The sequence below is a fragment of the Echiichthys vipera genome (genome assembly GCF_963691815.1).
Source record: "Echiichthys vipera genome assembly, chromosome: 7".
Classification (NCBI taxonomy): domain Eukaryota; kingdom Metazoa; phylum Chordata; class Actinopteri; order Perciformes; family Trachinidae; genus Echiichthys; species Echiichthys vipera.
This window is the reverse complement of record NC_139832.1, coordinates 14,989,530-15,094,403: the sequence shown is the minus strand read 5'-3', so window position 1 is coordinate 15,094,403 and position 104,874 is coordinate 14,989,530. Positions and strand designations below refer to the sequence as shown.

The window sequence follows — 104,874 nt, the reverse complement described above, 5'->3', positions numbered from 1 at the left end:
CACAGAACAAGAGTTAATTGACCTCAAACAACATCCCTATGTAGGACAACATTTTCCGTTGTCTACAAAAGTAATAGATATGTTATCATGTTTAACCTAAATAACATAAAAAACAAGAAACATTTCTTTATTTGGTGTTACAACAATGCTTTATAGTCATTTCTGTTTCACACGTGTAAGGGCCCAGTTTGTGGCAAGGAAAAGGGTTAACACTTTTCTACATATTGGGTTTTAATTTGTTCAGAAGAAAGAGTGAACATCTAAAGGAAAAGCTTTTTTTACACACAGCTTTGAGGTTTGAGAGACGACAAAAATGAAGAAGTAAAGCCAGTGTCAACCAAGCTCAAGGGCTTACATTTTTTACACTACTGAGCTGCTTCCAGTACTATTTGTTCATGTAGTTTCTGTTATTTATCCACACATATCTTAAGCATGGTGTTCAATATGGAGCTGATTTTTTGTTGAGACCACCAGGCAGTAGTTTTTTCTTTGCAGCCATTCCTCAAGCATTGCTTAATGCCGCACTGCTAATTCGTCACTCTGCAAACCCCCAAATGCGCAATGGCCCAGTATCCCACTGTGTGCCTATGCAGTATATTCCCATCTCTATTGTGGGAAAACTTGTTAGTTCCACCATAAGTATCTCTTTCAGAAAAAGCGTCATCTCAGCCTGGGTGGTTTTAACTAATCTGTGCCTTCACTCCTCCCTCTATGAATAAACTACTGTTGCCGCGCTAAAGACGCCATCCTGAAGCTTGTGTGCTTCTCCTTTACCCTCCTCTCCTCTTTTTTCTCCTTTGTCTTTGATGCAAATTGTTTCCCGATCACATATTTCACTCACTTTTTAATGTCAGTTGTCAGGCTGCTTCCCTCACCCACTAATACAGCGTGGTCAGACGCTTTCGTTCCCAACTACACACGCAAGAGAAATTCATGGATTCAATTACTGATGTTACGCCTGTAAAGATAACTGGTGATGGCAGGAGGTTGTTGGATGGCACTGGTGAAGCATGCCTTGTAGCCAGTTCAGAGTGAGTTGACAGCTGGCAGACATGACGGAGAGAGCAGAAACACTGTGAGGGGCTTCAGCTTTGAAGACAGAGGCAGTGAATGTTACAGCCCAACACATCATGACTTCATTAACATCAATTTCTTTTGTTTCTCTGTTTAGGATTAACTCCTTCTTTTTGACCTGCCAGGAAAATCTATAATGAGAAAAAGCTGCATCCCATAATAGATGTTCCATAATTAACAGTAGCTCTCTTTGACTAGACCCAACCATCTGATGAATTACACTTCAGTTATCTGGGTTGTTTGGAATTTATCAATCTTATAGTGGCCCCTTGTGGCTTAAACCGGTATAAAGAAGTGCACTCCTTCACCACGAGGATCTACTGTTGGTCTGTTTAATACACATCCACAATGTTTTTCTGCATAAAGGCCATAGCCATTTCCCAATTTTATTGACACTAAATGAATGGAATATATATTATGTTAATAAATCAATGTATTTGTTACATTATATAAAATAAAAATTCACTGGATTGTAACCCCATCAGTTTTTTCATTGCATTAAAACAGCGTAATAATACATATGTTTATGATCCCCCCCCATCAGGGATAAAATGATGTTATTATTATATATACTATATATACTATTATTCTCCTAGCCTTATTGTTGCAGCACCTGGGGTACATGTGATAATCATAATATTAGGGTTTTCTTGCAGTTATTGTATAAATCATACATTAGTACAATGCAAAGGCAATTAAACATCAACTTTTCGATACAATATTCAAAACTGGGTTAATTTATTTTTTTTTCAATTGTGAGAAGCTCCTCCATTTCTTTTTGGGCTGCATTGTGGGAGATTACTGTCCCTCAACAGCACACTTTTGTTTTAGTTATATACTTAAAACCTTCTATGTAGAAGCCTTCACAAGCCTTCAGCTTGTGTGTGGCTGTCTAAATTATTCCTTTAAACGTATGGTTTTCAGGTTTATCTGTAACTCATAGGAAGAAGCATGCACCAAAGATTATCAGTGTTTCTTTCTGTTGGAATTTATTTCAAATTTAATGTCCAAAAAGTTGTGGTTGTATGTCCAGAGAGGTGTAACAAGTACAAAAGACACTGGAAACAGCCTCAAAGTCAGTGAATATTGCATGGGATCCCTCAATCACAAGAGGGCGCCACCAGTTCAACCTGGCAATACAGTACAATCGTTCTGATAATAAGGACTTTTCAATTATGAACTTTTTATTCCATTTTCAACATGAAAGTCTGGTAAGCTTCATTTTACCGGTCTGTAATACATTCTTGCTAATTTCCTAGGGATAGGAACAGTAGAAACAGTGTCTGTGTCAGTGCAGCAGCTGCAGTTAGCTGATCATGCAAATGTGAAATTTGTCCACAGGCAAGCATATAAGTCAACATACATGGAGAATTAAGCTTCCAATAATGAATTAATATTAACTTGGATTGGAACAAAGTTTCAATTTTCTCCATAATTAGTATTAAATTACTAAGTTCTTCCCAGGAAATTCTCAGTAAGTTACTGATCCATAAAATAAAACCTTACTGAAATTCTCTTTGAACACTTCAGACCAGACTAAGGTGATGAAACAGTGTTCGACTACAAGAAACAAGAAAGATTTAGTATTCGTCCGTTGCTTAAGTTCTAAAAATCCAGTGCGTGTATAACAAACGCCTATTATTGCATGTTTAGGTATTTCCAGTATTTAGGCTTTTCCTTTTTGCATTTAAGAATGAAAAGCTTTCTGTTATTGCAGGTGCAGTCTTCATTAGTCTCCAAGCAAGGAGAAATGCACGGATGTACCACCTGTTTTTGTGTTGAAATGATTCCATATGAAAATCAGATGTATGATAAAAGCCTGCACAAGCTGCAAAAAGTCTGTTTATCAATTGTTCTTTCCCTTTAAAGCCAGAGGGAAAAGGCAGGGTGACGCTCCTTCATGTTGAGCAAGAGATTCTTCTAAACCATGTTGTTATTGAGTTTGGTCCACTCAAAGATGTCCTGCTCGCACACAATGTCTGAGTTGATGAGCAGGTAGCGGTCACCCACGCAGAAGTGCTTCTGGCAGGCGGCACACTTGAAGCACTCCAGATGGTACACCTTGTCTCGCACACGCATTGTCATCTCAAATGCTCGAATCCTCTTCTCACAGGAAGCACAGAGTCCGTCCTGACCAAAAAGCCTGAATGGATGAGACAATGTCAATGTAATACTGAGAAGAAGAAGATGGAATACATGAAACCTCTGTGGATTCTCCCCCTGACCATATACCGTAATTATAGTACCTGGCCTCAAGATCTCTGTGATCAACTGATTAAACAAAGTTCAAGAAAGATTAAATGAAGTAGGCACAATATTAATTCAAATAATAAGTGCCAAACACTTTGAAGCACAGTGCCTTACAATATTGGGCTTTACTGTACTCATATATAGCGCACAACTGTATAATTTTCTGCAAACTTCCCAAACCTGCTGAAACTCTGTAAAAGTGGAAATGTCTCCCACTTTGTCTGGTTAGTAATCCAGCTTGTCCCTTACTCAAAAACATGAACTAAACTAGCACACGTTGAATCTACACTACTGATCTGCCTCTGCACTGTTTCCCCATGTCCATTCATATAGGAATAAAAATGCACCTGTCAAACAGCTTATCCAACACTTGATAAAGTGGTGAGAGTTTGAGTGTTTCCAACACTTATTTAAAGGATAAGGCTGCTAATATTAAATATTTCTGTTCATGTCAACAAACCCCTTGAAAAGATCAAAAACAACGTTTTAGTCTGTCTCTCGAAACTGTGTCACAGCCCAAAGCTCATCTCTACATTTTTAAAAAAGGTCTTGATGAATATCGTTTTTACATGTTCTCTCTATGTCCTGCTGCAGGTTAACACATTTTGTCTAAGAACGTGTGGTCCTGAAGAAGGATGTTACCCAGTGCAACATTGTGATCTTTTCAATATTTTTTTGTATTTTTTTGGACAACAATGGATGTCTATGGCACAGAGGAATAACCTATAGCACACTTTGATTAATAGCCATACTTGTTGGTCTTGCCATACTGTAAATAACAAACTGCTTGATTAAATCCTCATAATGTTACCACATTACACCATCGAACGAACCTTAGGTAGTCTCTCCGACATAGTTTTCTTCCCAGCTTGTAGTAGAGTCGGCGGCCCACCTCCCCGAGTCGACAGCCACAAAGGTCACAGCTCAGGCAGTCCTCGTGCCAGTACTGCTCGATGGCTTTTAGGAAGAATCTGTCACCGATGCTCTGCTGACACCCACCGCATGTCAGGAGAGACGGTGGCATCTGGAGGACCTCATCCACTGGCTCCCTATAGACAAGAAAGATAACTTATTAGAAGATCAAATATTTTAGCAAATTATTGTTTTCTCAATTACTCAGTTAATTTTATTACTATGTTATCTGGTGGGTGGGGGGTGGGGCCATTTGTTTTTTTAATCTGTAGCCCTGAGTTACTTTTGCACTTGCACTTCCATGCTGTCCACCTGGGGGAGCCATTTGATATTATAGTAAAAAGAAAATGCTTTTTCAGTTTTCTTCTTTTTTTCCCATCAGAAAGCTTCAAAGTTCTTACAATCATCTTATTCATAGCCTCTATATTATATACCGGCTTGTTCCAAAGTCAAACCCAAGACCCCCTCATGTTTTTGTGGCTACATCAGTCATCAAGTCCTCCACAGAGCTGGGTCTGTCTGACGTTCCTGCCTGTTATAGGGAAGGTTTTCGTTGCCACCGTACTCTACGGGGGAATTGTTGGGTCTATGTTCATCATAAATAAGTCATAGAGTGTGGTCTTTACCTACTCTGTAAAGTGTCCTGAGATAACTTTTGTTATGATTTGGCACTATAAATAAGATTGAATTGAATTGAATCAAATGTAAATATTCTACATGCACTGTGCATCATTATCTCTAAGCCTGAGACATTTTGGATTAGATTATTCCACTAGAATTTAAAAAAAAAGGTTCTGTGGGTTTGAATAATGTCTGAATGCTGTAAATGTTTGTAATTACTGACCCACTAGCGGGCAGCTGCTCTTATACACAGTGGGCCGTTATGCCTAAAACAATATCAAACCAACTGTTAAATCATTTTGGACTATCAGCCTGCAGATTTAGATACCTTATGCCTTTAGGACACTTGTTCTAAGAAACTTTTTCTTGAGAGAGCTTATTTTTACACATGAACGCTCAGCAGGAGGCTCCAGACCTCATGCTATAACCAATCTGCAGTTACTGCACGTGAGATTTTGGCTGTCACAATGATGATCCGTCCTTGAAGGTCTTTGTTTTTTAACATATCAGAAATATTATTGTCAGTTTGTACCCAAGCTAGGCTACTTACTCATTTGCCTCCAGTGTCTTCCTCTCTATAGCGGATGACATGTCTAAGGTCTGATGTCCAGTCGGATCCAGATTAGGGTCCACAGCCTGCTCACCGGCTACCTGTGAAGCTGCCTGCGGGCAAACTGGAGCCAAGACGCGCCGCACCTGCTCCTGTAACCTCCGAGACGTGGATTTAAGCTTCTCGTGTGTTAAATTGATCAGGCATTTGAATCCTGAAATGGCCGCGACGCAAGATAATTTCGCTCTAAGCAGCTAAGCGATTACGGAGGACACTGTCATCATTTCCTGAGGCAACAACCCACGGTGACACTTCCATCTCTCTCTCTCAAGTAGCCTGTATTTGATAATCCCGCAGCCACTTCGCTGACTGCCCGTGCTGTGAATTAAAACGACATCAATCCGTTAAAAAGGTCAGTTGCGCGGATCCCCGTGTCCGTGCGTTTGTGCGGTTGTTTTGCTTTTTTATCTGAGCCGGTTACAGACGCGCCCCTCTCCTCCGCACGGTCACCGTTATTGTGCGGCAGCAGCAGCAGCATCGTGTTTAAATAAGTCGGGCCCCGCTCACTCCGTCTCTGCTTTCGTTTCCCTCTTCCTGCTCACGACTGTTTGACAATGGGGGGAAATGGGTCTTAAAGCGACAGCTAAACACTGCTCAGCCTGCTCCGTGAGCCAGGCCGGGGGCTTTCAGGTCGTGACTGAGACTAATGAGTTCATTATACGCTTTGCTTCACTCAAGCGCCGATGGCACGAAAGATAAAGAGTTGCATGATATAATTAGTACAAGCCTCGTGCATTTTCTCGGTAACTTCCCTGTAATGAAAACAGGGATGGAGAGCATGTATTGGAAGTTCTTGGGCTACCGCTTTTCAATAAAGATTTGATTATAAATGCAACTAATATCTTTATTGGTGGTTAAGAAGAAGAAGAATTACTTTATTTATCCCGCAACGGGGAAATAGATTTTGTTCACTCTTATTATTAATCATGTTACACACACAGGCCCGAAATACACACACATGCACAGACAGGACCTATACATGCAATTAAGGAGAGATGTTAGAGCGTTGTTAATACATAATTTACTTGCCATTAATAGAACAACTCGCGTTAATACATGTCACTGTCAAGTCATTAACAGTAACTCCATTTACTCAAATAGCCCACTGTACCTCTTTTTGAGGTAACATATTGTACTTTGCTACTTTATAGTTCTACTCTACATTTCAGAGCGAAATGTTGTGCTTATTATTTAATAGTTGGCCTTATGTGTTACTTTGATTTTACGCACAAAACACATTACCTTTTAAAATATGACGTATAATCATAGATTAGAGGTGCTGCATGAATGCACAGTTCATGTGGCTGATTGGACCTGTACAGGCCGGAGTTGTGCAAAGCTTTGTTGGGATTTACAAAGGGTCACCCATTGAAACATGTCCCTCACCAAACTCAGGAAAGTCCCTCAAGTCTCTTTTTTTTTTTGTTGTTGCACATGATAATAACTTGTGTGCACAAAAGATTAAAGAGAAATCATCTTTCCACCGTGCGGGCTCCATAATTTAACATTCTGATAGGCCATTCTGTAAATGATAGGTTGTACTTTTGATACTTTAAGCAGGGCCTACCTTTTGCTGGTAATACCTACTTTTACTCTCAAGTAGAATTTTTAATGCAGGACTTTTACTAACCCACTGGTGGAAGGAGTATTCATGAGTAAAAGGCATTGTACAAGTAAAATACTACAATAATGAAGAGGCCAAGTGCTCTGTTAACTTGACATGTAGTCCACATTAGGGAACCTTAAGTAAACCTAACTGAAGATTAAGAGAAGTAATTTGAAAAGCCTTTGTTTAAATGTTTATTGAAATAAAATGAGCAGCAGATGTAGAGAAAAAAACAAAGTACAAATCATATCACAGTGTGATGCAATAGATTGTACAATTAAGAGGGTTGTTTGTAAAGAGCCTGTATAGTATACCTTTCATACAGAACCAGATATAATAAGTATCAATATCAAAACTGAAAGTACTCATTATGCACAGTTACTAATTATTATTATTATGCTGTGTTTATTAGAGGTTCTTGTTGAAGTTATAACAATTACAGACTGCTTCTATGTTTTGTATGTAAAATCTTTTATATGTTACTTCAGCTTTCAGATTAACGTAATGAAGTAAAAAGTACAATATTTCACTCTGAGATGTAGTGGAGTAGAGGGAGAAAGTAAGTAAAAGGGAAATACTTTCAGTACAAGTAACTCATATTTACAGTTTACTAAATGTATTTACTTATAGCTTAACACTGTTGAAATAATTTAAAACAAAATACAGATATTATGTCAACGTAGAAAGTTGATGAATACACAGTTTTGGTTCTTCTATTTTTTCCCCTCTGTGGGTTTGTCTTCTATACGAGCTCTTGGTTAGGCTACAAAATAGGCCTACTATTGTAAACTGGAGGAGAGAAAGACTAATGCTATGAAATCCCCCGAAATAAGATCTTTCTCTGTGAGAAACAAATGTGATGATATTTCTACATAGTTGGTGTCCTTGCAGTCTTTCCTTTTCAAACCACTGGTTGCTGTGGGCTCTTCCTCTTATCTGTTGCCAATGCCTCAGGGATGCCTGCAGGAGGGAGGGACACAGACAGCAGTTGGACTGGGGCAGGGAGATAAAGCACCTCAACTCCAGCAGACACAGTCAGCTTCTCGGCCAGATGCAAGAGAGGAAGATTGCAGGCAAACTCTAAATTCAGGCTGAATGTATCCATGGGCTATAGACAGTTTTGGACTGTGTAGGCTCATTGGATAGATACCAAGCCGAGAGGGCCCAGGAGCAAGGTGAGCCTGGCACCATGTTGTGCCAGCTTCACAGAAGGCAGAGCAGCTTGACGGAGGTAAAACTCAAGTTTTTCGCCTACTGAAAACAGCAAGGTGCAAGGGCTATGGTGGCTTTCTTAGTATTAAATAAAAATGACACACATTTGAACCTAAACTTCCCTTAGGCATTTGATAAAACTATCTCACCAATCTGCAGCCGATCGGAAGCTTTCTGTGATATCACACAATGTTCCTCAGCCAAAAGAGTTTGCCCAGTTGCCATGGAAATGTGTCCAAATACCCAATTCTTTTTGACTATCTTGTTGATTGTATTATTAACACTCTTAACACTCTTGCCTATGTTGGCTTGCACATTGAGATGTAAAGTTAATTCTTGACAATCGCCTTGCATGGTCCACTCCGTAGCTGTTATGAAGCTTTGGATCGTATCACGTAATCTTTCTAAACTTTTAAGACAATATGGACGAGAAGAAAAAATGGGAATGTGAACATCAAGCTGTATTTAATTAAATCTGCTGAGGAAGATGGTGCGATATAGCTGAAAGCTACAAATTAGCTGCTGGTGGGAAAAGTTTTCGTAAACTGCTGTTTCCAAGGTCAATAATGAAGTTTCAATTTCAATGTCCCCAAAGTTAAAGTCAAAGCCAACTTTATTGATGATTCTGCCACATGTACAAGCTGCACTGTTTCTCTCGGACCGCAGTGGAGGAGGAGCAGTTAGCAGCAATCTAATCACATGGCGTACTCTGTATATGCTTATTCCAACACTGCCTTTAAGATATGTCACACTACATCATTTACAACATTTTCAACATTGTTCATTTACATGAAACGTCTTATGCATATTTTGTATCTCTAGAATTCTTGGCATCTCAAGAGAGATATAAAATACAGTTTGGTGGGTTTGTGTTTGTTTGCACAAAAGTCTTTGTAATGATGAACACCGGACTGATAGTCTGTGGTACAAACAGCTTAATTGAAATTACATATCGGTACCATGATGTCTCAACCTTTCAAAAATGTCATGTTGCACAATTGCAAAGCTGGAGAACAAATTTATGACTGACGAGAAACAAAATAGAAGAGAAAGTCAGCACTGATGTGACACCCAAGTCATTCACTACTTCCTGTGGAGTCGACTGAGAAAGCCCAGAGGATGTGCAACTGGCATGCAGAGATGAAGCTTTCGTGGGGGGTTGGTGCACACTGTATTCACTTCCTAAACACCCCCACCCCACCCCCCCCCATGCATGATGACACCCCTCTCATGGCTTCCCAGATAGGCAGGTCGACTCCAGATGGTTCAGTATGATAAGAGTAAAACGGCTTACAGCGCACCATAAAAACTAGCTTGTTGTCATGAGGCGGTAAAAGCCTTATCTTTGGCGTTAGGCTTCCTACATGTCACCAGAAAGAAGGTGCGAGCATCATGTCTCAATTTGAATGGTTTTAAGTATTTAATCATTCATGTTATGTCATGGGCAGAACAGGCAATCTTTTTCCCGCTTTTATTCCTGTGTGAGGCAGAATTTGAGGAGCAAACAGTTGAGAATGTAGACAACCTTTTGGGAAGTGGTGTCACTCATGTCCAGCTTCCTGTTTTGCCTGTCTGGTACTGAGGGCATTATGGAGTTGAAAGCAGTGTGGAATTTTAGGGCAGCTGGAAAATGAGGGTCAGCACTAAGGAAACAATAAAAATATTAATTAAACAGATCTCTTGCATTATTCAGCAAATATTGCAAATGTATGACAAGTTACAAGTTCCTTTATAGCAAAGTAGCTATAGCAAGGCTGCTGCAGGTCATACAACCAATGTCCACCATCTTGCTGAATCATTAGAGATTTAAATAGGTCTCCTAATTAGTAGGGGAACAAAGATGGTTATCCATACATCATGGACTATCTGGATACCGGTTTGCAGACCCATTTCCTCAAATAAGGGGACTCTTGACATATTGTTGACACTTTGATAGCGCAAACTCTGTAACGGCAATAGCAAAGCCGACCACTTCCTGCCTAATCTGAAGTGAAGTGATAATAGGCCACCGTTTCAAAGCTGTCCTCCTAAACCGTCACAGGTCGACAAAGATGGAAATGTTTTATTGTTCGGTGTTAACATATAGGTTTGTATTAGAGAACTGTGGGATCTGTTGTAAATGTCAAAGTGTAAAGGTCAGACAAGGAAACACCCTGGAATTCTATTAGAAAATGGCCAGTGGACTGTGTTCAGTGTTGTTGTTTGATTGAAATACAACAGGCTGCGGAAATGAGTCACTCGTTGAAATGGAGCTTCAGTTACCCACGGGATCCTCCCATAATCAGTATTATCCCTAAAAGAAAACACTTTCAGTGGAACAGTGCAATCAAAAAGCTGTGCAGCCATGTTAACTGCTTCCTGTATTTGGCAAAACAAAAGAAAGCTGATTTCACATTCTTGTGGTTTGTTTGCTCCCCTTTAAACAGTGATGGAAAGTATTTGCTCAAATGGGAATTCTAGTGGTCCCAAAGATATTGGATAAGGTAGATAATCACATAAATATTCACTTGCTTTGTGTGTGTGTGTGTGTGTGTGTGTGTGTGTGTGTGTGTGTGTGTGTGTGTGTGTGTGTGTGTGTGTGTGTGTGTGTGTGTGTGTGTGTGTGTGTGTGTGTGTGTGTGTCTTTTTTATATAATAGTATAGTATAGTAAGTTTGTAAATCAACTTATTGAAAATGAATAGTGGGTCTATATACTGTAGAGTCACAATCATGGGATGCACATACAATGAACCTTCTCTCCAGCTTTAGTTTCCCTCTGTGTTTTGTTGTTTATCATACGAACTTCACTGCCACCTACTGGTGTAAAGTGACCCTAAAGATAGCAGCATTGGCATGCTTTCTGGAACCAGTTTTGTTCACGCATATATCTGAGACTTTCCATTGACTAAAGTGCTTGCACAGCTCAATACATGATGTAATTATTTAATTAATTATCAGTATGGGAAACTGAAATTGCACCTTTAAATTTAAAAGTCTTATATGAAAACTGTGTTAACTTGGAGCCAAGGCAGGAGAGACGCATGCGATGCAGATTGGTATTTGTTTGATATGTTCTAAACAGAGTAGGTACTACTGTACATCAGCATTTCTAAAGCATGTTGTTAGAACTAACCTCCATGTTCTTGAATAGTCGATGCAAAAGAAATCCAAGCTCATATCTACATTACTTGCCAACTCTCTGCATGAGTCCTAAGTTTAGGACTAAAACTATGTCAGGCCTGTAACTCAACATATACACACTGCTCTCACTGCTCTGCTGTAAGTGTAACGTACAAATTGTTTACAATAATCTATCGTTAGGACCATAGACTAAAATATGCACTATGCTTTACAGATGGGGCTCTTATTTTTTCTGCTGTTGTGGGGACTCAAAACTTTGCACCTTAGCACCTTTCCATTAATAATCTTTCAATGGTCAATTTAATTTATATTACATTAATACATTTCTTCAGCAGGAACAGATAGCATCACAGGGCAAAACATGTTCAGTAATTTTCCTGATGAATAACAATAGTGTTGTTCATCAATCTGTTACTTTTCTGGAATGAATTAATGCAAGAGTCAAAAACAGTTTAGACAATAGCATTTAGTATTTCTATAAAAACAATGAGAAAACAGCTTCAAATAAGCTTTAAAATAGAATAGTTTAATCTAGCCTATGTATGGCTGACACGAACAGCCCTATCTTTCTGCCTCTCACTTTCAGTTTATTTGTGTAGTCCCTATGACTTCATGCAGCCTATTTTAGTATTAGGCCTAGTCAGAAATCCAAAATAATCTTTTAAAATATAAAGAAGGCTTTATTCTCCTAATGAGGCAGGCAGTGGCTCAGTCCACTTGGCTTGGGAACCGACGGTTGCAGTTCAAGTCCCCATACGGACCAAGCGAGGAGGTCGGACTGGTGGCTGGAGACGTGGCCTTGAGCAAGGCACCGAACCCTCAAACTGCTCTGGGCGCTTATCATTGGGCAGCCCTCTCGCTCAGACATCTCTCCATTAATGCATGTACTGTATATAGAACCTGTGCATATTTGAGACCTGTGTGTGTTTAACAACAAAAGAGTTTAAAAGTGAATTTCCCCTCACAGGACTAATAAAGGCATGCTTTCTTCTTCCTTTCTTTAATTTAAGATTAGCCTATTATAATAGCCTCCTCATTTGTTTCATTTATCCACTGATGATTTAATCTATATTTTGGTTTTAGATTTGAAATTAGACTTTTGTATTGCACGTTGCAAACTATTATTTAAGCAGTAAATGCAACTTAAACTAAAAAATCGAACTTTACACTAACTTTTAAAGGCCTTTTGAGTGAGTGTTGCCCATTGTCATGTTGAACTTGAACTTCACACTGATGTGCAAAAGATAGTAGGCCTGAAGTCAATGTGAGGCAGCTGATAACTAGCACGTTAACAGCAAGATGGGTTTGGACATCTACTGAAGAAAAAACACACACTGTATATGGCACAGGGAGAGAATAGCCTAATCAAAGCTAATGATTGTGCAGATTTTCTGCCAAGAGGCTGTTCACTATGTTGCCTGACTAAGAATAGCAAGTGCATCATGTTTAATTGTGGCAACGTTGACCAGTTATTAAATAGTTGAATTAATATATCTATGTTATATATTAACATATTGTTATAAATAAACCTTTACTCCATCAGGGTTTGTTTTTGCAGTTTATTCACGCAGGCATATCGTCGACAGCCAAAAACGGACCTTCGCCTTTATAAAGAGTCGCTCCGTCTTTCGCACCGTCTCAGTTGTCGGTGAGGCCGGCGGGGCGGATCCCACACTAGAGTGAAAGACAAAATAAACCGACACAACAATAATAACGACTTGGACCGTTTCGTACATTTCGCTAGCAAAGCCCCCCCTGTGGATACACACCATCAAAAGGTGGGTGAATCTGGAGTCGTGCTACCAAGGTAACGCGGCTCCTCGCGGCCGGTTGCTGTGGGTTAGCACGCGTCGCTGTAGCTACCAGACAACCACGCTAGCAACGCGTGAAGATGCTAACAGTCGTGCGGCCAGGGCCATTTTACCAAACCTTTAGAGATAACACCGGCGAGCTGACCGCACTGTGTAGGCGGACACCGGGCCAAAAGAGATGGTAGCTGAAGATAGCGGAACTGTGTCACCAGTCGGATGGTTTTTAGGCTAAATTCTGTCAAACTTTCTGTTTAACCTAGCCATATAAATTATCGTGTAATGTTTTGAGTTGAATTAATGGTGTTAAAATAAAGTCTAACTTATTATCTCTGTAACTATATATCGCTTTAACGGCCTAATATAGCTTTGTTTACAAGAGTCGTCAAAAGGACGCTAACACCGGTGAATTAGCCGTGTGCTGCTCTCGGCCGTAGTCGGCACCTCGATCTCCTCGCTGTAAACACTGGGAAGTGCTGGTCGTCCACATTAACATCAATGTTGTCAAAACATCCACGACCATACTTCAGTCATTCACAATAAAATGACACGCCACAACATCTCCAAAATATACCGTAAAGCCTTCTTAATTTCCATTTTTAATGTAAACCACCACCTGAGCTGCACAGGCTGAGCGTCGCCCAAACGTCCTTACTACTTTCTCTCACCATCCTCACTTTCTTATACAAATATGAAACTTCATTTGTGTATTCTTAGAAGTGTGTAAGTTAATTCTACCTGCACTTCGGTGGCGATCACCCATTAAAAGCAACACGAAAAGACCGGAAACTGCGGCAGGCCAGATCCGTCCGGATAGGGCTAATACCAGCGAACGGCGTCCTGCTGGTGACACATTCCCTATACAACTTTATTTGCATAAATCTTCATTTGTGATAAATATTTTTACTACGCGGGATTCAGAAACGTCCAGTTCACACTGTAGTGAATAAAGTTTGCCAGTTGCTATAGTGAAGTGACTGAATCATGTTTATGTTGATGATCCTCCACCTGTAATCACGTGAGACACCTGCACCTGTTTGCTTGAGCCATTAAATCCCACCTCCATTGCTTACCCTCGCTTTCGTTATTCAATATATAAGGCTGCATTTTTGTACTATGGTCAATTCTCTATGCCATATATCTGTCGTTATATCATGTTGAACCTACACATTAAGGTCTTCAATTGATTATGCAGGTTCCAGCTTCTGTGAACACTTAGTTGTTCGCTTGGGTTTCTATTTTGTTTTGTTTATAAACAGACTTCTACAGGTTTTGGATTGTTTGTCAAATATAATATACAAACATTTTTAAAACAATTTTTATTAAGGATCCCCATTAGTTGTTACCATAGTAACAACTATTCTTCCTGGGGTCCACAGAAAGGATAAAACAAAACATTCCACTTTACATAAATACTCTTACATTGTACTGACAATTAATATATACTATATAGCAAAATATTCCACATTGTCAATAAAAACTGTTATATTCACATTTTCTTCTTAAACGTTTGAAACCAGCGAACAATGGACTCCTACCAGTATATATTAGTATCCATTTTTAGGTAAACAACACAAATTAATTCTGCATATGCCCACTATCATATGCAGCATAATATGATTTCATTTAGACTAATTGCTAATATTTCTTTGTTTTAAAAGCTGATCACTTGTATTCTGTGTTAAATTCAGGGGTAATATTTTCCAATTTGTCATTGCCTTATACATAACATGATGTTGATTTGGGCTTTTGCAAATTGTAGACCTTTTTCATTTGGATGTACAAATCTATCCTCATCTCTCCTGATCCTTTATCATTAACTCAACACTGTAGCAGCTGATTTTAAGTTGCTAATCGAAATATCCTTTGCTTTCTCTTCCTCACATTTAAAACACGTATTTTGCGCCATTTAAATAAATTTGCATTGTTTAGTATATGGAACTGCTGTGGGTGAATTAATATAATGCACTGATACAGATCTGATCAGTGTCAGATCAGTATTTGGTCTTTGCATTACTATTATTGCACCATTTATAGACCAAATCATTAATTTAACTGAGAAAATAATTGGTCAGAATAATCAATAGCGAAAATAATTGTTAGCTGCAGCCCTAATTCCTTGACATTGCCCCTCACTAGTCATCATGCAGAATTCATGCTGATGACATTAACTTCAAATGAATCCTTTGTTCATAAATTCAATGTATATAGTGATAGAGGAATCTCATTGTTACTACCAGAAGTTAATCTTGCGCACTTAATTTCTAGATGCCCTCAGCGATGAATGCAAATGGGACCGTACAGCCTGCTAGCCCAGATGTGGGATCCGCTCCAGGGTCAATGGGCAATTTTGCACTTGGTGGACAGTCCGAAGTTATGAAGCAAGTGCTGTGTGTCCTCGACAAGAAGGTCCGCAACATGGAGAAGAAAAAGGTGAGTGCTACTGGAAGCCATTTGTTCCAGGTCCGTCCTGATATCAACATGTAGCTGCACTGACTGAATTTCTCTACTTTTTATATGTGTTAACATTTGAAACTGTTCTTCTATTCCAGGGTAAACTGGATGACTACCAAGTCAGGAAGGATAAAGGGGAGCGTCTTAATCAGGACCAGCTGGTAGGTGCACCGAAACCTTCATACTTTTGTACAGAAAATACTACTTATCCTTTAACTCCTGCAAAGATTATCAACCTAGCAACATGTGAAATGTCTCTTTTTCCTTTGCTGTTTTAGGACGCCCTCACCAAATTCCAGGAAATCACGAATAACTTGGAATTTGGCAGAGAGTTGCAGAAGACGTTTATCACACTGGGACAAGATGTAAGGATGACTTTTAGAGAAAATGTTCCCTTAGGCCATTTGTCCACCAAGTCATGGCTGAAGGCCATAGGGAGAGGACTGACCAGCTGCTCTATGTGGGTCCATACATGGAAACCCGGAGACCAGCAGTATTATTTTCTCCTTCGCTGTTGTTGTTGATGATGATGTTCAGCATTTTTTTCTGCCCCTTCTCCACTGTGACAGAGATGAGTGAAGTGTTTTACCCAAAGTTGAGCATTTTTAAACTCTGGGTGACCAGGAAAAAAACCCCGCCAAACATGAAGTACTTGGCACATATTAGATGCTCAGTGCCTCAACAAGTTTGTAGCAGAGCGGAAATAGACGCTGTTCCCATTGCAAAGCATTTGAAAATACACTGGCCTGAGTTCTCAGAAAAAAAGGCATGCTGTGCTTTGTCCATTCTAACGTGTAATAACTATGTTGCTCATGTATATTATTATTATTATTATTGTTGTTGTTATTAGATCCAGAAGGTGGTTAAGAAGTCTGCACGGCGGGAGCAGCTGCAACGGGAGGAGGCAGAACAGAGGAGGCTGAAGACTGTTCTGGAGCTGCAGTTCCTCCTGGACCGGCTGGGCGAGGACACTGTGCGACAGGACCTGAAGCAGGGAGTTGGCTCACTGCTGCTGACCGATGCAGACCTTGCAGCTTTTGATGAGTTTTATAAGCTAGTGGGGCCAGACCGTGACCAAAATATCAGGTACATCTGAGGCATTAATGTGTGGAAGAAGTTAAGATATTTCTTTCATTTTTAATAAGGGCATTCATACAACTTATCTCTAAACTTGCAGATTGGTTGACCAATATGAAGAAGCATCTGTGCACCTCTGGGATCTGCTGGAAGGGAAGGACAAGGCTGTGGTTGGAACAACATGTAAGTGAAATGTTACCTGGAGTCTCTGAATGGTCAATATTTTTGTATGAGTGCTTTGGCTAATTATTTTCAGCACACACTGCTTTTTTACAGCTTGAATCTATTATTGTCATTCAACAAAAAATTAATTGGCAACTATTTTGATAATCAGTTGATAATTGAACTGAATATCTTTGGGTCTTGGGCTTTTGGAAAGACAAAACGAGCAATTTGAAGACTTTAACTCAGGCCCTGGAAAACTTGCAATGGGCATTTTTCACTCTTTGACATTTTATAGAACAGCGAGTATTTTATAGAGAAAATAGCTGTCCGGTGAATCAATGTTGAAAATAATTATTAGTGGCAGCTCTGTAATTTATATGAAAATTAAGTTAACCTAAAAGGGGAATTCATTATTTTGAACAAACTGGTTTTATTTAGATGCCCAGATGGTGGTGAAAATTTTTGGCAGGACATTTTATCAGATGGTTAGTGACACAGCAGTCATCAACAAGATTTTTATTGTTTCGCAGCTGGCTATAAGTAGTTTGTCACATCCCAAGACAAGGTAGCTAAAGTTGTCAAATGCTCCAAACAAAGCCTTCTTGTCATAAGGTACTGTAGGCCATTAACCAGTCTTAATATGTTAATGTGGCAAATGCATTGTGCTTTGTTAATGCAGCATGTATGCAGTGATGTGAATAATCGGGGCTCGGGGATATTTGTGTACTGCATTCTCAGCGATCTGGCCTCAGGACTCGCATTGCTGCATTCTGCTTGGGGGGCTGAGCTCTGTGGGCTTATACTGACTCAGCAGCGGGGCAGGGTGCCAGTGGCCCTGTCGCCTGTGGTTCCACTGGTCAGATCTCTGGAGCCACATTAGAATACTGGTGACCCAGTTCACTGTAGTGACACCAGCCAACCCTTTCACCTCAGTAACGACTGAGGTCTCACTTGGTGACTCAGGGTGATATTTATTTAGGGAAAAGGAAATAACACTGACCTGCTTTGCCTGAAGAGCCAAAAGTGGAAATGTCTGTCAGCTTAAAGGCTCTTCTTGTGTTTTCTAGTGGATTACAAATTATTGTTATAGTAGTATGTAACAGTTATGACAGTTAAGTTATTGATTCTTTCACATGTAATATGCTGGTGTCTGTTATTTTGTCTGGACTGTTGGAAAAAGTTGATGTACTGTAACATTTGAAAAATGTCCACAGTAGGGTTCCTTGATCAAATCTGACAAAATCATACCCACACTGTCCTGATGACGATTATTTCACATTGGAGTTTGTTTACTATAGTTTTTTAATGACTAACAATTCATTGATTATCCGAATAGTTGCAGATTTTATTTTTGCTTTCGATCAATTAAATAATCATTGCTGCTTTAAATATGACTCAGAAAGATTTTCTAAATAGAGAATACAAAACTATATATGTCTAGTTGTGAAATCGCTCCACCCTGATCTATAGTTCGTAATTCAAAGCTCACAAAAATATGGTTTGATTGTTGTGATTTGTGTGTCTTGCCTTTCCAATAAATTGCTTACTATGTTATTTCTCTGCTAGATAAGGCACTGAGAGAGACTTTGGACCAGGTCCTGCTGAGTGGGTACTTTGACCGGGTCCCATCTCACCAAAATGGAGTGTGTGAGGAAGAAGAAGAAGAAGAGGAGGAGGAAGAGGAGTTGGAGGAAGAGGAGGAGGAGGAGGTAGAGCCAGCCTCAGCAGCAGAAGCAGCAACGGCAGCGGCAGCAGTCACTGCAGAAGCAGCAGCTGAATCGTCAGAAGCAGAAGAGCAGACTGTCGATCCAGGTCCTGACCCCTCTCGAAAGTCACGCTACATTAAAATGCTAATGTAATGATGCCATAAAGAAATCAGCAGTGCTCTCTCTAAATCATTTTTTCTCTTTACAGAAACTGAAATAATGGAAGAGTTCACTGAGCCCATTGCAGTGGAAACAACAGAGGTGAGATTAATTTCCCCCTCTCCCGTAAAGTCTTGGGCCTTTTTATATAATTTTTTTCTTTTGAAAAAAAAAAAAAACCAGTGTACTGATGTTTGCTTTTTTGCCCTGCAGTTTATAAACAGACAGTTCATTCCAGACGGCACATACAGCAGCAGTGAGAAGGAGCAGGGGGATGAGTGGACTACAGAAACTGAGGTATGGTGTAGGGATGGTGTGCGTGCGTGTGCGTGTGTGTGTGTGTGCGCATGCGACTGCGTGTGTGTGTGTGATTGAGCTTTTATTGAATCCTTAATCCGGCCTCCAATTATCTTAATTTTAAGAGGGAAGTTCCATTTTGATAAGTGGCTTACTGTTCCAAGTATTTTAGTGGAAGTATATCCTAATCTAACAAACACATTTAAAAAAAAAAAATAATAATTTGATATCGTAGAAAACTGAATAAATTCAAGGGATTCAACCTTTGCATGACTTCTATCTTAATGAGTTGATGAGGATTGACTTAATCAGGCATTAAATGGCAGAATTGGTAAATGACTACAGAATATTGTATTTGGAAGAGCCAATATTTGGAGTATGATAAATATTGTTGCAACAGAACAACAAAGTTATCTTGCGTGGATGCCCTTTTATCAAATAAGCAATGTATTGCTGTGTCCCCAAAGCAATTTCAGTCAAAAGCAACTGGACCTGGTTGTTTGTCTACAAAGATGTTTCCCCTCTCATCCAAGAGGCTTCATCAGTTAATGAACGCATCTGACCAGGCTGCGACTGGTCCAACTAACTGGTTTGGAGATCCAGGTATTTAACCTCTAACAAGGCCGATGATGTCACTGGATCCCTTTGTGCTCCAAGTGCCAACTGTCGTTGGAGTGACCGTCGTTGGTGGTTTTAGGTCCAGTTGCTTTTGACTGAAATTGCTTTGAGGATAACGATGACCTGGACAAATGAGAATATTCACAGGCTTATTGCTGAGTGGCTACTGCTGTTTTCACCTGACATCTGTGTTTTCTTCTGTCATGTTCAAGCTGGTTATGTGATGTTCTGATAAGATTTCTCAGTGCATCTGTTTATATAATCAGATTTCTGTGGCATTTTGCCTTTTTGATAGTGGAATTAGAGATGCAGAATAGAAAGTATTTGTCAGAGGTTTAGCCCATTTGCCTGGTATTGTTACGACAATCCGATCGACAAACTTCTGCAAATGATAGTTCGTTGTGATGGCTGCAGCTACATAGTCAGAAAGGCCATGGTGTCCCTGGAGGAAATGTAGAGCACCCTGTTTTATAAGACATACAGTCTGCAGATAGCTATAAATGTAGTCAGGAACATTTGTTGGCAACCATGACACAATGTCGGGTTAATATTTTTAAATACATCTCTTTCATCACTCAACTGTGCAGCTCTTCAACGTGTGGTTTTTTTACCTCACTGTTGTGAGCAGTATCAACATTAAGTGTTTTCTATTGTACATTGTCAAATATTTGTTAATCTACTATTTCTACCATGTACAAAGTTGCACAGTGGTTAATATTTTAATAGGCACTACACATTATACAGGCAACAGAGATTAGATATAAAGGACATTGCCAGTCAAATCAATGCAGCAGAATGGTCAGATTGGCAGCTATTTTGTGTGTATTACTGGCACGGCAGGTCGAAGAGGTGAGGTTTTGCAGGAACATAAATTGTGATATTTCAATTTACAAACCAGGATGTGAATATAAACCAACATGTAGCATTTAATAAGCATTATACCAGTCAATAACACCTCCTCCTGTATCCCCAAAGCAATTTAAGTCAAGAGCAACTGGACTTGGTTGTCACAAGAACAACACACCTGAATCTAATGATGTGCTTGTTATCAAGCAGCTGAAGCTTGTAACAGGTTTGAAAATCTTTAGACTCAAGTGTGTTACAGCGTGCTCACACTGTCCTTTTGGCCGCGGCCAAAACCGGTTTTTCAGCTAAAGCCTAGTACCTTTAAGCCATTTGAGTGCACCCGCTCCGCGCTCAACTGCGGCCAGCAGACTGTCCACGGCCCGCTTGAAAGAGGTGGGCTTTAGCGGAGCCGTTTGCACATGTACGAGCACGAGCGTGCGCACGTGTACGAGCACAAGCACGAGCCCTACGGCAGTAGCGTTATGTCCGCCTGTTCGGACATGTAAATAGAAGGACGGACCATGCGCGGACATTTAACAACAACAACAATGGCGGTGAAAGGTTCACGTTGGTGTGGTGCGGAGGTGGAGTGTTTATTTGCTTTGGGGATAACAATGACCTGTACAAATGAGAACATTCACAGGCCTCCTTCTGTATGTTTCTTATTCATCTGTTCTGTCCGTCTTCTACTGTCAGGTTGTCAGTGCCATGCAGCAGCCGCCTATGCAGTCTGCAGCTTCACCTGATGCACTGGAGACGCACCCCTTGAACTTGGCATCTCCTGTGCCACCTACTGACCCCCTGGTCAGGAAGCAGGTGGTGCAAGACTTAATGGCCCAGATGCAGGGAACGTACAACTTCATGCAGGTGGGAACTTCGTGCTAGGAAAGACTGTTTACTCTAGATATTAAGCACAGTGCTCATCACTCCTCTGCTCTTAGGACTCTATGCTGGAATTTGACGGACAGCCCATTGATCCAGCCATTGTCTCAGCGCAGCCTATGAAACCCACTCAGAACATGGACTTACCACAAATGGTGTGTCCTCCAGGTACGTTTGACAAAAAACTCAGTTCAGATGTCTTGTGTTGTGTAATAATGACACTTGAAAGCTTGAAATTACTTTTCTGGTTTACTAAGGTGCAATGCTCAAATCTTCTTAGTTCACCCAGACTCCCGGCTATCGCAACCCAACACTGTTCCAGTCCAACCTGAGCCCACACAAGTGAGTAATCAAACTTGAACGAGCAACACCGATTGTGTAGCCACACTCAAGACTTTTCAAACAAGACAACATGTTTGACCTTTAACTCTCTCTGTTTTCAGGTTCCTATCGTCTCCCCAACTCCGCCCCCCATGTATCAGACCTCACACACGCCAGATCCTCGACCCTCAACAGAATCCATCGACCCCATCCAGGTAAACCCTGCTGCTCTGTCCCTTTTTCGTTCCTTCTTATATTGCTGGGTATTTCATCCGATTTTTACCAGATTTTAATTCAGGAAACAAAGTTACAGCTATTTTTTGGGGCAAATGTCTTATTTAATAAGCATTGCACAGCTTGATTTATTTTAAATTTAAAAAGTGTCAAAACTTGTTTATAACCCTTAAAGCAATGTAACGCATAACTATACATACAGAGACACAGCCCCAGTCCTGTATTTAGACGACTGAAAGAGTAAGATTTAAGTGTATGGAATCTAAACATACTGATATAAGCTGGTAAAATGCCCACCTTGTGTACATATTTAACTATAGCACATTTAAATATTATTATTATAGTCTAGGAAAATACCAGGGACATGACCTTGGTTATCAGCATACATCATATCTTATTCATCATAGATCATGCCAACAAAATGTAAGGAGTTTAGAATTTGAATTGTGAAATATGCAATTAAATAATAAGTGACATAGGGGCCCCAGTGGCTCAGCGGTAGAGCAGGCGCCCCATATACAGAGGCAAAAGGTCCTCGCCGCGGTGGCCCTTTAATGCATGTCATCCCCTCTCCCTCCCCCACCATTTCCTGTAGATCTTCACCTTTAAAAACAAATAAAGGCATAAAAGGCCAAACAAATAATTAAATCAAATAAATGACATTGAGAAATGTTTCGACCTCCTGAAGTGGTGTTCCCCCTCTTCAACAGAACTCCATGTCCTTGTCGTCAGAGCAGCCTCCACCCTCCACAGCTTTACCACCTGCCTCTCAAACGCAAGTTTTCCAGCCTGTTTCCAAAGCTCCCAACAGCAGTGGCATCAACGTCAACGCAGCACCATTCCAGTCAATGCAGACAGTAAGGCCATTGTGACGACATTTAGTGAAGAATCAATCTAACTTACTGAAGAAATTGCCCACGTTATCAAATAATAGCTGAATTAATAGCATTTAATGTTTAAATTAACTCAAAGATCGGAAGGTCTGGTCTGTCATGCAGATGAAAACGGTCTTTGTAGGACTGTGCATTACTGTCGGTGAAATAAAAATCCAAAATCATTAATGGCTCCCATTAGACTTTCTTGTGGAGTCCTTAAGTGCCCTCTCACCACATTGCAGTTGTATGTGTTTGTAGTGAAGCAGTTATATCTAGGAATTAATGAGTAATGGACTTTACTCCTAATGAGCCTGTGACCTTTCCTCTGGTTTTGGCTTCACCACAATGTGGCCCTTGTTCTCCCCTCAGGTGTTCAACCTCAATGCCCCAGTCCCGCCAGCTAATGAGACAGAGGCTTTGAACCAGGCCAGCCAATACCAGAACAGCTACAACCAAGCCTTCAACAACCAGCCGCAACATCCGGTGGAGCAGACCGAGATGCAGTCAGAACAACTGCAGTCTGGTGGGCAGATTTTTCTTTTTTTTCTTTTTTTTATTTACTTACTGGATTGCTTGTACCAGATTTGTCTTTTTGAGATAATGTTCCAGTTAAACTCCTTTTTTATGTAAATACTGTGTTCGACTTTGACTTTAGATTGACTTGCATTTGTTTTTTTTGTAGTTGGTGCCTTCCATTCCCAAGACCAGTCAGGAGGCCATCAACAGCCTCCCCAGCAGGGCCCAGGCTTCGTCAGGCAGGGTCAGTCCTTCTACAACAGCAGAGGCATGTCTCGCGGTGGACCTCGCAATGCCAGGGGCATGATCAATGGCTACAGAGGCTCATCGAATGGATTCAGAGGTAAGCTCACAACTTACAGCCACAAACAAATCCTTTATTTTCACTTTCACTAATGACTTTTTAACAAGGGTGTCGTGTACTTTATGGCTTTATTCAGACATAACAGGACCTTTCTGGCAAGATGTGGCCTCGCTTAGTTGGAAAGGGTTTAATAGCAAGGAAAAGTGTTTTCTGTTCTCCTATATGCTACGTCAGTGATGGATTTTGATATTAATTCTGACGCCTCAATTAATGACCATGTGAGTGCAATACCGCTTCTTGCAGTGAAATAAAATTTCCCATCACTTTCCTTAATTATTACAGAACTCTGCTTCCTGTTCTATAGACATTCTAGTCTAATGTTTTGACAGACCACAATGATATGACGTGATGTTCGGATTTGTTTAATTTCTTTTCGCTTACTTGTTGTATTTAAACTCTTCCACTCCACCCCTCTTTTCCATGAACCTTTTATATATATATATATATATATATATATATATATATATATATATATATATATATATATGTGGAGACTGATCTCACAGGAGTAGAATCCCAAAACTTTTCACCTATTTAACAAATGTTATTATCTTGCTTTGATGATGATAGTTAAAAAATAAATACATTGCAGGGCTCTTGAGAAGTGTATTTAATTCCTGTGTTGATTTTACCTTGTGCTGCTGATGCCTTTAAGGCATTCTGATTCAATTCAGATTAGTTAACTGAACTAACTAAATTAGTTACTAAACTTGACCTTGTTTTTGCCACTGTGACATTTACACGAGTAAAACAGGTGGCATATGTCTATAAGTATGTGTCTTAAAAGGGCTAGCGAGGCAGAGCTTATTTTATTGTAAATATCGATGAGCATTTTAAGTTTAAAGTCTTCTTATTTTTAGGTGGCTATGATGGTTATCGTCCTCCTTTCGCCAACACTCCAAACTCTGGTTATGGACAGACTCAATTCAACACACCGCGGGATTACTCAAATGGGAATTATCAGAGGGTATGAAAGAAGCATTCAGACCTCACACTGGCTGTGTTTGTCATCTTTGCTGTCTGTTGGAGTAGTTTCTAAAATGTCTTTCTTGTTACCTTCTGTTGCTGAAGGATGGTTACCAACCCAACTACAAGCGCGGAGCTGGTCAGGGACCCAGAGGAGTGTCAAGAGGCAGCACTCAGGCAATACGATCCTGAAAAAGCCTTTCATAATGACTGTGACTGACTAACTTGCACCACACTGAAAATTCAAAATTCAAGAATGCATTTACCCCAGCTCACTCATGTTCTTTTTTTCTTTTTCTTTTTTTTGTTCTTCATCAGTGGTATTTTTCCTGTCTCTTAAATCAAAGTAATGCCTGCTTTGATATTTGGACATATTAAATCATTTAAAGTCTGAAACACAAGCTTAGCTGTAAATCCAATCATCGATTTACATAAGCCATGTGTTACAATATTCCTGTAAACTTGAAAGATTTCATAAGTTATTTTTTGTATAAAAAAATGCACCTGCCACTGCTGGTCCAACCCTTGGGAGTTTATTCCCCTACTCGGTTCTTTTCTGTCATTTTGGTTCTGAAAAAAAGCGTTTTATGTTCAATGAGCTCCCGTTTCCTTGTTTGTAAATTGATGTTGCTTCAAGAGTTTCAATAAAGTTGTGTTGCATACCCATGCTTCAGCCTCAGTTTTTTGCTGTGCAGATTAACAGGATCAGCTTTATTGGCCAGGTACGTGTATACATACAAGGATTTACAATTTTTGTTGCTTTCAATGTTCATGCATATAAATACAGCTCAAGACAAGGACAAGAAAGCTGAACAAAATTTGTATAAAAAAAATAAACCTTTTAAATTTATTGTTCATGCTGTATGGTAGTTAGGTTGCCACAGACGGGCGCATGGTCGCTGGGACATAAGTCTGTTTTCCCCTGAGCTGATACTGGGGCAGAATTCAGAAATATCCCGCCGCCTCAGTTTGTCTTACCACTCCTTATCTAAACCATGGAAAGTTGAGTCTCAAAGATAAGACCTGAACTTACTTTGACCCTTATCGGTCAAAAACCCACAGGTGACTTCAGATAAATTTGACTAACCATCATGGTGACGCAACCAGCAAAATATTCACATTTGAAAAGTTCTAACCAGTTGATTTATGACTCTCACTCAAATCTTTAAGGTCAAATATGGAGAATCAGAAGAACACCGCCATCTAGTGTCTCAAGATCGTAGTCGTGACAACAGAAAGTAATTCCTCCAGTCTTGTTGCCAGGTCTGGAGACAGACCCGGTCCAGTAGCCTACAGAAGACCAAAGTCTGTCTGAGCCTGTTTGTACCCTTCCCCTCCGGCAAATCACTCCATAAAAACAAGTATTGCAGAGGGGCCTGACTGACAGTTCGCTTACAGATCAAGGACAAACGTAGCCATTTGGGTGTGCGTTTTAATGCCGTTGAACTCCTTTATCTCAGTCCATGGAGTGAATACTCGGCCTATATTCACTCTGTTTTTTGCCCGTCTCTGGTCACTTAGCTGCTGGAATAAATAAGCAGCTGCAGTATTGGCAAACTCCATTTCACCAGTGCCAGCCGACAGTAGTTGCACCAAACAACAGACAACCCTGGCAACCCGCAATGCCAGCTGCTATTGGCTGTTACAATGTAAACAGAACGTGACAGAAATTCATTATTAAAACCCATAAACAATGTAAAATATTAATTGAAAATGAATATATATATTTTTTATGGGAAGCAATACTTTCATTCTGTGCCCCTCAAACGCCCCATGGGTGTATTTTTTAAATAAAGCTTTTAATGAAGATTCTACATCTTCAACCTTTAAACATAAAAAGCAAACAAACAAAAAAAGGAGCCCAGTTGAATTTACAATGATGAATTATAATGGATTGGTTCGCCCAACAACGCCCAAAACAAACCATCTACAAAGGTTTAATGTCCTGAATGAGTACAGCGGCAATACAAACAATACTTAAACTTGACCAATTATCAAGAGAGTTTGTCTAAAGTTTCAGTTGTAGAGAATTCCCCCTGGCAGACAAAATCCAGGGACACATTTTGCTCAGCCGTCGCGCAGTTTTGACGTCACGCCGGTGGGTCCTCCATGAACGGATGTCTCCACGTGAGTGTATCAACAGCGTGATGGCTGGCTTGTAGACTGTCAATTCACTCCTCGACTTGTTGTGATTGCTTGAAGATTAAAGCAACACCCAGCGCGCGCGTGTGTGTAACATAAGGTAACTGCAAACTTTGAGTGTTTGAAACGAACCTTTTAATTCCGTGTTTCTTTATGTGTTGAGGCAGATCAACTCATTTGTTTTGGCTGCAAGTTACCGCCAGCCCATCCTTCCTTCTAACTCAGTTTGCCAGCACTTTGTGTGTGTTAATGTACTGTTTATGTCGCACTGATATTTGCTCTTGCTGTGTTTCTCTCAGTAGCAGTAAGACGATGGCAACAGTCCGCAAGAAGGTAGACAACCGGATTCGTGTCCAGATAGAGAATGGAGTCGCTTTGCAGCATCGCACCATATTTGTGGTTGTGGGAGATCGTGGGAGAGATCAGGTAATCTTTCCCGTGGGTCCTTATTGTAAGAGCTTGGTAATGACTAACTTTACAGTTGAAATTGCAAAAAAACAAAACACCAAAACGTGTCAAGTGCAGTTTTTGAGAGGTAAAGTCCGTTAAGCCACTGTGGAGATCTCATCTCATCTCGTCTTCATCCGCTTATCCGGGGTCGGGTTGCGGGGGCAGCAGCTTTAGCAGGGGACCCCAAACTTCCCTTTCCTGGGCCACATTAACCAGCTCTAACTGGGGGATCCCGAGGCGTTCCCAGGCCAGTGTGGAGATATAATCTCTCCACCTAGTCCTGGGTCTTCCCCGAGGCCTCCTCCCAGCTGGACGTGCCTGGAACACCTCCCTAGGGAGGCGCCCAGGGGGCATCCTTACTAGATGCCCGAACCACCTCAACTGGCTCCTTTCAACGCTAAGGAGCAGCGGCTCTACTCCGAGTTCCTCACGGATGGCTGAACTTTTCACCCTATCTCTAAGGGAGACTCCAGCCACCCTCCTGAGAAAACCCATTTCGGCCGCTTGTACCTGCGATCTCGCTCTTTCGGTCATGACCACAGGTGAGGATAGGAACGAAGATTGACCGGTAGACCGAGAGCTTTGCCTTCCGACTCAGCTCTCTTTTCGTCACAACAGTGCGGTAGAGCGACTGCAACACCACACCTGCTGCTCCGATTCTCCGGCCAAACTCACGCTCCATCGTCCCCTCACTCGTGAACATGATCCCGAGGTACTTGAACTCCTTCACTTGGGGTAATCAATGTCTAAAAGTCAAATTTTAGGGCGTAGGTTTTAAGTAGTATAACATTAGTGTAATATAAGCTTTAGGTGGATCATTTCAACATTCTGAACATATGGAAGAAAGCATCGCTGAGAACATAAAACCCTTTTGAAAGGACTCCGTAATGGTTCACATTATGGAGACATTGAGCTGGGGACATATGGCCATCGTATCCTCCTTGCTCTCAGGCAAATGCATCAGTTTCAATATTCTGTGAGTTTCTTTCTATTTGGAATCAAAACCAATGACATCTGCCTCCCATCCAGGTCGTCATTCTGCATCACATGCTGTCTAAAGCTGCCGTCAGAGCACGGCCTTCTGTACTCTGGTGCTACAAAAAAGACCTGGGATTCAGCAGGTGAGCGTAAAATCCTCCCAAGAGATTTAGCCGTTTGCCATTTATTACATCGGAAGGGTAAATGGGTGTTTCATTTGTCAAAAAATGTCTTGAAACAGTAATCGGAAAAAGCGAATGAGACAGCTGCAGAAGAAGATCAAAACCGGCACGTTGAATCTGAATCAGGATGACCCGTTTGAACTCTTCATTGCCGCAACCAACATCCGATACTGTTACTACAATGAGACGCACAAGATCCTGGGCAACACCTACGGCATGTGCGTCTTGCAGGTGAGTTACTCCTGGTCGGTTGTAGACCAGTGGCTCCCAAGAGGTATCAAAGGAGGAAACAAAAATCAAGTTAATTTTATTGGGTCACAATCCACAAAACAGGTTGGGAACCACTGCTGTAGGCTGAAGTTGATGTAGCAAATACACTTGACTCTTCAAGAGCTTTTGTTTTCTGCGTCACACAGGACTTTGAAGCTCTCACTCCTAATCTCTTGGCGAGAACCGTGGAGACTGTGGAAGGAGGTGGTATCGTGGTGATTCTGCTCAGGACCATGAACTCTCTCAAGCAGCTGTACACTATGACAATGGTAAGTCTTTAGCCTGTTCCATCTCCACACGTCAGACCTGTGTTTGCGCTGGATCATTGTGTCTTGTTTTAATCCAGGACGTGCACTCTCGATACCGGACCGAGGCCCATCAGGATGTGGTGGGAAGGTTCAATGAGAGGTAAGTGACGTCCCCCGGACTTTTCATGGAATTTGGAATATTTGTAGACAACAGTTTAACGATATTTGTTTTATTTTGTTCCACTCTTTCTAGATTCATTCTGTCGCTCACCTCCTGCAAAAACTGTGTTGTCATTGATGACCAACTCAACATCCTGCCAATATCCAGCCACATGGCAAACATCAAGCCCGTTCCTCCAAAGACGCAGGTAACTATATCGGAGCAGAAGCGTTTTGTCGTTTTATCTGCTACGAATTTGATAATCAATTATTCATTTAAGTCAGTTATCCAGCCGAAATTAAGACCATGTTCTGCTTTTCTCTGTTTTATAATTAAAGTAAATATCATTGCGTGTTTGTTTTTTTTACACTAGAAGTCCAAATGCCAATTTCAAGAAGTTTCATTAGGTTCTGGGAAATTGTTACAAGCTTTTTAAACTTTTTCCTGGTATTTCATAAACTAAATGAATCCAATAAATATATTGTACATATTATTGATACGAATTGTTGCATCCCTTCTTCAACGTGCGCAATGGAGATCACACATCACACCCGTTATGGCTCGTCTCCACTGATGTTGTTGCTAATTGACTTTGGAATATTCTTGTGAAGACAAAGACGTTTACTTAAACAAAGCATCATAACACTTCACTTATATTTTGTTGTTCCTACACTTTATGTCCTTGTTTTTATGTCTTCTTTTCTTTTCTCACTTCCATAAACAGTTTCAAAAAGTGTCTCATAAATAAAGCTTTGCTTGTTGGCTGTATGGTCCCTGATTTCTGACCAGTTGTCTCATCCCCTTCAGGAGGACGGTTTGTCTCCACGGGAACAGGAGCTGAAGGATCTGAAGGAGTCCCTTCAGGACACTCAGCCCGTGGGTGTGTTGGTGGACAGCTGCAGGACTATGGACCAGGTCAGGACCACTTTACACATTCACCAAGTGTAACTTTCGATAAATGCGCCAATACATTTTCAAGTAACAGTGTTTCAGAGGAATGACACCTCAAAAGTCATAACAGATGCAACTTTACCTCTAGGCTAAAGGAGTGCTGAAGTTCATTGAGGCAATCTCAGAGAAGACTCTGAGGAGCACTGTGGCTCTGACTGCTGCTCGTGGTCGAGGCAAGTCTGCAGCACTGGGGCTGGCTGTCGCTGGAGCTGTGGCTTTTGGGTACCGTTTCCTAACATCATACAAACATATCAGTTTTGTTTGTTATATCGTTTTACATTTTTACAAATGATTGCCTGACATTCTTTATAGGTACTCCAATATCTTTGTAACCTCGCCGAGCCCAGACAACCTCCATACCATGTTTGAATTCATCTTCAAGGGCTTTGATGCTTTGCAGTATCAGGTAGGCTGCCTAAGTATTGTCCTTATCAGCGACAGTGCGTTCATGCCTCACGCACACACCACCTTATATCCCTCTTTTTGTATTTGTAGGAGCACCTGGACTATGAAATCATTCAGTCTTTGAATCCAGATTTCAACAAAGCCGTAGTGCGGGTAAACATCTTCAAAGAGCACAGGCAGACTATTCAGGTAAAGCTCTGATCTTTTTCCTGTTATTTACTGTAGTTAGTGAATTACTCATTTCTGACCTTCCTGTTCATGTGACCAACAGTACATCCATCCAGGTGATGCAGTGAAGCTGGGCCAGGCTGAACTGCTGGTCATTGACGAGGCTGCAGCCATCCCTCTTCCTCTGGTTAAGAAACTGCTGGGGCCTTATCTGGTTTTCATGGCCTCAACCATCAATGGGTAAGTAAATAAGGTTTGATGATATTCACATAACCACATTGCTTTTGTCTGACCAACATCAGACACAAGGACATTTTGAGAAACTATTTTGAGTAATATGGATTTAACGACCAGTGAAATAGAAACAATAATGATGTAATTGTAACTGTAATTTCTACGGCTGCTTCATCATCATCTTCCACTGATTGTTGGGTTTAGGAAGATTCATACACATAATTTTCACGAATTACAAACAACCTTATAAACCAAAGTTTACATATTGAGATTACTTGTTTTATTTGACCTGTAGTCCAAACCCTGAATGCATTCAGGTTAGTATAACAGAATACAAATATTCACCCTTGAGAAGCTACAACCAGTGTTCACGATTAATCTGTTATGGAAATAGTTCATATTTTGTCGATTTGATAAATCACTTGATCGTTTCAGCTCATGCTGTTTGCTTTTCTGACCGTTTCCGTCGTCGTCTGCAGGTATGAAGGTACCGGGCGCTCGCTTTCCCTCAAACTGATTCAGCAGTTGAGGCAGCAAAGTGCAGACAGTCAGCAGAGCATGTCTGCAGAGAACAGGTCCACCAACACAGAGAGGCTTGCAGCAGGTAAATATCTGTGTTTTACTATGTATGTGTTCAGTGTAACTGAGGCCCCACCTCCTGGAGCCAGACCTCAGAGAGAGGCTCACAGGCCTAGGCCTGGTGTTAGGTATAGGCTAGAGCGCTGGATGGGATGACCTCAGGCATCATAGAGTGGCATAGAAACCAGCACCTGTACGTCAGGTGGACTAGATGTAGCTGGGCTCACCTCTACGCCCGGCACTGGGTCTGGAAACCAAACACCAGGAGTGCTGGAGTCACTTCTTTTCTGGAGTTTCCCAGGGTGGCCCCAGCACAATATGAATGTCCTGACTGCTGCTTATCTGTCTCCGTTTCACAGCACGCTCTCTCCATGAGGTTTCTCTTCACGAGTCCATTCGGTACGCTCCAGGGGACGCCGTAGAAAAGTGGCTGAACGACCTGCTCTGTCTAGACTGTCTGAACATACCCAGGCTCATTTCTGGTTGCCCACTTCCACAGACTTGTGACCTGTATCCTTGATGCTCTAAGTTATACCTGGTACATGTACGTACATAACTTAGAAGGAACTGAATGGACTGTATTAATATGATGCAAACAACAGAATTTGGTTTGAACGAAAGTGTTTCTCTGGTGACATTTTAGTAAACATGTAGAGTAGGGCTGCAAGTCTGGCAAAGACATTTTTGTGTTACAAAGAGGATGATATGATGTTGTGAATCCAGGAATGACCTCATTGATCAAACAAGTTTTGCAGCATATTGTATTGTTATCTGTAAGAGACCTGTCTCATGTTGTATCACACTGTAAATCACGTACTGTATCTAAATGCTGCTTCACTAATTTATCTGAGAGTGACACACTCCTACACACAATACGTTGTACTTTCTTCTGCGTTTGTCCTTAACCCCCTCTGTCCAGATATTATGTGAACAGAGACACGCTGTTTTGTTACCACAAGGCATCCGAGGCTTTCCTGCAGAGGTTGATGGCCCTCTATGTGGCATCACACTACAAGGTGATATTATTAGCTTGTATTTACAAAACTCGCTTCTCCTCAAGTAGCATAATGTCCTACTCGCAGTGTAGGACATTATGCTACCCTGTGTTTATTCGCGGACTTAAAATGTTTTCTCTGGATCCAGAATTCACCAAACGACCTTCAGATGCTGTCCGATGCTCCAGCCCATCACCTCTTCTGCCTCCTGCCACCCGTTCCTCCCACGCAGAACTCACTTCCCGAGGTCCTCGCTGTGGTGCAGGTAAGACACTCTGGACCCCTCATGAAACTCTGCGTTTCTAATTGACATAAGAGTGAAGGTCATTCCATGCATTTGAAAGCAAACTTCTGTTGTAAAAGGCTTTTGGTAGATCTGTGCCAATAAGTTCAGTTATTTTTTCATTTGTCAAATTTATTGACTGGACTAAATTTGTTCTTCTTTGGTCCCTCAGGTTTGTCTGGAGGGAGAAATATCTCGGCAGTCCATCCTAAACAGCCTGTCCAGAGGAAAGAAAGCCTCTGGTGACCTCATTCCCTGGACTGTGTCAGAACAGGTACACAGTCTGGTCACAAAGACAAAATCCTCACAGCTCACATTTCCACAGTGCAAACAACAATCCTCTGCTGTTATCCTTGTAGTTCCAAGACCCAGAGTTTGGCAGCCTCTCTGGAGGCAGAGTGGTGAGAATAGCTGTCAATCCAGACTACCAAGGGGTAAGAGCTCACATAGGCTTCAGCGCATTTGTCCAGTTTTTAATGAATCTAGATGTACTGTATGCAACTGATTTTCACCCTGTCCACCAGATGGGCTACGGCTCCAGAGCTCTCCAGCTGCTGCAGATGTACTATGAGGGCAAGTTTCCCACCATGGATGAGAGCACGCACTCAAATCGCACTGAGATCACATCCGTCAGCAGTGAGGTAATATTATTAAATGTATTCAGCTATATTTGAAAGACATTTACTCACATGAAGTGTGACTAGAGTAAGTTGTTGTCCAGGCCGTCAGTCTCCTGGAGGAGGTGGTTACTCCACGGAAGGAGCTCCCTCCTCTGCTGCTGAAGCTGAGCGAGAGAAGAGCAGAGAGACTGGACTATCTGGGCGTTTCCTACGGCCTTACTACACAGCTGCTCAAGTGAGTTTCCTTGAATATGGAGAAGGGAAAGCTGGTCGTAATGTTTCTGCAGATTTAGATATGTCAAAAACGTTTTTTGCAGGTTCTGGAGGAAAGCGGGTTATACTCCAGTCTACTTGAGGCAAACTCCTGTAAGTATGAAAAAGATGTTGTAGTTTGTTTCTGGACATTGTGCTGTGTTCACATACTGTATTTATTGGTGTGTGGTTGTCTCCAGAATGACCTGACAGGAGAGCACTCCTGCGTGATGCTGAAGGAGCTGAACACCGATGAAGCCCCAGAGCAGAGCCAGTGGCTCTCTGCCTTCTGGAAAGGTTAACACAACATTTCCAGCATTACCTCTTAGGGCTGCACAATTAATCGAATATTAATTGCAATGACTATTTTGGCATCCCAAAGTTAAATAAACATGACTGACTGTGATATTGATGTTTAAAATGTGTGAAAACTCTGCTGCATATAAAATCAAGCACTTCCTAAACTAACAGCTAACCACCACAGGGCGATTGAGATATTTTGGCTTTACTCATGTCTCTGAAAAGCCTGTCTGACCGAGTCCAGAGTAGAAGAGTAATATACAACAGAGAGCAGTAGGACAGAAAGAAAATCAAACCTCATCATAATCAATCATCATCTGGCTCTTTGTTCCATGTTATGTATTTTGATAAAAGGATTTGTTAAATAGCAGGAATGCAGCTCAGCGTGAAAGCAGTGCTTTGTTTATTTATGTTAAATTGCAGTGAAAACCTAAACCTATTATAGTCTAACTGGACAGTTTCTGTTTCCCTCAGATTTCCGTCGGCGCTTCTTGTCTCTACTGTCCTACCAGTTTAGCCGCTTCCATCCGAGCCTGTCACTTAGCATCCTGCAGAACAAGAAGTCAAAGGATGAGACGAGCAGTAAGATTCCTCTATCTTGAGCAGATTTCCTCTGCATCCATCACAGACCTGATCTGACTTGTCTTTGACCTCCACAGCTCTCACTAGCGCTGAGCTGGCCTCCCATTTCAGCCCTTACGACCTCAAACGTCTGGAACTGTATTCGAGGAGCATGGTGGACTACCACCTCATCATGGACCTGATCCCAACAGTGGCTCGCATTTTTTTCCTCAAGCAGCTCGGTGACGTCTCTCTCTCAGCCGCACAGTGTGTAAGTTTCCCCGTTGATTATGCTCTCCGTTGTTTATTTGTTGTGAATACAGTATTATTATGATACTTGTTCTTTTCTAGGCGTTGCTGCTTGGTATAGGGTTACAGCACAAATCAGTGGAACAGCTAGAAAAGGAAATTGAACTCCCAAGCTCCCAGCTCATGGGCCTCTTCAACCGTCTGATTCGAAAATTTGTGCAAGTAAGTTCACTCTTGAAGTCACAAATCCATTAAAAAACATGCCGTAAAAGCTGCCATTTAAAGCTATTGCAACAACTTCAATACTTTCAATGTGTTTACGACTCAAGGTCTTCACCAGCATCCAAGAAAAAGCTATTGAGGCACAGATGGCGACCACTAAAGACGTTTCCATGGAGCCGACTGTCAAAAGCCTTAATGATGATCTGGTATGTGGTTTTGTTTGAGTCATTTCTCAAGCAAAAGCTTCTTGTCTGAAAATGTGTTGCTTTTCTGCGTTTTATGTCTTTTTAAATAATGAAAAGAACTCCCACACACCCCGTCGCTTAATGCTGAATCCGGCATATGGGCAGCATCACAGCATCTTCACATATGTATATATACACACACAGGAGCTGCCTTAACAACACATAATCCAATCAGAGGACTCCAGATTGGTAATTTACTTAAACGTCATATTGATTAATACTTCAGCATTAAGCTTGAAGGAGTTCTTCAAATTTGTTTTCAAGAATGCACCTTCCTCTGACATGTCACTCTTTCAGCTGTGAAGAGATTTTTTTTATATGTAAATGAAAACATAATATAAATGTTGAAAAACGAATCTGTTATTTGCAGAATGAAGCAGCTAAGGAGTTTGAGGAGAGACACAAACAGGATGTAGAGAAAGTGAAGGAGATGGACATGGAAGAGTGAGTATGACTTTTGGGAGAGATGAATTTGTGTTTAGCATTTTGATTTTAAAAAAAATGTATGGGCAATATTTACTGTAGCTGTAATGATCTCCCCATTATTTTATTTACAGGTACAAGATCCGTGGAGACGATGAGGAATGGGACCAGGTGTTGAAGAAAGCAGGAAACACAGCTATCGTGAGCATCAAGAGGTACAGTGACATTAAGGATCCTTTGCAAGTGTGGTTGGTTGTCATAGAAACATGTTTGTAAAAATATCCTACTCAACAGTGACATGAAGAGGAAGTTGGATGGGGGAAACGCCAAAGCAAGCAATGGGGCTCCTGAGCATGGTAAACTCAAGAAGAAAGAAATGCAACACAGCAAATTCAAGAAGAGCAAGGAAAAGCATGGAAAATTTGGAAAGAAGGCGTGACCGTGAACTGTGCTGTGTTGACAGCAAACTGTGTGCGGGCACAAACCAGAAGCAACATGACCTGTAATTTGGAAAACTTCAAATAATCTTGGACGAACTTGCAGATACTGAAGAGCAGACCAAAAGACTGGATATCCACTTAGATGTGTTCTTTTTTTTCTCAAAGTTTGTTGCTTTGATTTTATGATTTGACACTGTATATCATCAAAAAACACACAATTGTTGTACTAAATAAGTATCATTTACTTTCAGTTATTTCAAACATTTTCACAGTATTTTATTCTTCCCTTCTTAGTTGATGTCATGATTTCTACAAAGACTTGTAAAAAGTAAATGTAAACATTTTTTTAAACTGAAATTTGAGGTATATGGTTGGCTTTAGGTTCCACTGAGCAGGTCACTTGAACACCTGAGGCTGTAAATCAGTCCACTTCTGTCTGAGCTGCTGTTTCACGGTGTCTGGTGCAAAGATACAGTCTATGGCCTGCTGGGAAAGTTTCCATACGGCTTCACGACTGAGACCAAACGTGGAAGCTGCCAGCTGATATTCCTGAGACAAGTCTGTACTGAAGACTCCCTTATCATCAGTCTGTAATGTGACAAGGAATAAAGATTATTCATGGTGAACTTTGACTACTTACCATTAACTGTCATTTCAGGTTCTACATCAGGGGTAAAGTATTATATTTCAGAAAAATGTCATATCAAACAAGTCATAGTATGTTTTGTTTTTTTTTTTTAAATGAAGGGAAGTGATTTTTAATCAAATCATTAAAATGTAGGTTACATAGGATGCCAAGTCTATATAACTTGCAAACAGGTGACACATTTGGAAACAAGTTTCTAGTGGTTTTCTTTCATTTGTCAAAATATATGTCCAAAAAATATTAAAATCAGTCATGGCATAATTTATTGAAAAAAGTCATAGAAAAGTGTGTCTGAAATAAGCCAAAAAAGTTAATAAAAGGTCAAAATATAATATGTCAAATTGCTTAAATCAGCCATAGGATAGCCTGTCTAAATCAGTCATAATTACTTGACAAAAGTCATGAAAAGTCATAGTATAGCGTGTCAAAAAAGTCAAAATATATGTCCAGAAAAATCTTAAATCAGCCATAGGTGAGCCTGTCTAAAGCAGTCATGGCATCATTTCTTGTAGTTCCTCGACAGTACCAGAAGAGATGCAAGTCTTTGCTTCATTGGCTATTAGATGGAGTCAAATAATGAGAAATAAAAATAAATCTTAAATAAAATGTAGATGACATGTATGGAAAAAATTCAATAAATGCGAATCCAGTCGCATGGCGAACGGTAACCATGGTAACCCGACACCATTCTACAGCCAGCCAGATTAGCTTCAGATCCTCTACAGGTCGGAAATGTTGCGTTAGTAAACTTGATTTGATTTGTATATATTAATATATTTTATTTTAGAAAGTGAGATAATAGTCTGGAAACAATACAAACATTTTTCCATACTCTTCTCCCTTTCTCCATACTTATCCAGACCTGGATATTACTCAAATTAATTTCCATACTGCGTAGGAACCCTGAGTATACTGTATATAAAAATAAAATTTACCACAGGTGTAAGGTGCTGTCAAAGCTTGAATTTGACTTTGAACAAAGGTGTAATAACCCTGAGGATATATTATAAAAAGGTCAGAGTATAGTCTGTCATAACAGTAATTTAAAAAGTCATTGTTTGTCATACAAGTCATGAAGAAAACATTAAAGAAATGTATTTAAATATATAAATATAAGTAAAACACAATAAATAATCCTTGCATCAGTACTGAAATTCTAGTTATCATTGTGGTATACAAATATTTCAAATACAATTCAGCCCCAATCAAAACATTTTACATACGTGTACTAGATGTTTTTTCAAAGAAAGAGAGGAAACTTACACAAATCACACTTGGATGTCCCATCTGGTACCAGTACTTGAAGTGATGTTTGGAGTAACTCGGTACCGTTTGTCCTTTTACGTTTGATGTCAGGCAAAGCTCTACAAGGACAAGAACGTTGAGAAATAAAAGAAAACAGATCAACTTACTATCCACACCGCAGTGAATTCATCATTTCATCCAGATCTTACCCAGCGGTATGTTGTTCTTCACCACTTTGTCAACAAGACTTTGAGATCCACCCATTTCAGGATGCAAGAAGGTGCCGTGACCGATCCGGTCTGGAGGAAGATTCAACAGCAAATCTGACTCATTCAGCTGTGATGGGACCTGCAAACAGTTTTGTTGTAATGTCAGATCGGTCAAAGGTAATGTGACTACAAATAAAATACATTAATAAAAAACATTATGGTCATACTTCTGAGAGGTGCAGTGACAATTTCAGTCCACAGTTCTTGGCCCTCTGTAGAGCAGGAAGGAGGGTTTTGCCATGGCCAACCTTAAAATGAAAAGGACATTAACATTAGCAGAATTATCTCAAGTCTGACTGAATATTCAATTAAGATAGTTTTTACAAATATATGTTTGTATCAGTATAATATTCTTGTTGTTATATATATTGTTTGTATAGCTGGAGTTTGAAACAAAAAACAATTCCCCCTGGGATTATTGAAGTATTTCTGATCTGACTTTGATATGATTTGCTGAACTTTTGAGGCATCAACATTACTGTACCAAACCAAAACTTTTAACTCAATTAGTCAATTTAATTTGTGTAAATTAGATTGTAAAAAAAAGCTGTATTTGAAAAAAACAATACATATTTGGAAGAAAAAAAACAGGGAGAGACTCTGTTGTGATCTGTTTGATAAATACACCCACCAACTGTAAAAAGTGGGTTTAACACCAAGGGACCAAGACACATTGTTTTGGCATTTTGACTAAAAACAAACAATCCACCATAGTATGATAACTATTACCAGAAAACATCAGCAAATAGTAGGTGTTGTGGAGAGAGTTAAACTGTAGTTTTGACTGACCGTTGGATCTCCACTGAGGTCGAGTCCCACCACCAAACCATCAGAGGACAGCATGAACTCCTCAGCCATATTCACTGTCTCCATGGCAACTTCAGTCCCATTCCTGCGGTCAATCGCCACCAGAAACCTTCAGGACAAATGGGCACATTCAGAACCATGCACACACTGTGTCCACCATCATCATATTAAAACATTATGCAGTGTTTTTTTTTTTTTTAATGAACCGGCAAAGGACGGTGATGAGAGTGTGTTCAACACAGCCACACCTCATACACCCGACATACATTTCTGGACTTGTTGCATGCTGAAATAATATGCCTACCTGACGTCAATGTCCACTCCCTCGCTTTTACACTGTTGGATAGCTCTGATGACAGTTTCAACATATCTCTTTTTTGTCAAACCTATAGGAAAAAGATAATAAATGAGTAAGCCTAATAATTTAATGAAAAACAATCCTGACGGGAAGTCACTTCATTAAAAATGTTAGACTCCATGTTGACAAGGGATCGACCGATTTGGATTTTTTAAGGCCGATGCCGATACCGATTTTTTTTCATCAGCCTTAGCCGATGACCGATATGGACTGCCGATTTTCTTGAGATGATATTTGGAGCGGATACTACTTTTGCTAACTCAATTTACATCATAAAAATTACACAAAATCATGATAAATGTTACGAGTCAAAATTTAAAAAAGAAAAATTTATTGAACTTAAAAAGGTGTCTCAAGCAACATGGAGCTGCCTGTGGACGCGTGTCTGTAAAAAAAACTATCACCGAACGCAGCAGCCCGCATCGGCCGACACCTAAAAAACTCAAATATCGTCTGATAACATTGACCGGCCGATGTATCTGTCTATCACTGATGTTGACCCCTTTACCAGTGTTTTTCTCCTCCCTTGGTGTACTTCTCAGTTCTAGATATTTGACACCATCAGCTGCAAACTCCTTAATAACATCTGTAGCAACCTGGGATGAAAGAAAAGAAACACCTGTTACTGATATTCTGGGCAAAAAAAAAAGAAAAAGAGAGCGAGATAAAAGTCAACAAAAGCTAATTTTAGAACAAACAACCACTCCTCACCATCAGAATGTCCTCCTCCGTGTCCACCAGCTGATGGATGACCTTGAAGACTTGAAAACACCTGCGTGCATACGCACCATGTTGTTTAAATATTGACCTGTTAAACAAAGACCCCCCCACTCCCCCTCCCATTGTCAGTTTGAGATTTGATTTGATTTAAATTTATTTCAATAATATTAACCAAGTTTTATTTTCCTTACTGCGGGAATAAGTATACACTTCTCCATAATTCATAGTTAGTTAGTTAACAGCTTCCTCTGTCATACATTTATTTTTTTCTTTATTTTTTTTCCAAACCACTTAACAAATATCTAACAGAATAAAATATAATAATATTTCTCATATATTCCTATCAAATATATATTATAATTTATTGCATTTTTTAAATATTATCAAAAATTATAAACTTGGATATATTTTAGTGTCCAAAATATAAATTCATTCAGAATTTAAAAATAAATAAAACAACAAATAAGCAAATACAATATAATGAAAAAGGGGACATTTATAAATAAAGTGTATTATCATTAATACATGAATAATCAATTAATATGAATAATAATAATAATTCTCACTGAACATAAAGAAACAACATCTACACCAATATCAACGGTGCCATTTGTCACAGGCCTCTGTTGATGCTTTTAAAAAGCAGCTGAAGACTAATTAAGTTATAATTAAGAGTCATTTTGTGTTTTTAAGTCTCATTACTTTTATTTCCATTGGAATTATCATTAACATTCTTTGCTCATTTCTTACTTACAATTTTATTATGTAAAGCACTTTGTGACTCTGTCTGTAGGTGCTATATCAAATTTTTTTTATTATTATAAAACTTAACTACATTAATAAAATGACAACGAATCAATCAAGCTAATTGAATTGAATCAAAGTTTTTCTTGCAAATGTATTTAATTAAATAAAAAATGATAAACGTATTGATATATTTTAGTATCATAGATATAAATGTACTCAGAATTTATAAATAAACAAAAAAATTGCAAAATTAATAGAATAAAAAGGGGAAATCTATAAATAAGTTTATTATTATTATTATTGTGTGTCACATGTTTTGCTTCCCACTAAACACGAAGAAACAAAATCTACACCGATATCAACTGTATTGTTTGTACACCATTTAAATAAGTTGTACGCACTCATCCAGAGTCCTCCGCTGGCCTTTGCCGATAGCGGTCATGCCGTGCTCGATGTTCAGGTGCGGTTTTCGGCTGATGAGTTTCTCGATGGTCTGGAAGCTGACGGAGCCGTTGAGATGCGCGTGAAGCTCCTGGTTACCATAGTTATGCTCACGTTAGCATGAAGCTAAGCTACCACAAATAGTAACTAACGTTCATTTAAACCCTCCCTCCGACTAAATATTAATCGATGCTTTATATACTTACCACTTTTGGCAGCTCCCGGTAAAAGATATCAGCCTCAGTATCCATCCCAACAGTCAAACAAAAGCCCGAGCTAAGACCCGCGGACCTTCTTCGATGACAGACGCTTGTTTTCAGGCTACATTTCCCGGTAGCACCACCGAGTGCAACCCGGAAATAAGTCCCCTCTTTTTTAACAACTTTATTTAAAATAAGTTCACATACTGTAGACGCAAATACCGTATAGGGAAGAGTATACAAGGAGAATACAGAGAACATGTTCCAGGGGTTATGTTCGTCATACAAGGTTATATACATGTTACAAAAGTAAATGTTTTTATCGGCCTTTTCATTTGTTGAATGTGTGATTAGTCTAAAGTAAAGTTCCATTTATTTAAAACATTTCTTAGAGAATTTACTTTTACGAATAAGAAAAGTTGCAATAAATAAAAACACATTTATTAAAAAGTAACATTTTCCTTCTTTCTTAGGGTAATTATGGAAACCAAAAACAACATTTTCCCAAAGTAAAATTAATTATATATTGTAAAAGAGTCAATAATACATTTGTTAAGGTCTGCCCATGGTTTTTTGGTGTAAGAGCAAAGCCAGAACAAATGAACAACTGTCTCTGTATTTTATTATTTTATTATTAATTATTTTAAATTACAGCAAGAGCAGTTCATAATAATGTCTTTTTTACATTTTGCAGAGAGAAAAAACAAATTGACGACAAAGAAATGTGAAATGTCTACAAATAGATGCAAAGCCACCACGAAGACATACAAAACAACTAAAAATTGACTTAAAGGAGATCCAAAAAGACTACAAAAGGACTAAAAGTAGACTATTTGAATGTGGGTGCCCAGGGGCCCTTTGTCTCATGATCCGTCCATGTGTAAATGTCACATTATAAAGACCCCCTCGGCTGGCAAGGCAACAACTCACTGTTAGACACACATCGCAGGATTATCCAAAGCAAGTGTAGGCCGGCTACACTCTACACACACTACACACTCACTTACAGCACTTTGAATTATTTTGTAAAATATCTATTATATCAAATTTTATTTTTATTTTCTGAATCTTTCACTCATTTGTCTTTTTTCTTCCTTATACCACTCACAGTGTATAATGACACCTGCTATTGACTCTTCTGGCCCACAGTATTTACATCTGCCAGTATTATGCTTGCCTATTATAAAGAGCGTGATGTTCAGACCAATGTGTCCAAATTTAATTCTTGAAATTACTGTCTCCTCTTTTGTTTTTTTCCTGCACATCTCCTTTCTCCCACTTTCATTTGGACTCTGTAGAACCACCGTCCTTTCCAAGCATTGCAGTCCCATTACATTTTTAATTTTCCCTCAAAGATATAATCTCTGGTTTCTTTCTACACAATAATGACACTGACTCTTACTTCCTTATCAATTAATTTATTTTGTGGCAAAATTTCATATTCACAAATGTAAATATTGTTTGCTGAAAAGGATGTGGCCATTAACTCACCCTCAAAGCTTTTCCCTTGGTGGCACTGTCGCCTTGTTTGTACACTACACCGATTACAGCAATAAATAATAAAATAGGTAAATAATTACATGTGTTGCAACGCTGAAAGAAAAGTAGCCCACCACATAACTACAACTTTTAATGTTGGTATTTGGACTTGAAAAATATGTTGTGCTTTTGTGCAACTTTACTATATCAATATATAAATGTGTCTAAATTATTTTGGTACCAATTGTAAGTACAGTATTTCAGTGACGTGCAGTGAGGGTTGGGGTTGGGGAGGCACTGACTCACAAGTCAGATTTACAAACATACAGTAGGATGCCAATAGGATAGGATAATAGGAGATAATAGGAGAGAATAGGAGAGAATAGGATGCTGAAAACCATTTTAAAACACCAGTACAACTGTATATTGCAGTATATCTGACCTTTACTGTAAATGACTATATATTGCAGCATATCTTACCTTTACTGTAAATGACTGTATATTGCAGCATATCTTACCTTTACTGTAAATGACTGTATATTGCAGTATATCTTACCTTTACTGACTGAAAGTCCAGCTTTGAAAAATGTCTTAGTTTATAAATCAAATCCTCCATTTTCAGGGTGAGAAATAACAGCTTGTCGCTAAGCTCTACAGCGTCTCACAGCACACTTCTGTGTTTACTTTTTGCACACAGGTCAGAGTTCACCGTGATCTGGCTGCAGGCTATCAGGCTGCTCACTATCGCCACCTAACTTGAGGCAGAGGTACTGCCTGCCTCAAGGCAGGCATTTTCCCTGTGGATTTATGTCACATCAATAAGATGTAAATATTACACACATACGTAACACACATCACTGAACACCATGGGAAAGAAGACGTATGCTTTTATTACATAAAAGTGTCCTCAACCATCATATTGGAAACATAAACAGAAATGGGAACAAGCACGCGCAGAGGGCACGCGCTCAATCCAGTTTGTGAGTGATTGCGCAATCTGGAGGGAGGCTCGGCTGTCCGTGCCTCACCTCTCGTCTCCGAAGAGACTCCGTTTATTTAAGCAGGAAATACAGAATTTTCTGCGATTTTTACTATAAAAACGGTCAAAATACATTAAGAACCACACCAAAATCACAGTCCAGAGGACAAATATTAATACTTGTGTTATTTTATTATTTCGTTTCTTTTTCCTCTCATGATGACAGGGGAGGCACAGCCTCACCTGCCTCCCCTGACCGCACGTCACTGCAGTATTTTCCATAACATTACAGTACACTTAATGCACATGTAAATATTAGAAATTACTGCATCCATATTAAATAGTAAATACTTTTACAATTATTAGAAATTATGCTAAAAAAGTTGCTGTTGCAAAACATTTTTTATTGTTGAAAATGGCAGCACAGTCAATGTTAATATTTTCTCATTAAATACAAACTCCAGAAAAATCCAAAGATTACCAAAATAAAACATTTATTGATGTCGGATGGAAAATTCTGTACATGGGTATGTGTATGTTGTCTACACGACTGAGCTGAATGGTGTTATTATATCAGTAGTAAAGGTCAAATTCAAGAACTTTATTTTTCCCTTTATTTGTGGTCAGGCACATACATTTGTCCAAACTTGTACTTCCTTTTTTGACTTTTAAGGAATCGAAACACATTTAAAATGATATAGAGATGAAAAAATAAAGCTGCATAATTATAGTTATTTTAACTTTAAGTCTTTCAACAAAATAATTCAACATGGATGCAAAAAGGTGTACCTGGAAACTGTAAAAACAATACAGCGAGTGATAACCTATCATAACTTTATTCCTACTTTTGAAGCGTCCCTCTTTAAACGGATGTCATGGATTCAGTCAACATAGTCAAATTATGTTACAGTCTACTCTCCATGTTCATAAAATCGAATAATGCCACCAATATGACCCAGGATATCAACATAAAGGACATAAAATATATATATATATATTTAAAAAAACAGGTCAAGGCACTGTGGCTCTGAGGCAGCACTGTGTTCAAAGGAAAGACTCGTCCATTTGACAGTTAATTATTCACCCTTGATAATCGAGCCCAGAAAGACTCACTAGAGCGACTGAGCCAATAATTAAGAGTTACTGCAGTTTGGACAACCTGAGGTGAGGGATGACACTAAGAAACATAAACGTTGACAGTTTTAAGTGATGAATCGTGGACAATGTGTGGAAACAAACGTTCTCCTGATCTTTCCAAAATAAAACAGTTCTTTGAAATCTATTTTTTCCTCCTAGGTAATGGTCCAAGTCGTCAAAATGGAGAAAGAGGAAAGTCACGTTTTGTGTCTTTTCTGTCAGATGTTTCACTGTTTTTTTCCCATCCCTTGGCTGATATGTTGTAGCCACTCCTTCAACATTTGAAAGCTTGGTCGAGCAGCAGGATCCAGGTTCCAGCACTGTTTCATGATGTTATACACCACTTCAGGACAGCCGTCTGGACAGTCCATTTTGTATCCTTTCTCCACTCGAGGCACAACATCTTTTAATGGCTACAGAATGGGGGAAAAAAGTTGTTGGTGTAAAACTGTTGACAGAAACCATAACTCACTTTGAAATACCAGTGTGAGCGCTAAGGGCGATTTGAGACGAGCGATGTAACTGGTACAGTCAACACATTAAAGAACACCGTACATACAAAACATTTTTAAAACAAAAAACACAATTTTTCACATTTTCATTAAAAGATGAATGTTTATCGTCTTTTTTTTATCCTGTTAATTCATTTCAGGTATGTACATTCATTTAAGAAAACCTTTTTAAATGGTATCCATATTGCTAATTTTTAGCCACAATACCACACCAAAATCAAAACCATAAGCATGATAAACTATACATCTCAAGGATAACTGCAATAGGAAAGCATGTGGAAATGCATTTTCTGCTCTTAAATCAAAGCCCTAATGCCTCCTTAATATTTTCTGTATGCCTCTTTCCAAAAAGATACTGATACTTACAATTCTCGGATAAGGCACTCGGCCAAAAGAGTAAATCTCCCAGAGTAAAATACCATAGCTCCAAACGTCTGATTTGGTGGAAAATTTCTAGTGATTCAAAGTTAAACACACATGTAAGAATTTATTTCAATCAGTGGTAGCTACATATGGCAGAGCACACTACTCAATAAACAACTGTGCACCTTTTCTCTGAGGGCCTCCGGGGATGTCCACTTGACAGGCAGCTTAGCGGTGTCCTGAGTGGAAGAGGCCTCCTTGGTCAGACCGAAGTCACTGACTTTGGCCATGTTGTCTTCAGACACAAGGACGTTGCGGGCTGCTAAATCTCGGTGGACAAAGTTATTGGCTTCCAGGTACGCCATGGCTTCACAGACGTCTCTGTAAAAGTACAAGAAAACAAAGTTCTACACCTGAGGGACATTTCTCTTTTACATCTCAATCCTCGGATCAAAAACGTCAATGTTTCCCGATGATGCAACAAATTCCTGAACAACTACCGCAAGGTACACTGTAGAGTTTTCCTACAAATAAATGGTTAAGCTTAAATACTGTGTTTCTCACCTATGACTTAATCTCCAACTTCATGAAACATTTGCAAAGCTGATCCTTTTTCTTCTCTTTTACTGGTGCATTGCTGCATTTTACACTTCTAAGCTTCACCGACTGACTGTCAATATGTGGAATTGCATGAATCCAAAAGACATTATACAGCTGTTATTTTACCTTTTTATTTTGGTTATAATGATCCATTTTAAAGCGGATCAACATGCGACTTTATTTTATAAACACAATAAGGAATTTGACATGCAGGATCAGGTAGCAACTGAGTTAGATTCTCCTAAATACATTAAATGAAGGAGCTTAATCAATCAGCATTATAAATAAATAAATATTGTAACATCTAAACTAAAGAAAAATGAATGAAAATTATAATTGACATAGCATTGGCTATTTGTTTGCAATTGGACGCGCTCATGAAAACATAGCTCCCCAGCGCCACTAGTAATCAAAAACCTTTAATACATTATGACTGTAGATATTGTTGATAACTTCAGTTGTACGCACAGTGTAAATTTAACGAGAGCATCACCACCAAGTACTGTCCGGCCTCTGGAACGTAAGTAGTCAACCAAACAGCCCTGAAAACAAACAGAAATGTGGAATATTTATAACAGTACTCTGGATGTTGTCAGATAGTAGTCAGACAGACAGCTTGCCACCTACCTTGGCCATGTACTCAGTAACTATAAACAGACTCCCGTTCTCCTCTACAATCACTCCAAGCAGCTGCACCAGGTTATCGTGCCGCATTTGCCTGAGGAAGGAGAGGAGCACACAGACATGTTAGTGGTTTATTCATGTTTCTAAACTAAAAATCTGTCTTTTTTTTTTCTTACGTCATGACAGAAGCCTCTGCAATAAAGGCCTGTGCTGTAGCATCATGTTTTATGCACTTCACAGCTACTTTAGTCCCTCTGTAGTCTCCCACCATGACATCTGGAATGATCACAACCAGTATCAATGAACTGTTAACTCACATTTAACACTGTTTACTTTTATTCACCCTTCTTTTTGATACAAAACCAACCAAAATAACAAAGGAAATGAACCTAAACCATACGGGACATGAAGGAATAAGTTTCACTGTTAAAGGTTATTGGCAGGGAATTTAATGTAGTTAAGCAAGTCTGCAAGGTTAAGGTTTACCTTGACTTTTATCAAAGCTTTTGTACAAATTATATACACATTATTGTTGATTTAATGCTCAATTTTAAAGTAAAACCAGTCATGGTCCATCTTTGTTCCCTATTTACATGTTCATTGCACATATCTGATCTCTGCAACATGTAAGCAATAAAATAAAATTGAGTTGCTTGTGCTCTTCAGTGTAAACTTGAAGCTACTTGCCTCCAAACTCTCCTTTTCCAATAACCTGCTGCAGCTTGAGGTCTTTTCTGCTCATCGACCAGCCACCTGTTGACCATTTAAATAGAAAATAAAATGCAGCTTAAACATTACAGGCCCACAAATATTTCTCATAAACAAAGTGATGTGGTTGCATGGCTTGTAAAGTGCCGACACACGGACACTTACCTCTGGAAAACTCATCCTGAGCGGCCACTGTCCCTTCCTCCAGCTTTGGCTTTATTAGTTTGGTGCACAGGCCATCTGCATCTTTGGTATAGTGCTACAATGAAAGCAAAAAAAAAAAAAAAAAGCGATATTAAAAAGTGGGAACACCAACATTACAGCACTTTTAGGGCTCGCCTACTGTGAAAGTATCAAAACACTTACTCCACAGAGAAATGCACAGTCCATTTGAGAAACTGTGTCTTTAATCGAGCCGCCAGAAAGTAACATATATATACAGTATATATATATATATATATATATATATATATATATATATACAGTATAGGTAAAAAGTGCTACTACAGTGCCGCTGCAGTTATTCTGTGGCTGCCATGACACAGCAGAGACACAGAGAGCGAAGATGTGGAAGACCCGGAAACGTTGACCATCACAGCAGACTAGCCTTTTCTGGGAGGAGGCGTTAAAACAATAAAGCACATGCTCTAGTAGAAATTATAAACCTGAAAATGAGCATAATATGGAACTCTTAATTCATGTACTTCTTTTTTGATTTTCTGCTGTTTTGTAATCTGTTGGTCCGCAAATCACAATGTTGTGCTGGCCTTATTTTGTGGAATATTTAAGCATATAACTGTACCGCCTTTCTGAACACCAAAATAGCTTCTATAAAAAAAAAAAAATGTGACAAAATACACCACCAAATACACCACCATTACAGTTTAGAAGCAATTAAACTCAACGAGCAATGTTTCAAAATGACCAATAGAGGGCTGCATAGTCAAACTAGCAAAATAGGGCTGACCCTAACCCTTAAATAGGTCGGATTAAAATTACTCATACTCTATTTTACTCAGTAGAAAAAATAGTATGCTTCTGTTCAAAATAAGCATGTTAAACAGGAAAAGGACTCATTTTGAGAGTAAAAGGCATGGTGCCTTTTTGAGGTTAGTGCTCTGCACCTCAGCATACTGTTCACTCTTCCTCTTTGATACTTCCTGTTCATTATTTGTTCCAGGAACTGTATGCGGTCTGTGAGGTAGCACAGAGATGCAGGGGCTCTAAAACAGGAAAATACAACAAATGTACAGTAGGCGATAGCTCTACATAGTACCAGAGCAAACACTACAAACAGCTCATTCTATTTAGAAAACCAACCCCTAATAGTTTTAGTGTCTTACCTCAACCAGCTGCATGAGGTTTTCAAAGTACCCCTCATCATCGATGGTGAGCTTGCCATTCTTGTAGATGATGCGGTAGTGCTCCACCTTGCCGTCGCAACTCACACACAAGGTGTAGTCGCCGGGGAAGTTGGTGCTCTCTCGCACCAAGAACAGGCCAGTTTCAGGAGGGTAGAGCAAGCACTCTGCCTGATCCCGCGTTATCTTCCCATGAAACCATCTGAGAATGGAAGAACAAGAGACGTTACTGTCACCAACACTAATCTATCACTGTGCATTAAAAACGGTCTGAATTGTAGCACAACAATCCTTACAATTATGACAATTTAGACACTTTAAAAAAAAATATGACTGAACTTTATTTGGCAACTGAGTGTACCTGTGATATACTTTGTAATGCTTTATACAAACAGAATGCAGTCTAATACAAAAGTCCTGCAATTAATCTGCCCTTTGTAAAGTTTGTAATGTTCAGTTTCAACTGTTTAGAGCAGTGTTGGTTCAATTTTATTGTTATTTTGGCATATACCCTTATAGTGCTGTTGAATACTGAAAATTGGGAAGTATAAATATAATAATCTATTTTCATAGACACCTATATAACATAGGAGCTATTCAGTATACAGCTCAACAGCACTTCACTGCCTCCAAAATGAGCAATAAGGTGTGAGTATTTTTAGTACATGTATACAAGTATATCCTCTGTCAGCATGAAAGGGGTGCGTCTAACTGTTTTAAGTGGTATTAATCAGACCAACATCATTGTGAAGGCCAAATCTTAATTCCAGCCAGTCACTATGGAAAGACTGTCAGGTCCATTTTGTGAGTGTAGCTGATTATTTTCCATTAGCCTTAGAGGCATTTTCATCTTTCCTTGTTTAATGCACTTCATAATGTTATCATTAAAATTAAAGGGCCTTTAAATGGGCCTTTAATGCAAATAAAACAAATACTGTTCTTGAGATCCAGAGGTATAGATTACAGTCATTTGCATGTCCACTGTGACCAGCTCTGTTATTGAGAGAGTCACAGAATGACAGTAAATTCATTTGCATCTGGCTCCATGAGAAGTAACATTTAAATATCACACAGAAAACCCTTCTGGAAAGCTGATAAAAAGGCTTTTCCCCCACAGAAACAGAAGCAACTTCCCTCCCTCATTATGTCATAGACGGGTGACTGGTGATATTTGCAATAATGAGAACAGCATTTTATATGATGAAATCAGTTGGCGGTCCTCAACTTGTGTCTGTTTTTATAATGTTTTTAGTGTAATTGTAAACACGGTGTTACTGAACAAGAGAGGGCATGCTCAGCCACACCGTTCTGCATAAATGAGACATTAACACTGCATTCCAATAACCATACTACCATATGGTTTAGTCATGCCAGAAAAAGATTTTGTATGCCCCAATACATAGTAAGTAGCATAGTAGTTGTGTCAAATACACTATGCCGAACATTTTTGCAGTACACAAGGAATCATGCTTTCTGACCCAGTCGTTGTGCAGCATGTATGAGCCAGAGGGTCAAAGTAGCTGAAGTAGGGCTGTAATGTCTCTCTGTCTATATTTTGTCATGTTATGTTTCATATTACCTTTATTTGTGTGTGTTTTATTTCACTGGTTATTGTCTAGGTAAGTTTGTCTATACAAAGTAATTTAAGACATGGTTTTGTGATCAAGGGCTCTATAAATAAACCTCTCGTTCATTCACATGCTCACATGCATGCACACGGACACCGTCATGTGAACAAACGGGGAGATTTTTTTGGATTACTTCAGTCTGAGATAGAAAAGAAACAGGAAACTCTGCAGAGTTCAAGCTAAGCTGAGCTGGAAACAGACGCAAGCCCACCGCAATTACAACACAGCCTGACCCAACTGTGGTCTCTATTCACATAACTACGGCGTCACTGCCACGACAAATAGCCCATCTGCCTTCAGGAACCACACAGCCATAGAAATAGGGCAAAGTCAAGCTATTTTAGCCGCTGCTGCAGACGCCACACACTGATGTGAGATATAGACAGCAGATACATATACCTAATCCTGTTTGCTTTAAAAGTGAAAGCTAATGTGTACTCACGGCATGAGACTCAGCTTGCCTCCAGATTTTACACCTTCTCTTTTCTGAACATAGTTGGCCGGGATTGTTCCCTCCCGACCTGCAGAATTTTTAGCTTTGTACCAGTTTGGATCCTGAAACACAGAATTACAAAAGTACATTGGAGTTCAAAATTAGAAAATAAATTATTATTAATTAATTTATTCTAAAATACTGTTATTTTTTATTGTTCAGAATTTGATAGACTATTTGTTGTTGTTATACCAGTACTGTACTTGCATGTTTTTTTTAAATAACCAAGGCACTTCAACAAAACTTTTATTTTGTGAACAAATTGTGAGCAAAATAAGAGAACAGTAACAATTGTGTCAGAAGAAAACATTTAAACAATGTTTTCTAAGGGCTATAAGAATCAAAAATATATATTGAGTGTAGAGGCCCTTACTTTGAATGACTTCACACATGACATCACTAGTTTCTCTCACTGCTCTGGTTTGATCTTGGTCCACTCTTCTTCAGTCTCTTCCACAGTTCAGTAACTGTAGTGGGTTTCTTAGACATTACTTCATCACTAAGGATTTTCCAGAGATTCTCTATGGGGTTTATATCTGGACTCTGGGCTGGCCATTTCATTGTTTCAATATTTTTAGCTTCAAGGAACTGTTTAACCCGTTTTGCAGGAGGCATTGTCTTGCATGAAAACTGCGGCGGATTTGAAGACAGTTGCAGTGGAGGTGTTAAATGTTGCCAAAGGAGGTTCACATAAACACTTGCATTCATCCTGTCATGTAGCTGTACAAGAGGCCCCCAAACCATGACACGACATTGCTAAAGTTCTATTTATTTGGGTCTGATTTGAAACATTATGTCCGGCGTCAGACTGGGAACGACTATACCCAAAGTTTCTAAAGAAGTCAGTTAAATTTGTAGGAGGAAGTGTCAGAGTCCAGATATAAACCCCATAGAGAATCTCTGGAAACAAACAAAGTAATGGCTAAGAAACCCACTACAGTTACCAAACTGTGGAAGAGACTGCAAGAAGAACAGACCAAGATCAAACCAGAGCAGTGTGAGAAACTAGTGATGTCCTGTGGAAACAGATGTGCTGAAGTCATTCAAATAAACGACCCTTTTCATTTTTGAATCCTATAGTGTTAAGAAAACATTGGTATAGCCACAGCAAATATTATATCAAATTCTGAATTTAAAAAAACAACAGCATTTTAGAATGAATCAAGTATTTATGATTTGTTCTATAATTTAGATATCTAGTGCAGTTCAAATGAATACATTAAATATCAATGTGGAGTAGGAAAAATAACCATGAAGTCATTCCATATGTTTTCATATCTACAGCCAATGATTGTCAAATTCATATATTGCATGAGAAGTCAGAAACACAAAACTCTATAGAGTCACTCTATAAAGTGAGGCCATGAAACCTCACCTTTGTGACAATAATAATAGTCAGCACGTCTCCTTTGTTGAAGGGCAGGTCCTGTTCTGATGTGCCTTTGAAGTTGTACCTGGCCACACACTCTGTGCCCTGTGGCCATGGAGTCTAGGGGAACGTGGGCAGATTACTAATTAGTAAACAAATTTCTCACAAATTATTCATCAGACATGTCGGGTATCTGAATTCTGACATGCACGTACTCTGGAGTCCTATCTTACCTGGACCTCTGTCATGGTGAGGTGGTTTAATCCTCTCACAGGCGATGTTTTCTAGCTGCTACCATTAGAGCTGGTAAACACACACACATGCAGTACCTAAGAAGAAAAACAGATTTCAGTCAGTATGACTCTCCAGCTTTAAAGACATTCATTTAAAGACATTTTGCCCGGTTAAAGAGTAATGGTGTCCTGAGCAGTCCCTCTCCCCCTGTGTGCTGTAATCTGAGTTTCTCTGTTTTTTATTTTGATAGAAGTTCTGGCCGCGTTTGCATGTTATTTGTGATTTCACACATTGGGGTGAGAGCTGTGTCGAGGCAATCCCAGTACACCTTTTTTTCAGTATTTCAAGTAGAACACCTTTAAAGCTAGGGTAGGGAGTTTTCTGGTAAGGGCTAAAAAGAAGTCAGAATTTGAAAATAGACCACTCTGTCGTAAGCCCCTCCCACTAGACGAGCACAGGGATGTGCACATGATTCCACCAGCGTGCTTACGTTAACGCCTAGACAGGCTTAGGCAACAGGGATTTGTATTTTAATGTTTTTAACATGATTTTTTGTGTCAAATAACTCAGTAGGTATCTGTGTGTGTAACGTGAGCGAGAGAAAAAAATATGCTGAGATCCGTTTTGCTGTCATAATGCTTATGCTGTCGAACTGTCCTCTCACTGTCCGTGTCAGCGTTTCATACACAAACACACAGTCAGCAACAGTGAGAGTGATCATGTGACGGAGAGTATGAAGTTAGTATGAAGTTAGTGGTAACGTTGTGAACGTAGCAGTCAGTGAATAAATGCTACAAGTTCTCCTCAAGACACAAGCCAAGTTATCGTGTCTTTGCTTGCTACCGGCTGATTAGCAGGAGGCTAAACTTTTAGCAACCTTTTATCCCCATCTCTGGAAATCTGTCTTCCTTTTTTGGTTGCTTTGCAGCATAGACAATTGTTGCCAATAGGGAAATGCGTGTGATTGGCCAAAGTGTCCAGTCACAGGCTAGATTTTCAAAAGCCTGAAAACAGAGCCATGTGGAAATAGAGAAGTCTTCTCTCCGAACACTTGAATTACAATATGATGACTGGTTATTATGGAATGTTTGCCTAATGATGAAAAACAACCTAAAACTACCAGCTTTAACCACAAAAATTCTCAGGAAGACACTGACTTTGTGGTTATACTGTGTAAGTGTGAACGGTAATTCCTGGTAAAAAGGCCGCTCAGATCAGACAGTGTCAGTAAAAATAACTCACTGATACAGAAAGCAGAAGTAACAACTTCTTTTTTTAAATCACACTTTCACAACTAGGGCAGAATGTTTCCATGACGCAGGATAACAGTAGTGACAGAAAGATAAGGCTTCAGTGTGTTAATGCATAAGTAGCATTCAGAATAATAGTATAGCTGATGAATAAAAGGCATAAAACTTGATCTACTTTGTAATTTGTATTCTATATGATAACCTGGTTCATTCTGACCAAAAATGGACACGCTGGTGCTCCAGCTAAGCCCTAATGATAGGCCCTTAAAGGAATCAAGATTGCTCTCTTCAATGCATGGAATGCAAACCTGTGGTGAGATCTGACCCGGCCCAAAGGACTCATCCAGTCCAGCGTTTCTTTTCGTAAATAAAGCAGCCACTGCGACTGTAACCTTAAGCCTGAGTCACCCAGGGGCAGTGTTTCCAGGATACATGCACAACAAATCCTAGCAGAGGCGTAATAACAAAATGATGACCTATGGATGAAGTCATGCTCAACATCCCCCCTCTCAATCCTCCGACAAAACCCCGCTTCCTCTCTTCCTGTATCGGTTCCCATTGAGAATAGGTGGTCCCATGGTGGTAGGGCTCAGTGGTCAGAGCTCAGGGAAAATCCTGGCTCTGATACATCTGTCACTTTACATGAGGTCACATCCTCCGACGTGTCCATTACTATGCAGTTGACTTCCTGTATGAGAGCCCAGATTTAGAGTACACTAATATTTGGTTGGGGTTCTTAGAAACAAAAAACAGACTCTGCTGAAGCTCTTTTACTTTAAAATCATGACCTTCCCTTAAAAGTATAACCTGGCATGTCTGCTATGTCACACATTTAAATAAATAACCACCCACTCTACAGACACCAAACGTGAGACTAAAAACTCTCCTGCATCCCAGAGAAGACTGTCATCATTAAGTATGATGAGAATGAAACGGATGTTGTTCCCCATGGAGTACTGCAGCTGTCCATCTGGACACATTTCCCACGCCCATCGACCCAGCAAGGACACCCCCATTTTACATCTGCTCATCCGAAGCCCATCTTTTATAAGTTACACTTTGACATTTCACACTATGCGGGAGGTCATAACAGGAAAAGAGGACCAAAGGTCTACAGTCACACTCGCAGTGCTTTAAGGCTGTAATGCTTTTTGTGAAGAAAATCAGACCAATCTCTCCAGGAGACCCCTCAACACATGTTTAAAATTTATATATGAGAAAATTGTGTGGTGGAAATATTTTTGGATTCTCTTCTATCCCCATTAATCATCTCATGGCCCCTCAGACACATCTTTCAACCCCTCTAGGACGTCCCAAACCACTGTGTAACATTCAAAGCAGTGGTGGAAAGTAAGTAAGTACATTTACTCAGGTACTCTACTTAAGTACACTTCAGAGTTATTTGTACTTAATTTTATGCTCCTTTTTACTCTTTGCTTCAATTTACACTGGCATATGGTCTGGCAATGTGAGACAGCTGTACCTACTTGTTACTCTGCAGATATGAAAAACCTATAATCAGTATATAAAATACAATGCATTGATATACAGTCAATTACCAGCCAACAGTATAAATGAGTACAATTAGTTCTACCGCAACCACAACATAATACAGCTTGCATGTTACTGCATAAATAATAAATATCTAGGCTATATTAAAGCATAGTGAGTATTTGTACTTTCAAACTTTTGTTCACAATTTTTTGATAATACTCAAGTACTTTTACTTGTAACTGACTGTTCTTTAACTGTGGTACTGCTGCTTTAACATTTCTTCCACCATTGATAAAAAGTCAGGGTATCATCCAAAAAAAAAGAACATAAATTTCTGCACCAAATTGCGTGGTTATCTATCCAACAGTTGTCGAGACATTTCAGCCTGATGGTGGTACTAGAGGTAAAGTGAGAGGATCATCAAAGCCAGTAGGATTCATCCTCTGGGTATCACGAATGTCTGTACAAAATGTCAACGCAATCCATCCAATAGTTGTTGAGATAATTTGGTCTGGATGAACAATGTTATCCAGCTAAAGGGCCCGTCTACAAGGAGGCGCGTTTTCCTGTAACCGCACAACTTTCGTATCATTTTGGCCGACCATCCACATGCAGCCAGCATTATCAGAGCCTGAAAACGGTATCTTTTGAAACCGGGTCCCGAGTGGGAAGATTTGAAAACTTTGTATAACGCTGCTGTCATCGCCCCACCTCCCACCGCTAACCCCCGCGATGTCACATAACAACAGCAACAGAGCTGCTGTGAGATGAGAGAGCAAACCCATAGAACGTATTCTGAACTGTACTCTGAGCGGCCGCATGGGAAGAAATTAGGCAGACCATATATTTATCTATATTCTATTGAATAATTCGCTAAATTGGTCGCTAGTCGCTTTTTTATACATAGAGTTGCTTGAGAAAGTGAACGCCCATGAGTGTTTTGATACGGGGAAGGGGATCACGGCCATGCCTGCTGCTCGGTGAGGACACTAACTACAGAGTGGTTTGTGCATCAGAGTCCAAAACACCACAAAATTCTCCAATAACACCAGAAACAGTCGACAGATTTCTCTCTAGGATGGATGAGGATTTGGGAAATCGCCAGATTTGGAAAAAAAAGTCTCCGGTGTTTGTATTAAGTACATACACAGAGTCTCTCCGCCTCTTCTTTTCCGTAGCTGGTGTATTTCTGTGGCAGCTACAGTGCCACATCCAGGCCTGGCATGTGTATTACAGTGTTGAGTCGTTTTCACTGGTTTCGTGTGGAAGCAGATATTTCTTGCGTCAAGGCCTTGTAGACGGAAAACTTTTAAAGAAAGATGGACAAAAAAAGGTTGTTTTTGATTGTGTGGATGTACCCAAAAAACTAATTTAAACTAGGTTAGAACTCCAATCTTCTAACTAAAATCTCAGTATGAGTCATAACTTGAAGCAGGGAATGATGAATTTTTAGATCGTAACAGAATCTGTCAAGGCATAGCCTTGGTAAAGGAGCAAAGTGATCTCACCAAGTGAGGAATGGATCAATGGGGGGCTCACACACAACAACAGCACTTTTTAATTCCTCTCTTTTGGGAAAGTGAATGCATCTCAGCAGCAGGCCGCCAGCAGCTGATTGAATGGGACAGAACTCAGTCTGTCATGGTGTCATATTGCCATTTCCAGAGAGCTCTACATGGAACCACAGCTTGCTCTTTTCAGGAGGCAGACAAGGCTGTCATTGTGAGTTGGTCGAGATTCTACTGACTGTAGTCCATCATCATCAGTCTGTACAGTACGTATAGCTTTAGGGTCAAGAACGCTTCAGTTCTGCAGGATGGAGATTATGAATTGTATTTCACATTTTAGTCAGTAAGTTCAATCAACAACTTGTGTCTGCTGCTCTGCAGATATCATCGGAATTATTTCATTATCTATATATGCCATGATACGGCAATTGCAATAAGTGAATTAGAACAAACGATTGCAAGAGACTGTCTGCTACAGGGGAAGCGATGCATGACATACATTAAGCTACTGAAAGCAACAGGAAACCAGCAAACTTGGTGACAGACTGAACGTGAATAGAGTCAGGAAAGTGCACAAGCTTGCTACAAATTTAAAAATATATATAAATTTAAAAAGAGGTGCCACATCTCTTCAAACAAAGCTCATGTAGCTATCATAGTCCAATTTGGAATATTCTTGGCATCAATAACAATCCTGTTGTAAACCAAACCGGTTGATCAACATTTAGCTTTTGTCTTGTGCAAGTCAGTCGTAGTCTAAACTGTACTAATCAGTGGTAGCCTGACTGCACAAAGCAAGACAGGACAGGAATGTAGAAATGTTCAAATCTGCCACACCCTCGTCTATCTGCAGGGGGGAAAATGCTGAGCATGCAAGGTGTTGCAAAAGCTGCTGCTGATACAGTGAAGTGAGGTTCTGTGGACAGATTTGCAAATTTGTCCCAGCATCATGTCTTTAAAATGTTTCTTTAAAAATAACAAGGAAACCTTCAAATAGACATCCAGCAACAAAGTATATTTACTAAAATACTCTACTTAAGTGGTATTTTGAAGTACTTTACTTCAATTTAAGGCTACTTTTTACTTCTTCTCCACTACGTGTTAGAGAGAAAGAATGCACTTTTCACTTCAATATACTCATCTGACAGCTAGAGTTATATTTCAGAATAACATTTGACATGAAATATATATAATAAACTTGGAAATGCTTTTAAAAAATATATTTTAAAGTAGTATGCAATAAATGCCAATTTGTTTTGGCTTGTGACACCTTACAAAAAAAGCCAGTGTCTACTTGGGGCCCTTTGTAACTTTTCCGATGTCTATGAGTTGTATGCAGCTCTTCTGAGACACTATGCCCACAAACATTTCTGATGGTTTCATTTAAATATTTGTTCAAGGCAAAAATCCTGAAGAATTGATAAAAATTAGTGTATCAGTACTTTGTTTTTTCTTAATACATACCACATTACTCATCTAATGACCCCTCTGATTTATCTTGTGACCTTTTGAAGGGGCCTGACCCCTAGGTTGGGAACCAATAGATGAAACTACCTAATAATATATTAAGTAGTTAAAACTAGCTCCACTTTGATCAGCTACAACAGTAAAATGCAGCTTACACATTGACACATCAGTACAAACAATCTAATGATATAATGTGAAATAATAAACGTCATGGGGGTCATTTATCTAAATAACAAGTACTTTCATTTTTATACTTAAAGTGTGAAAGTACTTCTTCGATTTTACTTTAGTAAGATTTTGGACTGCAGGACTGTATTCTTACATTAATGTATTTGTACTTAAGTAAAGAGTCTGAAAACGTCTTCCAACACTGGACATCCTGTAGTAATAATGTCTCGTTGAGCATCATGTCTGTGTTGTTTACTGTGTGCTCTTGCATCCCTTTTCTATGTGCAGCAGCACGGGGGGCCTGGGTAATCTGCCCCTCCAGTCTCAGGATGCTCTGTGCTCTGCTTCGATGCTGCTGCCCTGTTATCATCACCATAACAGCAGCAGCAGCAGTATGGTGGCAGGGCCAAGAGCTGAGAGAAGGAAACAGTGATTTCTGGCCATATTCCCCCAAGCTTTTATCTGGCAGGTATACAAACCGCACCAAGTGGAGATAAATGTACAGGAAGAGAAACAGCGCATGCCAATCGTTCACCCAGCAGGGTCTTAGAGACCGCAGATGTTCTTGAGGAACCTCAAAGGAGGAAATCACCTCTGCCTCCGGGACAACTGCTGGACTCTGGTGCAGCAGCTTTGCTCACTGAAGCAACTGCTTGCAGGATGTAAGACAGGAAGTACGAGTCCAGCACTAGGCCCTGCAGCACAAGCCATCATTGTATCGCTTTAATGACGGTCAGTTTTGCCTGTGAGGCTCAGTAATACAAGGCATGAAGGCAAATGACAGGGTATACACATGCTATATCATCCTGCTTATCATATTTAAATACAAAACTCTGAAAACAGAGTTGTCTTCAGGGAACCAGGAAGAGCAAAATCAATGATTGTCAGTCAGGGGAAAATCCCCCTTATTTGGCATCCAGGCATGACATAGACTTTGCATTTTACTTAGATCCATAGTTCAGAGAACACAATGATGGTCTTGACACTTATCACACAATTGATAATTAAACATGCCATGCCTGAGCAGTAAACGGACACTTCCTTGCCAAGGTGCTGCACACCATGCAGTGCAATGTTGCTCTGCTGATGCAGCTATGCATGAAACATTGCAGGGTAGCAGGCTTTGCTGTGGTTTCATGGGCTTATTTCACCATCAGCTTTATCGTTCTTTATAGTTTTGTCACACTGTAGCAGACAGATCCTCTATGGATGAAGATCTACGGCTGTGCCAGCATCAGACTGGCTTCAATCTTTTTCAGAAACTGGCTATCTCATCTGGGGGGACATCACCCGGAAACAGACCAAAGAGGTCCTCAGTTCCTGTCTCTGACAGTTTGGAAATTGCTTTAAGTGCACATTTGGCTTGCCCAATTTCTTTTTTTTTGATGAATTGTTTCCTCCTGAGAATGACTAAATTGGGGAAAAGCAACAGTAAACTGAGAGGCACCAGTTTACAATTTTAATAGCCCCTCTCTGCCCGTCACACATTCCTGCAAGTGCCGCCAGTTTTACAAAGTCAGTAACCGTTTCAGATAACTTGCAGGCTCTTTGCCAGTTCTGATGAATCAGCAGAACTATTACCATGTTGTGTGAGGGAACTAGTTGGGGAGCTCCATGATGCAGCTGCTGCACCCCAAAGGGCAGCGAAGAGGGATGTTAATCAAGAATTGACATATTAGTTTTATGTATAGCACTTTTGGCTGCACTTAATAAAAGGACGTATAGATATGCGCTTGATGATGATGATTATTATTAGTAGTAGTATTAGGGATATAATGTAACCTATTGCCACTTGTCACAGGCTCCAAACCCCAGTGCTTTCTGAAGAACTTCATCAGAGCTGTCAGTCACAATAATATCACGTAAAGTGGAGCCTAGAAGCTGATAGGCCCACAGGTTAATCATTTTTAGAACCACAACACAACAGCTTCACTGTATCTGCAAGCCACGGCTCCATTTCAAAATAAAACTCTTACCTGTTTGCAGGCAAAACCCCGAAAAAGTTTGAAGCACTAACAGGTGATCTGGCTACTGCCCGAAGTCCGTTTTCATCTGAGCCACAGCGAGAGTTGAACTCCCATTCACGAAAAATAAAATAACCAACAGTTGATGTCGAAGGAGCGCAAAACGCATCAAGTCCCGATGAGGAAGTGAGCTCTACCTCAGGTGACCCGAAACTTCAGCAGTCCGAAAGTATCTCAATAAAACCAGGCTGCGGTTGGTAGGTCTCCTCCTGTCAACATCATCTGGAAAAAGTGGCTTAATGTGATGAAAAATGAACTTTTCTTCAAACCTATCACCGCAGTCGCGACCTCCCTCTGTAAAAGAAAAAGTGATGAGGGGGGAAAAACGCGATAACTCTTCTGGTTTTATATCGCAGCGGTGAAATAAACGGGATTCAGACTCATTTGCGTCTACTTCAGGCTGCCCCACTCCTTTCCCCCCAGTCAGAAACATTCAAGTTGTTTTTTTTTTTGTTTTTTTTTGCCCCACCTTGATTTCGCAGTGCACATGCGCGTTAATGAGAAACTCGTCTGGCTAAAAATGGATCATTGAATTCATTTCAGTGAAGTTGGTGAAGGAATTTGATCATCAATGTTTGCAACAAACAAAAAAAAAGTCCACAAAGAGAAAAAAGCAACGGTGAAAGTCTTTTTATTGTTTCAAATCTGCAGACATGACACAAGAGGACTGCACAGTATTGTTTTGCACATGAACCCTGACAGTGGACTTCGCTCCCTGTCCTGTCTAGACAAAAACCTCCCACTGGTTATTTAATGCGACTTTTTTTTCCCCCCTCTCAACTGTAAACGAATCTCGCGTCAACGAAAACATTCAGTGCAGATCCGTGCATTTGAAACATGTAAACTCACTTAATAAATCTCAAGAATCAGAACTCTTGAGTTTCAATTTTTAGTTTCAAAACAGGTCAGATCACCTCGTGGTCTCTGACTGGTCACATTTCGTAGAGAAATAACACTATTGTTTGAGGAAATAGTACATAAAGCTGCCATTACAACAGAATAAGGAAGAGCCACCAAAGTGTGCTGTAGGCCCCCTTGCGGCCACAGGACAAAAAAACAAAAACGAACATCTCTTTCAGTAATGCTGGCGGATATTTCCAAGTCAGACTTGTCTCAACAGATGTGACATAACACATCAGGCCGGAGGAATGTTGGAGAAAAAGGACAAACTCTTTGTGCATGAAAGCCATTTTCACTGAGTCAGTGCGTGAACCCTGTGCAGGCTAATGGGCACAGAAAACTACAACAAATATGTTTTTAATCCTCCTGAGATGTTAACAAGTTTGTGTGGCAACAATACCAAACCATATCCCAGATGACATCATTTGTAACTTCCGCAACCTCTTTAAATTCAGCCTTCTCTAGGTTACAATGGCCTCAATGATACAGCATTAAAAGACATGTTGGTGTACAGTAAACAGACCTTATTACAGCTGTATCTGTTCTGGACACATTGACACAAAAATAAGCAAAAGATTTTGACTTTCATTGTCAAACAGATCTGGCAATAGAAATGCCTACAACCCCTCTGTCAATACGTCAAGAAGCAGCACAGCACCAGCAGCGCTTCTTTAATTATATTTCAGTCTCTGTGTTGCTTTTGTTTCAAAGTTGGAGCACACAAACAGGCTCACTCCATAATAGGAGGGGTTAAGCAAATACCCAATACAATCGGTGCAAAGATGCAAATCTGTTTAGACTGTTGCATCTTCATCCTTGTTTCTGCGTTTAGATCAAGACGATTCACCCAGAAATGCATTCAAATCCCAAATATACAGCATTCATACTCTTGAAAACGCTACTCGTTTTGTCAACCACCACAACTTTGATTTACAAAATAAAAAGCTTTAAAAGGACCATACCTCTATTTATTACAAATACCTGCCATTTAGCATAACAAACAATGATCTGCAAACCATGCTGTGTTTCAGAAATGTGAATGCATCCATTGGCTTCTATCCATTTCTGTTAGACATGAAATACCAGGACACTCTTGAAACTTCAGAAACATCAATAAGGTCTGTACAGTAATAAAATATACCTAATTTAAAACTGTAGTCTGCATGTAACAATGATCAGAACACATGTTCAATAGAAAATGATTTGTAGTTAAGGAACTGAAACTTGCTAACACTATGGTATGGTTCTTTAGTAGATACAATAGAGAGCCAAAGTGAAACTGCAACTTCTGGGTTCTGTTCCTGAGAAGCCTTCATTGACATCTTGGTACTACTCTAAAAACAAAAAAATATACGGCTCTGGAAATATGCCTTGTTGCTCACTTCATCGGTTTAGATGAGGAAGGTAGTTTTTGCAAAAACAATCAATAGAATTTATTCAATATTTATGTTTTTAGCTGACTAACATCCATGTCTTATGGATATGGACAAAACCAAGTTACGATGACAGAAGTACCTGTGATTGTCATATTTTCATGGGAGCTGTAGTTTCTTCTATGATCACTAAGTAATCACTGTTTCACAAAAGGTTTCAGTTTCTTATAACTGCTGTAGTGGATACCAAATCTTTTTGATTGTCACAACTGATGAAAGTAATGACAAACGAGAGATAGCATCGGGTTACAGAAGCTAGTGGAAAAAGGCTCATGTCATGACACTCTATTGTAACATTTTGTTAGCCAACAATTTTTTCACTAAAAAGGCAAGAGCGCTTGTGGTTTTGCATGTCGAGCAGTCTTATCAAAACCCTTATGACCAGTTCTACCATGAACAAAGATAACTGCTGCATTCTCTCCATTCAACACTGGTTTAGCTTGAAAATACAAAATTACTCACATAAATGACAAATATTCCACATTTTCATAAATTGATTTTCTATCCAAATAAGACATTAGACAACAGTAACAGTAAGAGTGCTGAAGGGTCTGGCATAATATAAGACAAGCCATTAGCAACGGTAACACCAATGTAAATTGGGTTTTTCTTGTCTCATCAAGATTAATGCAGTAACATCACATTTGTATGTATTATATGGTGTTTATTCACCAGAAGGCTTTGGAATGAGGTTAGATTACAGGTACATTCAGAGGTTTTCCCATTTTAAGTCAGAGATTGTCCTATTCAATCTAAAACTACTGGCACAATGTGGGATTATCTTTGACATTTTGAAAAATCTATCTTCCAGGTATCTTGTAATGCCGTGTAAATACAATGGTATCTACATAATAGCTGAAGCCTCTGATGGTCAATACTTTTTCAGTAAAGCTCTAACCTTTCCAACCCATATGCACTTAGAACTAGTAGAACTAATGTACCAAACAGTGGTCCCCTTCCCATGCTGATGAGTTAGAAACTTAATGGATGAACTGTGGAAAGTAAGGCGCCAAAACCCAAATGGTCATGGAGGGTGAAAGATTCAAACGGTCATGCTGCCCATTAGTCCCGTCATGCAGAGTGCAAGGGAATGACAAATTTGCAGCCAAAAGGAGAAATGTACTTGATTCCCACTTCCTGGAACACATGGCGAGGAATACCTATGTCACACAGGTAAACCCTGCCGGCCCCCTCACCGAGGGGAAGGGGCAGGCAGAGAGAGAGGGACCACTTGGCCTCGACTGCCTGCCCTTGTCCACTACAAGGAGGGTCTAAGCTGAGCACTGGCGCTCGGTTCTGGTTAGCCCAGTCTGCAGATGCTCTGTACCAAGGCTGATCCAACAGGAATGTGTTCTCGTGGCAGTCCAGGCAGTTTATGATTAAGTCCACTGGGGTGTCTGGAAGATCTGTGGCGTCGGAGAGAAAAAGGGAAAAATCTGACTTCAACTAAATGTAAAAAAGACAATAGAGTGGAAAAATAAAAGTAGGAAAGTATGCCCACCTTTGATATTTGACACCTGTTGACCACTAGTCTTGTTGAATAGGGTGAGTTCGTTGGTGACCGAGTCGAGCATCTTGACAAAATTGGGCAGAAACAAGATGACCTCCACTTCGTGATTGGCCAGGTGACGACCACAGCTGATGCCCTGAGCACCCTGGACATGAGGGCCGCACAGCAGAGCAACTGTGGGACGCTGGTGTAAATTTTTTGGAGTGAATCTGGAAGAAACGTGAAAATAAACTAAGCTGCTTTTCTGAATTTTGCACTCCAAACAGTTTGCTTCAGCTGGTCAGCAGGTTTGGCTCGAGTCAAACTTTCTCCTTTTACAGCTAAATTGAGAATGGTTGTTTGTCTGGCTGGTCAGTTGGTGGTTGGGGCTTTATTTTAGCTTGACTTGTTTAAAAACTTTCTAATTTGTCAGCTAAACAGTACACTACAATATGTTTCTGAAAACACTTTATTTGAGAATTAGGCAACAGGCAGCGTTAACTGTCATTTAGCAAGGGCTGCAAACCATCACTGCATGCTTACCTGTTGGGTCCACCCAACAACGTAAGTGCCATCTGACTTGCACACACTCCAGTCATCTCAAGTCTTCGCTCCAGTGACAGACCATGGCGCTCAGCGACTGACAGCAGACGCTGATGTAGTTCATAGGATATACTGGGTACAACAAGCCCAGAGTCTGTATGAAAACAAGGACACAAGTATATAGAACAGTCTACAACAGATAATCTGCTCTTACTACCATTTATTTATTACATTGTGGGCAAACAACTTACCAGTGCAGTACTCTTTGGCCCCAGGTTGAGGTACAGTAATCTGTCTGTACACAATAGGTTTGGCCTCCAGGATGTTTTCATCATGACGGTATCGTGCAGGCGTCTGCTCTTGAGGCGTCCCACGGGACCTTGCACCGTTACGGCGCTCTGATATGTCGATTTCTGAGAAAACTGCAGCTTTGTCAAAAAGAGCCAAGTTTCCTTCAAAATCAAAGTCTGTATCCAGCCCGTCGTCCATGGTCTCCCCAAAGCACTCGTCGTCTCTGAGCTTCATCTGACCATTTTTCAACCCGTTCTTTTTAGGTGTTGCTTGGTTTGCCCCTCGACTACTAGATGACCCTGATGGGAAAAACACTCAGTAAATCTCAACACAGCAACAATCAGCAATGTGCATTATTACACTTACAGGAGTTGTGTCTTCGGCGAAATCCTTTAGGCTGGCCAGGTACGTCCTGGTGACGTTCTCCGTAGCTTTTGGAGCAGTGCTGAGGAGAGTTGAGTTTCTCCACAGACCTGGGGTCACCCTTTGGGACTGCAACTGGAGCACTGTTGTTTACCTTTGTAGACGCAGTAGAGCCGTTCCTAGCGTTGCCATTTCTGATATCTAAAATCTTTAGTTCCTTTATGTCAATGGCACTGCAGAAAAAAAAAGTATAGTTAGTATTTCATAATATTTTTTCCATTTATTTATTTATGCACATGGATACACAAGATTCAAATAACACAGAAATAAACATGTACATATGCATAAATGCACAGGTGGGACAAAAGAAACCCCTGAGAGCTAGTAAGAGATGCCCACCTAACATTAAGATTAAAACAGCAGCAAAAACACACTACAAAGGCAAAATACAAGCAGACTAAAGTATATTAAATAATCTAAAAGGAGGAACAAGATAATGATTCACAAACAAGATCATTTACAAAAAGCCAATACGTTTACACACTATAGTATCCTTTGAGAAGAGATATTTCTTAAGATGTTGTAGTAACTGTCAATCAGCTACATCTGGGAAAAACATCCAGAAAGCAAAATTGGTGGCAGCTTTACCTGAATGTGACCTCTGGAACTGGACACTTGACTCCATTATGGAAAGGTTGCCTTAAGGAGATGGTTTGGCTGGACTGGTCCACAGACACCACCTCTCCCTGATACACTCCCAGTGTTGGTCCACAGTTAATCGACACCAAACTACCCAACCAATCCGCTGCCATGACTACACAATGTTAAAAAACAGAACATTTGATTTCACGTTACTTGTCAGAAACAGCTCTATACAAAAAACACAAACTATTTCTAAATGAATAGGTTAACTTTCTGACGGTAAGACTTTGTCACTGGAGTTATGCTAACTGATTAGCTTTAGCTTCGGCCTGGTATCTCGCGTTAATTGCGAGACACAAACTTTGTATTTGATTAAACACGTGGGGTTAAGGTGTTGTACCTTGTCGGAATGGATGCGAAGCACACTGTTTTTAAAAACACAAGAGAATGAAGGCTCAAATTACGTGCTAAAAGGAGAATTTAAGATCTCTTAAACTGCTAGCTTTTAGCTTATTGAATGGTCAAAGGCTGCTGCCGCTGCTGCTGCTAGCTTCAGGATGGCTACTTCCGGCTTCCGATATAAAATGTTTTTCAAAATAAAAGCTTAATCATTAAAATGTTGCACCTCAAACAGGGGTCTTCAACGTTCTTTAGGCCAAGGACCCGTTAGCTGAAAGAGAGACGAAGCAGGGACCCCCTTTGACAAACATTGTATTCAATTTAGGGACACTATAAATAAAATTGAATTTAATTGAATTGAATTTAATTCAGTTCAGTTAAATTCAATTCAATTTTATTTGTAGTGCCAAATCATTACAAAAGTTATCTCAGGACACTTTACAAACTAGGTAAAGACCACACTCTATGACTCTCATAGATCCAACAATTTCCCCATAGAGTACGGTGGCAACGAAAACCTTCCCTATTACAGGCAGGAACTTCAGACAGACCCAGCTCTGTGGAGGACGGCCATCTGTCTCAGGACACTTTAGATAAGGAGTATTAAAGACCCCACTCTATGACTATGAGTTATGATTTATATAGACCCAACAATTCCCGCTTGAGTACACGGTGGCAACGGAAACTTTCCCTTTAACTGGCAGGAACTTCGAACAGACCCAGCTCTAAATTTATAAAACTAATGATGTGTCATAGTAAGAATAGCAGCAGGAAGCGTCATGCAGGACCACAGCAGCAGGAATCACCAATATCAACAGGGAGCTGCGAGACGACAAAGCACAAACAACTCCGGGGAGGAAGTTGAATTAGTAACATGCATTGATAAGACATGAATGATACAGACAGAGAGGAGAGAAGCTCAGAGTATCAGGAACAGGATTATCCCCGGCAGACTAAGCCTAACAACTAACAACTAGGGCAGCCCAAAGCCTATACACACAGTGTTTGATGGTGTACACAATACTAAGATATTACAATGATCATTATTAACATATTTATATATTTGTACATCACATGTTAATGTTAAACATACATTTAGAAGTCATATTGAATCCCTCTGCTCATTGTATCTGTGCATGGCTACCGTAGTGGCTACCTATAATACCTATAAGCCAGTAAGCCTATCATCAAGGTTGTGTTAAGTGTATTTATTTATTTATTCACAAATCTGTCTTTGCTTACAATACGTTGCATTCACATTGATTTATATTTTCAGACATATTTTTGAAAAACACAAAACAATTTGGCGGACCCCCTTCAGTAACTCTGAGGACATTCTGGGGGTCCCGGACCTCCCGTTGAAGACCTCTGACCAAAAATGTAAATGAGCCAGTACATCTGATTGAGATTGACTAATTCTACAGTAGGATCCAAATGGATTTAGTTATCAAAAGTTAATAGTTTGTTGAATTTTAATTGCTGAGTCACATGTACCACTTTTGACTCTTTTAGGGATTGCATTAGGGATGTGCAATATTTTTTGAAGGAAAGAGCTGAATATTTGTCTGAGCGTCACACAAAAAAACAACTTTGGATTAATCAGTTGCATGCAATATTTCACACTGAGCTGTAGAGCTTTAGCATGGTACTCTCTGACAATCCATCATATGTTTGCTTTTGTGTGTGTGTGTGTGTGTGTGTGTGTGTGTGTGTGTGTGTGTGTGTGTGTGTGTGTGTGTGTGTGTGTGTGTGTGTGTGTGTGTGTGTGTGCCTAAAAGCAATCAATCATGAGATTCACATACATTATAAATCAGAGGAAAAAGATGCCTGTTATAGTGTTTGGGAGATGTTCTTAACAACTCATGTCAACAAACAGCCAGTCAGCGGACTGAGTGTGATCATGTGGAGACTATCCCAGAAGTGTTAGCATCTGACACACCCACACTGCGTCCTGTGTTCATAGGTTACCATAGATACTCAATTCAAGGGCTGTACACTGAAAAGCTTGCACCAAAGCTGTGTGAGGCTTACAAGCAGAGCAAGTGAGCATGTTAGTGGACACAAGAGGGTTTCTACAGCAAGGTACTGTAAGAGAAATCAATTTTATGCAGACTCCGGCTATTAAATCGAAACATATGTTTTTTTTTTTTATTATCAATCACATTTTTACAGCGATACTTGTATTTAGATATGGAAAAGGTTGTAATTAAGACATTTCTAATGAGAGTAAATAACCGTGTATATGGGAAACACGCCATCATAATGATGCAGTGTTAAACCTAGTTGTTGACCATCAAGCTAGAGATGGAAATATCAAGACACATCATCCAAGAATAGCTGCACACCTCAAGCTGCCACCTTTGTGTGAAAATCTATCCCTGACGCTTGGGAAGACACGTGGGGAGATGAGGACTGTAGCCTCACCCATACAAAGGGAAGAGATCACTTGGATCTAGGAAGACACTCTAAAATGTTTAGACCCTTATACGGAGGTTCAAGTCCATTTTCTCTCCCGGACCTCGACATGTGGGACACCAAATCTCGCTTTACAGCTCAGGTAAGACCCAGATATGGTCTTTTTTCTGGTAGAACAGGTTGATTTAAGTTTAGGTGTTTCAAAATGTATGTTTTTCTTTGTTAGACCTCAGCATGGTGTGGTATGGCAACTGTCTCTGGGACAGGGTTTCTGTCCAAAGTCAGCTCAAGGTGAGGGGGAATTTATACAGTTTTGAAAGAAGCGAGAAAAACTAATATTTGTTTTCAAGTCAGAGTGGTGTAATACGTTCTGGCTGATATAGAGCATGTATTCCAGCACATCTGGGAGCACTGACTTCAGACAGAATGACCCAGGTCTAAGGAAGTGGCAGTCACTGTCCCATCTGGCACCTGAGGGCGCTACACGACCATTCCCTCCTCCTCCAGGGGTAGAAATAAGCGCTGCCAGAGGGGAAAGCAGCTTTAGACAAGGAGAAGGGGTGCAATGGCTGCAGGATGCTCATGACCGTTTAGACACTCAGCTGGACCGACTGAGGGCCAGGAATTCACAGCTGAGCTACAACATAACTACTGCACAACTGCTTGACATGAAACATAAGGTAAATAGAAAAATGTCTATGGAAACAAATTCTATTCAATTAAAATTGCAATTTTCTGTCTCCTTGTCACTGGTTGTTTGGGGTAGTTTTTATACAGTTGTTTACCTGCTTTGAATAAGTGTTTGGTATGTGTTTCATTTGCACAGAGTACCCTATTATTTTGCACTGATGTGTTCCACAGCAGATGTCAGAAACGCTGGGCGCTCTTGAGCAGGAGAAGGAAGCAGCTGAATCATCCCAGTTTGAAAAGAGTCGGCAACGTGCAGAGCTCCATGAAAAGTAAGTGCAGCTAAAACATGGAAAGGACCATTTAAAAAACATTAGAAAAGATTTAAATTCCTCATGTGAAATTCACTCCCAAGGGTGCTACTGCTGGAGAAGGATCTGTTGAAAATGAGGTCTACTTTAAGCAACGATCAAGGAGCCGGAATAACTCCTGGCTCGCTCAGCAGAACTTTACCCACAGGTCAAGAAGACTTTAACAGACAGGTGTGCAAGCTTTATGTATTATGGCAGCATATTTGTGTTTGGCCTTTTTCCTGCATTGCTTTTTCCTGCTTTTACAATTTAATTCAGGAGAGGAAGAAGGTAGACGCAGAGCTGTTCAAGCTGAGAGAGGCTCTGAGAGATGCTGAGGCGAAGGCAAAGACACAAGAAGAAGAACGAAACCAGGCACTCCAGAAACTCCAGACGTCTGAAGAGGTCAATTGAAAAACATACAAGGGAAATCTCAAAATTTACTGTTGATTATTTTTAGATAAAAACCCAAAGTTGCACTGCCATTTTCTTTTTTCATATTTACACCTTAAGGGTGTGTGTTTTCTGTTTCTATGTATCCAGACACAGAGGACGCTGTTGAATCAAATAGAGGAGATGAATCGAAGAGAGCAGAATCTCTCTGACGTGCAAGAACAGCTGAGTGAAGCCAACAACAAGATCAGCCAAGCATACCTGGTCAGTTTCTTGTCTCTGATTCAGTATTACTTTATCCTTCATGCACATTACAACCTTTTATAATTAGGGATCTATCATATATCAATCTGGATCAATATATCCATTCAATGATCAACAATACAATATCATCAATGCAAAATGTAAATATTGATTGATATTTTGAAATTTGCTATTATAATTTATTATTTTTATTAAAAAGAATAGTTTGTGTTGTGCATTTAAATGTCTGGAAGAGCTCAATAATAAAACTGTCAAATCATATTTTTGTTTCTTTTTGTGAGTTGATAAAAATATAACTGTGTTAAATGGGCAGATAATATTGTGTTATATTGTTCACAATTCTCTGAACCTGGCAGACTTATTGATATCAGCAAATATTGTATCATTGTCTAAAGAATCAATATAATATTATATTGTGATGGAACTTGTGATTTTATTCTTATCAGAAAAAAGCCATTTTGTCAACTCAAGTCTTAAAGCTGGAGGACAATATAAAAGAACTGAAGGCCAAACTGACAGGGGCTCTGTCTGACAAAGATCACCTGATCCAGGTATCATATATAATCTTCAACTACAATGGGTGAAGCATTTAAGACGAAAATATCCTGATTTGGAATCAAAATTATTATTATTATTATACATCTTTGTTGCATAGGAGAAAGCAGATCTGCACCAGAGGGCCCAGGTCCTGGAGCAGCAGCTGCAGGAGACCCAACAGGGTTCAGAGGGTTTTGAGTCCGACAACAACAAACAGGATCAGGAAACTGTTACGATGAAGGGAGAATTAAAGGCTCTCAGAGAGGTTGACAGCTATAAAGTAGCCATATTTTTGTTAAAACATTTTTTTTCTGTTTTCTTTATTAAATGATTCCTGTTGTGTCTTTACACCAGGTAAATGAAAAGCTGACATGTGAGTTTGAAATGATTGAGCAGAAACTGAAAAAGTCACAGTCTCAGCTACAGCAGGTAACAGCAGCGCAGGATGCCAACTCCAAACAGATCAAAGATCTAAAGGCAGAACAATCTCTGCTGATCCGAGAAAAAGAGGAACTGTTGAGTAAAACGAATAAAGGTGAACACGAGGAGTTAATGGAGATGAGAGAAGAGTGCTGCCTGCTCCGGTGAGATGCTGATCAAGCACTATTCTTCAATATTATAATGTAGTATAAATCATCTTTACTGAAACCCTCAACTATTTATTTAGGGCATCTGTGGAAGTTTTGGAATTACAAAAACAGGAACTGCAGGATCGGTGCCTGTATTTGGAGGCTGACATCCTTGAGAAGGAGGAGAAGCTACACCTGCAAGAGGAAGAGAATCAGAAACAAGATGCAGTGAGAGTCCAGAGCAGGAAGGAACTAAAGGCTGTGGCCTCACACTGGGCAGAGAAATGGCAAGAGGTGGCTTTAACCCTTCAGTCCACACAGGAGGAGCTAGAGAAACTCAAAAAGAACAACTCCAGAAATGAAGTAAGTCCACAGCAGTGTATTTCCGACACATCTAAATTTCAACATTACAAATCTAATTTCAGCTGAGATTGAAAAAATACAACCAATTGAGACAATATTATAAATAATTGAATATGCTTTTTAACAGAAGGACTCAGACTCATTGCTGAGACTTGAGCTTGTCGCGTGCAAACAAGAGCTGGAGCTGGAAAGGGGCAGGAGTCAGGCACTGCTTGAAAGATTTAAAGTTAAAGGTGTATATACTTCTTTCTCAGTGGTCTGTGATACCTGCAATATTCTATAAACAATATTCCTGTTAAAGCATGGTAAGGTTTTGTTTTATTATTTAAACACAAGGGGGTGTTAAAGTGCTGTGACCTTGCATTTGCAGGCAGCGAAGCCTCAATACAGACTGAGGACACTGAGGCACAGACAGAGTGAGTGGATTTTGAGATTGTAGACATTCATTTTCAAAATGTATCATCGGCAAACACTCAACATTTCATTCTGTGATCATTGTGCACTCTGCCTGTTCATCATCAGATTACCAGAATCCTCTTTGTTATGGGAGCCAGCATCAAACTCCCACAGCAGCCAAAACAAAGCCTCTCAGGTAGTAGCAAAATGTTCATCCCTCACTGAACTGAATTTGAACTTAACATAATAAGGGAGGGAGTCTGCAATGAAGATGTAATTACATACAATGATGTATTTTGATGTAAACATGTATTTAGAATAAATATGTTGTGTATAAATACTGACCGTTAACTTTCTTCATGCATAGGTGTGTATACAAAGCAGTGGGGTTCAAAGCCTGAAGCATGAGCTGTCAGAAAGAGAGAAGGAACTGAAAGAAAAGTAAAACTTCTTTAATAATTGACAAATTACTAATTTTTTTAAAGACTGGGAATTGATTAACCGGTTTCATCCTTTCTGTGATAGAGAAGAAGCTTTGAAGAGGCTAGAAAGGCTGAGAGAGAAGGGAAAAAATGAGGCTCAACTCAAGATTTCTGCTCCGGAGGTCAAGGTGCACTTTTTGCTACACTCTTAACACGTAGCTTCATCAAGCAATGAATTAAATACATCATAGATCTGTGCTTTACCACCTGTGAACCAGCAGGTGTGTTGAATGGTTGATTAATTCGCACATCTCTTCTTCATTTATCATCTGTTTCTCATGAATGCTCATGAAAAAGGAAGATGATCAAGATGCAAATGTCTCAACCATGGACTCACTGAGGGCCCAGCTGGGAGGTATGAGCCTGCTTTTGACAAAGCTACAAAAGATCTTAAAGCTTTGCTCTAAAATGTCTTCTTCCACTTATTTTCAGAGGGTGGGAGGAGGATGAACCAGCTGCAGCAGGAGGAAACCCTGGCAGTCCAGAAGCTTCAAATACTGAGTCCTTACCCGGTAAAGTTCATAAATACACCCCCTCTAAAGATGGCCTCCTATAGTGGTGACAAAATGACTAAATGACAGACACCTCGTCTACAGGTTAAAGATGAGAAACCATCTGTTGAAGGCAGGAAGGATAAAAGTGTCTGTCCAGTTAATCTAGAGGCGGACCAGCAGAGGAGGATGGTCACTGAGCAGGTATATACAGCATGAAGTTAACATCTTTCAACAACACAGCTCTAGGGTACTGTTGGTCTTTCATTCCTTACTTTGGTTCAGAATGAAATATCTAATAATAAACTATTGGATGAATTGGTCATTATTTTTTATGTTTCATGCAGACCATAATGTTCCCACAGGATGGCTTTGCTATAATGTTTGCATTCTGCATAATGTCTACTTTACTTTTGATACTTTAAATGTTTTAATGCTAATGCTTTTACTTTTAAATGCAGGAATTTTACTCTGTGGAATTGCAACTTTTACTTAAAGGTCCCATATTGTAAAAAGTGATATTTCTGTGTCATTTTTGATTATGAAGCAGTTCTGGGTACCATATAAATACTGTCATATTATCGAAACACTCAATCCACAGAGAAATACACACAGTCATATTCAGACACTGTGCCTTTAAATGAGCCGCCAGGACTAATGTACGGTTGTGATGTCACAACTATGCTATATACAGGTAGAAAGTGCTGCTACAATGCTGTTACAATCAATCTCCGGCTGCAATGACGGTGCAGAGACACTCAGTGTGTTTACATGCACATCAGTAACCCGAAAATGGCCTTACCCCAGTTAAGGGAATAATCAGATAGTAATCCAACATACAGCTGGTCTAAATGCAGCTTTTTTCCGGTTCACCTTTGTCACAAGCGGACGACTTTTGGACAAAATTACGACCGAAACAGGTCTTCTTGGTAGAAATGTTACTTGCCGTTGCAAAGTCCTCCCTTGATTTAAAGATTTTTTTCACGTTGTTTTCGGCGCTGTTGCTTCCTGGTTTATTCTATTTCCGGGTAAAAAGCCACCGCCGCGGAGTGGGGAGCATGCTCAGACGAAAAACACTCATAATAATAATAATAATAATAATAATAACCCGGGTAAGATGTTTACATGCACAAATAATCGCTGAAGTGAAGGATTTCTCTAGGTCTGTTAACCGGGTATGAGAACCTCGTTTTAACCCAGGGTATGGTGTTTACATGGTGTTGAGCAAACCGGGGTATGCCTTTAACCCGATTAAACTGCATGTAAACACACTGAATGAGGGTGCAGATGCAGAAGACCCAGAAATGAAGACCAATCAGAACAGATCTGTTTTTTTCAGGATGGGGAATTAAAAAGACAGGTGCTAAAACGGAGCGTTTTAGACAGACGGTGAATCCAGGTTTATTCAGACAGACAGTCTGAAAAAAACAAAGTATTTTTGAACATTAAAGCATGTAAACATGTTCTAGTAGAAACCCAAAATATAAGTATGATCCTGACTACATTACTATAATATGGGACCTTTAGGTAAACATGACATCCTCATGTTAGCATTGTCATTGTCATAGCATTTAGCTCAAACCCTGTGGAGCTGCTAGTGTGGCAAGTTTTGTTTCATACCTGCCCTAACTGACAACAGGCCTCATGAGAGGAATAAACTGTATTTTACCTATTTGTAGTTAAAGAGTCTGTTTAAGGAGCGAGAAGGAAAGGAGGTGGGAAAGGTTGACAACAGGTCAACAGCAGATCAGACTGGAGCCTCCTCAATACAAGACTGGTCCCAGACATCTAAAGCTGCAAAGGTAAGGTTTTATCTCAGCAACCAACAAATGTGAATATGTGCAGAATTAACAGGATTTTATTTTTGTAAAGATTATTCAGAACTCAGTGGATAGGAGGAGCTGGCAGCAGGGCTCAGGTTTAACGCCAGTGTTTGAGGAGGATGAGGAGGGCAGTGACTGGCCAGGAGGGGAGGACCGAAGGCCAGCAGAAGAGGCTCATACTGAGGAGAACTTCCACAACCAAAGCCAACAGGTTGTAAAGGCTTAAATTAACACCAAGTGGAAAGGTTACCAAGTCAAAATCCTATTTTAGTCTTAACAGACAGTATGTGCTACAGCTAAATGACTAAAGCATCAACATAAACCTCCAGCTACCACACCGCTCCTAAGACCATCTGTATCTGCCTGTGTACATGCTCGGGTGTTTCATTAAGTAATGTATTAGCATCTGCAACTCGTAGACTTGTAAATTAATATCATTGATGGCATAATCGTGGCACACAGATTATATCAGAAAATTAACAGAACTACCCCCACATTCATTCATTATATTCACACACACACATATGTGCACTAATCCCAGCTTCTGCTTTAATCAAAGAGCATACAGCACAGCACACAGGGAGAGATGCTAGCCTGCAGCAGAACCACTTACACTCAACGTGAAACGTAGTTCAGCTATAATCTCACATTTGACTCTTTCTACTCTGTAAATAATCGGATTCAATGCTTAGGAGTGAACTGGTCAGCTGGAACACATCTGACTCATTGGTAAGAGGATAGGAAAGAGTTACAGTATGTCGACACTGTCTTATATCGAAGGCCTATGACTGCCACAGTATGATAACAGAGAACCAGTCAGTAACATCCAGATATAATATGACAACTTTTGTGCCAAAAGTTGTTGAAGACACTTGATGGTATGAGTGTCAATAAATAGGAAATTACACATTCATTATCTTTTAAAAATGACAGACTCTATGACAACAGATCAAGGCTTTAAATGTTAAGCAGGAAGTTGAACTTTACTAGTGCACTTTTTTTAGCTGCTACTTGAAAAAAGAGATGTGAGACAAATAATGACAAAATCTACTTTTAAAAGAATTCATTAAAAAAAACAGAATACATCTGCAAAGCACCCAATATGAAGATGAAATGAGAGGTTTGAAACTGTTCTCTCCTCTGCCAGATGGCCACTATACCTGCAGAACTCCATAATCTGAAATCAAAAACTGAGAATCTGCCGCAAGGTGAAGTTGTGCATTAAACAATATAAAAATCATTAGTGTAGATGTGTGCTGTGATCTGTGGCATGTTTAAAGTTTGGAGGCTTTGGGAAAACCATGGGACAAAGTTGGCTTAATGATAAGGAGCACTTGTATTAATAAAATAACACGCTACTTTTTTCATCACTACATGGATAAGTCATTCATTTTTTTCTTCTTCTTTTTTCTGTGAATTTCTATCTTCTGTATGTATAAGAATACAACATTTATATGACATATTAACTTTGTGTCCTTATTTCCCCAATCTGCCCTGATCTTAGCCACACTAAGGTGCAAGCGGCCAATCCAGTACTGCCCTCCTACTGCAAAGAAACTATCAGAGGAGTCCTGTCACTGTTCAGATGAGAATGACCTGCAGCAGGAGAGGCCACCCTCCCTCTATCCTGATGGAATATTCCTGGCTGAGCTTGTAGATATCTGTAGCCCTGATGAAGATGAAGAGCAAGAGGAAGAGGAGGGAGAGGACAAATGAAATGTTTTGTTAAGACTCCCTCATTGGGCACAACTTGCTATATACAAATATATACACCAGCAGTCATTCCAGGGTGGCTTACAGCTTACACTGCATGTTTTTATACTTAAATGAAAGGAAATGACTAATTTACTTCCACTATTTAAAGAAAAGATTCCGCTGAGGTGATACTGGTGGATTATTTCACATCACCACCACAATAATGTTAATAAAAGTCACCAAGTGCTTCAGGCAAACGTGTGTTTTATTGATATGACATGATATGGTTTTTCACATTATTTCGACAAATCCTACAGTCAACAAGATATTATCTCAAAAGAACGTAGACATCACAGATGAACATGAGAGAATATAAAGTACATTTGTGTGTTTTACATGTTCAAAGAAATGACAAAGTGTATTTTAGTTACAAGGACTGAATACTTGAGTAACTCTTGAGATATTTCAGTCTAATTACCTTAATGCTTTCATTTTTTTTTAACTAGGAGAGAGATTAATTGCTTCAAAGAGGTCATTAAGTTCTCTTAGAAAGTCTATGGATATTTCACAAATACATTATTCTGTTTTACGATTACAAACTCTGGTCTTAAATTTACAAAGGTCAAGTTATGCACTAATGAGTTACAGTACATTCCAATAGGAGAAGTCAAAGGTCAATTTGTTGAAATAAGGCCGTTGTAGAAATGTATTAAAACACATTTAATATACAGTACATCATCACTTTGTGGCAAAGGTGACCTATGATAGCTTAGTTTGGATGCCCACAGAATTCATAATAGAGTCCAATGGTCACAAAAGTTATTTTCCAGCACAGCTGTGTCAGCGTTCTATAGAGCCTCTGGTTGTACAGTGTGCCAGCGTGCCTGCTCCACTTGCAGGCTGCACATGTCCCTCCAGTGAGCACGTCCCGAATCTGCAGCCTCTGCTCCGATACGGACTCGACCAAGTACTTTACCTTCTGAAAAGACCTGAATATGTCACATCAGAAAAAACAGCAGGAATGAAGAATTCACAGGGTTACATGATAAATAAATGTAGTTATTTGCACACATGCATTTCATTCTGGGATTGTGAGCTCCCAAAGTGATCTTTACCTGCATGATTATGAACTCGAGCATGAGGGGCAGCTGACTGATGTCTCCTGGAGGCAGGTCAAACAGGAAAGACGTATTCCACACAGTACAGGACCCTCCTTTAGTTTCTCTGCTGCTAATCACAACTCCGTCATGGTGCAGATTGACCACCACCTGGTACTCTGCACACAAGCACACAAATGTTATAAAGTGTGTGAGAAAAATCTAATTTAGATAAAAATGAAATATGGAAGCTCAAAAGAGAAAGTTTCATAAATATAAGACAGGACAAATTCAAATTTAGTCCTGACTTGAATTGACAAAACATTTTTGGGGTATTTTCTTTGTTGAATGCTATGTATTATAAGAATCCAACCCCATAGTTGCAGATAGCATACCTTTTCTAATCCAGAGTTTCTGTATTTAGAGCTTCAAACAGATTCATCAAAAGATGAAAACGTTGAAAAATCACATCACACAAACACGTTCATGCGCATACATTTCCCCCCACCCATTCTGTCCACTCTCATAAACTAATACTTTCAGAGTCTGATATAAAACAAAAAGAGATTATCCCAGTCAAGTTAATGTGACATAATGTACATGAAACAGATATCATAAAATCTAATGGCTCTTTATACAGAATGTACTTGTCTGACAGGCCAATGCAAACAAAGATTGGATCTGTCAGATCAGAGATTGAGAGGAGATAGAAACATTTTTTCCTGAGGATTGTGAATAGTAAGGGATTAAACCACAATGTCATTAAAAAAAGGGATGATCTCCTGCTGCACTCGAGTCCTGTAAGACATCATTTAATCCCCAACAACATAAAAAGCAAACAGAGGGAATTATTTTACCGCTGCCCCGGAAAAGCAAAAGTTTGTCGTGCCCATGCATGCTTGCATAAAGGCGTGTGTCCTTATGGGATCTCTAAATCAGATACACATTCTGTCAAATTCAAGTGAGATTAATTGCTGGTTTTACCTGCTGCTGCCAACGTGTGAGAGAGGCTGTCTAGGTTATCTGCTCTGAGAACTGTGGCTTTGATGCGATGGTCCAGAGTCTGATACTGAAGCAAAATGAAGATCTGTGGAGGACAGTTGAGTCCCTTAAACATCGGTGCATCCTGTGAGATCAGAGAGGGACACCTCCATCAGCGGGAAATGCAGCATGAGGCTTTTGCTTTGTAGCATCACATAAATCACAGAAGGAAAGGGAAAAAAAGGTTTTAATAGACCACAGACATCACAAGTGCACACAACAAAACAAAAATCAAACAAATCAATATAAAACAATACTTTTTATTTCTTTTTTTTATCTCTTTGTCTTCCGCTTTTTGTTGGTTTCAGATCATTTTTACTGGTAACCTCCATGCAAGGTCTGGATTAGCAACCGGACACAGGTAATCTGCCCTGGGCCACCTGACCCACAGGGGCCCCAAAACCAGGTTTACTGTGTCACTGCGTTAAATGTAGAGCTCAGATGTTGGTTCTTGACATTTAACCTTAAACTGAAGTTGTAAAAAGTGCTTAAAAGGGGCCCAGCAACAGGTGTTTGCCTCAGGGTCTCCTGGCAGGTTAATCTGCACATACTATACCTACTGTATGTATCTTAAAAACAAAATCAACATCTGCTCCCAAATAATAATTTAATACACCCATACCTTTTTTAACTTCCACTTGTTTGGGTTAAGCTCTTTTGTGAAGTGAATTGGATGCTCTTCTATCCAGTCTCTTCCTCCACATTCGGCCTCCAGTTCACCCAGTGTGACACCTCTCATGCTGGGAGGTTCTCGTGTAGATACAGCTATTCTCAGTACACACTTTTGGAGCTCCTTCACAGAGCTCACCTTCAAAAGCAGCACAAGGCTGTGGGTCTCGGGGTCAAGGCTGCTCTGGGAATAGGCCTGTGTTGGAAAAGGGTACAGAGGCGGCAGGCTGCCCAGCACAAACACATCCTCCAGTCTGTGGGGCGTCCCTTTGAGACTGAGGACGGTGACTGCCAGGGTTTGCTGCTCTGGAGAGAAGGCCATTGTGAAATGGAGGCAGGGTTTTGATGATATTGGCTGTTGGCAGCTGGCACTGGAGCCGTAGCTCAGTGTAGCCAGAGGGATTGGTTCTTCAGGCAGAGAAGGAGAAACAGCGCTGGGGCTGGTGAGCCTGCTGTGCTCATTATAAGATATCTTATCTCCAGTCAGCATGCAGCGCCTCTGCAGAGCCTTACATGTTTTGGACAACAGTCCCAGTTTGGGAAATGGAGGCAGGGAAGCATGACAGGGATCAATGGGTTTATAAAGTGGTGCTGTTAGTGTTGGTGTGCTGAGGCGGCGCAGGGAAAAGTAAGACTGCTCCTTTTGTTCAGAGGCAGCTCTAGCTCGTTTAGAGAATGATAGAGAGGTAAATTCAACCTCTGAAGGAGCAGGGCTGGTAAAAGTGGAGGGGTACTCCACTACGTCTCCATCCAGCTCCTCATATTGCTGCTTGGATGTTGTCTCCGCTGAGGGACGCGGGCTCTGGGCAAAGATCACAGGTTCAGCAGGAGGTGGTGCTGGCGTCACTGGATCCTTGTCTGTGTTTGCACAAATGTGACTTTTTCTCCAGCACAGAAAACATCCCAGGACCAAAGACAGACAAAAGACTATGAGTCCGACTAAAAGAAGAATTTGGAGATGAACTGCAGACATAAAAGAGAATGATAAGATCAATCAGATGGCAGCAGTTTAGAAATTGCTGTAATTTAATTTACGCTCATGCAACCCCTGGATTCCATGACAAAGAACATGTACTATTTTACCCAATTCCCCTGAAAGCATAGCACATTTTCAAGTCTGTGTTACAAGAATATCCACATGCCTAGATGTACATTGAAAAAAACATTGTACCAATAATGTGTGTGTGTGTGTGCGTGTGTGTATCCAGTAAGACCATACCTTCTAGTTGTTTGGTGAAAAGGACCTGCACCAGAAGCCAAAAGAAGAGTATGACCATGATGCCTTCAATCATCCCCTTACAGCAGAAGAGCAGCACAGACTGCCACAGAGGCTGACCTGGGTACTCCTCATCATGGTAAGGCATGGTGCCAGCAGAGTGCTGAAGGTTTGTCAGAGCCTATTTTAAAGCATCCACAAGCCAACACCCAGAAGTCCCAGTGAAGAAGAGAATTTCTTTGACTTGTTAAAACACTAACTTTCAGTCCTGGAGATATCTCCCTACATGATTCTGCTTCAGTCAATCAAAGCCATTGTTTTTGGAGTGCCAAAGCCACAAAACACATCTGCATCCCGTTAAAACATCTGGGATATTTAGAATCACAAGTTTACGATTTGAGCACCAAAATGAGTAACAAAACCTGCACATTGCATGATTTTATAAAAAAATGATTTCTCTGATAGTCAATAAATCTTTGGTAGCTGCAGGTGTGTTCCCTGGAAAAATCGTCCTCTCTTGCTACATACAGTAAATTCCAGTATTCGTCCCAGGACAGTGATCTCCTCATCTGCAGAGTGACTTGACCAGTATTATTCCACTCTGTTGGGCGGGGGCTGTGGGCGGAGATAATACCTCTAAACTGTTTCTTTTACAGTGTCCCAGATGCCAATCCAACAGTGTCACTATAGAATAACTATCCTGCAACCCATCCCCCGCCCTCATCCTCTGACCCATGAGCTCTTATATCCATCAGTATAACCTTTGTGGTCTGCTGCAGAGGAATTAACCCTCAATACAGACTCTTTCTGTACTTCCTCTTTCACATAAGCAGTGTGTAGATTAACTTTTCAAAAGTAATCTGATGTGGAAAACATATTGTGGAAACCACATGTACAGATTTAGTTTGTCACCAATGTTAAGAACAAATACATCAAAGTGATGATCAATTAAATACTGATAAATGTGCACGTTTTTAAATGCATAATACCCCTGAACTTGTGTGGCGTCTTTTATAGAGGAAATACTAACTTATGTATTATTTTCTTTGTTCACATTTCCATTGTTTTCGCATTATTATATCTGTTATGTATTAAATTCACACAGGATTACATAGACATAGGCTTTAACATGTGGTTATTTCATACTGTATATAGACTGTTTATTGAATCACATGAGAACATGCTGTCATAATCTAAATCTGAATATCAAAATGACCTATATCGGGCTAGAATATGTTGGCTGTACAGTCCAGCTCTATGTGCCATGTTAAAAATTAGAACAGCAAATGTTTTTCATAAAATATTATGATCTTTTGACTTATCTTCAAAAAGGAAAAAACACGGAGGGGTTAACAAAGGAGACAATGACCATATATATGACCTTAAATAGAAAGAAAGAAAGAAAGAAAGAAAGAAAGAAGTCTTTCTACAGCACACAAGATTGTTTTATTCCTCATGGCCACATGTCCAAGAAATGCATTAATCAAAGACCAAAGTACAGTTCACAGGGACATTTGTTTACATGATTGATATGTCAACTTGATTGTCCACATACAATATATTTCAGCAGATGGCTAAATACACACATTCTGCTTTAACTATTGCATATTTCTCTAGAATAGTGAGGTAGCACTGTTTCAGTGTCTCTGCAAAATATTGAGGTCATTAGCGATACATTCTCTGCGTTTATGCAAATACAACACAGCAATATATTATGAGATACAGGGATTCCTGAGTCCAGAAGAAATTCACGAGAAACTTACCAACATGGAAAGTCAATTGAGGTAAATGTTGAATCACTTCCAACCTGCATATAATTCCCAGCAAAACTTGTCTCTAATGTTTTGCCTTTGATTCACAGCTGATATGAAATAAATGTTGTGTAATTTTGAGGCCAAGCCAAATGATTAAATTAAAAAAAAGTTAAATGAAACACAATACGAAACATAAAAAAAAAACCTGCAATAAATCTCTCTAATTGCTTAGGAAACCAATGGTGCACATAATCCCTGAAAGCTATGACAATGCTAGGAAAAGTATAAACTATGGGCTTTTACTCGGGTTAAACCAAACATTCACAAAATGGATTCAGCGAAATAGTTTGACAGGAGCTATGACATCGAGATAAGGCTTTTTGGTCTCCATTAGCTGCTCTTTGGCAACCACACTGATCTTCTATGGAAAAAGGCAGCTACAGAACTGTTTGATAATTAGCCAAAAATGCAGTTGACTCCAAAAGAGGTTCTAAAGACACTTCTGAACAAACCTTGTAAAGCCTTTTAGACATAGATGGAAGAAACAGCTTCTAACAGGCACAAAGGTAAACTGTGATCTGAATCTAAATTGTGGTCAGCTTTAAAAGCCTTTGAGGTTGAACATCCTCTTGACAAGACTCATTTAAAGCACATTACCACTGTCAAAGTAATGGAAACATAATGCTATATTTCCTTGTGTGTTACAGCTAACTTTCACAGAAGAGAACTGCAAAACAGGAGTTTAGTACAACTAGAAGTGTACTAGTAGAAGCAGTATAGTAAGAGTTCATACAGTTCTTGCCTGACAAGTATGCATTTTGCTGAAAAAAAAAACGAGGACAGGTTTAAAGACCAGTGAGGCTTAATTTGGTCCCTTTGAGGAGGTGGAAGATGAAGAGGAGGGGCTGTGTGAAGAGGACAGGGCACTGAATCCATTTGTTCCCGCCAGAGTTACTGCCTGTGACGCTGCAGGAGCAGCTGACTTCTGGGCAAAAAGCATTCCTGCAATGCAGGGATCAGAGAGAAGATTAAAGTTGAAACCCATAGACATTAAAAAGCCCATATTGTATTAGCTTGTTATAGGTGTAGAAATGAATTCAAGTTCAATGGAGAAGAGAAGCCTTTAGTGCTGCAGAGAAACATAAATAACTGGTACAAAAGACAGTAAAATAAAGTATTAAAAGAATGGTTTGACATCTTTGGAAAATAGGCTCATTGATTCTACTCTCATGTCTGTGCACTTAGTTTAGCATACAGACTAGAAGCGAAGGGAAACAGCTAGCCTGGCTCTGTCAGACTCACTCAGCTCACTAATTATCACATTACATCTTGTTTGATTAATCTAAGTGTAAAAGTGACATGTTGTGGAAGGAAGTCACTGATCCCAGATATTAAATGGTCCGACAACTTATTGTTTGTAAGCTAAACAAACACCTGCTGTTAGGTTACTTTTTAGAAAATATCATAAACAGCAACAATACAGAAAAGCCAAACCCCTGTTAAAATGTAATTACTCACCTGAGTAAACAGTGCCATTGACCTCCACAGATACACTGATACTGGCTGCTCCGTTAGTGGAGATACTCAGGGACAAATCCTGTTTGCTCTCTGTGGGGAAAAAAAGAAAATACTCCAATTAATTAAAATCATTTTCAGTAATGATAGGGCCTGTATTACTACAGCAAAGGCAACTCACCATGTCCATTGTTATGTTTCAGGTTCATGGGATTGAAGTGAGACGCAAAGGCCAGGAGGTTTTGTTGAAGGGCCTGTTGCATGAGGCGTTGCTGCTCCTCTGCCAGCCGCATCATTTTCTTCTCTGGACCATCGGCTGCAGCTCCTGCAGCTCCTGCAGCGCCTCGCTCCAGCCTCTCTCTGAAATGTTCCAAAGTGGCAGCTTGTGCCAGCTGTTGCTGTTGCTGCTGCTGCTGCCCCAGCGCCAGAGCCATGGGCAGCCGACTGGGCATTACAGGGGTTGACATCTCATCTGATTGGAAAAAAATCCCAGTGGAAATAATTTTAAATATGTCATGAAATTAGAAGAACAGCACTAAGAAAAAGCAAATAAAAAGGACAATTTCTGTTTAATCAAAATAAGGCCTGAAAAATAATCCTGTCTATGAAACAGCATTAATACTGAAAAGATACTGTATATGTCAATCTGTTAAATGAAGAAGATATATTATTTTAAAAATGGGATCTAAGTTGGATCAAATACATTTTTCTATAATGGTCAAGTACCACCAAGTTTGCTTTGAGACAAGAATGATTTCCAAAATATCAAATCAGGAATACCAGTTTTCTCACACTGTGTCATACCTGCGTTTCTCTTCAGATTGGGGCTAGCACCTGTATTCAGGCCGTTGTGTCCGGTCGGGGTGGTTTGCATCGTTGGTGAAGAGAGGAGGGCGTGTGGCGCAGAGCTCGGGGAGGGAGAGTAGCGGTACAAGCTGTTGGTGTAGCTGGGACGTCGACCTTCTCTGCGATTACTGTCGATGGCGGCCTGCAGCTCACCTGGAGAACTCAGGCCTTTCTTCTCACACTCAAACGGGTACAGATACTTCATATACCTGCAAGGAAACATTTAAAATATTTCACATCTGCTGCAAATGAGCACAATAAAATAATATAATTAAGACAAAAGATTGAAAATAATATGTATTCATTGTAAGGGTGCCCCTTATTTAATTGATAGTAAAACTATTTAACTTGAAATTGCTTGAAATCAACAGTTCAGTTTGGAAATGTTTGTTTCATTGCTTACTCAAGCATGTGACTTTGAATGCCACGACTGAAAATAATAATGAGAAATGTGGGTTAAACATTTCTGAAATCTCCACGTTTGAGCCAACAGAGAGGCTAAAACTTTGACAATCTTTGATTACTATTACATAAAGACTTACACACACAGCATGAAAACAAAAACTATCCTAAACAAAGCTGGTTGGTTTACTTAACAGTAATTCTTTTAAATGATTTTCTCATTTTTGTGGCACAAAATGGTATTTTTTATCATGTAAAAGACTACACGGCTGCCTTGAAGATGCAAAAACCTAATACCTAATAATAATAATAATAATAATAATGTAACAACTACTGTATTATGTAATACTTTCTCCAGATGTAATCAATGTCTAATTTATTGTGATAACATGCCGAATATGGAATACAATCATCACTACAGGGTACACCACACGGTGTAAAAGTACTGATACATTTCATTTTTTTAGTCATTATTATTCTAATTCAATCAATTGAAAATGTTTGACCTGATGTTAAGTAGTAATTGCAATAATTTCACGATATAACATATAAATCCGTGTAGAGAGACTTTTAATTCACATATGGACAAAATATTACACAAACTGCTAGATTGTTCCTGAAGAGAATATGTCAACGTTTTGAGCTTTTCTGTTACAAATGAGAGAGACACCTACTGGGTGCGGAGTGTGAAGGCTGCGCTGGTGATGGATGTGGGGAGGTTAAGACCTTTGGTGATCTCCCTCCAAATCTTCTTGTTAATAACCTCCACCAGGCCTCCCTTCTCTGTCACAAGCTTATAAAGCATGTACAGGTCAAGCACCTGTTTGGCCATGATGGGGATGCGGTTTACAGGAGTTCCTAAAGGAATGAGAGGATTAATACAAGGAAATGTGTTCATTTGCTTGACCTCTACTAATGTGGAAGTTTGCATAAAACACGAGTGGTCGTATAAGAGCAAAAAAAGAAGACACGGACAAATTCTGATCTACACACCTGAAGACCTAAGGTTAATGTTCGGTCACATGGATTAGCATGTATAATCTGTGTGGATAGACTTCTCTAATGAAGCTTATTTCAGACGGATGGGGGTGGGGATAATTCCACAACAGCAGCTCTGTTGCTGCATTGATTGGAGCACAGGGGGAGGGGTGATTTAAGAGACAGCAGTGCCTGCCAATCACATGGTTGACAGCTATCCCTTCCAATCCCGATTTGGAGTAAAGTCAATTAAGCAAGGAGGCTAAAAAGCAGTTGTAGAAACAAGATTTCTTTGTGCTTAAGGTTAACACATGTCACAGGCACACACAGTCGCCATGGCCTATGCAGATAAGAGCAAAGGTTGCAGACTGCGTCCTGCTGTATCTACTTCTCTTGAACTGGAAATTGTTTTTATGGGACCAAATTTATTTGCATAACTGTCTTTCATGACCGTACATAACACTAGTAGACCACTACAGGAATGAAGAAGTAGACGAAAGGTATTCTGTCAAGGCATCGGACCATGCAAATATCTGTCAATCCCCAAATTTGACCAGCAGTTTATGATTGTGGGTTGAAACGACACAGAAATGCAAAATATTTGCCTGTGAACGTTTCAAAGCTGTTGATGCGGCCAGCGGCTCTAACTCTGAATCTTACCTCGTTTCTGCATGAAGACAAAGAGTTGATCAAGAAACTCCTTCCGTTGTGGGTCATTATCCAGTTCATAAAGCTGTGAGTTGAAAACAAACATCAGCCACAAGCTACTCAACTGTTGCTCTGTGATTATTTCAGACATTTTCTTGTTTACATATATACTAAAAATATAAATACAGTTTACACACATGTATAAATACTTGTTTACACATACCAAATATATAAATACAGACCTTGGCAAAGTCCCTCGATGGTTCTCCTCTTACTTTTCCTCCGTCATTCTCCTCGGCCCAGATGGCACTTCCTCTCTGTAAATACACCCACAGGGAAACATTACTAAACAGCTCGGTCTGAGTCTGCATTATAATATGAGTTTAATGAGGAGAGCATGTCAACACTTGCAAGTTTAGAAGTTAATTTCCAATAGCTTGCTATAGACAGATAAATTGATGTACATACTGTACTATGGACAGTGTTGCTTATAAACCGACCACCAGACACAAAACATATCATGAAATATATCAATCAATGATGAATCCTCAGTGAGATACCATTCCTATTTAAAGTTTCTCTTTATGTATCATGTTTTCCTCAAAGACTAATTTTTTACTGCAGGTCAGTCAAGCAGTCAAATTAAGGCATAATATACTATATTTGATATATTATATATGAATGTACTATACAATACATTTTATAATTACATTTAATCTTTTATTATATTGTATATTCCATGTTATGTTAGTTTTTCATTACTTTATGTACTATATAAGTGTTTTATTATATTATGTTTCTCAAAAAGGGAGTGAAGGTTTAAAGCAAGGCACAGTAAAAGGCAGATTAATTAAAGGCCACATGCTCATTATGTAGTTTGTGACATGTTATTCCTCCATTACCTCCCCCTTAACGTGACAGTTAAAGGTTAAAAATGTGAGTGGAGGGCAGTGTGTGTGCAACTGTGTGGAAAAGCCTGCTGAGATGTTATTGTCCTGCTAACGCACACTGAGAGCTGCATAATGATACAAGTAAGGAAATCAAACATGGTTGGTAGAACAGTCTTAAGAACGGTCTGTCAATAACATGAAGTAGATGATGTTTTATATCCATTACGGCTAAAAAAACTGGCATTACAGTTCATTGATTAACAATTGTGGTTCTGGTTGCAGCGTAAGGAATGTTACATTGTTTTTCTTCTTGGACGTCTATCATAGGTTTGCTTTCTGTAGGCGTATGCTGGCTCACATACACCATTCACCTCATGCTCTTGTATCATGTGAACATGTGTAAAATGTGTATTTTCAACAACAAAACATGTTTTCATCTGTGACAGGATCAAACGCTTCAATTGTCATGTTTGAGGTTTATCAAAAATAATGGACTGTTTATTGTGTTCCCTCAAAATGCTTTTTTATTTAATGTGCATTTAAATGTATCTTCTCGTACTTTAAAAACATGTTATCCCATTTACTAAATGTCTGGTGAAAAAACCCGAACTGGGAAGAAACCCACATCATTTCCCCTGTTGAGCGACAAAACACATGGGAGCCAATAAAGTGTTGGCTTTCAATCCAACTGTAACACTCTTGGTGTTTTCAGTAAAAACACTATTCAAACTGCAAATGCAAACACACAAACAGCTGCGTGATATTGTAATGCAGAGTTTACCCAGCCCTTGTTGTCAGATGTAAACACCACAGAAGTCTTTTGAATGTTTTTAAACCATTTGTTTTAGCAAATTAACTGTTTAGCTAACTATTGGAACCATTTATCCATTACTTTTAGCTATCTGTTTCACCTGTTCAGGGTTCGGAAAGCTTTTTTTAAAATATGTTTTTGTTGCCTTTTTTTATGTAAACCAGCTGGAGGTTGATAGGAAAAATAGGGGGAACCCGCTCTACAGTGTGAGCTTGTGGGCGCCCCACATACAGAGACTAAGTCCTCGCCTTGCATGTCGCTGACAGAGGGTTTGTACGTCATTCAAGCACTTTTAAAGCACTTTCAGGGTACCTAAACCAAAAATGTCCAGATTCTTGAAGCCTCCATCATTTACATTGTTACTATGAATGCAATTGTGAACAATAAAGTTTCAATTGTATGTTTTGGTCATGATTAGCTATTTGATAGTTGTGCTTTGTAATTGCCAGAGGGTCCGCCATGTCCGTCTTCTGTGAGATACCATGAGTCATTTCAAATATTAAAACAGTTTGGTTTACATGAGTGATTGTGTCGATGACACACCAGATTATGTTGAAAATCAAGTTTTTATTTGAATTCAAGCACATTCCTAAGATTAAAGTTGTATCATCATGGTCAGTATGTGTGTTGACTTTTGATTTAATTAATTTTTTGCTCTTCTGTAAACGTCAACACACATTCACCTCTCTACTTCCAGTCCGTCATATATGCGTTACCCTCTTAAATCCACATGTTCCTATTACACTTCTGCCCTTACTAAAAGCCTGAGTCCGAAGTTGAGGTTCCTGAGTTCCAATTAAAAGTGAAGGCAGCACAACTGTTGGTGTCGATGTGGGCCGACAGACCAACTGCTGTCAGCAGCGTCACTAACATGGCGGCATATTTACATCTAGCCCGGGAATGTCGCCACATACGCTCAGCTTGGAATACTCCAATCTGAAGAAGTGCTTTCATTAGTAGGTCAAATGATCAGTCACCATTGTTTAACTCACTTTTTGATAGATATTAATTTTAAAGGTAATTAAATAGAAGAACATCTGAGGGAGTACAGCTTTAACAGAGTGGTTCAAATCAACATTCTCCAAACTTTCAACTTCGTACGAACCCAGCCTGTTTCTCCATAATTATAGCCAACTATTTAAAATATTTTATGATATACTGTATATTCTAAATCCAATTGTATTTGTTCTTTTACTTATTTCTACCACTAACCTGCAGAAGTAACTTGCCCTCATCACTGTTGTAATGGACCCCTGTAAACACCAAATTTATCTCTGGAAAATAATGCGCCAGTCCCGTTTTACTTGTTAAACTAGTTAAACAATATACCTGTATGTATCCACTTTACACATAAAACTGCCCCTGTGGTTGCAAAGCTGTTGACACGTCTAATGGCTTCAGCTTAGAATTTCTAATAAAGGACTTCTACTCCCCCGGCCGAAAGCTTATTGATGTGAAGGTAGATAAACATCCCAGTCTTTTCACCATGAAATGGAAATAAAACCCTTCCCCCCTTATTGATGAGCATGTGAGACCTACTGTGGCTCTATTAACAAAGAGCTTTCAGTTAATTGCTCACAGAGTTTTCACACATTCAGCCCTGGGAATCCTGATAGTATTCAGTATGTAGGTCAGGAAAGGGTTTCTTTTGTTTAGTTAAGAAAGAGTACTTCTATTGGGTTTGTAGATTTTTTTATATCAAAATGACAAATGACCAGGTTCATGTGTATAGACAAAGTAGTTCTGTAAATGTCTGTGATAAGATAAGATAAAAAAAAAATACACTTCGTTGAAAATGTTCCATTCAAGGACTCTAACATCAAAACTAACCGTGTAAACCGCTTCTTATAATAAGCTTAATTGAAATAATGAATCTGCTCTGGCAGAGAAACAGTGAGAAGTATCACTGTCCCCATGTCAATGTAACCACAGGGGGATCAAATTTTTAATCCAAATCAAATTATTGGGCCTTTAGTCAACCGAATAAATCAAGATAATTTATCTGGCCCCTTGCTGTGTTGTGAGCCGGGACTGAGAGCAAACAGGGGGCATCTATCCCCGCCCGTTGTGCATTTAAGGGCGTACAGTGAGACAGCACACAGGGAGTGAACAATAGCTGCCCAGCTTGGGGAGGCTTGTACAGCAAGTCCAGATCTTCAAAGATTTTTGATTAATGACTGAAAGAAAAAGCTAAAGATGTAGTAGAGACAGTCCAAAGCTTAGAGTGAAAATACGGTTACAAGAGTAAATCATTACAACCATTTCAACCAGTCACAAATTAACTCACAAAAGACCATTTCAATCTTACAAAATTAACTTATCTACATGCAAGTCACATAAAACAACTTCTAAGCAAACCACTGAAGGAGTCCTGTTTCAAAATTCACTCTAAAAACAACTAAACAGACAAAGTCTCTGGTTACAGGCTGCATACTATTATCAACAGCCTGCTAATAATGTTCCCTACATACAACAACAATAAAGCCATAGTGCCTTTTAGCTTAACACTAATAGGTAAATAGGATTCAGTTAAATATCACATGCAATCCCTTCTGAATCTTGACATAAATGGGTCAAAGAAAACTTTTCTCATGTTCTCATGATTAAAATAAGGTTCTGAGATGTTTCTTGTGCTTTCAGCGAATACAAACCATTTCACACACGCAATTAAGTTCCTTTCACAGCTTGTTATTGTGCTTTAATTAAAAACTGAACAGATGTTCTCCCTGCTCCAGGTGTTGTGTTCTGGTCTGACAAAAGGAAATGCAATTCTCACTACAGTGGCCATATAATGTATTGATTACATGCAGTTAAATTGAGCTGCCATTAAGGGTTGCCAAGCGACGGCTAAATTATGCAAAGCTATCCACCGGGCAACGTCAGCAGTGAGGTTTCTGAGCCTGTTGAGATTTGCAAAGAGTCAAATAACCACATGCCTTTTTAATTTGTAAAGAAAACAAGTAACTTTTCACTCCACATGTAACTTTTATCAAAACTCAGGCATCAGAGTGGAAAGTAAAGAACATACTAAATACACTAAATAATGAACAAGAGGTGTGTAAATCTGATAGCAACTACCGGAAGCCCATTCTGCTCCACTGAAACTACTCTAACTGAACTTTATTTGTACGTGCTTGTTGAGCGTTGACGCTTTGAGACACTAACCCGGCTGGCCTTCTGGCCACAGGCCTCATTAATCATAATGTATTGTATTTAAGTGGGGCCTTTTCGAGGGAAACGCACACAGGAACACAAGAACCAATCAGATTCGTCTAAAGAAAAAAAATCTCTGAAGGGACCCTCTGTTTCCTATAAGCAGTCAAAAATATGTGTTGGAAAACATGCGTCAATAGTAGCTTTGCATCTCATTTAAAGGAGATCTGTCTGATGAGAGAAAAGTCCACCCTCCTACCCAGCAACTCCTTACAGTCGTTAACCCTTGAAGCCAACCTTGTCCGCTACATGATCTTTCATTAATCCCCCGCTCTCATTTTAACTTCATCTCTATCAGGCCTGAACCGGTTGCTTTGAACAGTTAGGATTGGACCATGGCCAAGACCAATTAGCCCGGCCGGTGGCAAGATCACATTTTCAAAAGTGTGAGACATGAGATGAAGTATAGCAGGAGAGATTTCTGGCCTGGCCAGTAATTAAACACTATCAAGTTTGGGCATCTTGCCAAAGGCACATGCTCCTTCTCCCCCACATGCGAGAAAACAGGAGGCAATGATCCTGATTCTCAGCAGGAAGAAGACAACAGTTAACAAGAGTAACACACACCAGCCAGCAGAGTTACAGATGTTCAGTTCCTCTCTGTAAAGACTAATTAAGGTGCTGGCTACTTCAAAATGGAGTAATAAGCAACATGTAGTTGGCCAAGACATCAGAGCGGGATTTGATGTATCTCTCATTTATGGCAGAAAATGTTCACTATAAACGATGGTAAACAGTACAGTAACAGGGAAACCATATGGCTTTGATTTGGGCAGTGAAATTAGCAGGTAACTTACTTGTTTAAATGACTCTTCGTAGCCCCAGTCAGCAAAGCCGTTGGGTGATGTGAAGGTGTGTTGGCCTGCAGGAGACTGCAGCTCCTTCTCCTCGGGCTCCTGTTTTATTGCTGGAGGTGGAGATTCGGACATTTGCTTTACAGCAGACGACTGAGGTATGGAATAAGAAGGGAAGGGGAACCCTGCAACCTGCTGGAGTTGAGGCTTCTTTGCCTGCTGATGAGGCCCATTCTCCACCTCTTCATCATCTTCCTCCCCCTCATCATTCTCCCCCATTTCCTGTTCCTCTTCATCGGAGTCTTCATCTTCCTCTTCTGGCTCCATTCTGCTGAGATGGGTATTCAGAGCTTGTTGAGCTGCTTGATAAGTATGTCCATCTGCTTTGCCAAATAGTGCAGAGTCTAATCTGGAGCCAGAGGCTCTCGCTGCTGCGTGTTGAGCAAACAGGAGCTGAGCATGAAAAAGATGCTTGTCTTGCAAGTTCATCTCCAGTTTGGCCCCTTGTTGTCTCTGCAGCTGCTCCATCACAGTTTCCAGCTTCACCCCAGCATTATTGGACTGTGGACACCCGGACGAATTGCCCTCCTCAGATAAGCTTGACTATGGACAAAAAAAAACACAAACCACCAACTTCATTGAGAAAATGCTTGATTAGGTGTATTTTCTTTTATATGCTGCAGAAAATAATAAGTAAGTAAGTAATAGACACTGCCTTCAATAAGCCTATAAAAATGCAAAACAAGGCCAATTAAAATTGTATTAAAGTGAGTGATTAGAACTAGATGTATTGTCACAATAACGTTATACATATGTTTTTTGATACGAACATGTAGTTAAAGGGAAATTTGTTTTAAACAAAAGGCTGTCTGAGTCTCAGTTAGCACAGTAATGGTGGCTTCAAGTGGAACAAAGCTTGATGGTTTGAGACAATAATTAACAGGAATTTTTTTTTTAATTGAGAATAAATTAGTAGTAGGCTGCAAAATGTTTATCATTAACACCCCCCGCATCCTCGTTTGTTGAAAAGCTACTTAAATATTTAGGGATTAGGTTGTTTCACAAATTGATTTTACGGGTTTTTTTATACATCAACTTTATTTCACAGTGCAGATAAATGCGAATGCAAGGCCTACTGCACTAGCAATCGTGGGGAAAAAACCTCAACCTAATTAATAACTACAGAAAAAAAAGTGCAACCGTGCCGGAAAACGTCTACATTAATCGCCATTTGCTTTGTTACTGTAACAAACACGAGTGGGAGCGTTACCAAACAGTCGTCGACACTCACCGTTTGCGCCTTTGAGTAATCCATCATCGCCAACAGGTCTTATCTAGTTTTTCCTTCTTCCCTCCGGCAGAAATAAATCGCATCGCATGACCAGTTTTCCTTTTAAACAGGAAAAAAAAATTCCTCTGATCAAAAGTGATTTAAAAGCCTCTGTGGCGTGGAGGCCGGGGCGATTGGAGCTGGAGGAGGGGTAAAAACTGCTCTGCGCTTTACCTCCCTGGTCACTGCGCATGGAAACTCAAACATCTTTGATTGTCTTTGACTGAGTGGCCTACACCCCCAACTCGCATGAATGAAAGGCCCGCCCCGTGCGTAAAGCTCGTAAAGAGGGTTTTTTCTTTCCTGCATATCTACGGAACTACCCACCCACTTCACAGGGAAATCCCACCCACTGCTACTATCCAAATACATGCGTAAAATTATTGAAGTAACAAGATCTCTACTAAAAAAAAAATATGACATCACGGTCATTTTAGCCTGGAGCCGCTTCATTCACACCGCGACTCGGTGTGACCTCCACATCCACGGGAGGACACTTTCTCCTTTTGATTTCCTCCACTGCTAAACGGGTTACATTTCACAGTACATGCATGGAAATTCAGTGTGGCTATAAAGTCACGGTTCATTAGCCAGTGTCCTTCTGTCGTTGTTGCGGGGTTAAGTACATTCATTCAAGGGAAGGTGTGTAAAAGGAGCTGGCAGAGGTCAGCCGTTCGAGGTTCTGCAGTTTCATCTGATCTAATGTTTTGGATTCCTACAATATGGTCCAACCTGAACTCCTGATTTCAAAGTGGCATTGATAAATAGATGTGTGTTTCAGGCAGATTAACTTTATCACTCAGTACAGGCTGTTTTCTTGGAGTACCAATTTTAACTGTAATTTATCACCTTGGTGAAAATCATCTGCTTCTATTTTGAACAGCCCTACGCTGCATGCGACGATACTGGAAGCCCTGTTTATAGCAACATCTCTTTAAAAGCCCACAGGCAGGTGCTGTTGACATTACCTGATTTATTACAGGATTAGAGCAAGAATTAGCTTTCAGTTAGCTCAAGATGTATTTTCTGAGTTTGGCAGACATGACTTAACCCGACATACATTGGGAAATAAATCACTGAGATGCATTCACAGACCTCAGCAGTCAAATGGCGTATTCCTGAACCTGGAGAAAAACACTTGCATGCATTCATAACCTCATTTCTCACAGATATCTAATCTTCACTGAATTGTGTTCTTTATATTCAGTCAAAGACTGACACAGGAGCAGAAACAGACACATTAATGCCAGATGTTGCATGTGCAAACTAAAAGTGCCTGCCTTTCTGCATGCAAAGAATAAAAATACAATAAATATTTCAATTTTGTGAATGCAGTTTTTGGACTGTAAACGTGGTTTATTTTTATGGTACTGATAAATCTCATGCAGAAATTGAAATAGGCAGAAAAAGACGTAACTTGTCAAGGAAGTATTTGAAATGTTTTAATCATCCCGTTACAGCAAGATGTCTTTGCACACTGTTATCTTCCTAATGGTTTCAAAACATCCTAAAAAAGGACACTATAGCAACACTCTATTAACACAATTTAAAGCTTGATAAATACTCTGAAGGTATTTTGTGCATATTTTTTTAATCAAATCTAAAAAGCATTTGTCATTTTATGTGCAAAATGCCAATGCAACTATTCAAATAATTAATTTACACATTATGCAACCCATTATATTTGGAGATGATGTCCATGACTGAAATAATTAATATTAATAGAATATTAATCATTTAAGTTGTCATATTTAGTATGCTTTGAGCAACATTTCCTCCATGTGTTGATAATAACATTACACCATTTGCCATTTGAACACATTTATTTTACAAGCATGTAGATTTTCCCTGAAATGAAAACAGATGCAATATAGATTGAATACAGTAGAATGATTTTCACATCCATGTGAAGACGCTGCTCCCTGGTGGCAAAATGTGACTCACAAGAAAATCCAGACACACTGAACTTGTCAACATGCATTTCAAAGTGATGCTCCGCTCTCCATTGAAGAAACAAAAGGCATGAATTGAGTGTGTTGCTTCAATAAGTAGCCTATTAAAACCATTTAAAATATCCCAAAATACTTGTGACACTCAAAGATACGCTTTCCTTTATTAGGTTCATCAATATTTTACAAGCAAAAGAACTTAATAAAGGCCAAATTAAATATCACACGTATTATATGAGGCAAACAGAAGTACAAAGGTTGTGTGTCCTGGATATATCCACTGTCATCAGATCTGAAAAAAAAAACATTTCTGTTAGATTACTATTTTATAACAAACCTAGTCTGGGGGGGGGGGGGGGGGGGTTGGGGGCACTTAACTGATCATAATAATAATACCTACTCATCTACGCTTTGTCAATGCCGAGCTCTTCAGGTGTAGGGATGCCAAGCTCATCTAATGTTGGCTTTAGCTCTTGGAGCAGATACGGATAGATATCTTTATGAGGGCCGGCTTTATCCTGATGAAAAGACAAATGATATAATCCATTAATCACAAAATTCTGACTACTAACTGCAACGATGCCGCAGCAGTCCCTGAATTATAACATTGCCCTTTCCTCTCACCTTCACAGCCTCCAAAATTCGGATAGCGCTGGCCAAGTCGTTTAACCTTCGACAGGCTCTCAGTGCTGCCTCGAGGATCTTTGGCTCAGGTACCAGATCGTAACCAATCAATGTGTTCATCCCTGTAAGAAGGAAAAATTTCAAATTTTTTAAATTGTAGAACAGAGACAGAAATAAACATGTTGCTTAAAGAATAACGCCTGCATTATTCTATATTTTTCCTCTGAATAAATACCATTGAAACAACCAAAAACCTCACTTGTAGCCCGCTGTGAAACTATATGCGTGACCTGGTTTTTAAAAAGGTTTACATCTTCTATTCAAGCCAAGGGGCTTGGGGCTAAGTGCCACAGACAACGGTAGGAACGTTTTTACAAGTACTGAGAGACGGACTAACATACTGCTGGTTTTGGCCTTCTCACGAGAATTGAGAAAAATTACGGACTAGTCCTTCCCACATCCTTGAATGCTGTCTTGATATACAAGTTAAGCACGCAAATGTTTTGAAGGTGAAACTGCAAACCAACCACATTTCCAACACTACTTCCTGCGTATGCTTTAGTGTAATGTTTAACCACAGGGCAGCCGACTGAGCAATTTCCACAAGTATCTGGTCTCATAATCTCTCACCTGATAATGTTTCCTTATTTTGCCTTCTTTCCTGCAACTCAAATCATCTTTTCTGCTTTTTTCTCTCTTCAAACGAAAAAAAAGCGCAACTTTGAAAGAATGTGTGATGCTTCAGGTACCATTGAGATGATGAAATACAATCCAGGATGTCCAAAGTGAGAAACAGTTTAATGTTTCTGAAGGCTTATCTGATAACAAACACTGCATAGCTGTTTACAATACTCTGCGACAGGATTGTATTACTCTGGAAAGCCGTCAATTAATCATTTTATCTTTTGGCTTTACAATGGTGAGGTAAACAGTAGAAATAAAATGTAAACATCACAAACAAATTACCAGAAGTGTGTGCTTGCAAACATTCTTCACACAGTGTTGTTTTCTTTGGCAAATCAGAACGGTACAAACCATCAACTAAGAGGGTTGTATTGACTTTGGCCAGGTATCAGATCTCAACAGCTTTGGTACTAACCAAATCATTTTGTCAGTGTATTTTATTTACACCATTTTTTTGCGCAGTTACCTGTCTAACAACATGTGAGAAGTTGAGATTCTTTGTTAAATTGAAAAACATGTGCATTCCTCAAATGATATATTGTAAAAAAATAAAAATAAAAAAAATGCTATAACCTTTAGTGATTCAGTTTCACGGTCATCCATGAACATACCTTTTCTCAGCTCCCATGCGTCAATGTCTGCCTTGTTGAAATAGGTGACCCAGCGGGCATCAAACTCCTCATCCGTCTCCTGCTTCCCATGTGAATAACACCTCGAGGCCAACAGAGCTGCCCGATGAAAACAGTTTTTAGTTTGACAACCTATCACCAGTTTAAAAAAAGCATTTACGGTGGCACCTAGTGCCAGGTTGTGTAGAAAGGGAATTACAGTCAAGGGTATCAACATAGAAGCTGGATCATTGCCAACATCATGATATGACCTAACCTACCAACTGCACCTACCACCAGCCTGAGTACAGTCTGGCAATCAAACGGGGAATATCTAGTTACGTTACAGTTCTTAAGGTGTATTTAAGGGGATATGGGACTCAATTTAATTGTAAATATCAGGCATCTACAGCTGCACTTCCCTCATAGATAAAGATAATGTTGCAAAGCTTTTGCTAAAACATTCAACTAACGTGTTTACTGATAGTTATTGCTTGTACCCAGTGTTGGAAGAAGTACTCAGAGCCTTTACTGAAAGTCTTTGATTCAAAATGTTTCTTGAGTAAAAGTATGAATGTATTAGCATCAAAATGTACTTAAAGTACAAAAAGCAAAAGTACTCACTATGCAGACTTGCCTGCTTCCAAAAAATATAATATTGGATTATAATTATTGACAGATTAATGTAACTATCGCTTCAGTGTTGCAGCTGATAAAGGTGGGGATCATCTGATTTACTTCATATGGGTCAATGACAAATCAGACTTTTATTTTCAACCTCACTACCTGAAAAATGTCAGGTGGCACAACCACACATTTCGAAAAATATCTATATATTTCTTCTATTTATTGTAAGTGACATTTTAGGCGGGTATACCTTGGTTTGCAACAGTGCCCCGACACGTTATTGTTTTGTGGTTGAGATTTGGTTTAATAATAATCTAAGATTGTTGCATTCTATTGGCCAGGAATTCCATATTTTTATTATCCAATTTTGAAATAAAAAGACAGAAAGAGTGCTGTACAAATATCCTATGGAATACATTAGCTCTGTAACTTAATAGTTCCCAAACATTTTTTCACTTTAACTTGTTATTTCTTGGTTTAAACAATAGTTTACCCGGTTGCACCACCTGATACATCAGTTGTACCACCTGACGACAGCATAAAGAAAGATGAAATGATGTACTACTGAGTAGCTTAATCTATAACAATGTATCCTATTGTATTTGTCGACAATATTTTGGAAGTATAAAGCAGGATAAAATTGAATTACTCAAGTAAAGTACAAATGCCTCAAAATTGTGCGTGTACTTACACTACCGATACTTTACACCACCGATTGCACCAAACCAAACCTTAATGTCAAGAACAGTCTAAACACAGCTGACGACAGCTCACTGACCCGGTTAGCATGTTAGCATCATCAGAGCTGCAGGCCTCAGACTGAGCCTAATAACTGGGTCATGACAAGGACACAAGACACCGCCGAGCTGAACACCGACAGGACAACACACATTTACCCTATGTCGGTAATGGCAATATTGAACAAAAGTCTACAACTTCTCACTGAAGCACAAACAAGATTAACAGCGTGTGTTTATAAGTGATGGATAAACCGGGTAAATTCATATTAGCTTGCTAGCTTAGCCACCCCAATGTGCCGGTCCCGACATCCACACATGATTTCCTGTAACAGTTTCCTGAGCTACCAAATTACAAAATAACATCTCGAGGTCGACAAATACCTTGACACCGTGGCTGAGTACGAGTTAAACTCCGGACACCGGAGACAGAGAGTCGGACGGCGGCTCTGAACATGATGCGGGACGACCAGGCTAAGTGAACCGGTGAGGTTTGAGGAAGCCACTGACGCTCACCCGCTCCAGCCCGTCACGTACGCGATCCCCTGCTGCGCATGCGCAGACATCTAGGTATTTTGTGCGTGTTGTGGACCTACTGGCTGTGACTTTGACCGAGCAATAATACAAGTGCATTGACTTTTTAATGTTTTTTTTTTGTCAGAGTTGGCCCCAATGGAAAATGGAGCAACATGTTCATACATACATTATTACTCTCTCTACAGATCTATAAAAACTGCCACAACAAAATGCAAAATACAAAATTTAGTTAAATTTTATTTACAGTGGCAAATCACAACAAAAGTTATCTCAAGACACTTTACATTTAGAGTAGTTCAATTTAATTCAATTTTATTTACAATGCCAATTCATAACAAAAGTTATTTCAGGGCACTTTACATATGGAGTAGGTAAAGACCCAACAATCCCCCCTTTGAGTACACAGTGGCAACGGAAACCTTCCCTTTCAGAAACGAAGGAACAGACATATCCAGCTCTATGGAGGATGGACATCTGTCATGACTGGTTTGGGAGGAAGAAAAGGTGAAGAAAGAGAGAAAAGACAGACAGATGGACATAGGAGGACAGACAGAGAGAAAGTCCCAGAGAGAGACAAACAACTCCGGGGAAGAAGTTGAATTAGTAACATGCATTGATGAGACATGAATGACACAAACAGAGAGGAGAGAAGCTCAGAGTATCAGTAACATGATTATCCCCGTCAGACTAGGCCTATAGCAGCATCGTTAAGCAGAACAAAATCATTCATTCTAGACCACGCTCTATGACTTTTATGATTCAATGGTGATTTAAATTCTAACCATCCAATGATTCCTCCATGAGCAGCAGCAAGTCACACTATCTATAATAACAATAATAATAACAAAAACAAAAACAACAATAATAATAATATCTATATACAGTATTTATCCAGATTATAAGACCCTGTAAATGTCATTTAAATTACTTTGAATTACCCTGTGTATGGAAATGTGCTGTACTTCTGTCACCTACAGCTGTGACCCCACTAATAAGTAGCCTACGTCTACCACACTCTAGTCATTTTTTTGTTGCTATATTCTGTCAGAATGAAAACGGGAGAATCCATATAAATATTAATATTAAACCAGAGCACTCTCCTCATTCTTACATCACATCCAGTTATGCAGATTTTGATGGGTAAGTAAAATATCTTTACAAAAACGACCCTGGATATTGATACAGTGTTTAATAGTATGTATATGTTTTTGATAAACTAGTTTCTACATCAGTTTCCTACATATTGGTCAACAGAGGTCTCTAACCTGCAAGTTGCACTTTAACTAGTGACAGAGCTTGTCACTATTTTTCAGTTTCACTATGCTATGCTTCTGCATTTCACTATAACACAACTAAAGAAAAAATGTACGTGTTTTGGATGGCACAGATAATCCACAAACACTAACTAAATTTGATTAAAATGAACTGACGGGTGGTCATGTGCATACAATAGGTTTGTCTGTAAAAGTCCAGGTTTAGAAGATGAAACTGCTTCACACACCTCAAAACATCAGAGAAGTTATAGAGAATTTATTTCAGTAATGTTTCATCCTAAAAAAGCATCATTATGAAATCCTTACCCAAGACAATCTTTATGATTTCCCTCCAAAAGTAGAAAACACAATAAAGACTAAAGACGCAACCCTAGACGTTTACATTCACAATGACAGTGACCTTTGTTGACCTTTTGCATCAGAATGTTATATTGCTGCTAATCCTCAGTTAAGCGTATAGGCTACATTCCAATGTGCAAAAAAGTGTTGCAAAACATTTCAATTTCAACATACACATTTATTGCTACACATCATTCAGAATATAATCACCTTTATTCATTTGTTGTTCACTTTAGCGGGGATACATAAACATTCAAATATAAAAGCTGAAACCTGGTATTTTTATATTTTAGGCAAACTTGCTGCTGCTAAAAAGTCATGATAAAATAACCATCTGATCAAGCCAAATATATGTTACTTTTTGGATATTTCACTGGATGGTTGATTTATTGTAATTTTTCAACATATGGTCACACAAAAAATCCAGTTTTAGTCCCTATATGCACGGAAAAACACAAAAACACATGTACACACAAGTATTCTTTATGGTAGAGTGTGGAGGATGAGATGAGGAGTCTAACAGCCTCAGGGGAAGAAGCTGCTCTGTAGTCTGGAAATACAGATCAGCAGTGAGGTGAACCGACTGTTGCTGGGTGGTGTTGTCTGTGCTCTGTTGAGGTACCTCGTATCAGTGTTGCTTGGTACCAATGATGTTCTGGGCGGTTTTAATCACCTGCTGCAGAGTCCCCCTGTCCAGGGCCGTGTACATCCCACGCCAGTGTGTAATGTTTCCAGTCAGGATGCTTTTGATTCCTCCTCTGTAAAGCTGAACAAGACTTTCAAGACATTCATTGAGAAGATACATTCCAGTTTTCCAGACAGACTCTCTTGGCTGTGTGTTGTGAGGAGGGGCTGTGAGCTGGCCTCATCAGAGCTTTACGTCTTTCTGCGTCCTCTGTGGGAAGACTGGGAGTTTGGGGCGGTTGGTATCCAGGCTCCAGGGGATCCAGAGGGTCTTTAGAGAGCAGGATACAGATAGCAGGGACCGTCCTCTGCATGGTAACACCTGATGCTTCTTGCTGTGGCCTCTCCCAGACCTCATTCACTGTCTTGTAGTAGAGCTTGGACACCTGGTGGAGCTCTCCCACTTTACGTTTCAGAATCTCCACACAGGTGATGGTCTTGGTGAGTCCTCTACCTGAGCCAGTGAAGACCACCTGTCTCAGTGATGTCCCATCGCTGACTTCCCCTTCCCCTTGCATGCGGGCCGTTGCAAACCGCAACAAATTGCGGATTTTGCTTCCTTCTTTTACTCGCATGTGCAGGACATCTGGTGCTAGTCCGGGGATCGGATAGGGACTGCTGTCCTCTGTGCGGCTGACTCTCCTGAAGTTGCTCTGGCCAAGTTTTGGACAAGAAGATGAAGGTAGGACATCAGGGCCGAATGAAAAAGACTGCTGTTCCATTACAGTGCTGCTTGTAGCATTTGAACTCTTCATCTGACCCATGGGTTCAGTCATTGTTTAGAAAGCAGTGGAATAAAAGTGCAGGATGCTGTTTCGAAGCCCACAGCCTTGGATTTTTTGCCTACGTCCCTTGAGATCGGAAACACGTTTCTTGTTAATTTAGTACAAGAAACTAAAAAGTGATCAGCTTTGTAATCCAAACTTGTGACTTATCCCAATCTTCTGTCTGTCCCAAATTTCCGTTTTGTCTTCTGAGCACTGAGATGACAGCCAGCAGTATGAAGAGGGTATTTCTTCCTCTAATCCCATTGACGTGAAGGAAAAGATGTCCTTGCTCAGCACTGAGGATAGCTGATGCCAACAAACACATATGAGGCTCAGAGCGAGACATGTAGAGTGGGACATAGGGCTCTTAAAGGCACATGCAACATTTAATAGTGTTTGTCACATTCCAGTTTGTTGGTTTTGGAGGGAAGCTTTTGTTAAACCCTAAAGGGCTCAGAGATTTTATTTGTCCATGTGGATGCTTGAATTATATGGATGAATTAACATGAGTTAATGAGATTTAACACGGCGTGCAGTTGAAACAAGAGTATTGGTTTCATTTGTTGACATTTTTAATGTGTCTTTTTGCAGATATTGCACCAAAGTACAATCTCACTGGGGTAAAGATAATCAGAAATATATAATATAATAATGTAGTTAGAAAAACAAAATCGTGATTTTCAAGACAACTTTCCATCTACACTATCAACAGAGAGCCATATGGTCCTTGAGAAAAGTCTTCCTTTAGGCTACTTCACAGTCCTCCTCCCTGCAGTCCATCGCCTGCTGGGCTGACCCAGAAAATGCTCGCTACCTCGTTTGTGCCTCTTTTGAGCCAATGACATTTACGAGGACAATCATACCTTGGAGCTGCTAATTTTGTGTTTGTGTGTGTGTGTGTGTGTGTGTGTGTGTGCTTGTGTTTGTGTGTGTGTGTGTGTGTGTGTGTGTGCGCGCGTGCGTGCATGTGTGTGTGTGTACCAAACTTGCATAAACCAAGACCTTGTGAGAAAAGATCTGTATCGAGCTGCAAACAGGCATGTTTTCCTAGAGGCTTTCTTTAGAGGAGCAGAGCCAAGAGAGGAGGTCAGGAGGCAGCTGTGGGGCTCATGTGGAACCAGTATACTGTTATAATGGTGCATTTCTGCCTCACAGGATTGTATGCATCCCAGGATATTCACTGACTCAAACAATGAGCATAAAGATGTGGTTCTCAGTGGGGTTAATATTGTTCAGGACAAATTACAATTGGTTCCTAGAATAATCCGTCGGTCATGAATGTCAACTATATGTTGATCAGTTTTCCCTTCATGAGAATATTTGGATAGTGGCCGTGGAGTCCCTGCATGAGCCACACAAACTCTCGGTGTCTTCTATGTGTGAGCTTTATTTAGTTTAAGGCACATGATTATTTTTGTGTGTGCCACATCTGGCCCACAGGCCCATGCCAACACCTAAGCTTTGAATGTAATTTAAACATATGTAGCAGCCTC

The 104,874-nt window shown here is 39.8% G+C and overlaps 10 protein-coding genes across 15 annotated transcripts; 3 read left to right on the top strand and 7 right to left on the bottom strand.

Annotated features, from left to right (window-relative positions):
* Positions 1-2,260: 2,260 nt before the first annotated feature.
* On the bottom strand, positions 2,261-5,880 carry lmo2 (LIM domain only 2 (rhombotin-like 1)). The gene is made up of 3 exons (XM_083917518.1): positions 5,408-5,880; positions 4,158-4,373; positions 2,261-3,217 (listed from the first exon to the last, which is right to left on the bottom strand). Exons 1-3 carry the CDS (start codon positions 5,446-5,448, stop codon positions 2,995-2,997), a joined length of 480 nt encoding a protein of 159 aa, XP_083773644.1. The 5' UTR covers positions 5,449-5,880; the 3' UTR covers positions 2,261-2,994.
* A 7,178-nt stretch (positions 5,881-13,058) lies between these two features.
* On the top strand, positions 13,059-25,319 carry caprin1b (cell cycle associated protein 1b). 2 transcript variants are annotated; one of them, XM_083916724.1, is made up of 18 exons: positions 13,059-13,184; positions 15,483-15,647; positions 15,767-15,829; positions 15,947-16,033; positions 16,519-16,754; positions 16,846-16,928; positions 18,477-18,722; positions 18,825-18,877; positions 18,989-19,072; positions 21,233-21,403; positions 21,478-21,586; positions 21,699-21,760; positions 21,862-21,954; positions 22,684-22,830; positions 23,218-23,371; positions 23,531-23,707; positions 24,589-24,695; positions 24,800-25,319. In XM_083916724.1, the coding sequence occupies exons 2-18, from the start codon at positions 15,483-15,485 to the stop codon at positions 24,884-24,886; spliced, it is 2,124 nt and encodes a 707-aa protein (XP_083772850.1). In that variant the 5' UTR covers positions 13,059-13,184; the 3' UTR covers positions 24,887-25,319. The 2 variants fall into 2 exon arrangements, with proteins under 2 accessions (XP_083772850.1, XP_083772851.1); XM_083916725.1 differs by lacking the exon at positions 22,684-22,830.
* A 1,516-nt stretch (positions 25,320-26,835) lies between these two features.
* Positions 26,836-36,087, top strand: nat10 (N-acetyltransferase 10). Of its 2 annotated transcripts, none has more exons than XM_083916717.1 (29): positions 26,836-26,936; positions 27,139-27,262; positions 28,316-28,407; positions 28,506-28,677; positions 28,863-28,985; positions 29,063-29,124; positions 29,218-29,332; positions 29,932-30,039; positions 30,164-30,297; positions 30,388-30,481; positions 30,571-30,669; positions 30,752-30,888; positions 31,362-31,486; positions 31,821-31,971; positions 32,381-32,477; positions 32,605-32,721; positions 32,912-33,013; positions 33,099-33,173; positions 33,264-33,380; positions 33,461-33,594; positions 33,677-33,725; positions 33,812-33,908; positions 34,386-34,493; positions 34,571-34,743; positions 34,824-34,943; positions 35,051-35,149; positions 35,559-35,632; positions 35,746-35,826; positions 35,906-36,087. In XM_083916717.1, the coding sequence occupies exons 2-29, from the start codon at positions 27,149-27,151 to the stop codon at positions 36,048-36,050; spliced, it is 3,114 nt and encodes a 1,037-aa protein (XP_083772843.1). In that variant the 5' UTR covers positions 26,836-26,936; positions 27,139-27,148; the 3' UTR covers positions 36,051-36,087. The 2 variants fall into 2 exon arrangements, with proteins under 2 accessions (XP_083772843.1, XP_083772844.1); XM_083916718.1 differs by having other exon boundaries at positions 35,746-35,812; positions 35,906-36,028.
* A 354-nt stretch (positions 36,088-36,441) lies between these two features.
* Positions 36,442-41,565, bottom strand: mapda (N6-Methyl-AMP deaminase). Its single transcript, XM_083916731.1, has 10 exons — positions 41,491-41,565; positions 41,245-41,375; positions 40,088-40,148; positions 39,885-39,972; positions 39,323-39,404; positions 39,001-39,127; positions 38,379-38,459; positions 38,152-38,290; positions 37,961-38,061; positions 36,442-36,639 (listed from the first exon to the last, which is right to left on the bottom strand). Exons 1-10 carry the CDS (start codon positions 41,533-41,535, stop codon positions 36,448-36,450), a joined length of 1,047 nt encoding a protein of 348 aa, XP_083772857.1. The 5' UTR covers positions 41,536-41,565; the 3' UTR covers positions 36,442-36,447.
* A 2,535-nt stretch (positions 41,566-44,100) lies between these two features.
* Positions 44,101-61,292, bottom strand: LOC310949321 (tyrosine-protein kinase CSK-like). Its single transcript, XM_083916730.1, has 13 exons — positions 60,835-61,292; positions 52,971-53,066; positions 52,744-52,857; positions 51,318-51,430; positions 49,230-49,449; positions 48,052-48,145; positions 47,866-47,931; positions 47,355-47,454; positions 47,182-47,272; positions 47,023-47,096; positions 46,140-46,335; positions 45,958-46,044; positions 44,101-45,492 (listed from the first exon to the last, which is right to left on the bottom strand). Exons 2-13 carry the CDS (start codon positions 52,983-52,985, stop codon positions 45,307-45,309), a joined length of 1,356 nt encoding a protein of 451 aa, XP_083772856.1. The 5' UTR covers positions 52,986-53,066; positions 60,835-61,292; the 3' UTR covers positions 44,101-45,306.
* A 366-nt stretch (positions 61,293-61,658) lies between these two features.
* On the bottom strand, positions 61,659-67,081 carry edc3 (enhancer of mRNA decapping 3 homolog). Its single transcript, XM_083916729.1, has 7 exons — positions 66,944-67,081; positions 66,550-66,715; positions 65,905-66,134; positions 65,499-65,837; positions 65,248-65,401; positions 64,717-64,934; positions 61,659-64,621 (listed from the first exon to the last, which is right to left on the bottom strand). Exons 2-7 carry the CDS (start codon positions 66,711-66,713, stop codon positions 64,287-64,289), a joined length of 1,440 nt encoding a protein of 479 aa, XP_083772855.1. The 5' UTR covers positions 66,714-66,715; positions 66,944-67,081; the 3' UTR covers positions 61,659-64,286.
* Positions 67,082-69,261: 2,180 nt separating this feature from the next.
* Positions 69,262-77,555, top strand: LOC310949315 (uncharacterized protein). 4 transcript variants are annotated; one of them, XM_083916721.1, is made up of 23 exons: positions 69,262-69,499; positions 69,584-69,648; positions 69,755-70,037; positions 70,222-70,316; positions 70,400-70,526; positions 70,614-70,739; positions 70,878-70,991; positions 71,438-71,542; positions 71,647-71,793; positions 71,883-72,112; positions 72,196-72,460; positions 72,588-72,693; positions 72,831-72,876; positions 72,983-73,055; positions 73,224-73,297; positions 73,382-73,466; positions 73,636-73,693; positions 73,771-73,850; positions 73,935-74,033; positions 75,509-75,631; positions 75,702-75,863; positions 76,800-76,860; positions 77,157-77,555. In XM_083916721.1, the coding sequence occupies exons 1-23, from the start codon at positions 69,413-69,415 to the stop codon at positions 77,366-77,368; spliced, it is 2,823 nt and encodes a 940-aa protein (XP_083772847.1). In that variant the 5' UTR covers positions 69,262-69,412; the 3' UTR covers positions 77,369-77,555. The 4 variants fall into 4 exon arrangements, with proteins under 4 accessions (XP_083772847.1, XP_083772846.1, XP_083772845.1 ...); XM_083916720.1 differs by having other exon boundaries at positions 70,219-70,316; positions 72,983-73,052; XM_083916719.1 differs by having other exon boundaries at positions 70,219-70,316.
* Positions 77,556-83,986: 6,431 nt separating this feature from the next.
* LOC310949319 (AT-rich interactive domain-containing protein 3A-like) lies at positions 83,987-94,539 on the bottom strand (the record flags this gene model as incomplete). Its single annotated transcript, XM_083916728.1, has 9 exons — positions 83,987-84,126; positions 84,643-84,732; positions 84,821-85,111; positions 85,444-85,694; positions 86,562-86,745; positions 87,526-87,598; positions 87,756-87,830; positions 93,225-93,824; positions 94,513-94,539. The coding sequence occupies 9 exons, from the start codon at positions 94,537-94,539 to the stop codon at positions 83,987-83,989; spliced, it is 1,731 nt and encodes a 576-aa protein (XP_083772854.1).
* Positions 94,540-96,041: 1,502 nt separating this feature from the next.
* On the bottom strand, positions 96,042-100,300 carry cox5aa (cytochrome c oxidase subunit 5Aa). The gene is made up of 5 exons (XM_083916732.1): positions 100,165-100,300; positions 98,420-98,536; positions 97,125-97,246; positions 96,901-97,018; positions 96,042-96,792 (listed from the first exon to the last, which is right to left on the bottom strand). Exons 1-4 carry the CDS (start codon positions 100,235-100,237, stop codon positions 96,905-96,907), a joined length of 426 nt encoding a protein of 141 aa, XP_083772858.1. The 5' UTR covers positions 100,238-100,300; the 3' UTR covers positions 96,042-96,792; positions 96,901-96,904.
* A 2,418-nt stretch (positions 100,301-102,718) lies between these two features.
* Positions 102,719-103,390, bottom strand: LOC310949113 (ribonuclease P protein subunit p25-like protein; the record flags this gene model as incomplete). The annotated part of the gene is made up of 1 exon (XM_083916445.1): positions 102,719-103,390. The coding sequence occupies one exon, from the start codon at positions 103,388-103,390 to the stop codon at positions 102,719-102,721; it is 672 nt and encodes a 223-aa protein (XP_083772571.1).
* Positions 103,391-104,874: the final 1,484 nt, after the last annotated feature.

What these genes read in the sequence shown, in the direction of transcription:
- nat10 (XM_083916717.1), top strand. Translation starts at nt 27,149, where the DNA reads ATGGCAACAGTCCGCAAGAAGGTAGACAACCGGATTCGTGTCCAGATA. An exon ending in GTCAAAGGATGAGACGAGCA is followed by an intron (nt 34,494 to 34,570) that starts GTAAGATTCCTC and finishes TGACCTCCACAG; the next exon opens with CTCTCACTAGCGCTGAGCTG. An exon ending in TGATTCGAAAATTTGTGCAA is followed by an intron (nt 34,944 to 35,050) that starts GTAAGTTCACTC and finishes TTACGACTCAAG; the next exon opens with GTCTTCACCAGCATCCAAGA.
- lmo2 (XM_083917518.1), bottom strand. Translation starts at nt 5,448, where the DNA reads ATGTCATCCGCTATAGAGAGGAAGACACTGGAGGCAAATGA. An exon ending in AAGACACTGGAGGCAAATGA is followed by an intron (nt 4,374 to 5,407) that starts GTAAGTAGCCTA and finishes TCTTGTCTATAG; the next exon opens with GGAGCCAGTGGATGAGGTCC. An exon ending in TGTCGGAGAGACTACCTAAG is followed by an intron (nt 3,218 to 4,157) that starts GTTCGTTCGATG and finishes TCATCCATTCAG; the next exon opens with GCTTTTTGGTCAGGACGGAC.
- cox5aa (XM_083916732.1), bottom strand. Translation starts at nt 100,237, where the DNA reads ATGTTCAGAGCCGCCGTCCGACTCTCTGTCTCCGGTGTCCGGAGTTTA. An exon ending in CGCATGGGAGCTGAGAAAAG is followed by an intron (nt 97,247 to 98,419) that starts GTATGTTCATGG and finishes TCCTTCTTACAG; the next exon opens with GGATGAACACATTGATTGGT. An exon ending in GAATTTTGGAGGCTGTGAAG is followed by an intron (nt 97,019 to 97,124) that starts GTGAGAGGAAAG and finishes TCTTTTCATCAG; the next exon opens with GATAAAGCCGGCCCTCATAA.
- caprin1b (XM_083916724.1), top strand. Translation starts at nt 15,483, where the DNA reads ATGCCCTCAGCGATGAATGCAAATGGGACCGTACAGCCTGCTAGCCCA. An exon ending in TCCAACCTGAGCCCACACAA is followed by an intron (nt 21,761 to 21,861) that starts GTGAGTAATCAA and finishes CTCTGTTTTCAG; the next exon opens with GTTCCTATCGTCTCCCCAAC. An exon ending in CATTCCAGTCAATGCAGACA is followed by an intron (nt 22,831 to 23,217) that starts GTAAGGCCATTG and finishes TTCTCCCCTCAG; the next exon opens with GTGTTCAACCTCAATGCCCC.
- LOC310949315 (XM_083916719.1), top strand. Translation starts at nt 69,413, where the DNA reads ATGTTTAGACCCTTATACGGAGGTTCAAGTCCATTTTCTCTCCCGGAC. An exon ending in TGAAAGATTTAAAGTTAAAG is followed by an intron (nt 72,694 to 72,830) that starts GTGTATATACTT and finishes TTGCATTTGCAG; the next exon opens with GCAGCGAAGCCTCAATACAG. An exon ending in AACTGAGAATCTGCCGCAAG is followed by an intron (nt 76,861 to 77,156) that starts GTGAAGTTGTGC and finishes CCCTGATCTTAG; the next exon opens with CCACACTAAGGTGCAAGCGG.
- mapda (XM_083916731.1), bottom strand. Translation starts at nt 41,535, where the DNA reads ATGGATACTGAGGCTGATATCTTTTACCGGGAGCTGCCAAAAGTG. An exon ending in AAGGGAGGAGAAAAACACTG is followed by an intron (nt 39,405 to 39,884) that starts GTAAAGGGGTCA and finishes TTTTTCCTATAG; the next exon opens with GTTTGACAAAAAAGAGATAT. An exon ending in TGTCACTGCACCTCTCAGAA is followed by an intron (nt 38,291 to 38,378) that starts GTATGACCATAA and finishes AACTGTTTGCAG; the next exon opens with GTCCCATCACAGCTGAATGA.
- edc3 (XM_083916729.1), bottom strand. Translation starts at nt 66,713, where the DNA reads ATGGCAGCGGATTGGTTGGGTAGTTTGGTGTCGATTAACTGTGGACCA. An exon ending in GTTCCAGAGGTCACATTCAG is followed by an intron (nt 66,135 to 66,549) that starts GTAAAGCTGCCA and finishes TTTTTTCTGCAG; the next exon opens with TGCCATTGACATAAAGGAAC. An exon ending in TCGCCGAAGACACAACTCCT is followed by an intron (nt 65,838 to 65,904) that starts GTAAGTGTAATA and finishes TTTTCCCATCAG; the next exon opens with GGTCATCTAGTAGTCGAGGG.
- LOC310949321 (XM_083916730.1), bottom strand. An exon ending in GGCAAGCTGAGTCTCATGCC is followed by an intron (nt 49,450 to 51,317) that starts GTGAGTACACAT and finishes TTCCATTCTCAG; the next exon opens with ATGGTTTCATGGGAAGATAA. An exon ending in TTACTGAGTACATGGCCAAG is followed by an intron (nt 47,097 to 47,181) that starts GTAGGTGGCAAG and finishes GTTTGTTTTCAG; the next exon opens with GGCTGTTTGGTTGACTACTT.